This window comes from Podarcis melisellensis, assembly GCF_964234715.1.
Source record: "Podarcis melisellensis genome assembly, chromosome: 3".
NCBI lineage: Eukaryota > Metazoa > Chordata > Lepidosauria > Squamata > Lacertidae > Podarcis > Podarcis melisellensis.
Genome location: NC_138530.1, coordinates 114,830,931 through 114,974,377, shown reverse-complemented (window position 1 = coordinate 114,974,377; position 143,447 = coordinate 114,830,931). Strand labels below are relative to the sequence as shown.

General features: G+C 43.7%; 5 protein-coding genes across 9 annotated transcripts in view; 3 read left to right on the top strand and 2 right to left on the bottom strand.

Moving 5' to 3' along the window:
• SLC1A4 (solute carrier family 1 member 4) overlaps window positions 1-27,609 on the top strand; it is a 36,263-nt gene extending 8,654 nt beyond the window's left edge. The window contains exons 3-9 of the mRNA XM_081906296.1: window positions 4,287-4,349; window positions 5,026-5,094; window positions 8,967-9,133; window positions 18,784-19,017; window positions 20,321-20,515; window positions 22,247-22,381; window positions 25,597-27,609. Coding sequence (XP_081762422.1) covers window positions 4,287-4,349; window positions 5,026-5,094; window positions 8,967-9,133; window positions 18,784-19,017; window positions 20,321-20,515; window positions 22,247-22,381; window positions 25,597-25,846 — 1,113 coding nt within the window. The 3' untranslated portion in view covers window positions 25,847-27,609. The remainder of the gene's footprint in view (window positions 1-4,286; window positions 4,350-5,025; window positions 5,095-8,966; window positions 9,134-18,783; window positions 19,018-20,320; window positions 20,516-22,246; window positions 22,382-25,596) is intronic.
• Window positions 27,610-39,784: 12,175 nt separating this feature from the next.
• CEP68 (centrosomal protein 68) lies at window positions 39,785-60,060 on the top strand. 3 transcript variants are annotated; one of them, XM_081906199.1, is made up of 7 exons: window positions 39,787-39,938; window positions 50,940-51,389; window positions 53,127-54,560; window positions 55,865-55,987; window positions 57,404-57,500; window positions 58,140-58,302; window positions 59,623-60,060. In XM_081906199.1, exons 2-7 carry the CDS (start codon window positions 50,991-50,993, stop codon window positions 59,624-59,626), a joined length of 2,220 nt encoding a protein of 739 aa, XP_081762325.1. In that variant the 5' UTR covers window positions 39,787-39,938; window positions 50,940-50,990; the 3' UTR covers window positions 59,627-60,060. The 3 variants fall into 3 exon arrangements, with proteins under 3 accessions (XP_081762327.1, XP_081762325.1, XP_081762326.1); XM_081906200.1 differs by lacking the exon at window positions 39,787-39,938 and adding an exon at window positions 44,083-44,207; XM_081906201.1 differs by lacking the exons at window positions 57,404-57,500; window positions 59,623-60,060 and having other exon boundaries at window positions 39,785-39,938; window positions 58,140-58,296.
• Window positions 60,061-62,657: 2,597 nt separating this feature from the next.
• Window positions 62,658-90,697, bottom strand: RAB1A (RAB1A, member RAS oncogene family). Its single transcript, XM_081906610.1, has 6 exons — window positions 90,374-90,697; window positions 76,041-76,113; window positions 73,181-73,276; window positions 67,065-67,160; window positions 66,404-66,535; window positions 62,658-64,674 (listed from the first exon to the last, which is right to left on the bottom strand). The coding sequence occupies exons 1-6, from the start codon at window positions 90,394-90,396 to the stop codon at window positions 64,477-64,479; spliced, it is 618 nt and encodes a 205-aa protein (XP_081762736.1). The 5' UTR covers window positions 90,397-90,697; the 3' UTR covers window positions 62,658-64,476.
• A 6,480-nt stretch (window positions 90,698-97,177) lies between these two features.
• On the bottom strand, window positions 97,178-116,969 carry LOC309367180 (N(4)-(Beta-N-acetylglucosaminyl)-L-asparaginase-like). Its single transcript, XM_081906555.1, has 10 exons — window positions 116,837-116,969; window positions 113,955-114,093; window positions 113,178-113,334; window positions 112,093-112,138; window positions 109,120-109,158; window positions 108,096-108,184; window positions 103,984-103,999; window positions 100,226-100,293; window positions 98,688-98,792; window positions 97,178-98,438 (listed from the first exon to the last, which is right to left on the bottom strand). Exons 1-10 carry the CDS (start codon window positions 116,946-116,948, stop codon window positions 98,346-98,348), a joined length of 864 nt encoding a protein of 287 aa, XP_081762681.1. The 5' UTR covers window positions 116,949-116,969; the 3' UTR covers window positions 97,178-98,345.
• Window positions 116,970-117,092: 123 nt separating this feature from the next.
• ACTR2 (actin related protein 2) lies at window positions 117,093-142,792 on the top strand. Of its 3 annotated transcripts, XM_081906440.1 has the most exons (10): window positions 117,093-117,240; window positions 123,257-123,367; window positions 127,990-128,004; window positions 130,177-130,392; window positions 132,166-132,238; window positions 134,559-134,695; window positions 136,095-136,244; window positions 138,318-138,463; window positions 138,805-138,937; window positions 141,398-142,792. In XM_081906440.1, the coding sequence occupies exons 1-10, from the start codon at window positions 117,193-117,195 to the stop codon at window positions 141,566-141,568; spliced, it is 1,200 nt and encodes a 399-aa protein (XP_081762566.1). In that variant the 5' UTR covers window positions 117,093-117,192; the 3' UTR covers window positions 141,569-142,792. The 3 variants fall into 3 exon arrangements, with proteins under 3 accessions (XP_081762566.1, XP_081762567.1, XP_081762568.1); XM_081906441.1 differs by lacking the exon at window positions 127,990-128,004; XM_081906442.1 differs by lacking the exon at window positions 117,093-117,240 and having other exon boundaries at window positions 123,258-123,367; window positions 127,987-128,004.
• The last annotated feature ends 655 nt before the right edge of the window (window positions 142,793-143,447 follow it).

Genomic DNA, 143,447 nt, shown 5'->3' with positions numbered 1-143,447 from the left:
GTAATGGAAGAATTTCAGCACTGAATTCTTCCTTTTTATCTAGTGCATAACCTCTTGATGAGAAGCTACCCACTAGCATTACTACAATGGACATTCTGACATTACCATGATGTATTTCTGTGGCGCTGGCAGAATCTGGCTATTTCAGAATTATTTTTCTCCCTTTTCTTGAACTGGAATGTTATCTCACATATACCTGACAGATCTCCCTCATGCAGCAGCTGCTGTCTGAGAACATTACCTCTGATTCCACAAATAATTCAATTTCCACCACTTATCAGAAAGTCTTTCAAGTCACCAAAACTACAGTTCTTACACAGCCTCCTTAGTTCTGTAACATACTGATCAATAGTTTGCTTTTTGAATGCACATTTCTTTCAGAAACATCATTCTTTTTAGGCATACTATATTCTTCAAATTTATCAGTTATTTCTTTTAGTTTCATATTCTCACCCTGAGCAAACACAAAGTTAGCATACATGTTCAGTATCTGCTCTTCCACTAGGGTTTCCATATTTAGAAGAGCAAAAAAGAGGACACATTCTCCGACTTCTACTTTTAACTACACATCACTTTGACAACTCTAATTTTAAATACTCCTACTAAATGTAGGCTGTAGAAGCTGTGATATATATCGCTAGTAGCAATGTTCTTAACTTTTCAACAACAAAATAATAAGAATAGATATAGTCATAAGTTGAATGTGCTTCGGGTTGAGCGCGTTCGAGTTACGCTCCGCGGCAACCTGGAAGTAACGGAGCGCGTTACTTCCGGGTTTCACAGCTCGCGCATGCACAGACGCTCAAAATGACGTCACACGCATGGGCGGAAGCGGCGGAATGCGACCCACCCATTCGCAAATGTGCCGTCGCGTCTTACGTTCCATTTGGGATGCGAATGGGGCTCCGGAACGGATCCTGTTCGTATCCCAAGTTAGCACTGTATTGCTCCCTCACTTGCCACATGAAAGTATTTGGGCTCATGTTCACATCTTTGTGAACATAAGTGTGCACAGAACAATTTAATAAACTGTTTAACATGTACATATGTGCTCTCCCTAAGGGCAGGAGGAGGTTAACTCTTGCCCTCCCAGACTCCTTCCCCAAGATCTTGTAGCTGAGCCAATATCCTTTTAGTTCAGCCACAAGAGAAGGGATTTGTACAGTACGTAGTTAGTTTAACATGCTGCTCTGTTGTGAGTCTCTGCTGCAGACTAGCTTAGTTGGGTGCCTTAGATCTGAGTCTAACACACTAGAATTCTTTTCTTGGGCTACTGTAAACAAAAAAACCTGGACATTTTGCCAATTTTTAAAAATCTGCCTGGACGGAAATTTTAATTCTGAAAAAGATCACGTGCCCTGGAAAAAGAGGACATATGGCAACCTTACACAACATGTAGAAAAGTTATTTGATCTTATCAGTTTTCTCTTCTTCTCCCATTGCTGCCAGGTAGAATTCAAACCTTTGTCTAAACCTTTTCCAATCATCTGAAATATCCCCTCACGACTGCAGGCTTGGTGATAGTTGAAACATATTCATTCCTGTTTATAATAATTTCTCCAATTTAGCGGCACTTACAGATATTGTTGCTTTCACTGGGTGTGGCTCCCACAATTTCTTATCATTTGTTTCTAGCTGTACATCCAGAAAACTGCTTTCAGTTGATTTAGTTTGCTCCTCATTCTGCATTTCAGATGTCATGTAATTATTCTGGATCAACAGACAAACTAGAGGAATGAGTAACGGCTTGAAACAACTTTATTATTCAGAGACTCTAAAACAAACATGTGCAGCAACTTCTATGCTTTGGAACTGTCTGAATCATGTGACCTTAGGGCAAATCTTCACATTACCAGCTTCTTAATACTGAACACTAATTTCTCAATTATAAACACTGTCATGACAGGTATAGCAAAAGAAGGTTCTTTTCAAAACTGCCCATCTGTGTAGATTCCAGAGTGATATTCAGTGAAGAACATACCAAAAATACAATATCCTAAAAGCAATAAAACAGCACCACTCATAACATGGAAGTTGCATTTTAAAAAGCCAGTTCATAACTTTACAATGCCTAGACTAGAATTGTAAAGTGCATGTTAGTTCTCATTGCCTTGAAGCTATGGTTGAAAAAAACCCCTATTGTTGTCAGTTCATATACCAAAATATTGGGCTGACAATCTGATTGATTAGTTCATAATTCTACTGATGCAGATGCCAGCTATTTTCCTTGTGGTCCCACTGCTTCAATAGTTCAATTTCCTGGCCTCCAATTTCTACAGTACTATTCCAGCTTTAATTATGTTCTATGCATAGCCTTGTCATTCCTCGTCCTAAACTCCCAATCAATACCTTGTATTTTTATAGCTCTCCCACATTCCTTAGACATGCAAAAGGGGTTACTTGGCTGCAGTTTGAGTAACCAAGTTTTATGTAGTTTCAGAACCCTTGCTCCATTAGCAGGAAAAGGTGCTAGTTTGCATGTGGCTCGCTTTTTTTATTTTGAGCATTGCATGCTGGCAAGTACTGGGAGTTTTTTCAAACTCTTCCTGTGTAATTCATGCTTCTCTGCTTGGTTTAGCATACATGCATTTAACATTCTGCCTATCACTTTTTTGCATTTTTGTCAGCAAATACTAGCTTGATAAACTGCAGTCCTTTCTGTTAGCTAATGAAACAGGGATGCGGGTGGCGCTGTGGGTTAAACCACAGAGCCTAGGACTTGCCGATCAGAAGGTCGGCGGTTTGAATCCCTGTGACGGGGTGAGCTCCCGTTGCTCGGTCCCTGCCCCTGCCAACCTAGCAGTTCAAAAGCACGGCAAAGTGCAAGTAGATAAATAGGTACCGCTCCGGCGGGAAGGTAAACAGCGTTTCCATGCGCTGCTCTGGTTCTCCAGAAGCAGCTTAGTCATGCTGGGCACATGACCCGGAAGCTGTACGCCGGCTCCCTCGGCCAATAAAGCGAGATGAGCGCCGCAACCCCAGAGTCAGCCACAGCTGGACTTAACTGTCAGGGGTCCCTTTAGCTTTAAAATAATGTATTGGGAAACAGAAGCTTTGATTGGTTGAAGGTTGAAAGAAAGGCATAAGGGCTTTCTGTATAAGGTTGCCATGGAATGAAAGCAAAGAAGCAGAGCTGTTTTTATTTGCTTAACTATGGATATTATTTCTTTCATAACACACACATACGGCTTGAGTGTAAAAAAAGAAAGAACCTCACAGCGGTTTACAAAGAAATATCCACAACTACTTCAAAAAGCAGAAGACAGTGAGCCCAGACACAAGCTGGATGTACTGCTTCCTCAAACATTGTACATGCGCCACCAGTGTGTCTCTGTCAAAAGAGACAAATAATATCCAGGTACAGCCAAGGGACGCGGGTGGCGCTGTGGGTAAAAGCCTCAGCACCTAGGACTTGCTGATCGAAAGGTCGGCGGTTCGAATCCCCGCGGCGGGGTGCGCTCCCGTCGCTCGGTCCCAGTGCCTGCCAACCTAGCAGTTCGAAAGCACCCCCGGGTGCAAGTAGATAAATAGGGACCGCTTACCAGCGGGAAGGTAAACGGCGTTTCCGTGTGCTGCGCTGGCTCACCAGATGCAGCTTGTCACGCTGGCCACGTGACCTGGAAGTGTCTGCGGACAGCGCTGGCTCCCAGCCTATAGAGTGAAATGAGCGCACAACCCTAGAGTCTGGCAAGACTGGCCCGTACGGGCAGGGGTACCTTTACCTTTACCTTTTACAGCCAAGGGCAGGGCAGGAAAACATCCCAAGAGAAAATAGAGCACCTAATAGGGTTGCCATATTTCAAAAAATGAAAGTCCGGACACAAAAGTTGTTGAGCCCCCCCTCACTTTTTTCCAAATCTCCCCAAAAATTAATTGACGTTTTTGAGCTATTTTTAAGGAAATCCATCAAAGCCCGGAAATGTTCGGGAAATCCCGGGCATATGGCAGCCGTAACCTACCATTGAATCACAGGAAAAGCTGGATATAGGGGACTACAAATCGAAAGCAATGTTATTTATTTGTTGAATTTAAAAGATGTTTCACTTGCTCTTTAAGAAACATTTTTCACAAAGGGTCTTACAAAACACACATCAAAACACAACACAAAGATATTAAGAGAGCAAAATTGACCTCTTAATATCAGTAGAGCCTAATCAATGCGGGTAGCAGTTTCCAAAATTACATGTAAGAGATCTGAGATGTTTATAAGCTGTCTTAACAGTGAGTTGGTATACCTGTCTACCAGTGTACCAAATAGGACTCAGTTTATCCTTTTGCATTTACAGTATGCCACCGATTATAAAGCCATAGTAAGAAACGCAACTATCGGAAATGTTACCATTGAAAAGGTAAGCAATGGTTTTGTGTTAATTTCACCCTCCTCATACAATATTTAGATTAGAATTAAATCTTCCTAAAGTCTTTATAAGATACATAATAACATAAGAGTGGCTGGGGCAACCCAGCCAGATGGGTGGGGTATAAATTATTATTATTATTATTATTATTATTATTATTATTGTTATTATTATTATTATTATTATTATTATTTACTATTTATATAAATCCTAGGCATGCTTACAAAAGTAAATAACACTGAATTCAATGGGATTTGTTGCTAGGTCCAGTGTATGTAAGATTGAAGGTCAGGGAATGTTCAGAAGTACCAGTGAAGAAAAAGCTCCTAGGCTACCTCTAGGCTTGAAATGGTAAAAGAAAACTATTTTGACAAATGTGTTAATTTTATTTGTACCAATGTGTGTGATGGTTTCCCTTATTATATGTATGAAGCTCTGGATGTGAATTCGCAAGCTGTGTAGCGGTTTTCCCCAGACAGCTGCCCTCCAGATGTTTTAGAGTTTAGTTCCCACTGTCCCTGATTATTGACCATGGTAGTGGGAGTTGTAGACCAAAGCATTGGAAAGGCAGAAAAGCTGGGAAAGGCTGCTGTATAACAATGAACTTGCATACCTCTGTAATGCTACATAGAATATTTAATCTATTTTTTTTTTTTATTGTTAACAGTATATTACTGATTACAACGCAGTAGTGATAAATGGAACTTCAGTTGTTGGAAATGCTTCGATTGAAAAGGTAAGCAATCGTTTTGTTTTTCACCTCTCACGTTTTAAGGTTTCGCATAGATCTTAATATGTGGATGTAAATCCTTCCTTTAGAGTTGGACTTTTGGCTTCAAAATGTGTGTGATTTTTTTAAAAATTAAGCACTCTCAGAGAACATTGTCTTTTAATCCTTTGTCAAACACAAGGGCAATCTCTATGCAGTGACCTGAGGCCGTTCTTGCAGCCCTAGAGTTGATGTTGCTGTTTAGTCATTTAGTCATGTCCGTCTCTTCGTGACCCCATGGACCAGAGCACACCAGGCACTCCTGTTTTCCACTGCCTCCTGCACTTTGGTCAAACTCATGCTGGTAGCTTCGAGAACACTGTCCAACCATCTCATCCTCTGTCATCCCCTTCTCCTTCTGCCCTCCATCTTTCCCAACATCATGGTCTTTTCCAGGGAGTCTTCTCTTCTCATGAGGTGGCCAAAGTATTGGAGTCTCAGCTTCAGGATCTGTCCTTCCAGTGAGCACTCAGGGCTGTTTTCCTTAAGAATGGATAGGTTTGAGGGATAGGCAAATCAGCCTGTTTCTTCCTTTGTGTCACTTAAAGGGGGGAAAGGCACATTTTCGCCCATTACTAGGGTTTGCTGATTGTGGAGGAGCAACCAGCCTGCTGGAATCCCAGATCTTCCAGGAAATTGTGAAACGACATGATGCTTCATATTTAGAGTCTAAAACTATATAAAACACATTTGTTAAAAGTTCGGTTGCTAAGGTTGTGCCATATTGGCCAGTTAAACATCTGTTATCCATTATTTGTTTGCAGATGACTTGGCATGCATAACTGAAACCTGGGTGAATTGACTGGGTGGCCCCATTCTCAGGTGCTTGATGCAGCACCAGCCCAGTTTATGTCACTCATCCATAAACATTCCATATCTTTTCCCTGGAGACCTATCTGCACTGTGTCTGGGTGTGATGCCTTGTTTGTGTTGTTGGGGCAATGAGACAGAACAGGGATGTTGTTAGTGTACCATTCATCCCAATGCGCAACAAACTCCCAAACTAAGCTGCTGGTGGTAGTCTTGGATGTGGTGTTGGAGAATCCTTTCATGGTAGTTTGGGGGGACTTCAGTATCCATGCTGAGGCTGCCTCAGATGGGCCTGCTTGGGACTTGACGTGTCTTAGTATCATAGCTGTCAACTTACAGATTTGAAAATAAGGGACCAGCAGCCTCAAAAATAAGGGATCAGCAGCCAAAATAAGGGATTTTCCGGGTACAGGAATGTTCAACTTCTGAGCCCCTCCGAGCCAAAGGCAGAAAGCCCAGCCAGCAGCCAAACAAACCCCCAAGCCTCAAGAAAAACCACCGTCACCTCTCCTCTGGGAAGCGCTGAGCAAAGGCGAGCCCCCAGGCAACGTGGCCGATTTGATCAGCACAAGGCATGCAAGCTCCACTCCCCAGTCGTTCTTAGACTCCTTATTGGGTGAGCAACGCAGCCAAGCAACACAGTTGGAGCCCTCTCCTCCCTGGCCAGCAGGGAGGGAGGGAGAGGAGCTGCTTCCTTTGAAACCCAGGAAATTTAAGGGACATCATCAATAAGGGACAGCAGCAGGACATGGCGCTGGGATAAGGGAGTTTCCCGCCAAATAAGGGACGCTTGAAATCTATGCTTAGTATGATGTCCAAATACAATCAGAGTACAGTGGTACCTCGGTTTAAGAACAGCCCTGTTTACAAACTATTCCGTTTAAGAACTCTGCAAAACCAGAAGTAGTGCCCCAGTTAGCAAACTTTAACTTGGTCTATGAACGGAAGCTGAACGGTGGAAGGGCACCGGTGGCGGGAGGCCTCATTAGGGAAAGCGTGCCTTGGTTTAAGAATGGTTTCGGTTTAAGAACGGACTTCTGGAACGGATTAAGTTCGTACACCGAGGTACCACTGTAATAGGACTGTTTACATTCCAGTTCAGATGGCATGTGTGAAAACTCTTAAGCTACAAAGGGCAAGAGCCAATATGTGCTGTACTGGGTTTATATTATATTTGAAATACACACGCACACACTGAAACCATTTACCTCTTTTTGTTTTCTCTTGTAAGATTTTAATGTGGCTTTTGGACGCTTGATAATGTGGAATCCTTTTCTCATGTTTTGATCTCCTGGTGCTCTGGTATAATGGAGTCCTGTGTACACTGGAAACACAGCATGATATGCCTTAGGCTGTCCCTGAAATCTGGCTAGCTGTTTCTGACTTTGAACAGTTTTCCTTGCTAGTTCTTGAATGTTTCATTTTGTTTCTTATTTTAAATAGTTTGATTTTTTTTTTTGACAATCAGAGCATCTCTAAGATATGAACAAAATATTTCTAAATAATCTCTGATTTGGCAGGTTATTGCCCCATGGATAGTTCTGTGTGTGTGTGTGTGTGTGTGTGTGTGTGTGTGTTTCCATGGGTTCTAGCATGGTGCCACATCAGAACTTGTTATGTGAACTGAGACCTCCAGGTACAGGGTGGTATATAAATTCAGTTAATAATAATAATAATAATAATAATAATAATAATAATAATATGGTCAATGTCTATTCAAAAATAAGTTCCTGAAGAGGTACGCTTAGGATTCTGATAGGTGCAATCCAGCATTAGCCTGAAATGGATTGTAACAGGCAATATTCTATTTGATATTGAGTTACCACTTTAGCAGAGCTGGATTCTTGGGACACATGGAAAACTGGAACATCTCAATTGAATACAGTGGTGCCTCGCAAGACGAAATTAATCCATTCCGTGAGGCTCTTCGTATAGCGGTTTTTTCGTCTTGCGAAGCAAGCCCATTGACAGCTTAGCGGATTAGCGCTATTAGCGGTTTAGCGGCTTTTAGCAGCTTTTAGCGGCTTATCAGCTTAGCGGATCAGCTGATAAGCGGTTTAGCTGCTTAGAAAAGGGGGGGGGAGGGGAAAAACCCTGCAGGAACTCGTAAGACAATTTCGTCTTGCGAAGCAAGCCCATAGGGAAATTCGTTTTGCGAAGTGCCTCCAAAACGGAAAACTCTTTCGTCTAGCAGGTTTTCCGTCTTGCGAGGCGTTCGTCTTGCGGGGCACCACTGTACACACCCACACACCCTACCCTGATGTACAATGAACAGTATAACATTTCACAAGCATGCCTGTGTTTTATTCTTGCTTTTGATTATCTCTCTTGATTATGTAAGTTTTGTTCAGACAACATATGCACCAATCAAACATATGGGGGCAATTTGGGATTGTGCCTGCAGAACCCCCAATACATGCACAGTCACCTGAACATCTGCACAGAGGTTACATGTGTGCAATATGTACGCTTGCAGACTCCATTCAGACATTATGTCTAATACATGTGCAGGGCAGGGGCTCAGTGTGCCTTTAGTCAATGCACATACAACACAGTCTTTCCTTTCACAAAATTTAACCAGATATAGAAGTAATTCTTAACCTATTGGTCTGCAGGTCAGTGTATAGAGAAGAATTTCAAGATGTCAACTATATGATAGGAATGGTCACTGCTGGATGGAGTAGGCTGTGACCAGGTGGGCTGAGTGGGAAGGGGTTGATCCCGTGACAAAGCACTATCCCTTAAATTTCGAGATTGGGAACGATGGAGGCTCTACTGTCTTTATTCTGAGCTCTCCTGGAAACAATATTTTCTGTTCAAGGTTTTACATTTAATTCTAGAGACTGGCTGTTTCTAGTTGTCTCCTGGTGTTTCTACAATATTTTGCATGTATCTTCTATCCATTCTGTGACCTGCCATAGTTCATATCAAAAGAGGGGGAAAGGGAAAACTGACCTAAAGATTTAATTTCATACAATTGGAGTTTAGCACTAATATATTTAATATTACAACTATGTATTATTTCACAGTTCCCAGTTGGCACGGATATTGAAGGAATGAATATCTTGGGGTTGGTCCTGTTTTCTCTGGTTTTGGGAGTTGCCTTAAAAAAGCTTGGCACTGAAGGAGAAGAACTCATCCGTTTCTTTAATTCTTTCAACGAAGCAACCATGGTCTTAGTATCTTGGATTATGTGGTGAGTGTACTTTGGGACGATCCTCTCTGGCAATTTTGTGTGTCAGCATCAGCAAAAGTAGTACATATCGGCTAAATATAGGCACAGGCCAACTTGGAGATTGCCCCGATCCAACAGGCTCTTCTTATGTACTTATGAGATGGGTCTGGATTTATCATAACAGTATCGCATATCTTCTTTCTGTGCCCATGCAAATAAAATTTTTAGGGATTTCCTTTGGTGTTCCAGTACTGGGGAACTGGCAAAACTACATGTATACGTACCCACATAGACATTTCTAGTTTACAGGTATGAAGTCTGAACCAGCCTAAGAAGTATTAATGCAGTTCTTACAGCAGCACACCATCACTTATATGGCAGTACAGATGCCATATGAAATGCAGGATCTTTGAAATGTACGGGGGACCTGCTGCTACACATGATTCTGTTATTTAAAAACTGTTTCAGCCACTCTGGGCGGCTTCCAACAAAGATTAAGGTAAAGGTAAAGGGACCCCTGACCATTAGGTCCAGTCGTGACCGACTCTGGGATTGCAGCACTCATCTTGTTTTATTGGCCAAGGGAGCCGGCATACAGATTCTAGGTCATGTGGCCAGCATGACTAAGCCGCTTCTGGCGAACTAGAGCAGCGTACGGAAATGCCGTTTACCTTCCCGCCGGAGCGGTATCTATTTATCTACTTGCACTTTTACATGCTTTCAAACTGCTAGATTGGCAGGAGCTGGGACCAAGCAACGGGAACTCACCCCGTCGCGGGGATTTGAACCGCCGACCTTCTGATTGGCAAGTCCTAGGCTCTGTGGTTTAACCCACAGTGCCACCCATGTCCCAACTCCAACAAAGATTAAAAATACAATAAAACATCAGTCATTAAAAACTTCCCTAAACAGGGCTGCCTTCAGATGTCATCTAAACGTCTGATAGTTGTTTATCTCTTTGCCATCTGACGGAAGGGCATTCCACAGGGTGGGCGCCACTACTGAGAAGGCCCTCTGCCTGGTTCCCTGTAACGTGGCTTCTCACAGTGAGGGAACTGCCAGAAGGCTCTCGGCACCGGATCTCAGTGTCCGGGCACAGCGATGGGGGTGGAGATGCTCCTTCAGGTATACTGGGCTGAGGCCATTTAGGGCTTTAAAGGTCAGCACCACCACCAGGGGGGATTTTCTGGAGGACAGAATGTTAAAGTAAGAGGAAAGGAAGGTCTTGGGGAAGGTGGGATGTTCAGAAGGTGCAAGTTGGAGCTGGTTTGTTTAGGGAAAAAATAGGGGTTTGGAATAGGGTGGAGAAGGGATGTGGGTGATAGGGTACTCTGCCTTGAAGGTTTCTGTACAAAAAAAAGTTTCTCCACTAATTACACCACATTGGCTTACAGTCCGCTCTGAAAACTATTTGTTTCTTTCAGTGTCTTACAAATAAAATCTGTTAAGTGGTTATCCCTAGTCTCCCACATAAAACCCATGCTTTAAGGGATTGAGCATCCTCCTTGAAACAAGGTGTTCACAGTGAGACAGTAAACCTGGATGTTGTGCAGGCTCACCCCTTATCGAGCAGTCATTTTCAGACTATTTGACTGCAGGTGAAAAGGGAAAGTGGAAGCCAGACTTCACGCATAATCACTGCTTTACTTGAAATTCATCGTTTTAGAGGGTGTATGCCTGCATCTTCTTAAGAAGCTTTTTCTCAGCAGTCCAATGTTGGGCTTGGTCCGTAAGCAATGGAATGAATCTCGTAGAACATATGACCTTAGAAACCAGACCTTTATGTTAGTACTTGCCATTAGTGATTTGTATTAGAGCAGCTTAAGGTTTTTACTTCCAAGGATAATTAGGGATGGATGAGCTCATTAAAGTTTGGCCCACCCAAGTTCTCAGCGTAAACACTGGGGGCAGCCATGCTTTCTTCCCATACTGTTCCCCCTGAGAGTAACAGAACATTGTCAGAGCCCATCACTCCCAAAAGGACTTGCTGTATACAAATTCAACAACACACAGGCTAGTGATATAATAGCAAAATGCAAAGTCACACAAAAATATATCACCAAGGACAACTGCTCCACAATAAGGCAGCTTCCAACAAAATATTAAAATACAATAGTAAGTCAAACATTAAAAACTTCCCTAAACAGGGCTGCCTTCAGATGTCTTATAAAAGTCTTTCCTTGACATCTGATGGGAGGGCGTTGCACAGGGCGGGCGCCACTACCAAGAAGGCCTTGGGAGAGATGCATATAGGGACAGATTTGCCCAGTTTTCTAAACTATTGATTGTATACTGTTAAGATTTCACTCTACAGCTTGATAGTTAAGCCCATTTGTGGGAAGAAACGCTGATTATACCAGAACACCGTTGACTCACAAGTTGATGTGCACACAAGTGATTGTAAAGAAAAAGACTACTTTAAATTACAGAAATTATTTATTTGCTTCTTTACACTACTTAATGTGGAGCAGTTGCCCTTGGTGATATATTCTTGTGTGACATTGTATATGAATTCAAAGCATTCAAAGCACAAGGAGCCCTGGGTGTTAGTCAGTCCAAGTTATGGATGCCCTACTTTTGGGAGTTTAAACGCAAAACATTTTTATGGACCTTCTTGCAAAGCTGCAAAGCAATCCACTGGACTGTGGATTGATTAATGTTTTCTGGGCCATGATCTGCCCAGATCAAATCAGGTGTGTTTGCTCTGGAATCTGAGTAGGATTCCTCTCCCCCCCCCACCCCCGCAATTCCTAAATATAATGCCTTTGTAATATTAAAGCAATTGATAGGTGGCACCATCATTTTGTCATTGCTAAGCCAACACTCCAAGTTAATCAGTCATCAAATAATCCTCCACTTTGTAGATTATGGGCATACATTCTAGCTTGCGAAAAAGGAGGATCCAACATGGCGGCGAAGGTAGTCTCCGAGTAATTTCGCTTACTCTTATCAAAGTTTTAAGTGGTTTTATGCGGTTTTTATCCTCCCTTGTTTTTATCCGTGAGTTTTAATGATCTGCTGGCTGTGCTGGCTGTCTTTTAGTATCTTTTAGTATCCCGCTACTTGTTTTATCTTTGTTTTCTTTTTATCTGGGTGGCTCCGACGCCCGGACTTGCCGCCACGGCTGCCGCCGCCTCCCTAACTGGAAGAGATAAGTGAAAGGTTCTCCTGGGCATAAATCCTCTGCCCTGTCGACCAGCTCTTTCCTTTAGCTTTTAGTTTATTGCACACTACGAAGTGAATTTTGCCCGACTGCTGGAACCGAGCTGTCTCAAAAATCCTAGGAACAAGGAAAAGGGGAAGGAAGAGGCTTGAACTGACTGCCTTACTGTGAGTAATTTTATGGCACCACTCTCCTGGAAGTGGTAGTATTCTTGTGAGGAAGACTAAAGGATTTAAGGAGCTCCCCAGCTCCTGCAAAATTGATTTATGGGCCATGGAAAACGTCCAAGAGACTCTGACGAGGCATTATCCTCTCCAAGGCCTAAGCAATTAAGGAAGGGTTCACCTAAAGGAGGGAGAGGCCCCAAAGAATGTACCTACTCAATAGCAACTCAAAATCGTTTCGATCCTCTAACTGCCCTTGAAACAACATCAGAAGATGAGGCCCCTGAGACGTTACAAATTGGAAACGCTAATGGTAACACAAATGGGGATGGTCCCTATCCAAAGGAGGAATTGGTAGCCGAATCGGACTGCACAGGATGCGAGCAACTCCATCTAATAATTAGAACTCTAAACTGTATATTTAAGAAAATTGATGGCCTATCCTCTCAGCTGCATAGTCTTCAGCAAAAACTGGATCACCAGCCGGCACAGACAGCCCAAGAGGGGGCAGTAGATGTTCCATTGCGCCGGCAGAAAGCTCCACCAAACACCGATTGTATGAAGAACTGCAAATACAATCTCAACCCCGCACTGAATCGCCAATCCCTGATTCTACATCCAAGGAAGATTTCCCTAACCTTCCGGGGAAGGGACCTAAGTTGGACAACGCTACATGGGACTAAAGAGCACCTCAGATGGCTTCTAAAACTCGAGGCATCACAAATAGATCTTTGTGCTGTGCTTCCCTTAGTTAGCCAGAACAGATATCAGAGAGTGATGCTGGCTTTCCACTCTGCAAAAATCCCCTCTCTTATTATTAAGCAAAAAGTTTTTTTGAATAATCTTGGTATTTTTCCAACGAGAGTTTTCATGGATTCCAAAATTAGACCCCTCCTATCAGAGGGATTAACCAAGGAGACGGTACAACCCTCCCGCCCTGAACCACAAAAGAGGGCTGAGCTGTACACTCCATGTCTGGGCCAGTCTCATAGTAACTCCACTCCTACAACCAAACACTACGAGTGTGCCAGTAACTCTTTGACACCCCAGGAGGAAAGAGAGCTCATCGCCTCCTTTGGAGAGTTACCAGCGATGGAACAACAAGATATTATAAATAGGCTGGATTTACTTAAACTTCAGCTCCTAAGGATCGCCTGCAACGGAGTTCCTACGAACGATACCCACTCTAATTTAGCGGTGCCATGCCCCATGGAGATGGAAACAACAATTCCCCAATACCCAGCATATAAGGTGCCCTCTGCAGTAGATGGGAAGGTCCCACTGCTGGAGGCAGACTCTTCTCCTCCCCTTCACGCTGGTAACTCATCCCTGCTTTTAATAGACTTATCTGTTCCCTCTGTGATTAACCGATCCAAGAATGGAACTCAGGATAACACCCCCCTGGATAAATCGTTGTCCCTTCACCCCTCCATGCCGGACTTGGAATCAACATACATCGAAGACCATCCACGTCCTGAGACGGTAGTGGCCACCTCAAGTAAGGCTTCTCCACCAAAAATCCAACAATCATGTGAGGAAGACACCACAGTGCCGCGAGTCACCACAGAGTGGACTGAAGACCCAGCAGGACATATAAACCAAATGATCACAAGTGGATCGGTTAGATCCCCAAAGAGGACAGCTCCAGCGGACTTGGCAGGAGCCTCTTCAGGGCCTAGTTGGGCCCGACAGCTAAAAACATCAAATATTATCTATATTCACAATAGCTCAAGAGGCACACCTGCGCCAAAAGGAGAGAAGTCATCTACCATTAGTCAAAGGAAAATTACTGACTTCTTTAAATTTGACAACCCACCAAGATCAGCGTTCCCCCCTTCTCCATTGTGACTACCCAAACCTCAGCCAAACTCTCCCCCGTTCTCCCTTTTAAGCTGGAACATAGCAGGTTGGAAGGGGAAAAAATTCGACCCAGACTTTGTAAAACTAATAAACTCACACCAAGTAATTCTCCTGCAGGAAACATGGGAAGAGGGGAGAGTAAATATTAATGGGTTTGATGCTATATCATTACCAGCATGCCCGTCCACTAAAGGAGGCCGGCCTAGTGGAGGATTAGTCATAGCAATTTCCTTGAAAATACGGGCAAAACTCACGCTTGTAAATGCTTCCACCCTTGCAATTACAGCCCTGATTACGGGGAAAAACTTCGAACTTGCTATAACAAATGTTTATCTTCCTCCTGGAGGCAACATTGCTGACTTATACAATAAATGGGGAATCCTGGAGGAACATCTTATTCTTTGTCACTCCAAACACCCCAATATACCCAATGTTATAGCAGGGGATTTCAATGCTCGCATTGCAACAAACTGGGAGTCCTTAACCAAAGCCAAATGGTGGATAACCCCTGAATTCATTAATGACCTCTCCCTCCACAATCAAAGACTCTCCAAAGACGAAAGGGTAAATGAAGCAGGAACCCTTCTTTACCAATTGGTACTACGTCTAAACTTAGTGATTCTAAACGGGAACTGCCCACCTGACATACCGGGTGAGTTCACATACATAAGCCCCTCTGCAAACAGTGTCCTGGATTATATGCTGGTATCTCATGATATATTCCCCAAATTTTCCCATTTTAAAGTTGAAAATATTCAACTGAGCGACCACCTACCGTTGGTCGCCACAATGACTATAGACTGGACCCCAGATGGAGACAGACATCCAACACATTTGATTACGAACCCAGTACTGCAAGTCAAAAGTGTAAAATGGTCCGAACTTCATGCTCAAAAATTCTCAGCATATTTACAACAAGGACTAAAACAAGCATATTCAGGATTAATTGAGGATTATCATGATTACGACCAAACCCTAAGACTATTCTCGAATCTGTCGGAAGATCTAACGTCTTTTTTCTCTGTCCCGACGCATATAATAAATCGAACACAAAGGAAGACAGGTGCATTGTGGTTCAACAGTGCTTGTAAACAGGCTAGACAACTTCTTGGTAACATCTACAAAGAGTATAAAGCCTCTGGGGCAACGGTCTTGCCAAAAGAATATTTCCAAGCAAAATCGGCCTACAAGCAAATTCAAAAGGGTGCCAGACTGGAATGGCAAGCGAATCAATGGCGGGCAATTATAGAAGCCTCATCATCACGGAACACCAGACAATTTTGGCTCCTGGTAAATAAAAGAACTAAAAGATACCCTTTAACTATTATTCCCGCCCCAGTTTGGGAATCTTATTTAAAAAATTACTTTGCCACAACTGACTGTATCGTCAACACAAGAGACGAATTTCAAGATCAGCTTCCCCTCTGGTCCCCTACCGATCCGGAAGACATCCATGACCTGATCGTCAACCTTAAAACAGGGAAAGCGCCTGGGCCAGACCTGATCCCAGCAGAAGCTATAAAATACCACGCAGACTGGTGGGCCAAGGTCCTGGCGAACATCTTCGATGCAGTTAACAACTCTGGAATGATTCCGGAAGTATGGAAGGACGCTGTTATCGTTCCAATCCACAAAAAGGGCTCACCAGATGACCCGGGGAACTACAGGAACATCAGCCTGCTCTCAATAGTGGGGAAACTGTATGCCCGCTCCCTGTTGAACAGACTAATCCAATGGGCCGAAGAGAAAAAATTAATTGGGCCCGAACAAGCCGGATTTCGCCCAAAACAGTCAACAATTAATCATATTCTAATTTTACAGCATCTTGCCTGGAAATATTCCACCCCAAAAGGTGGCCAACTCTGTGTGGCATTCATTGACCTGAAGGCAGCATTCGATAGTATCCCCAGGAGCATCCTCTGGGAAAAACTCACCCGCTGGGGCATCGACAGAAGGCTTCTCTGGCTAATAATCAAACTCCATGAGAACTCAGCGGCCAGAGTGAGATTCACCCCGGAGGGTGATCTCACGAATTCAATTCCCATTAACAGAGGTGTCCGACAGGGTTGTATATTGGCTCCACTCCTGTTCAATTTGTTCATAAGTGACATGAGGACTCCCCTGATAGAGGCCCAAGAAAGGATTCATGCACCCCGCCTAGCACTTTATCGCTGCCCCTTGTTACTATATGCGGATGACGCAGTCATTCTTTCTTTTTCTAGAGTAGGTCTCAGGAGGGCCCTAAAAATTTTTGGATCATACTGTCACGCAAATTCCCTTACAATTAATTATGGAAAATCTAAGATCCTGATTTTCTCAAAGAGCCGGAAACTCCATAATTGGAGAATTGATGGGAGAGTCATCGAACAAGTCTATAGATTCCAATATTTGGGAGTCTGGTTACAACATAACCTCAGATGGAAGGCCCATGTAGCCTATGTTACAAATAGAGCCAAATCTATCTCCTTGGCGATCTTGCGATTCTTCTTCACCGATGGGGCCCTTCATATCCCATCGGCGTTGAAAGTCTTCAAGGCCAAGGTGATCCCGACGATTGCTTATGCCATCTCAATTTGGGGGACTTTTGCCAACCTATCTCACCTGGAGGTCATTCAAAATCAGTTTTTAAGAGGGATATTGAAACTGCCCAACTGTGTAAGTAATACAGCGTTACGCATGGAACTTAATATTGTATCCCTGGAAAATGCTCTGTGGAAGCACATACTTTGTCACTGGTTATCTCTATGGCACAATCTCCCAAACTTGTACTTGATACAATGTATGTGGAGAGATGATTTCCAGAGCCCATGGGTAAAAAAATTACAGCTGAAAATAATGGCAATGGGAATCTCCCCATCCAAATTACTAGAGCAGGATATAGTTCCAGCTAAAAGAACAGTAACCTGTAAGCTAGAGGAGATGGACTTGCAGCAGAAAATGATCTTGGGCAATGGTACCTGCTCACCTCTAAATCTTGGTTTATTACCCCTCTTAAGGCTCCCAAACTATTTGAATTCTTTAACTTCCTCAGCTCATAGATATGCCTTTGTAAAGGCAAGATTCAACACCTTCCCATCGAACGTGCTGAGAAATAGATTCTCCAATGGACAGATATCGCTCTTATGTGATTGTAATTGTGGGGCACCAGAATCGTTGCATCACATAATTCTTGATTGTGCTTTTCACTTATCGGCCAGGAGCAAGTTTCTTGCTCAATATCTTAAGGGAATTGCCGATGATACGACTGAAGCCAAATTGAGATATCTATTAAATGATGATGACCCCCTAAGATCACTCATGGTTGCCAGATTCTTGATCAGCGTCCTATCCCTAAAGAAGAGAAACGGACTCCTGTGTGGCTCGGATAATCCCTTTAAACCATGATCTATGCTTTAGGATGTAATTAGGTGATATCACCATTGATGTCTTCTATCAATTTATGAGCAGAGGGCGATGTTTATGCTACAAATTTGTTGTAATGTATGATGTTGGTCTTTTGTTTTTGTTTTGCTTGGTTCTTGTCTTTTTTTTTTTTTTTGTAAGTTTTGGCGGTTTTAAATTTGGAGGTTCAAGTACATTATGGTGGTATGGGAAACTGTTGTGTGACGGGCCAATGGCCGTAATAAAGATCAATTCAATTCAATTCAATTCTAGCTTGACCCTGGAATGAACAGAAATTCTCAGGGCTGCTTTTCTCCTTTTCTGGAATTTATTATCTCCCTCTTTGAAATCCTAATTAGCAAATTGAAGAAAAGCCACCCTGCTATAGATTAAAAGATCAAACACTTAAGTTTTGGTTGTTTTTTTTTTAAAGTGGGATTCAAAACATCAACTTCATTAGGTTTCATGCTCAAATCATATTTAGAAACAAATAATGTTGCTTTTAGGCTTAGTGAAACCATTGGTTTTTCTTACTCAGAATTGTCTATATGTCTGGCAACCACATCCCAGGGAATCAGACAGGAAAATTTCCTGGCCATACCAATAAATGCAAGAGAGTGAACCTGGGACCTTTTGTAAGCCTGGATCAATTTGTTCTGCTCCTATGTATTTAGGAGGCCCACACACTTATTTAAACAGCAGCATTAATATGACGTCCCTTGCACAATAGATGAGAGGAAGAGACAGTGACAGTTTTGCTGTGGGAGCACAGATATTTTACCTGTAGATCTCAGATCTTCCCCCACCCCATTTGAGCTGGGTCAGTGCTGCGGGGCTGACTTAGCATAGCATGGAAGCTGACTAATAATGAGGGTGGGCCTTAAATATAAGGGTTTGGGAAATGTAGGCAATGCAGAAAGGGTAATATTGTTTGTGGGGAGAAATATGCTCATCAAAGAACAAACCTTAGTCAAATGTTTTAATTAGAATGTTATTCCAGACTTGTTCTGTATGGCATGGCTGTTACATTCTTCATATGCTCTGGTTTACGACACTTTAAAGACCTTGTTCCTTACTAATGTTGAATGTGTACTTCCCTGCAGGTATGTACCTATTGGCATTACATTTCTTGTTGGAAGCAAGATAGTGGAAATGGACGACATCATGCTGCTGGTGACAAGCCTTGGGAAATATATATTTGCTTCGATTCTGGGCCACTTCATCCATGGACTGGTCGTTTTACCACTTATTTATTTTGCAATTACACGCAAAAACCCTTTCACTTTTCTGCTAGGACTTATAACGCCGTTTGCAACAGCTTTTGCCACTTGTTCCAGGTTGGTTGGTGTAAGCTTTTATATGTGGAATGGGAATAGCATTATTCTAATTCAGGGTAATAATTCTAGGTTAATGACCTGCTTAGTCATTTTCATAGCTTTTATTGCAACGCAAGAAACCCTCTTATGGGTGTCTAATTTCTCAAAATGTCACACAGGCTTTTAGAATGATATTTGGATGTCCCATGTCTATATACCCTAATATAGCTGTCAGAATTTGACAGAGTAATCCTGCCCTCCTGATCCACTGGCTGAAGAGATTTAAGATGGGGTGAAGTTTCTCCAGCAGAGCGGGGGTGCCCACCAAAGGGCCCCTCTCTCCTTGCACATGGAAAGTGTTAAGTTGTGGGTGAACATATGAGACGACACAGTGATTCTTCAAACAGCTCTTGTTTATTCACAGGCCAGGACAGAACTGAGCTGAAGGGTTCAGTCAGCCTGCTTATATAGAGCTCCACTACAATGTAACTGTAACAATTTTCTAAAACTATCCAATCACTGAACGTCACTTTCAATCCCTTATTTGCATAACTATCTACAGTATCCCCCTGCTGGCCCAGGGTGAGAACTTCAGTACATAACAGAAAGCTCTGCAGGGGTAGACCTGCTAATGGTAGTAGCCATTAGTTAGGCCCTGAAATAAGGCATTTCAGGATCAGGCCAGAGGCAGCCTTGGTTCCACTGGATCCAAAGTCTTCCAAGATCCTCCAAGAAGCTCCAAGATCAGGCTCATAAGCTATGCCAGTTTGAGACTGACATAGCTATTTCCTCTTATTAGTTTCAAAGCAGGTGGGCGGCATTTACAATTGGGCGAACACCCATCGTGGGCAGCTGAAGCCAGGAGTTGTAAATGATCTGTTTCTTCACTCCCTTTCCCACTTAGGAATGCTCTGACCAGTTTTAAAGGGCCAGAGAAAATAGCCGCACCTCCCTAATAGTGTGAGATAGCTGAGGTGCAAATCGTCTGCTTTTGGCCACCAAGACAAATAATGAAATCCAGTCTAATCTAAATTCTTAGTGTCTTGCTTAAACTAGTCATAACAGCTCTGAAACAGAAACAGCAATTTTAAAATGTACCCTAGACTGCCCTTTATTTTTCCTCTTATAAGACTTGGATGTATCTTTTGGAAATACGGAACGTGGAGCTCTTTTCAGTTCCCGGGTTACCCTGGAACGGCATGTACCTGGAATGCTGCGCAATATGTTTAGGCTGGCAGAGAGATCCAGCTGTTAGAATGTTTATATTAATGGTTTACATACATTGCCAGACCTGATGATGATATCCTTTCTTGGCCACATCTAGCTCTGCAACTCTTCCATCCATGATGAAATGCATCGAGGAGAATAATGGAATAGACAAAAGAATTAGCAGGTTTATTCTGCCCATTGGGGCCACGGTGAACATGGATGGAGCTGCCATTTTTCAGTGTGTCGCTGCTATCTTCATTGCCCAGCTGAACAACCATGAGCTCAATAGCGGACAGATCTTCACCATTCTGTAAGTTGCAATGCAGAGCTGCCTTTTTCTGATGGCCGAATGCAGCGATAGCTCCACTGTGGATATGCAATAAATGGAGTTATCTAGCTGTAAAGGTGCAAGAGAGAAACAGCTTGCCTTCTTGCAGCTTTCTTGGTTGCACTGCTAGTACTATTTAGAACGTGTGCCCGTCACAGAGGTGGTGGGTTAAATCCAGGCTTTCCCTTCTGTGGATGAAGGAGCTTTCGTTTGCGGAAGGGACTCAGATCCACAGGAGTAAGCATTCCACCAGTCCTGCCGGTCGTGTCCAGCGCCACTCAACATGCTGTTCTGGAGGGAGGGTCCCTCAGACCTTCTTTGGGGGTGGGAGCACAGGAGTCTGCATGTGGAGTAGGCAGAAAATAGTGTCCTCTTAAGACAGCACCCCATGGACAGTGTTCCACTTCATGGGTAGTCTGGGTTCAATGTGCTGAAAACATCAGCAACTTTCTCCTCCCAGTGAGAAAACGGTATATTTTGCAATTGTGAATAAGTGCTCAGATGGGCAGAAGGTCTGAGCATGAGACTCATGATCTCAGGGTTGTGGATTTGAGCCCCATGTTGGGCGAAAGAGGCCAAATTGGGACATCTTGCAGAGGCGATTTCAGGGTAGCGTGACCGGTTTGGCCACACTGGGCACCAGCACTGCAAGGGGACCACAACAATGATGTAGAACAGAGTGTGGCAGTTGGGTGCGCACTGAATTTTAGTGTCACACAGGGGGCCACTGAAATTTGAGAGCCCAAAGTCTGCCACTTGCTCCCTTCCAAGGCAGACCAAGCTAACCCCATTTCTGTGGCTTTCTGCATGGAGGCAAAAGCCTTTGTTCCTAAGCTGATGTATAAATACATTGCCATTGGTTTTAACTGGTTGTTTCTATTGATGCCTCCTCTTTTTTGCTTGCTTTTATTAATTTTTTGTATCGCTGTTAGCTATTTTGAGCACCGTCTGGTGAAAAGGCAGGCTACAAATTTAAGAAATAAGTTAAATAGATACATAATTAAGCCGAGTGTGCACAACAGTGATTCAGATCTGCACAATACAGCGTGGAGAAATATATCCACTTTGAATTGTGAGTGTGATGCAAATGGAGACCATGATGAACAAAATTAAACCTAGTGCTTGTAGTAAGTGTATAGTTCACAATGGTGATATGAATCATCTGTGTTGCAAAAAAGGACTTCTGTTTTTACATCTAAGTACCTGGAACATAGGGACGTGGGTGGTGTTGTGGTCTAAACCATTGCGCCTAGGGCTTGCCGATCGGAAGGTCGGCTGTTCGAATCCACGCAACAGGGTGAGCTCCTGTTGCTCGGTCCCAGCTCCTGCCAACCTAGCAGTTTGAAAGCATGCCAAAAAGTGCAAGTAGACCTTCCTCTGGCGGGAAGGTAAACAGCATTTCCGTGTGCTGCTCTGGTTTTGGTGTTCCGTTGCGCCAGAAGCGGCTTAGTCATGGTGGCCACATGACCCTGGAAAAACTCTGGGGACAAATGCTGGCTCCCTCAGCCTGTAAAGCAAGATGAGCACCGCAACCCCAGAGTCGTCTGCAACTGGACTTAACTGTCAGGGGTCCTTTACCTTTTTACCTGGACCATGTTGTGCCAACATGTGGGAAGGAAGAAATATCCCTAGACATAAAAGGAAACCTTTGGCATTTTTATGCATATGTGCCATTGCAGCACAACAGTAACCAAAATTGATTCCCGTTGACAGTGTAACGGCAACTGCATCCAGCGTGGGAGCTGCTGGAATCCCAGCGGGAGGCGTTCTCACCATAGCTATTATCTTGGAGGCAATTGGACTTCCCACCAATGACATCTCCCTCATATTGGCTGTCGACTGGATTGTGTAAGTACTTGGTGTGTGGTTAGGGCACACATTATTGTGCAGGTGGTTGGTGGCATGAATTGAATATTATATTTTGAGGGGAGCATACTGTTGCACACCACTCCAGTCTCCAAGTGGTGGGAGATTCCTGGGGTTCCAGCTTGTGTTTCCTTTGCAACAAGGTACTGTGGAGACTGTAGTGTCCTTAAGATATATGGTTTAATTACACATATATACAAGCTGAGCCTATGATGGAGGGGCTCACAGCATTAACATGCCAAGAATGTCCTGCGTCTCCCATAGCCACAGCCTTGGATCCTAGCAGAAATCAGCCATGGCGCTCTCTCTCTTTCTCTCTCTGTGTTTCCAATCTGCCACTTTTGCATCCAGCTTCTAGCTCACATCACTCACCTCTCAACTCCAGCCTCTTGTCTTTCTGACTAACAGAACGTTGAGAAACGGAGGCCCACACATTTGTCCTTTGCCACAGAGCCATTCCCATATTTAGTGGGCCGTTATCAGGCTGGCTTGCCTATTCCAGCAGTTGAATCTGTGCTGGATCTGTGCAGGAATTAGCTTGCCTGCCTCCTCCCCACAAACTCATAGCAATACATTTCAGAAGATTTTTTTTTTTTAAGCTGACAGTGTGAATGAAGTATAGAATTCCTAAAAGGCAGGAACCTAAAAAATGAAAGAGAGATGCTGTATACTGTAGGTCAGTTATCAAGGGCCAATCTTGATGATGTTATGGCACAGCTTATCCTTAGAATCTCCAGTTAAAGTGACTCAGCTACATTGGTAAAAAAAACCAACACCAATGCTTTGAATGTGTAACACCAGATGGCGCCAGAGAACAAACATATTTCCTATGTGATTTTTACATAGGGTGTTTTTTTTATAACGATTTAATTTCTGACTTATTTATAGCGTGGTCTTTTTCTCTGTGTGTAGATCCACCCTGGGTTGCAGTCTACCAGTCAGTAAACAATTTGGGTCCAGATTGACCAACAGTCTGACAAGCTATAAGACAGTTTGCTGTGTTCCTGTGAGGGGAGCTAAAGTTTCTCTCCATAGCAACTTACTTTCCTACAATCCACCCCTCCAGGCACTTTTTGTCTGGCAGCACTGGGAATGATTGACTTTTGGCTTATCCACGCTTCCCTTTCCTCCGCTCTTTCCAGGCATGGTCTGCGCTTTAAAGCTCCGTGCGAAAACCCGCTCTTTAAAGCTCAGTTGGAGCAAATAGCAATCCATGGAAAACCCAAATTGACATTTGCTCCAATTGAATGCTGAAAAGTGGGGAAAGCTCAGACCAAAAAAAGAAAATGCTTGGGACACAAGAGCTTTTAAGCGTGGACCTGCGCTTGGAAAAAGTGGGACAAAAGATAAGTGTGGACAAGCCCTAAGAGAGAAGCATTGTGGAGGGTGGAGCTGTAGGGAGCGTCAGTGTTGGAGCACCCTCTCTGCTTGCAGAAGGTCACAGGTTCAATCCTCAACATCTCCAGGTAGGACTGAAACCCTGAAGAGCAGATGCCAATTAGCCCTGACAATACTGGGCTAGATGCCCTGTTGGTTTGACTTGTTATAAAGCAGCCTTCCATTTTCCTATGAGACAAGCCACAATTCAGCAGAGAGTAGCCTCCCCTCCCCTGGAACTGCTGCTGCCCTGCCTGGTTAGAGTCAGACCCTTGGACAATATAAGTATTGATGCCTCCAGCCAGCTATAGTAACCACTGTTTCTGATTACCACTGCCCTTTAAAGCCCTAAACGGCCTCAGTCCAGTATATCTGAAGGAGCGTCTCCACCTCCATCGTTCTGCCCGGACACTGAGGTCCAGCGCCGAGGGCCTTCTGGCAGTTCCCTCGCTGCGAGAAGCCAAGTTACAGGGAACCAGGCAGAGGGCCTTCTCGGTGGTGGCACCCGCCCTGTGGAACGCCCTCCCACCAGATGTCAAAGAGATAAACAACTACCAGACTTTTAGAAGACATCTGAAGGCAGCCTTGTTTAGGGAAGCTTTTAATGTTTAATAGACTATTGTATTTTAATATTTTGTTGGAAGCCGCCCAGAGTGGCTGGGGAAGCCTAGCCAGATGGATGGGGTATAAATAATAAATAATAAATTATTATTATTATTATTATTATTATTATTATTATTATTATTATTATTATTAGCCTCTGTGGCTGGAGCACGACTCATAAGAGTCTCATGCTCTACTGACTGAGCTATCATCAAGGAGGAGAGCTGTTTCATTCCAGTCACTTGTTTATTCCTACTGGAGGGAATAAGGAGGTCATTGCTCTGGCTGTTCAGATTTGTCCTTGTTCATTCTCATGGTGGCTACATTGGCCTGCAGTTGCGACCAAGGAAAACAGAGGAAAGCAGCTCATGTGTGGATCCTTCTCATTCTGCTTCTCTCAGTATTGTCCACACTGAATAATAATAATAATAATAATAATAATAATAATAATAATAATAATTTATTATTTGTACCCCGCCCATCTGGCTGAGTTTCCCAGCCACTCTGGGCGGCTTCCACAGAGACCAAAAATACACTAAAATGTCACACATTAAAAACTTCCCTGAACAGGGCTGCCTTAAGATGTCTTCTGAATGTCAGGTAGTTGTTTATCGCTTTGACATCTGATGGGAGGGCGTTCCACAGAGTGGGTGCCACTACTGAGAAGGCCCTCTGCCTGGTTCCCTGTAGCTTTGCTTCTCGTAATGAGGGAACCGCCAGAAGGTCCTCGGCGCTGGACCTCAGCGTCCGGGCAGAACGATGGGGGTGGAGACGCTCCTTCAGGTATACTGGGCCGAGGCCGTTTAGGGCTTTAAAGGTCAGCACCAACACTTTGAATTTTGCTCAGAAGCAGCAGCTTTCTTGTGTTTCAGACCAGGTCTCTCTCAACCCTAACCTGGAGATACCAGGCATTGAATTTGGAACCTTTTTCAAGCAAAGCAGATTCTTTGCCTCTGGGCTGTGGCCCTTCTTCAAGGTTTCAAGGCTTGTTGGGCTGTGTGTAAGTAGAACTGGGGGAACAGTATCCTGCGTGAGGTGGTCTTTGCTTCCGACCCTGAGCCTGCTCACAGAAATGGAGCTCTTCTAAGTTTCTCATGACGTCTGAACTGTATACATCTGGGGGAAACATGGTACCCTGTAGGCTGACTGAGCAATCTCATCTCCTGTGATGTTTTGTTAACACCGGGTTCCCTTTGTCTTCTTTCCCAATTGACCAGGGACCGGACCACTACAGTTGTGAATGTAGAAGGGGATGCCTTTGGAGCAGGTATCCTTCATTATCTGAATCAGAAAGAAGCCAAGGAGAAAGCAGAAGAAAAACTAAATGAAGTCTGCGTAGAAGCTGTTCCAAACAGCAAGGCTGAGGGGGAAACGTCACCTCTGGTAATGCACAGAAGCCAAGACATCACATTTGCCGCTCCGCCACCTAGCACTAAAGATCTAGAGTCTAAAGAGTCAGTCCTATGAATGAGAAGAGCGGGGAGGCACTCTGAGGACATTGTATGTTGGAGACAACAGCATATTTAACTTGGAGCAGACCCTAGCGGCCGTTTGGATTGAACAGATGCGTCCCTTTTCCATTTTGGTGGTACGGAACACTGTGGTAGCCAGTCACAGACTACGTGTGCGCGCGCGCATTTCTGGCGTTTTTTCCCCTTTGAGTGCAGACACTTTTGTGATGAGGTAGTGATGTTTCATAGTTTTGCGTGTGTGCAACGCTCGTGCGCTGATACGAGTGAAAGCAAGGTGTTTGCTTTTTGCTGGAACACTAAAGGCCCACTGTGAGAGGTAGATTTTGACAGCTGGATCGTACTAGGCAAGGTCACCTTGATAGCCTAGCTTGTACGGGGAGACAAATTGAGTTCTCTCCCTTTATTACATCAAGCTTGCCCTGTTGTATTCTGAAAGACCCCCTCTCTGTGAAGGGATAAGTCTTCTTGATTCTAAGGCCAGAGATTATGGGATTATGTTTCTGCTACCAGTTACTGGATAAATCTTGATGATGCAGAGTGGACTTGAACCAATGTATGGCAGACATGCATGCCTAATGGAAACTAGTCCTAGCTATTCTAAAAAGTACATTCTCATTTACTGTATTTTTTGCTCTATGAGACTCACTTTTTCCCTCCTAAAAAGTAAGGGGAAATGTGTGTGCGTCTTATGGAGCGAATTCAGGCTGCGCAGCTATCCCAGAAGCCAGAACAGCAAGAGGGATTGCTGCTTTCACTGCGCAGTGATCCCTCTTGCTGTTCTGGCTTCTGAGATTCAGAATATTTTTTTTCTTGTTTTCCTCCTCCAAAAACTTGTGGTCTTGTGGTCTGGTGTGTCTTATAGAGTGAAAAATACGGTATATTTCTCTTATCCCCCTCCTGCTAAGCCACACTATCTGTGTATGTTAAACATTGGGATATTTGAAAAGAATCTTTAGCTGCTCCAAATAAGAAATGTCAAGAACCTGTAACTATACAGGAATGGCCACAGTGAGCTTGATGCAAGAAGTTCAAAGACCGTTTTACACAAGACACTTAATTTGCCTCTGAGCATCTCTCGGCTCCTTTATTCTAACATCTGGCTATTGTTTAGACAGATGAAAGGCATTTGTAATGTAATTGAACATTCTGGATTATTGGTAAGTGTTAGCATCCATATTACAAACCTGACTGAAGAAAGACTTATTTAAGCTTCCTGTGCAGATATTCTCATTCTGGTTTCCTTCTTATTACTGGTACCAGTGAACACGCATTATTACTTAAGGCCTTAAACCTCAAGAATGCAGACCAAAGAAAAGACTTGAAGCAGTATAGTCATTATTTTCTCTATGACTGTTAAAGTGCTTGTTCTTTGCTTTAGAAGAGCAGTTCTTGACCTCTAATGCACTACTACCAACTATTTCTGCACCATTATCATGAAATGCCCCCTAAGCCAAGAATTAGGACATAAAAGCAGGACTCCAGACAAGGCAACTTATTCTAATATATAGGCATAGAGAGCTGTTGCAAATGCATCGCTGCTCAGAATACATTTAATACATTATATAGACTGTTTTGGAGGAAGAGGGAACAGAATGAGAGCCTGACTCTTACCTTTCCTCCAAACAGGTACAGTGGTACCTCAGTTTTTGAACGTTTCTATTGATGAACGTTTCAGTTTTTGAATGCCATAAACCGGAAGTAAATGCTTCTGTTTTCAAACATGCCTCGGAAGTTGAATGGCTTCCACTGAGTGCATATGTTATTTTCCTCAATTTTCTCTATTATATTTGCAAACTGCCCTTTGCGCCTCGGTTTCTGAACTCGAACAATCTTCCGGAACGGATTACGAGATACCACTGTATTTTAACACCCAGCTGGGACTTGTGGATTGTGCTTTGAATCCAGGCACTCTCCCACAATCCCTGGCTTGTGTTTCTTTGTACAAGATGGGGAGCCTTTTAGTGTAGGATAAAATGGGATAGGCTGAGATGAACTCCTCCTTGATACAAGGATAGGAAACTCTTGATTATCTTACTATTAATAATAATGCTGATTTCTTATCTGCCTTTTAGGATGAATGATCTGGTATCTATCTGCTGAAATGACCCTTTTTCAGTCAGCACAATTTGGTTTAGTGCAGGCCCTTGAAAAAAGGTTGCACATAAATACTGGCCCCCAAAATCTCCCTTCTCTGTGGGAACACAGCAGTATTTATCATGTGTACCTTTTCAAGTGTACTTCTTCTTACAATGTGTTTTGCAAAGAATGCCGTCTTGTTTTCCTGGGTCCTATAGCTAAAGGTCTATGACACGCTGACTGACAAAGGCCCTGCTGTAGTCTTAGTAGCCCAGCCAGTTAAGCCAGTCCTATTTGCACAAATTGCCAGGTTCTCTTTTGCAAGGAAGATACAATCTGTAAATAATCCCATTGCCTTTCAGTTAGATAATCATTGTCATAAGATTGCATCTATCCCTTGCTTAATTTGTTGAGCACGCTTCAAAAAGGATGGTGGTATATTCTCACTGTCTGTGGTCTTGATTTCAGGGTTCCTGTTGAACAAATGACAGACATACAGATAAACTTAGCTCACATTGAAGAGAAAGGCAGTGTACATCTTTTCTTGTTTCTGTCACCAGGTTATAGCTTTGTTTGGGGTTCATGAGTCAAGTATTTCAGCTTACACATTCAAGGTATATAGGAGAGTTTGCAGGGAAGCAGCAATCCATTTGGAGAATAAACACCAGCAAACTGCTTTAATTGATCTAGCAAATGTTTAAGCAGGAAATAAAAGAAGTTCAAAAGTTGAAAGTAGCATCTTTCCTAATCAGTAACAACATTTAACTTCAGCTGTTCTTCAGGAAATACCCCATTTTCTCAACCTGTAATATACAGGAGCTACTTTTGCAAGAACGGCTCAAACAATTTACATTTTGCAGGTGACAAAGGCCAAACTACACAGGATATTCGTGATTGGATCTCCCAACACATTTAATTTTAACTTAACAGGAACTCTAGGGTCTCGCCTCCCTCCTCTCCCTGAATTGGATCAGGTTGAGGAAGGGGTGGCTTAATTATTTTCCTCTTTGCACTGTTTCCCCTGCTTTAACTTGCCCCTACAACTGCTAATTATGGGAAGTGTAAGTAAGGGAGGCTGTCGTGCTCACATCTGTTACCTATAAGAGAAGCTAGAGGGTGGAATAAAGGAGGGACTAAATGTAACTACTTGAGGTGTATGAAACAAAGACTTACCTAGTCCAGCATCCTGTTTCTCACAGTGGCCAAGCAGATGCCATGGGGAAGCCCACAAGCAGGGCAATAGCCCTCCCCTGATGGGGACCCCCAGCCAACTGGTATTCAAAGGAAGACCCCCTCTGGTCCTGGAGGTAGTAGACAGCAATCTTGACTAGCAGCAATTGACAGCTTTACCCTCCATATTGAAGTGGCTTATTTCAGATGGAGAGTGAGTACCACGTCCAGGGAGAACTAGGCCATAAAGGTAAAGGGACCCCTGAGCATTAGGTCCAGTCGTGACCGACTCCAGGGTTGCGGTGCACATCTCGCTTTACTGGCCAAGGGAGCCGGCATACAGCTTCCGGGTCATGTGGCCAGCATGACTAAGCCGCTTCTGGCAAACCAGAGCAGCGCACAGAAACGCTGTTTACCTTCCTTCCGGAGTGGTACCTATAATAATAATAATAATAATAATAATAATAATAATAATTTATTATTTATACCCCGCCCATCTGGCTGAGTTTCCCCAGCCACTCTGGGCGGCTCCCAATCAGTGTTAAAAACAGTACAGCATTACATATTAAAAACTTCCCTGAACAGGGCTGCCTTAAGATGTTTTCTGAATGTCAGGTAATTCTTTATCTCTTTGACATCTGATGGGAGGGCGTTCCACAGGGCGGGCGCCACTACCGAGAAGGCCCTCTGTCTGGTTCCCTGTAGCCTCACTTCTCGCAATGACGGAACCGCCAGAAGGCCCTCGGTGCTGGATCTCAGTGTCCGGGCTGAACGATGGGGGTGGAGACGCTCCTTCAGGTATACTGGACCGAGGCCGTTTAGGGCTTTAAAGGTCAGCACCAACACTTTGAATCGTGCTCGGAAACGTACTGGGAGCCAGTGCAGATCTCTCAGAACCGGTGTTATGTGGTCCCGGCGGCCACTCCCAGTCACCAGTCTAGCTGCCGCATTCTGGATTAATTGCAGTTTCCGGGTCACCTTCAAAGGTAGCCCCACGTAGAGCGCGTTGCAGTAGTCCTATTTATCTACTTGCACTTTGACGTGCTTTCAAACTGCTAGGTTGGCAGGAGCAGGGACCGAGCAACGGGAGCTCACCCCGTCACGGGGATTCGAACCGCCGACCTTCTGATCAGCAAGCCCTAGGCTCTGTGGTTTAACCCACAGCGCCACCCGCGACATACATTAATGAGCCCCAGTTCCAAGTTGAGTCTATAGCAGAGGCAGGACTGCTGGGGCACTGCCCCACGAACCTTGGCCTGCTCACCAGCAGCCCCTACTTACCTACCTTACTTGCAACCATGGCACAATATGTCAGCTTTCTTCTCCTTCTTAGCCTCAGTGCCCTTTTGGAACTCAGTGGGAAAGAGGATGGGGTCAGAGGTAGAATTAGTTGGCTCCACCTCTCATTGGCTCTGGCTGCACCCACTGTCAGGCTCTGCCTTCGGTTCCAATGGATAGCACCCAGCGCAGCTTAGCCACACAACTCCCTCTAATTCTTTATGGTGTTCACGGTAGCAAACACTGTTGTGCACACAGTAAACACACCCCTTGTCATAGGAGAAGGTGGAAGACTAGTTTTCTAACGTCACTGCAGGTATCCTCTGTAGCCCGTCATATAAGTGGGGCTACAACAGAAGAAAACCTGTCTCCCATGCCAGATAAAACCCGTCGTTAATGTCTGCAAAGTGTCATGAGATGAAGAAACATTATTGAAATGATACAGGGTATCATAGGAATGTAATCTGCTCTGCTTTTGGGCACTCAGGTTGCCTAACAAATACGGTATTAAGAGCCAGTACACTTTTGCCCCGGTGGGAGGCTTGAACAAAGAACCCTTCTGCTGAATCTCCAAAATGGTGAAAGCAGCTGAATGTGTTCCCATCATCTTTTGCTGAGAAGATAAAAGCCTTTGGGGATGTTCTTGCCCGTATTGAGGGTACCTTTTCATGCTAAGTATCTGAATTGCAGGCTGATTTGGGAAAAGCTAATTGAGAACAGAAGCTAAAGAGGAAAACACTTGTTTCTCAACATTTTCTTCAGTTCAAATATTGAGTCAGTGCCAACATCATTACCAAATTGCAGTCTTCTCTTGTTAAACAATTCTGCTTTCCCCAGTATCTCTATTTTTGAGAAAATCAAGTGGGTACGTAGCTGAAAATTGCACAGGTCATGTGTTCTTTGGCAGCTACAAACTTCTTTTCTACCAGGCAATCCCTGGACAAAATCCAAGGTGATCGTGTCCTTTCTACCCCAACACTGTGTACATTGCGTAACACATGTCCTTTTGTACCTTTCCATAAAGCAAATGCAGCTGTTTTTTTTTTAATATGGATGGTACAGCCTGTCTTCAGGCGCCCTAAGGACCTTTAAATTAGCACATGCCCATTAGGCATGGTCAGACTACCAGGTCAGACTGTGTTAACCTGCAGCACATTACTGTCTCCTTTGACTAGCAGCCGTTCTCCATCATCTCAGGCCTTTTGCATCCTTTTCAAGCTGGTTCTTTTTAATTACAGATGCCAGAGACCGCACCTAAGTCATTCTGCATGCAAAACTAGTGATAAGTTACTGCACTCTGGTCCTCACCAGTTGATTTAAATGGCACGAATGTAGTTAGAAGAAGCTTTGGGTTTTGTGAGTAGTCTTGCGTATTTGTAGCCTGAAACAGCAAACCTTCACTACTATCTGATAGTTTTAACAACATTCCAGTTTTCTACAGGCCACGAAGAAATCTTAACGTGATAATTTCTGCTCTCCTCTCCATTCTCTGAATATTTCCCATTCCTTCAAAAGAGAAGGGTTTAAACCACTTGAGATAGACATTAGTCTTGTCTCCCTCTAGAGTAATTAAGAGTGAAGAAGGGAATAGTTTTCCCCCCATGCGATAAACTGCATCAGTGTGCGATTATTAGTGCTTCTTTATGTGCAAGGAAATGCTAGCTATGTACACACTCTGCTATTAAAGCACATTTGAAGCAGTTTCTCCCCCTCAAAGAATTCTGGCCACTACAGTTTACCTCTCAGAAATACAGTTTCCAGGAACTCTAAACTTCAGTGCCCAGAATTCTTTGAGGGGGGGGGAATGTGCTTTGAATATGCTTTAGAGCAGGGTTTCCCAAACTTGGGTCTCCAGCTGTTTTTGGACTACAACTCCCATCATCCCTAGCTAGCAAGACCAGTGGTCAGGGATGATGGGAATTGTAGTCCAAAAACAGCACTTATACTACTTCAGTGTCTGAAAAAAGAAACCCTGGAACTTTTAAGATTGTTTTGCCAGACCTCCTTATGCACTTGGAAATGGCCAGTAGATTTTGTTGTTGTTCTTGTTGTAAGGATTTCTCATATTTCATGAAACAGCCATATCCTGGGCTAAACTGATTTCCAAAGCCATGGAAGGAGAGTGAAGGATCGATGTAAACACTAAAAATGAGGATTCAGGTTCATAGTTTAAACAATGAGCAAAGCAGTTGATTTTTGCAGTGCAGTTATGAGAAGTTCTACTGAAAAGGAATATAATTAGTTGGAGGGGAATTGTGGAGAGAGATCGAGACTCACATATTAAGGGATGTGGGTTTGGAGAAAACGTGAGGGGTATGTAGAGATGCTGTCCTGTTTTCATTATGGAGGAGATGTGGCCTGAAGTGCGTGTGGTCTCCTGGTGATTTCAGGTGATCCAGGCTAGCTTGCCAGGAAGGGGAAATGCAAATCTATGCATTGTGACTGGTGAGGCTTTGAAAATAACTGTGTCCAAACTGTAGCTGACTGATTTGGTGCTGCAGAACTCAACTGAATGGGAGAGGAAGGCACCTTAAGGAAAACGCATCAACAAACATAAGTGTTCCCACTATAGCCACTCTTTTAGGTGGTTGCCTCTCTGGTTCCTGCTACACTCCCATTTTCTGGTTTAGTGGGATCAGTCCAAACCCTCATGTTAGCAAGATCACTTCAAAGTGGTATGTCATTTCAGTGACTAAACCTCTCGTAAGGAAAAATACGGTTCTGCCACCTATTTCAGACTATGGAGTGCTTTCCCGTTCTGTGTGTCTGTCTGCATTTTTAAGCCGTATCTTTACATATGTGCTTTGTGACTCTTCTTAGTTAGGTTTTTAGGAGGAAATATAATGTCAGTGTAACAATGCCTTCTGTGTCTTTCTCTGCTGATGTCCACAGTAAATGGCAGGTGGAGCCAAAAGAACCTCTGTTAAACTGAAAACGAACCGCTGGATGGATATTTTGCTCAACATGGTGCCTACATAATAAGGAAGGCCCATGCTGGGAAGGCCGTGAGTCTAAAAAAGAACTGTGACACCACCTGCCTTATTATACCTCAGGTGCTTTGACCTGCTCAGCGCTCCTCTTGGCCACTGTTTAATATCTTGCTGTTTTTATAACTATGCACCGTGGGAGGCAGGGCCTCCTGTTGCTAGCAGTGAGGTGGGCCAATATCCAAGGAGAAGGAGGGCCAAATTACACGTGATGTTATTCACACAACAATGGTGTGATTGGTGTTTTTAAAGTAAATAGCAGCTGCAAGAGGGCCTAATCCAGACCATGAACAGAGTAAAGGATAGGGAGGTATTGAACCCTTTACAGCTGCTGCAGTCCCACTTGATCTCTCTCTCTCTCAACACACACAACTATTTGCAGTGGAAGGAAAATTCCCATTGGCATCAATTGAATTGTTGGATGTATTCCTTCATTAAACTCATTGGTTCACTGATATGTCTGCTTTTTTAAAACTATGAGTTTGTTTAACAGCGACACATCAGATAGGTGTTTTTTTGCATGATTAGTGCAGTATAATTCTGTACTATTCTAATGTTTCAATGAACATTGTTATGTTGCATCACACCTATCTTGTTCTAGTATATTTCATAGGAATATAAAGGCATAGCCCTAAAAGAAAGGAATTGTCAGATGCCAAAAACCTATGTTGATTGTACAGATAACCACTCCATTTTCTAAAAGTTCCTCCCCTCGCTTTGTGAAATGTTCTTAATATATATTTTGTCCATATGGCTCCATACAGTCCTGATCACTACAAAGGACCAATTACATTTGTGTACATTAAAGACATTCTATGTAGATATGTGATTGCAGAGCTGATGTTATGATACTATTTGTGTATTTTGCCTCTACACATAAGATGTTCCTCAAGCCCTCACTTGTTCTTGCCTAGAGTGTGCTGCCTAATGAATCAAGTTCCTTTCTAACTTGACAGAGAATAAACTCTCTAACTCCCAAACAATCATGTTTGTTCACTGGTTTTTTTTTCCTGAATCTGAAATAAAATTCCTTTAGTCTGAATGCACCATGATTGGTCTTTTTGGAAAAAGAATATAGATTCTATTGTACAGCGGTACAATAGAGGTATTCTTAGAACATGATACCTTTTGGTATTGTCCGTCAGGAAGTTATTATCATGGCTCTTTGCATGGCCAGTTCTGAGTTTATATGTATGACAGCAGTAAGGAGCGCGTGAATCTGCCCATTTTTGTCTCTCTCTTTCTCATTGTATTCCATTCTTCACAATTCTGCAATATATTTTCCCACTGGTATATGCATTTTTGTGCACACTTGGATTTTTCCCTGTGCGAAGGCTTACATCTTGCCCCCACCATCTTTGCTAGAGATGGATGGGTGGCAAAGTGGCAAGGTAGTATTGCGTTCTGTTCCTTTGGGTAGGGTCCAATCAAGCCACCTCTACACAGGTAAGTAGCAGAAGGGATACTTTAGTGTAGATCTTAAGACTAGAACACACAAGGAGTATCCACCGATTGTTGTCGCTTAACCAGCATTCCCTGTAATTTGCAAGTCGACCAATACTTCTTCTGGTGCCAGCAATGCAGAACATATTCTCCCATTCTGCATTTGAGCCAAATTAACCTCTGACATGCTCTGAGGCAGAGATGTCAAACTTTCAAGAGATTTTCTCCCTCTCAGCCTGTACATATGTGGGGCCACAGGTAGTCTAATTCAGAGTTGTGGGGAGCAATCTGAACAAGCACAACATTGCATAAAAATGCACCTTTAAATATATAACTGCCTACAAAATCCAGAAGTTGGCCTATTTAAGTGTGAAACGCAACTTTTCCTTACAACTTGTAGAAAACCAGGTCGCAGTGAACAATATTTTTAACACTTGCTTAATTAATAATGTTGGGTCAGGTGAGATGCATTAGTGCCAGATCTAACTTATGGGGTGCATGATGGCAATCTTTGATCTAAAGCATTATTTTATAGTGGTGGAAATGCTTGAAAGAACAGCTTTTGTCCTTCAGAATCATATGTATTTGGTGTTGTTGTGAAAGGGCCATAATAAACCTTTTAACACATATTTTACTTGTTAGTAAAAAGTAGAGGATAAAGTGGGCATGTCTTTCCACTTGACCTCCCCCAGTTTACTTTACCACTTTGCTCTTTGAGTAGCAGTTCTTGCCTTCAAGACAGAAAGATGCCCTTTAAGATTAGAACTTTGACTTTTCATTTTTTTTAAAAGAAATAGCTATGATTTATCTTAACATCGAAGAGAAAGCAGATCTGAGAGGTTGTATAAAATGAAGTAAGACTATGAATGCAACAAGATATCTTGAGAGATAACTACAGTTCACACCAAGCTAAAATATGGTCTTTTACACCAGCTATAACTAGGGATGCAATGTTTTTTTAATAATGGATTTGATATCTTGATTGAGGCTGCAGTCTTATATCCACTTACCTGGGATGGAGTAAGACTCATTGAAATGAAAACCAAGGAAAAGCATGTGAAACAAAGTGATGAGAGATGCCTGCCCTGTGCATTATAGGAATATGCAAACCTCTGTAATCTGCAACAGAATGACCCGGTGCTGAAAATTTTAAAGGCCAGGTTACTTCTCTTTACATCACCTGCCTCTTAACTGTGCACTTCTAGAGGGGGAAAGAGAAAGCATAAGACTGGATTATTTTCCTCAGGTAACTTGCTCCTCCCTTTACGTATGAAACACCAGCATAGGTCACTTCTAGGCAATCTGCTTATTCAGCATTCATTCTGATTTGCATGTCTGGAGGAGATACAACATTGCATCATGCAATTTTTATTTATTTAATTTATTTATTCTTGCATTTATATTCCACCTTTCCTTCAGGGAACTCAAGGTGGCTCACATGGTACATTATCCTCACAACAACCATGTGAGGCAGGCTAGGCTCAGAGACTAGGTGAACCAAGGTCACCCAGTGAGTTTCATGGCTTGAGTGGGGATTTGAACCCTTGTCTCCCAGGTCCTAATCCAGCACTGTAAGCATGGGGAGTATATTCCTATCTAAGGTTACCAGACGTCCCTGTTTCCCAGGAAGAGTCCCCGGATTTACAAATCAGTCCCCATACAAAATCCATTGAAGTTGAAAAATGTCCGCGGATTCATTGAAAAAAATATCTGGTAACCTTATTCCTATCATGCAAGAAGTCTGATATGTGGGGACGGGGGAGAGCAGATTTGTTGTGCAGGAGTGCCAAAGCAACTTTAATGGTGAAACCTGAATGTGCTGGAACGGGATTGTATCTCACCCAAAAACAGAGCCAGGGAACAGCCAGAATTAATGCAGCTAAATAAACTGGAGTCTATTTCCATCTTGTGGCTAGATGAAGAAAGTGCAATTTTACGCTTTCCCTAAGAACATAACCGGAGCGTGGTAAACTTGTTTTTCCCCTGTTGACAAAAGTGCAAGGGGTGGAGATATCTGAAGCTCTACATCAGTAGCTGGGATGGGGCAGCTTAAGGTTTACCCCATCCTGCACTATCAACCTCCCTGCTAAGTGTAGTGCCGAAACCTGTCCAAAAATTTATCCATTATCCTCCTTTGCAAAAGTGCCTTCTATTTTTATTGTGCCACAGAGCACAGAAAACGCTTAAGGGAAGGCCTTAAAAACATCTTTCTGCACTGTCTCTAAAAGTGTAAAAGGAACTGTGCTTACAAAGAACAACAATGAACAGCTGCCAGGTGTTCATGGGGCAAAGTCCCCATCTTCCTGCAGAGGATACCATGAGGTTTTTAGGAAACACATGCAGTTGGAAAGGCCCCAGAATGCAACTTGTGCAGAGAGATGGTTTGGAGAAAGAAAGGAAGGGCTCTCACAAACACACTTTGGCTACTTTGAAAGTAAGAGGAGCATAACAAAAACTCAACACGCCACCCATCGGAATTTCGCCAAAGTTTTCTATTTCTTTTCTCATGGATTGATGGAGAATGGTTAAGAAAAAAATGACCTTTTCACCATATTGCTACCTCAAAGCTTTTCTCATCCCCTCCACCATCTGTCCCTGGAGCTTTGATTTGGTCTTGGAGTCCTCAACATGGGAAAAAATGGCTGGACAGGAAAGATGGGTATTACAACTGGGTGATATCCACTTAGGCTTCTGCTTCTCCCTAACTTCACATTTAAAACATGTTTAAAGCATCCCTCCCCCCCCCCCAAGAATCCTCTACAACTCGGGATTGTACTGAAAAGAGAAAATAAGGAGTACCTCAACACTACAATGCTGAATGTCATACATTCCTGTTTCGTCTCAAGCATTTATTTAACAGGATGCAACTCATCTCAAATGCATTTCAAAAGATGCCTGCCAAGACGCTATTTATTCAGGGTTCATCGCCTACCTCACTCCAATGCATTTCAGTGACCATTTGAACGGACAATACATTATTGTTTGGTTCTATGTGACATTCCTTAATTATACTGCATAAGCTGCCCATCACTCAGGAATGTAATGCATTCTTTCCAAATGACTATTTGAAAATCCAGTGCATTTCTCTGGTCATTCAAAAGGAACTAATGTATATCAGTAATAATAATAATAATAATAATAATAATAATAATTTATTATTTATACCCCGCCGATCTGGCTGGGCCTCCCCAGCTACTCTGGGCGGCTTCCATAGAAACCAAAAATACAGTAAAATATCACATGTTAAAAACTTCCCTGAACAGGGCTGCCTTAAGATGTCTTCTGAATGTCAGGTAGTTGTTTATCTCTTTGACATCTGGTGCGAGGGCGTTACACAGGGCAGGTGCCACTACCGAGAAGGCCGTCTGCCTGGTTCCCTGTAGCTTTGCTTCTCGCAATGAGGGAACCGCCAGAAGGCCCTCGGCGCTGGACCTCAGCGTCCGGGCAGAATGATGGGGGTGGAGACGCTCCTTCAGGTATACTGGACCGAGGCCGTTTAGGGCTTAAAGGTCAGCACCAACACTTTGAATTGTGCTCGGAAACATACTGGGAGGCAATGTAGGTCTTTCAAGACCGGTGTTATATGGTCTCGGCGGCCGCCCCCAGTCACCAGTCTAGCTGCCGCATTCTGGATTAGTTGTAGTCTCTGAGTCACCTTTAAAGGTAGCCCCACGTAGAGTGCATTGCAGTAGTCCAAGCGGGAGATAACCAGAGCATGCACCACTCTGGCGAGACAGTCCGCAGGCAGATAGGGTCTCAGCCTACGTACCAGATGGAGCTGGTAAACAGCTGCCCTGACCACAGATTTGACCTGTGCCTCCATGGACAGCTGTGAGTCCAAAATGACTCCCAGGCTGCGCACCTGGTCCTTCAGGGGCACAGTTACCCCATTCAGGACCAGGAAATCCTCCACACCCACCCGCCCCCTGTCCCCCAGAAACAGTACTTCTGTCTTATCAGGATTCAACCTCAATCTGTTAGCCGCCATCCATCCTCCAACCGCCTCCAGACACTCACACAGGACCTTCACTGCCCTCACTGGTTCTGATTTAAAAGAGAGGTAGAGCTGGGTATCATCTGCATACTGATGAACAGCAGTAGCCATTCATTATTGTCCTAGGACATGGGTAGGCAACCTAAGGCCTGTGCACCTTCTGAATCCAGCCGGAGGATGGTCTGGGAATCAGTTTTTATAAGAGTAGAATGTGTCCTTTTATTTAAAATGCATTTCTGGGTTATTTGTGGGGTGTAAGAATTCGTTCATTTCCCCCCCTTCAAAATATAGCCCCCCCCCAGGTCTGAGGGACAGAGGACCGGCCCCCTGCTGAAAACGTTTGCAGACCCCTGTCCTAAGAGGATATATTTTGCTGTGACACCCGTGCAGTATAATGAAAAGTGAAAGCAGCTGCGTTTTTCTACTCCCCCCCTTTCTTTAGTCTGTAAAAGCTCAGAGTCTGTCAACCTTGGGTTCCTAGCTGTTGTTGGACTACAACTCCCATCATTCCTACCCGGCATGGCCAGTGGCAAGAGATGATGGGAGTTGTACTGTATCACAGAATTGTAGAGTTGGAAGGGATCCAGTCCACCCTCTGCAATGCTGGAATCTCAACTGAAAAAGGAAGGAGAGGCGCCCCCCTCTCGTGGGGGGGGGTGTCTTATTCTGGGGCCCGCCTCAGGTGCCCCAAAGTCTTGGTCCGGCCCGGGGGTGACAGCTTCTCCGCCCACTTTTGGCGCGCAATGCGCCCCTGGCCAAAGCGGGCGAGTCCCCCCCCCGTGTTTCCATTTCCAGGCCTCCCTTTGTCTCCTTCACCAAAGCGACAAGACCGCGCCCTCTCCCCCCCCCCCCGCGCGCGCCCGGCACCTCTCGTCACTTGGGCGCGCAACTCCCCCCCCCCATAGGAGGCGCGCCAGGCCTGGACGCCCGCAGGGAAGGGCGGAGAAGAAGCGCGTTCCGGGCGCGCGCAGCAGCCTCCTCGCCTCTCCAAGGCGCTGCGCTTTGCGCCCCTGCTGCTTCCAAGCGCCTCCATTTCCAGAGGCGGCCCCGGGGGTTGCGCGGGCTCCCGCGTGGTGGCCGGACGAGGGCCGGAGGGCGCGGCAGGGCGGCGCCCGGAGCTCGGCGGGGAGCCTCTTCGGGTAAGGGCGCGCCGCTCCTCCGCCTGCGCCTCGGAGGAGGAGGCTGCGCGCGGAGACGCTGCCGCTGTTTTCGGGGGAGGCCGAGGGCGGCCCCGGCGTTGCTTGGGGCCGAGGCGCTGGCGGACTGGCCTTCCCTGCTGCGGTTGTCCGGAGAGGAAGCCGGTCCGGCGCTGACCTTGTCATTTCTGTGGCGGCGCAGGGCGGTTTGCAAGAGGGAAACGCAAAAGAGGTTTTGGAGCAGAGGGCTGAGATTCTGGCATTGGAAGGCGTTGGGCTCAGTGACCCCCCCGGGGGGGTCCCTTCCAACTCTGCCCTTCTATGATCCTGTTGAGGTTCTTGCATTGCAAAGGGCTGGACTAGATTGGCCCTGGGGGGTCTCTTCCAGCTCTGCAGTTCAGTGGTTCTGATAACAAACAAGGCTGTCCCCCCCCTTTCAGAAGGCTTGCCCCTGAATAAGTTATTTTTTTAATTAATTAAGTAAAATCCTATACCGCCCTTCTCCGAAGATCCTAGGGAGGTTCACAACAGAAAAATTACAAATATATATTATAAAACAGAAACACACCAATAACCCCTCTCCCACAAAAGCATTCTTGATAACGCCTCTAACTTATTTTTTTCTTTTTTTACAAAAGCCCTCTGCGGGATTTTATTAAATGCCATGGTTCTTTTTAAACCTTTATTTTCTCCTGCTTTGCATCCTTCTAAATTTGCGATTGATAAGCCACAATAGTTGCATCTGTGTGAATGGTAGTGTACAGGGATCGGCTCTCTTGGGTGATTCTTTCATTCGTTTAGGTTTTTGTAAGAAACAAACCGAAACTGGTGTTTTCTGGTGGGTTGAAAACCACATAGTTCACCATCTGTGTAGAGGAGATTTAATTTCTTGGCCAAGGCAGGATCTTTTTAATAGCAATCAAAGCTCTCCAGAGACTTCAGAGAACATTGCAAAATACTATTATTGTCTGGGGACTTGGTTGTTAGTATTTAAAAGTCTGGCAGTCGGTGGGTATTAACAAAAGGCAGGGCTGGCATTGTGTTATGAAAACTAGCTGTCTCCATCTCTACCCACACAGAGTTATGGCAGCCATCCATGTGCTAACAATGTGCTTTCCTATTACTATTCAACACTTTTTTCCACTTAAAGTTAAGGGCAAAACTTACTGACAGCAGTGTCTGTTAGGATTGTAAAGTTTGGGTCCCGATTTTAGTGCTTGGTGGTTAAATTCTGTACTTTTGACTGCTGAAATAAGCAGCCCTTTAGAAACACAAAATAGGAGATCATTGCATCAAAGCCTCCGAAGTCCAGGAGAATTAACTAACTGGCATTTATTAAGAGTAGTCTTAAATTTCGACTAGGCAGTGTGTTAAATGCATGCCCATAAGAGCAATTGGAACCCAGCCATTGTGTGCAAAGTGTAAGGCAGGCAAGCACAAACCGTTGGCAGGGGAAACGTGATCTGTTTCCTGTCGCCTCCTTCAAGTATGTGTGCGTGTGGGTGCTTGCGGTTCTGGATACTCAGAGAGCTGTGTTGTTGACAGACTGTCCTTAATTTTCATGGGTTTGCTTCCCTGTGGCATTGGGAACCCTAAAACCCCGAATCCATGTAGTTTTTGCGTGTTCCTCTTCTGCTGTATGTCTGCCTGTTGCTGGGCTCAAAGATAGACGAGAGCGTGCCCAATTGAACTGGTCTTATAACCACAAGGAGCTAAATAATAATAAAAAATCCTAAGGAGACTCTTGAAGGACACTTGGATTTTTTTAAAAAATGTACAGTGTCAGGTGATAAAAATAGACAAAAAGTAGTACAGTGGTACCTTGGGATGCGAATGGGATCCGTTCTGGAGCCCCGTTCGCATCCCGAATGGAACGCAAGATGCGATGGCGCGTGTGCGCGGGTCACGTTTTGACCTGAGTGAAATAAAGCCTAGTTTCACCGCTGCCATAACAGACAAGTGACTAAAATTGGAACTCTGGGTCGTGCAGTGATACGATTTGCAGAAGGTTTGGGACAGTTATTTGAGGGATTTGCTGGCATAAGATGTGATCCTGGGTAGCTTTAAATGGGGATTTGAGAAATTCGCGGAGTGGAAGGCTCCATGGCTGCTACTTGTTGTGCCAATATGCAACTTCCAGTTTCAGAGGCTGCAGGGACGGGAGATGATGGTTGCTTTCACATACTGCTTAGGGGCTTTTTGGGTGCACCTGGTTGGGCTCAGTGAGCCTTTTTGTCTGATCTAGCAAGGCTGCTGTGTATAACATGAAATGCTTAACTAAAACCCAGCTCTTGTGCTCCAGTGCAGCTGTGCTGAACACAAGGGGATGAATAGAAAAGAGTAGCTTTGCTAAAATCCATGCCCCGGAGACAAGCAAAGTGCTGCTATTCTGGGTGCACCTGAATTTGAGCGGCTTGTGAGCCATCTCATGGTACCTGTAACAAGAGGCACAATGGAGGTGGGTGGCCAAAAGCCCCTCACAAACCAAAACAATGGTTTATAGTGTAAACCTGTACATGTATTATTTTGCTGTGTTATTAGAATTCCGTGGTTGAACTAACAGTTGGGATGGTGATCTCCTCCCTAACAAATTCTTGTGTTTAGTGGTGCAGTGGTATTGAACAGAACTAGTGGTTTTTGGAATGAAGGAGGAAGTGAGTTTTGTGTACATTCCTGAAGTAATTTGAGTTGTGATTGGAAAAGTAGGAAGCCTTTGCTGACAATGAAAAGGTTTGCTCTGACTGGGGTACAGTTTGGAGTAGGAGTAGCCTATTGCAGTTATCAAATAATACAAGAGAGAAATGTGCATTCCTGGAGGGAGGGGTGCGAATGCCAGAACAAAATGTTTGCTGGGTTTCATTTCTCATTTTGTTTTGCAGGGGTAAAATAAACATCCTCTGCTAGAATGGCACAGCATGGCAACCCTCACAAGTTTGAAAATAAACAAAATCTATCTATAAAAAATGTGTGCTATAAAGAAAGTAGAGAGAAAGTAGTCCATTGTTTTGTCAACAGTGCTATCTCTTGGGAACTACCTATAGTTTTTAATCTTTTTTTGGGTCATGGCATGGTCCTTTTTAAGAATCTGCTGAAAGCTATGGATCTCTTCCCCAGAAATTCAACTTCTTTAATCTCCCCCCCGCCCACAAGACACATTTCAAAGTAAAAAAGATAAAGGTATCCCTGACTATTAGGTCCAGTCGCGGATGACTCTGAGGTTGTGCGCTCATCTTGCTCTATAGGCCGAGGGAGCTGGCATTTGTCCGCAGACAGAAATAAAAGGGGAGGGGGATCAATGGGTTGGGTTGGTTCATGAATGCCCTAGGTATCTATGAACTGCAGGTTGAGTATAGTCATATCTCATGTTATGTTTGCTTCAAGTTGAGCGTTTTCAGTTTGCGTCCCGCGGCAACCTGTGAAGTACCGGAAAGGGTTACTTCCAGGTTTCGCCACTCGCGCATGCACAGATGCGCAAAATGACATCACACGCATGCGCAGAAGCGGCCAGTCGCTTTGAAGTGCTTTGAGTTGTCTAGATCTTGCATAATAATGGAATAACAGATGCTCAGTGTTTGTGTAATAAAACAAGGCTCTTGATGCGTATGGCTTGAGCTGACTCTTATGAAAGTTTTGTGATGGATCCTCTCAGTTACTTCATCTTTCTTTCGTTTGCATGTTGAGTAGACCTGCCCTTAAGCGGCAGCTTACTAGTCTCTGGTGGTTTTTTCTTTCTCTTGGGACCGAACAGTGTGCTTGTTATGCATGCCCTGTAAAATTGATGAAGCATTTAATTTGCCTCTTTCATGCTCTGCAGTGCTTTCCCATTGCTTAGTGATATCAACAAACTGCTTCATATATAGCACCCCTGGTAAAGCGCTCTCACTCTCTCTTTTCTGAAAGCTTCATTTGCTCCCATGAAGAACCTGCTACATATTGGGAACCTTGAGGGCACCTTCTCTCTTGTGGAGCAGCAGACCAGAGAGATGCAGTGCTGTGGCCAGGGCAGAATTAGGCAGTCAGTGGACAAGGCTGGAGGTGGACCTAATGGTGGCATCCCAAAAATGGCATCTGAAAGAGGCCTCGTGGAATGTAAGGCTGCCTTTCTCCTTTCTCACAATCTCTGCCATTTTTTTTGCAGTTGGAAGAATTCAAAAATCCATCATTGGTTGGATGAGGCCAAGATTTATCTGCTTCAAGTAGAGGTAACATAAAGGGTTTCCCCTCTTCTAGATGTTCAGGGATAACTCTCACGTTATTTCTTACGTGACACAGGTAACTTTTTTCTTCTTAAACAATGGCTCTTGTTAGACTGACGTCTAACATTCCCTAGTACAGGGGTCAGCAAACTTTTTTTGGTGGGGGCTGGTTCACCGTCCCCCAGACCTAGTGGCAGGCCAGACTGCACGCATGGGAGCGCACGCGGTGGAGGGCGCTTCCCTCTCTTCCTCCCCTTTTCTGGCCAACTTTCCCAGGCGCCAGGCGCGGGGCCAGCAGGTACGCCAAGCTCCAACCGACAGTGCAGCCATGGGGAGAGGCCCGTGGGCGGCGAGGCTTCCAATCAAAGCCCAGCTCCCTTCCTCCGCAGGGCCGGAGAAACCAGGAAGAAGGAGGGAGGAGCCGCTGCCGCGGTGAGGGAGGGGGAAATTGCCAAAAAATGGCGCCTGAAAAAAGATTGGAAAAAATTGGTGATCGCGCCGACCCAAGCAGCGATTGCAGAACTGTTCACGGGCCGGATCCAGAGAGCAGTTGGGCTGGATCCAGCCCGTGGGCCTTAGTTTGCCAACAAAGTAGCATGGTACTCTAATTGGGATGAACTCGGAGTAGCAGTATGGTACCAATTTTCTTCTTTAAACAGCTGCTGCCTGTTGCTGATACTCGGATCTAGCCAAATAACCATCTTGTTGATGTTAACAGGGCCATTTATAATATGTGATTAGGCATCACAGTGATAATGATACAGCATAATGCAACTCTTTACAGTTGGCTGTTTGTGATGATGTCACTAAGGGCAAATGAAGCTCTCTACCTGGCCTCACTCTTTGCTGGAAGCAGAATGGGTTCCTACGTCAAGGCAGCAAAACCAATGCTCCCAATCCTGATATGGTGCTCTGATAGTTCATTACATGCCAGCACACTGTGGCAAGGGAACATTAGCCTACCTGACCTTCACAATCTATAAATATTTATTCCCGCTCCCAGAGCATTGGGAAGAGCAAAAATTGTCTCCCCAGTCTGGACTATCTGAAGTTTTGTATAATACTGTCTGCTCCCAGTGACCTTAGTTTATTTACTGTCTAGTGTTTCTTGACATGGATTTTGATCATGCACATGCATCTGTTACAACACAAGGGTTGAGACGCTGAAGAATAAAAATAGAACAGTAGCCTGCTGCACCAGCAAACTGTATTTTGTATGTGGTTCTTGCATTCAAGACTTGGTCAGATTGCTCATGTTGCTTACATGTATTGAAAGATCCAACAGAATTTAACTCAGTAATCATACCTACATTACGTAAGGCAGCAGAAGCTTGAGTTATGGGGCAGTTGTGCCACCAGATGTTTTCTTCTTTCAGTTTATTTCTTTTTGCATCTGCAATCCAAATGACATTAACATTGCACCAGCTACATCTCAGACGCAGCAGGCATGGCGAACCTGTGGCCCAGCATATGTTGTTGGACTCCAGGTCCCATCAGCCTTGGCCAGCATAGCTGTTGGTCAGGGATGATGGGAGTTGTAGTCCAGCAGAATCTGGAGAGCCGCTCCTCTTTGGATTACAGGAAACCAATTCCTTTTGAAAGCCAAGATGAAGATAAAAAAGGCAAAGGGACCCCTGACCATTAGGTTCAGTTGTGACCAACTCTGGGTTGCGGCTCTCATCTCGCTTTGTTGGCCAAGGGAGCTGGCGTACAGCTTCTGGGTCATGTGGCCAGCAAGACTAAGCCACTTCTGGCGAACCAGAGCAGCGCACGGAAACGCCGTTTACCTTCCCGCTGGAGCAGTACCTATCTATCTACTTGCACTTCGATGTGCTTTCAAACTGCTAGGTTGGCAGGAGCAGGGACCGAGCAACGGGAGCTCACCCCGTCGCGGGGATTCAAACCGCTAACCTTCTGATCGGCAAGTCCTAGGCTCTGGTTTAACCCACAGCACCACACACAGCTTAAATATGAGGACAGTTCTAAATGAAGCATGCTGCTTGACGTATCAAGGCTTCTCCTGCCTGAGGATGCAAACTCTGCCCATGCCTTTAGCTGTTGGACCGAAGTTGAAGCAGGCCTTTTTGTTATTCATGGTGGCATGACCTGAAGCATGTAGTGAATTTCCCAGCAGGCCTTTCTTTCACCTGACTCAGTGTTCTCGCCAACAGACTTGGATGGAGAGAGCTAGGAAAAGAGGCTGGATTCACTTCTTGCAAAGCTCCTGGTCGGTTGTTAACAGAATTTTTAAAAATTTTAAATATTTTTTATTAGGAATTTCAGTTTAACAGTTTTTCAAAAAATACATCATCCTCAATTTCCCCCCTCCCCATAAGAAAAAAAAAGAACAACACAAACAGAAAACGCTCCCCCCCCCCCCGACTTCCCTCAGCTCCTCTCTCTGGTTTTTCAGCACTTGCTATTCTCTGCATGTTATAAAATTGTACAGATCCTTAATTTACCTATCTAAATGTTATCAATAAAACGTTTGTGTATGTTTATTCAAAACCTGCCAAGGAGTCCAGTTCATTTTGCTGTTTCTTTAGGTACTTTGTAAAAGGTTCCCATTCAGCTTTAAAGTCACAGTTATCCTTCTCATGTAATTTATGTGTCAGTTTTGCCAATTCTGCCTAGTCCAAGAGTTTCTCTTGCCACAGTTCTTTGGTTGGGATTTCTTCATTTTTCCATCCTTGTGCTATTAAGACTCTTGCCGCCATTGTCGCATACATAAAGATATTTTTCAGTTTCCTTAGCAGGTCTTTTCCTTCAATCCCTAAAAGAAATGTTTCAGGTTTTTTAACAAATGTCAATTGGAACATTTTCTTCAACTCATTATATATCATTTCCCAATTTTTTTAAAATTTTACTACAATCCCACCACATATGATAAAAAGTCCCTTCTTTTTCTTTACATTTCCAACACAAATTTGAATTGGTTAACAGAAGCCCTATTTAAGCAAGGTCTGAAGGGCTTGCAACGTTGGTTCTGCCCTCTGAAGTGCTGGGAAGGAGGGCTTTTTCACGCCCCTCCCACAGTGCAAAACCCAACAGAAGATTCCGCAGAGGCACCAGTTATCTGTGCAGGATTGAGCAGGAGGACAATGGGAGCATCCAGGCAGAGTGTCGGCTGTTGCTCATGTAGGGGAACGAGGGTTCAGAGGCCTTGCCTGTGTCCTCGCCTTGAGGTGTGCAACAGGGATCTTGTGTCGGGAGGTGCTTTTGTATCGGGTTGTGCTGAGGGCTAAATTTGGACCCTGGGTCTGCAGCAAGACCCACAAGAAGTGGGGCTGCCCTTGAGTGCTGCTAGATTACTGGGATTACCGAGATTGAAAATATCACGGCACCATTAAGCTAGTTGAAAAGAATATGAGAATGAGTGAATTTTAAGGGAAAGATAAATTCTGAATAAATATGCCCAAATCAGGGACTTAAGACTTAGATAAAAGTATTCAAAGTTAGGGACACAATATTGGAAATTTACAGAATAAGAATTGAAACAAGGTGATAAATTGCTGGTTAAAATTGTATAAATTTGGAACACAGGAGTGAGAGATGTGAGGAAGTCCAAAAAGCGAAGAAAATATGGTTACTAAAAGATGTTAATTCTATTTTTTCTTTTTTTGTCTTGTTTTCTGTTTTTTCTGTTATCTTTTCTACTGTATTAACAAAATCTTTAATAATTTTTTTTTTAAAAAAAATAGATTACTGGGATTACCAGGTTACTAGGATGGGGGTAAGCTTTGTTGCTTGGCACTGTAACACCCGCAGGCATGGCCCAACTTGGCCCTCCAGCTGTTTTGGGACTACAATTCCCATCATCCCTTACCCCTGGTCCTGTTAGCTAGGGATGATGGGAATTGTAGTCCTAAAACATGGAGGGCCAAGTTTGGCCATGCCTGCATTACGGTGACTAGTAGCTTTTTTTAAAAAAAAAAAGTAAATAAAAACAGTAAGCATCACTGCAGGGGATACTCAACTGTTCCATTTGAGAGGGGAAATGTCTAATGTGAATTTTATTTATTTAATGACCTTTATATACCTCTTCATTGTAAAAACAGCAACCTGTGTACAGTTTATAGCAACATAAAAAACCCTTAAAAGTGGTTAATAAAAAACAGCTAAAAACAAATTACTAAAAAGATGACTAAAATCAGCAGTATCTAAAAAGAAATAAAGCACATGCAACTTAAACATTTGTGGATAGGCTTACCTACACAACACAAGAATGTGGTTTTGGGGTGTACAGTGTTCATCTTGGCGGTGCAGGAGACGATCCACAGCCATCTGGGAACATCTCAAGATGATTGGGCTGAAACATCCTGAAGCTTTCTTCTTCATTGAAACAGAATTTGCAGTCCCAGGTTGACAGCTACGGGATAGTAGTGTGTGTGCATGTTTAAAATGAAGTAGTTGTAGTTTGAAATATAGGCTGGAAATGAAAGTTTCACTTGCATGGGGTCTGTCATATTCACAGTCCTTCTGTTAGACCTGCACAGGTGAATGAATACTTAATATGAAGTTTGAACCAGAAAGTGTGTTTGTGTGTTGGAAAATGGGGTGGGGGGAGCTGCGATTTTTGTTGTTACATTTTTTGTTTCCTCTCCCATTGCGTCTCCTGCTCCAGGTCCTTCCTTCTCCTTTGTGTTTCTGCTTTTGGAAGCTATTGCCTGGAAGAAAGTGTGTGTGTTGTGGGGTGGGGTGGGGGCTTTCCTGTCTTGGGAGAATACAATGTACGTTGGCAATGGGGAGGGAAAAGATGAGATTTTGCCAAGGATTTTCCAGATTACTGCTAGGAGGAAGTGGGAGGGAGATCTTCAGGCCAGATGACCTCATGGAAGGCTTCCTCTGTGAACATTCGGTTGGACAAGGCAGGCTCAAATTGTGTAGGCATAAGTTTTTTGAGAGATTGGTGTTGGACCCTGCCCCATGGGTTTGTCTGCAGAATGGCTATTATGCATTTTTGTGCTTTCATTTTGTATTTTTATGTTGTGAGCCACCCTGTGATCTTCGGATGAACGGTGGTGTGGCGTTTGCCCTCCTAGGTGTGTGACATCGTACTGGGTTCATAAGGAAAGGGTTAACTAATTGTAAAATGACTAACCAATGGGAACCCAAGGGGCGGAGTTAACTGTGTATAAGGTTTAAGCACAGAGGTTTTAGGGAGTAATAATAATAATAATAATAATAATAATAATAATAATAATAATAATTTATTATTTATACCCCGCTCATCTGGCTGAGTTTCCCCAGCTACTCTGGGCAGCTTCCAATCAAGTTAGAGTTTGAGGTATAGGTCAGTAAAGAAGCTAAAGTTAAGATACTGACAGGAATATTTTCTGAGAAACCATAAACTTGTTCATGTTTATAAAATAAACTTGTTTATTTGGTTCACTGTTAACAACTGTCTGGACTCCGTGTTTTACCCGAGAGTAACAGGTTGGTGGCAGTGGGGAAGTGAGCACGGTGGTGGCACAGGGATCAGTAGACCGTTAAACGTCCAGGGACCCTGTGTGATCGCCACAGGTGGTATAAAGTTTTTAGAAATAAATAAGTAATTAAGTAAAAATAAAACATAGGACCAGTTCTGGCATCACCTTTATCCATGGTCACAGCATCACCAACAAAATCCTCATGTGAGAACCCTTACCTGTTACTTTTCAGCTCTTCCCTGTTCCAGGAGGTATTGCTTCCGTTCTACCGTCAGGTGGGCCTATGTGGTGCTCCCTGGGTGTTTTGGACTTAAAAACCCTCCAGTCCTGGGCAGCAGGGATGATGGAAGTTGTAGTACCAGATTAGCTGCCCTTGTCCAAAGGCACTGGTTTTTAAAGGGGGACCAAATAAAATAACCCAATGAGCCCCCAAAGTTCTGACTTCTTCAGCTTAAGAAGGCTGAATCCCAACTGTATACAGGAGGGATGACAAATGCAACTGAAAAGAATTAATCTTGGGCCACCCAAAAGCTCAGGTAGTTGGGGGCATTAAGTGGGAAAACGATATTCTTGTAACTTGAAGCCATTGGTTTGGGTCCTAGAATCTGGAGCAAGAGAAAACAAGCTCACTCCATCTTCCTCTTGACAGCCCTTTGTTAATTTGAAGATGGCTGTCATGTTTCCTCAGTCTCCCTTTATTCTTGGGTTTGTTTTTTAAATATCATTTTTACTTGCTTCCTGGGAGTAGATCCCATTGAAAACAGTATGACCAGCTTAGAAATGAGTATGCATGGGATTGTAGATATCCAGAACAATCCTAGGGATGCTTTCTTGGACGGCTAATTGGAGCTTACTTGCAAATTAGCATTCATAGTGTCAGGGAACTGCCATTGGAGCCAGAGGCGGAGGCAAGGCTCCAGAGCGATGCTGGAGAGGGGCCCAGCAGGGAGAGAGGCAGCCCATCTGCTGGGGAAGGAAATCAGCGTAACATCAGTGGAGAAGGGGGGCAGATGGGGGAATCAGTGAGGGGGCTCCAGGACTCCTCGCCGGAGACCAGCGGGGAGAGCTCGGGTCCTCCGCTGCCCACACCCTCCCTGCGCAGAAGACTTCCACGCAGGGAGAGTAGGAGGAGACTAGGCGTCAAAGAACTTCTTTGCTGGAAGAAGTTCAATAAATGCCCACTGACGGATTCTGCCAGCGACTGAGACAGCCACGAAGTGAAGGGCTGTCCAGACAGAAAGTGTTTAACCAGGTAACCTAGCCAGGAGCGGTGGCAACTTACGCACAAGCAACCCCTATAACCATTACACATAGGCTTGCAGCCTCTGTGTTAGATGGGAGTTCTTAAATAATTCAGTTGCATCTCTTGTTTATTTCAGGTTAAAAGATTCACGTTTGAGGCACTGAAGGAAAAGAAACCTGCTTTATAGATGGCCTTGGAGGTAGAAAAATCTCCTTTTGAGGCATCGTTGAGTGCGAAGGCCAAATGCTATGGGAGGTGGAACTACCGAGAACTCGAGATGGGCCACTCTGAACTAGTTAGCAAGGTTTGCCAGCCTTCAGCTGTAGAAGAAGAAGAGCCTTTGTCCAAAGAGACAGGGGTTGGAGAGCTCAAGGCCATAGAGAAAGCTGGCCATACATTTCCTGGCATTTTCTGGAGAACTGAAAAATGTGATAAGATGTCTTCAACGGCTTCTAACAAGTTTTGCAAGATGAAAGCAAAAACAAAGTATGTGGAGAGACGGCCGCTCATCAGTAGGACCACTTTTGGTAGTGAAGTAGCTCCCAGTTTTAGCAGAGGTGGTCTGTTTCCAGAAGAACAACAACAGGTGAGCATATTTAGGGATTCATCCTTGCACAGTGCTTCCAAGAAAAATGTAAGGAGACTGGATTCTCACAGTCGAAGAGTGAATGATCACAGTTCAGAAAACATTTTTTATTTCCTTTTATACATCTCTTTCCATTGACACATGTGACATGGTGGATAAGCAGTTTGGAAGAAACTTTAGGAGTTATCTGAATTAGAAACCAGAGCAAATACCTTGCAGCCTTTGACTGCCGTTCTGATTTAGTCACGCTTCTGCCTCTTCCTTTAATTTTTTTTTTTATTGAACATTGGTCAGGCTGGGTCAGAATGCAGGTGGGGAGGGATGATCAGTGAGAAGGATAACAGATTGCTACCCAGTGTTAGGCACACTTAATTGGGAGTAAGCTTCATTGAACACAGTGGGGCTTGCTTTTGAGAAAATGCACATAGGGTTGTGCTGTGAATTCGCATATTTTAGAGTTTCATATTTATGGTATTTGCTACTATGGCAACATTGCAAGTGAGAGTGGGGAGGAAGAATGATGGACCCGCTTCCCTGAATGTATTCTTCAGGGTTGGGCAGCATTGTGGACTTTTCTGAAAACCTATCTAAATGGTGCACAAGATAGATGTAGTTTGTTGGCTTAAATACGGGTGAACACTGAGCAACAGGAGCATAAATAGTCCATGGAAGGGAGTGAATTTGCTTGAATGTAATTGGTCCAGGGACGCAGGTGGCGCTGTGGGTTAAAGCCTCAGCGCCTAGGACTTGCCAATCGAAAGGTCGGTGGTTCGAATCCCTGCGGCGGGGTGCGCTCCCGCTGCTTGGTCCCAGCGCCTGCCAACCTAGCAGTTCGAAAGCACCTCCGGGTGCAAGTAGATAAATAGGGACCGCTTACCAGTGGGAAGGTAAACGGCGTTTCCATGTGCGGCTCTGGCTCGCCAGAGCAGCGATGTCACGCTGGCCACGTGACCCGGAAGTGTCTCTGGACAGCGCTGGCCCCTGGCCTCTTGAGTGAGATGGGCGCACAACCCCAGAGTCTGGCAAGACTGGCCCGTACGGGCAGGGGTACCTTTACCTTTACCTAATTGGTCCTGGTCTTTCTATTTGGGTGTGTGTTTGGAGATTCCCAAATACATAAGTAATTAGTGTCATGCTTGTGATGACCCTTCCAAATCTGCAGTTCTATGATTCTGTGTCATGGGTAGGCGAACTAAGGCCCAGGGGCTGGATCCGGCCCAATCGCCTTCTCAATCCAGCCTGTGGACGGTATGGGAGTCAGCGTGTTTTTATACGAGTAGAATGTGTCCTTTTATTTAAAATGAATCTCTGGGTTATTTGTGGAGCCTGCCTAGTGTTTTTACATAAGTAGAATGTGTGCTTTTATTTAAAATGCATCTCTGGGTTATTTGTGGGGCATAGGAATTCATTCATTGCCCCCCTCCAAAAATAATATAGTCTGGCCCCCCCACAAGGTCTGAGGGACAGTGGACCGGCCCCCTGCTGAAAAAGTTTGCTGACTCCTGATGTCATTTGCATCAGAATTCTGGTTTTCATTCCTCCAGCCTTCAAATTAATCCAGGTTCACTTATTTCGGGGGGGGGGGGAGCCATTGAGCTTAAAAGAAAAGAAAGAAACAATTGCCAACAGCCTCCTTGCTAATTAAACCCCCACCTATATTGGAATATTCTTTCTTTGTAAATAAAAAAAAATCCTGCCTTTCTTGCCTGACCTCTTTTTTAAAAATGACTTGCGCAGGTGACTTCGGCAGAAGACTCGGATTCTGCAGAGCCGCTTCAGGGGTTGCTGGAAATCACAACCAAAGCTATGGACTCAACATTTTACAGCCCTCCCACCAAACCCCTCTACAGCCTCGATGCCGATGGGAGGAGCCAGGTGACAGTTGCGCCTTATTCATCCACTCCCAAACACCTGCCAGGTAAAAGAAACCATCGTTTTGATGCTGTAACACCTGTGTTCCCTCGGACTAGTTTCGCCTTACAGCCTTCAGAAGAATCCGGTTTTGATCAGCAGGGGATGGCGAGATCAAAGAGCTTTTGGGGAGCTGGGGCTCTTTCATTGTCCCCTGAGACATCTTCTGCTCCCTGGCAGCTGCCTAGTCTCCCTGACCCTTCAGGAAACCACATGCTGGGTGCACATGGGCACATAGCTTTGGATAGCTCCCCCACAGTGGGTCACATGAGAAAGATGTCCTCCTTCCAGGCGGACTACTGGGCGTGTGCCATACCCGATTGCCTGCCCCCATCGCCAGACCGCCAGTCGCCCCATTGGGACCCTAATAAAGAATATGAGGACTTGCTTGATTACACCTATCCTTTGAGGCCGAAACACAAGCTTGCAAAGAACCCCAGAGAGTCTTCTGTCCACGATTCTGGGGTTGACCTCAACAGCCTTTCCATTTCTCCCGAGAGTACCTTGAAGTCCATGAACCTGCAGGGCCAGGAACCCCTGGCTGCAGAGATCCCACACTCAGAGAGCTTTCCAACGCCTTTATTGGAAAAGTCAGAATGCCCCCTTCCAGTTTCTCACTACAGGCTCTCACCTGTTGGGAAAGTGTCCTTTTCTGATGGTGTTCACTCTCCTGGGAGAACTCGCATCTCTGGAGAGATGGCGCATGGCTTGTCTCCTATGTGCCCACGACCAGTTCCATTTGATTCATGCAACTTGGATGAAAGACGCTGGGACACAAGGGGATATGGCTGCCTTACAAAGAGAGATGTTGTCAGTAGCAACTTCATCCGCTCCACAAGGGTGCTCCCTTTGCAAAACGGGAGTTCCAGTGATGAAGAGTATCTCTCCTTACCACCCAGGCTCAAGGAGTTAGAGACGTTGGCTCAGCAGCTGACTGAGCTTTCACTGATCATAAGGAACCCTGAACATTTTGCATATGCCGATGTCACTGGAGAGCAGCTTCCACTGGAGGCTCAGGGAGATGGTGGAGCCAGCAAGAGTCAGTGGGAAACAGATGGTGATTCTTGTCATACGTGTAGCTTCCATGAACACATTGAAGAAGACCTTCTGAGCAACCAAAGCTGCCAGGACCAGGAGGGGTTTCCAGGAGAGGCTGCTAGTAGCATTGACTTGCTCAAAACAAGATTCCTCAAGAGCGGAGGTCATCATGTTGAGCAAGAGACAACCCGATGCAGAGACTCCCTTGCACTGCAAATGAGGGTAAATAAAATAAATCCAAACCTGAACAGCAAAATGCCAATTGTGTCATATGATACTCAGATTTGAAAGTGGCCAAAGGGAGTGTGCGACTTCTGAAGGGCTGAAAGACCTGAAGGCCTGGCTGCTTGTCCCTGTGTAGACCTGTATAATAATATATAATAATATATAATATTATATAATATTATATAATAATAACAATTATTAATTAATTAATTGATTGATTGATTGATTATTAATTAATATTATATAATAATAATTTATTATGTACCCCGCCCATCTGGCTGGGTTTCCCCAGACACTCTGTGCAGCTTCCAACAAAATACCAAAATACAATAGTAAGTCAAACATTAAAAGCTTCCCTAAACAGGGCTGCCTTCAGATGTCTTCTAAAAGTCTGGTAGTTTTTTTCCTCTTTGTCATCTGGTGGGAGGGCGTTCCACAGGGCGGGTGCCACTACCGAGAAGGCCCTCTGCCTGGTTCCCTGTGACTTGGCTTCTCGCAATGAGGGAACTGCCAGAAGGCCCTCAGCGTTGGATCTCAGTGTCCGGGCAGAATGGTGGGGGTGGAGATGCTCCTTCAGGTATACTGGACCGAGGCCGTTTAGGGCTTTAAAGGTCAGCACCAACATTTTGAATTCTGTTTGGAAACGTACTGGGAGCCAATGTAGGTCTTTCAGGACTGGTGTTATGTGGTCTTAGTGGCCACCCCTAGTCTCCAGTCTAGCTGCCACATTCCGGATTAGTTGTAGTTTCTGGGTCACCTTCAAAGGTAGCCCCACATAGAGTGCATTGCAGTTAGGTCATCTGCGGCAAGTTTATGTGTAGCACAACCTACATAATGTCATAGGGCAGGGACCCGAAAACAGGCATTTTCTGCTCCTGCACCGTGCCTGTCTCTGTACCATTTGTGAAGCAGCAGCCACCACTATTGTATTTAGTATTAATTCTGGAAGTGTCCCTTCCAACACTACAGTTGTATGGTTCTATTATATTTGAGGCGGGTGTTATACTGGTGTATATTTTGCTCTAGGAGGCTACGTTAGGTCACTATCGAGAATACACTTCCAGAATTAACACTGAATACATTACTTCTGGTAATTGAGCCACTGTAGTCACTTGAGGGTTGTGAAAATTTGTGTCCCAGGCTTTTTGGACTCGTCTAGTTTTCCGCTCTCCCAGCCCACTACTGCTTCTAACCTGGGAACTGAAAACCCCCCAAACAGTTTTACAGTTATGCCTATAAAACTGAATTTTACTATGTCTTTTGCATATAACGGGTGCCTTTGTTCTGATTCATCCAAGTAGATATTTTGCCGTCAACTAGAAGAGCTCATTTGTTGGCTGCACAAAGTAGCAGAAGTTACAGACAACTGGATTCCTCCCAAGCCAGATGTTGGAAGTGTCAAGGCAGCATTACAAAGCTACCTGGTAATTCCTTCCCCCCTTTTTCCTCCTTAACTGTGGATTTGAGTAGCTCTGAGGTCACTGGGCTTCATTATGTAGGAGCAACTGACTGCTGAAAAGAGGCCCAGTTCAAATCAAATAATCCCTTAAGCAAACCCCTGTGAGAAATAAGAAAAGGCCCCACTGTGGCCTATCAGTTTGGAAGAATGGCTTTTGTAGAAAGCTCTTAGTCCACATCATGAAACACCAGTCTCCCTTGTCCCCCCCCCCCCCAAATGTATAAATCAGTGGAAATACAGTATTGGGAAAATGTATATTCTCGCCATGTGCTCACCCTCCTAGGAGAGTTCTGCTGTTCTTGGTGTACAGTTGCTACTAACTGGAGGGCAGATAGGCTAAGAGCAGCTTTTTCCAGCCTTGGACCGGTCCACCATCCCTCAGACCTTGTGGGGGGCTGGACTATATATTTTTTTAAAAAAATATGAACGAATTCCTATGCCCCACAAATAACCCAGAGATGCATTTTAAATAAAAGTACACATTCTACTCATGTGAAAACACACTGATTCCTGGACCATTCATGGGCCGGATTGAGAAGGCGATTGGGCCGCATCTGGCCCCCGGGCCTTAGGTTGCCTACCCCTGGCTAAGAGCATTGTGATCCTTGTTCCATCAGGGCAGCTCACACAACTGATATTCCTGTGCCCTCCTTGCTGCCCACGCCTGACAGCCGTAACCCTGTCCAGAGATTCAGAGATCTCTCCTGAACACTCGAGGCTGCATTGCACAAGGCTGCAGTACAAAGGGGGAAATTGCCTAGAATCTGGCAGCGGGATCTTTCAGCAATGGGAGCTTCTGCTGGCAGACGATCCTTCCTCTCAATTTTAGCTGACTTCCCCTCCTATTTTGCACTGCAGAACTGTACACCACAGCCTCTGCTGTTTCGGGGTGCCCCATTGCCTCCATAGATAGGGGTTTTTTGTGTTTTTTTTTAAGTACAGCAGCTGCAGGCAGAGGAGGGAAAGAAAAATGGGATACACAGGCTTTTCTTCTCACACTGTTGGATCTAAGCTATAACTTTTAAATACATTTTGTGGAACCTATGTGCCCACTTGTGGATAATGAGTAATTTTTCTTTAGAAAGGTAAATTTAAAGGACCCCTGACCCTGTTTACCTTTCCGCAGGAGCGGTACCTATTTATCTACATGCACTTTGACGTTCTTTCAAACTGCTAGGTTGGCAGGAGAAGGGACCAAGCAATGGGAGCTCACCCCATTGTGGGGATTTGAACTGTCAACCTTCTGATCGGCAAGCCCAAGGCTCAGTGGTTTACACCACAGCGCCACCTGCGTCCCTAAATTTTCTTTACTCATTAATTGATTTTTAATGCTTTGGTTTTGAATATTGTTGCTCATGACATCAATCACATTTCTATGCAGGAGTTCAAAAAGGATTTAGCTGACCACCAGACACTGACTGAAAATGTCTTGCAAGATGGAGATAGGCTTCTCAAATGCATGGTCTCGGATTCACCAGGTGAGGGGAGAGACAAATATAAGGGGGAAACAGAACCAGAATACAGTGTGGGGGAGGACCTTGTAATATTTTTCTGAAACTCCTCCACTTTCTCCCACTGTGTTTTCAACTTTCTAGCTCTCATGGTTTTCAAGATACTTGGCATGAACCCTGCCAAATATAGTTTTCAAGTCTCATCTGTTTAAACAGAACAAACTTAAGCACATATTTGATGTTCTCATAGAAAGCTGTAGGATTTCAGAATGCTTTATTTTTGCTGAAATATGCCCAGTGTTACCTTGTTTTTACTATATAAAAGCTGAAAAACTAGAAAGCACTGTGGCTGAGCTGTGACCTGAGCATGTGTGTGTTTGCTAATAGAAAATGGGAGCTTTGGGGTAGTGCTTTTGGGTGAATCCTTCTTGTTAGTTTCATCCACTTGAGAAAGCTGCTATAACTTGTACAGCACCATCTCTCTATTCCTAGCATGCAACCTAATCTACTTTTCTTTCTCTTATCCTCTAGTTATTTATTGCAAGCGAAACAGAACACTTAATGCCTCTTCTTGTGGTCATTTCTAACAGTGTTAGTTACCCAAAATTGTCAAGGAGAAACATCACAGAATCCGGATCTTAAATTTGTATTAACCCTTGCTTCTAGTTTTACAGAACACTCTCGGCTTGATCGCCAAACAGTCTGACAGGCTTGAAAGCCATGCTGAACACCTGTATGAGACTCTCCTAGCAGCTATGGACACTCTTGGCGATGGCTTGATAAAGAATTGTGATGCCCAGCAAACGGCTGCCCAGGCAGAGTTGTCAAGGTGGGTAAGCGGAAGAGAAGATGTGAGGGTGGACGTTAATGAATGTTTTCTTGTGTGCTGCCAAATAAGGAAGCAGACAGAGCTTTCACCAAGTTTGCCTGGCTCCAAGGGCGTTTGAAGTTCCTTAAATAGTAAACTTGCACCCTCTCACAAATTGACGCTCATCTTGAGCTTTTCGTAGGGACGCAGGTGGTGCTGTGGGTTTAACCATAGAGCCTAGGACTTGCCGATCAGGTGGTCAGTGCAAGTAGATAAATAGATACCACTCCGGTGGGAAGGTAGAGGGCATTTCCATGCGCTGCTCTGGTTCACTAGAAGCGGCTTAGTCATGCTGGCCACATGACCCAGAAGCTGTACACCGGCTCCCTCAGCCAATAAAGTGAGATGAGTGCCGCAACCCCAGAGTCGGCCATGACGACCTAATGGTCAGGGGCACCTTTACCTTTACTTAGGCAGATGCACCCAGTTTTCCTGGGGTGGATATAAGGGTACAAACGTTTTAAGAAATGTCCTCGAGGACATTTAAGGTGGAATTAAGGTGGAATTAAGGTGGAAAGGGTGGTCTGCAGGGGCAGCCCGGAATATTTTGCTACTGTAGGCAAAAGTCCCCCCCCCCAGAACCAGGCCCCCTCCCTGCCCCCACTGTCACACCCCCTGCAGGTTGTCCTTCTGAAGTTTATCTGTACCTGTAAGGTAAAGGGACCCCTGACCATTAAGTCCAGTCGTGGACAACTCTGGGGTTGCGGCACTCATCTCGCTTTATTGGCCGAGGGAGCCGGCGTACAGCTTCCGGGTCATGTGGCCAGCATGACGAAGCCGCTTCTGGCAGAGCAGCGCACAGAAACGCCGTTTACCTTCCCGCCAGAGTGGTACCTATTTATCTACTTGCACTTTGACGTGCTTTCAAACTGCTAGGTTGGCAGGAGCAGGGACCGAGCAACGGGAGCCATGTAACTTAAGAGGGCTACTTTGCAATATAACTGAGGCATCATCATCATCATTTATTCCCCACCCATCTGCCTGAGTTTCCCAGCCGCTCTGGGTTTCTCCAGCCACTTTATGTCCTGAGGAACTTTTGGTTGCAAATAAAAGCATACTAACCTGCCCCCCCCCCCCCAATTATTTAAGGTTATTTAAATTCCATAGAGCAAATGAATGCTTGGTACCCTGGGCAATTTTCAGTGTGTAGTCTAAAGGCATTTGACGAAGCAACCTTGCTGAAGTGAAGCAGGTCTGCTCATCCTAAGTCTATTTAGTTTGAAGTCCACAATGGAAAAAAGACAGGACGCATTTGTTAACTTGCAGATTACTTTATTTCAGATAATGCCTCTGTGTGGAATTTCACAGGCCTTCTTTCCCTGAATGAAAGAGCTGCTTCAGTAAGGGGTTCGAGGAAATAGTAAAGTGCTCTCGACAGTGTGCTTGAAGCCTGGAAGCTACATGTGACCTCTTGCAGCGTCACCAAGATTTGTTTCCAAGTTCAGGTGTTACAGCAACTGGCTCCATCTCTGGCGCCCATTGGGAATATGCTGGATACAGCGCCCACAGATGTTGGTCATTGACTTAATGATGAACTGCCTCTAAAGTTGGTTGCCCTTTTTTATGTTATCGTTGTTCAAGTGAACAATTAGAAGTCTCCAGTGCCTGGTCCTTTAATGTACTTGGGTTTTCCTTCGAAATATGGTTCGTTTGTTTACATGTAATTTCTATGGAAGACTACATTTCAAATAAAAGAATTTTATCACCATATATATTAAAGCAAGCACTGGCAATGTCTGATTTCAGTACACCTGCCATCTCCCTGTCACACAGTGATCTCTAAGAAGACACGGATAACTTCACCTGATGCTTTTTAAAGGAATAGTGCCATGGCTGGTTTGTTCTTTGGTTAATCATTGGTAGAGGTTCTCTAGCAAACTGCTGTTTAAGAGCTGCTGATTTTCTTTGGAGTACAGAGAACTTATCCTTATAGCCCTTTTGAAGAATTGCTATGCGGTTTGCTAATGGCCTCATTTCATAAGAGGAATGAGACTACAGGCCTACGCTGCCTCCTTGTATTTGCTTCCATTTTCAGCTACAGTATAGTTAAGCCTAAGCAGGGAAGTGCAGTTTTGCCAAACTCTGGATTATGCTTTGAAGTTGCCTTGTTAAAACTAAACCTGGTTTGCCTCAGTCTGGAAACTAATTGCAGTTTAAAACAGCTGTGCCCGTAGACGAGTGCCCAAATCCAAGACTTGTTCCCATAGTTTAGTACTGTGTATGATCTTATTCGGTGAGGTAAACAGTTTTGCTACCGAAGTTGAGTTTAAGAATCCTTACTGCCAAACATCTAAATAAGAATTTTGAATATTTAAAATACATCCCCCAAAATTGGATAACAGGCTGCTCATGCACATTTGACTGAAGCAAGGCTGCATATTTTTTCCCCCATCGTAGCAAGACTCATTGCATAAGCTAAATTAAACGACCTGTTTTTCAGTACAGTAACTAGTTTGCGCAACACATGTGTCAAAAAAGAAGATTCCAAACCAGTTTATTTCTGGTTTGCAGGAAAACATTGGGTTGAGTAAACCAGTTTGCATAAGGCACGGTAACTGTGCCTTTCCTCGTATTTGCTTCTCTCCTCAATCATGGGGAATAAAATGAACACAAGATGAGACCAAGGCCCTAAATAGGCTGTATGAATTGCACATTTTCCTGCTGTTTTCAACTATGCCACTTCAATTACCACTACGGTGATAGCTGTTGTGAGTAGTTTAATCTTTGCTTATTTTCTAACCTAGATCCTAGCTGCATCATTGCAGCTTTAAAATAATGTGCTTTTTACAGGCTTCCCATTCAACTCCTGCTATAATGCTCTTCAGCAAGACAGGTAGTTTTAGTTGTCTGATACCACTGTTCTGTAGCTGACATGATAGAAGGCACCCACATTAGGAATTGGAACCTTTAAACTGAATGATCCCAAGTATGTTGAACTGTGGCTGTTGTGAGCTCAACTTTACTAGAGCCCAGTGTAAGAGAGATTTGCTTACAAAGAACCGAGGGTTTTTGTTATTGCTGTTCTTCAACTGGGAGACAAAACAGGAAGCAGCAGTGACGTGTGGGTATGTACACTCAAGCTAACCTGCTATTGTTGCTTTATGAACATGCTTTTAGGAATAACAAGACATCCCAGTTATAGCTCAGTTGTATGTCTTGCAACCCAAAATGTCTTGTACATTTGAACTCCCTGAAGCTATAGTCATAGCACTTTTTGAAACTTCCAAGTTCCTGCTGGGGGCAACAACTTAAAATATAAACAAGTAACGGAGATGAGAACCTATCATCTCGTTGCATTTCAGCTGCTTCTGAAAAAAATACTCATATGACTGACAAATGGGAGTGTTATAGCGTAAGTTAACTCTTGGTATTTTGTCACATGTTTGAGTGCCCAAACCACAGTGCGGTTTTGCCTTCATCCTAGTAATGCAGATAAATACTGCTTCACGGAGAGCAGTGAGGCAATGGAACGTGCATCAGAGGAAACAGTGATGGCCAACAGCTTGGATGGCTTTTGAAGATTAGATTAGCCTTTTCCTCTTCTCACAGTGACTGTTCTACCCCCCACTGTCAAAGGTGGGCATCTCAAGTGTGGCACTCACTTCCTGCTTACAGGGTTTCCACAGGCTTGGTTGGCCACTAGAACAGGAGGCTGCAGTAGATGGGCCACTGGTTTGATCCAGCAGGCTCTGCACCACTCAAATACTGAGGAGGACCTGCCCTACAACTAACAGGACGTAATTTACACAGCTCTCAGGAGAATGGTTAGAACTTGCCAAGATTAACCGGCTGCTTAACTTCAGCAAATAGGCACAGAAGGGTCCTCTGTTATACTAATAAAGTATGGTGCCTACATTAACCATGTGAAACTGGCTAGGCACCCAGTTGTCAAAATGGGTTCATCAGCAAGATCTGCTCTCCCCTTTGCCAGGATCTTAACTTCAATAGCCTGGTTCTTAGTGTTAAACCTGCTAGAACCTGAATTAACTCTGCACACGAGGAGGAATCAAGTAGGCAATCAGATTACAAGTTTGTTAACCAGAGGTTATTTGAGTACAATGGGTATATAGATTTCGTACACTTTTATTCAAGAACCTATTTGCATCCTAGGTGTTTTCTGCACTTCAGAAATGAATTTAAATGATTGTGCTCAATGAATTCACTGCATGAAAGGTTTCAGAAGTAGTTTCAGAATAACCAAAATTCCTTGAACACACAATATTCTAGCTGGATATCTTCTACGTAAGAACCATTTTGATCAAAACAGTACACTATCACCCTCAAAGCATGTTAGGAATTGATCCACTAAGCACATCTCATTATGAAGTACACTTTATTGTGAAGTTCAAGAGCATATTCAAAGTTTCAGTAATTTCAATCTTCTGACAACAGTATGAAGACTTAAGGTACTATGTATTCCAGTTGTGGATGCAAATCACGTTTATCCCAATATTGGGATGAGTAATCATTTTAGTGATTTGCTAATACACTTGCCTCTCAACATATCTAACTGGCATATTTTGCAGTCACATCTGGTTGTTTTCTTGCAAAAAAGCCTTAATGGCAGTTTTAATCTCTTTTAAAAGAGAGATTATTTAATCAAGTTGGTAACTTTAAAACCCAGATAACAGGCACTAATGGATTAGTTTCTCTGTACAAGACGTGGTCGCTGTAGCAATAAATCAAGTTTTGAGTTTTTGCTCAGACTTACATTTTAGAGTCTTCCTGCTGCACAAAGTTACATTAGTCATCTGGTTATTTCCTTGATAACCAGTTCCCACCGCTCCAGCTTCCTTGTGCATAACCAGGCCAACCAATAAATTGCACTAAGTTTTATTAAAGTCAACAGTATTTGATTGTGAGAGAATGGAAGTAACATTATTTAGAAAAGACATAACATCAGATTTTAACATCACCTTGTTAGTTTGAAGTCATTCATATATTAGGAAAATACTGCTTTCCTCTTCTATGACAGAGCAAGAGACGCAAGGTATTTCTAAATGAAATCATTTAGAAAGATCCAGACACTTAGGAGCAGGGAGGGGGAGAATATGGTACATTTAGAGTGATTATGATTCTATAAACAATGTTATAAGATTTTGTGTTCCAAGTATAGCATACACGCCAGAAACACCATGGCAACTTTTAGTCATTTAAGCCATACTTGCTAGTTATTTGTTCGGCTGGGAAGGTATGGTCCAGGAAAAGGTTCTAAAGTGCCATTACTGCACATAAAAAGGTACATTTGGGGCACAATGCAAGCCTTTCCGCTTTGCCATAAGAATTAAGACAATACTTAATCACCATACAGTTTGATATTACTTCCAATAAGTACAATATTTATTAAACATTTCTTCAGTTTGTTACATATTGTGCAACAAATTACAATGTTCTGCAGCCACAAATTATATGCAGAGTATTAAGAAAAATCAGCATCTTGGATCCAAAGAGCTACTTTAGGATTGCCCAAGGTCTAAGGCATTGCCAATGGAAATCTGCAACTTTCCTTTCAGGGGCAGCCACCCCCCACCCCCAATGAAACATGCCTCAGTTTAAAAAAAAAAAAAAGTTTGCCTGGGAGAGGTACAAGTAGAGTCCAAACCTGCCTTGGGCGCACAGAACTAATTAGTGCAGTTCTTTGGATCAAAGACAGATTGTAATCTCTCCATTTACAACTCTACAAGGAACTAGCAAATCAGATCTTACATAGAACATGTGTCTTACTGAACTTTATGCATGGAAAAGTGACAAGACACAGTTGTGCTGTTGGATACAAAAAAGGCTATACTTCATCTTCAGAAGACTAAACCTGACATCTAAACATGCCAATATGATCAGAACAAAATAATATATTCCAAGTTTAGCCAACCACAGGAAACGATCTGGTATAAGAAAAAGCAACAAAGATTACACGCATTTTATAAACCAGCACACAAAAGGTTTAACATATTTCTGAAAATGAAGTTAGCTTTATTGAATCGGGGGAATAAAAAAGTCAGTATTGACCATTTACAATCTCTGACCTTTGTGGAGACGATAAGAATCTGTTGTAGTGCAGCTACATACAGTACAATTCAGGCATTTTTTTTCAGTTGGGTTCAGGTTTCAGATTCATTGCAAATGGGGAGGAGAGTTTTAGCAGCAACCTCCACTAGACTGCTTGACGGGAGTGCTCTGAATTTTAACATTGGACTTCTCTGCACCACCTGCTGTAGCTCCAGGACCCATCCGTTTTTTGATCTCAGCAGCCATGGTCATGAAAGACTGTTCTACATTTGTTGCATTCTTTGCACTGGTTTCCAAAAAAGGAATCCCAAGGGAATCTGCAAATTCCTGTAGGTAAAGCATATCAGTGTTATTTATGCTGTCCAGAACTTGGAGAAAAATAAAGTAGCTCTGCATTTTGCCACTGTACACGAGCAAGTCAGGTGTATATTAATGCCTTACTACCGAAGTCAACACCATCCAGGTACATTTTACGTATCTTGAATCATTGGTACTAGGACTGTGTGATTTATTGATACACTGCTGAAAACCAGCTTAAAGTCCAGATCGTGATAAAGGTTTGATAATTTTTTTTGGCAATGCAATACATCCCCACTCTGCTCCCGAGGGGTGGAAGCAGTTGCTGTGCTTGCAAGGAGTGTGCTATCAGCTGGCTATGTAGTCCTTTACTGCAGAGTAAATAGGTACCACTCCGGCGTGAAGGTAAACGGCGTTTCCGTGCACTGCTCTGGTTCACCACAAGCGGCTTGGTGATGCTGGCCACATGACCCGGAAGCTGTACTCCGGCTCCCTCGGCCAATAAAGTGAGATGAGCACTGCAACCCCAGAGTCGTCCGCAACTGGACCTAATGGTCAGGGGTCCCTTTACCTTTTAAAGCATTTTACTGCCATGTAAAGGGCTGCTAGCCAGCTCTAAAGCAGCTCTGCACCCTGTTGTCCAAGGAAGAAGGAAAAAGGAGTGGAATTAAGTACAACCAATTGTAATCTGCTCTCTTTGGAGGCTGTCCTTATCATTGCTCTGTCTGGCAATGGATCTCTTGCAATGGAAATTATGACCGTGGATCTGGTTCATGAGACCTTGCAAAGGGAGGTGGGACTGCACTTGCCAAAGCCTCTATGTTGTGATTCTTCTGCAAGAAACTTCCTCCCTGTTTTTTAAAAAAGATAATTCCCTCCCCCTCTCCCCACCACTTGTTGATCTCCTATTCTTTAGCTGCAATTGCAAACCTGCTTCTAGGCAAAACTAGGTTTAGGAGGAGTCAGGCTTGGAAAAGATGTTCTCCCCCCCACCCCAATTTCCTAGCTTACAACCTATATCCTAGTAGCCCCAATGGACTTCTTTAAAACGTTTTCCACTGCTATTTCTGGTTGAAACTGGCCAACTTGGAAATAACTTGACTCCAGGCCCTTAAGTGCCTCTTAAATTTCACCCCCACCCCCCAGCCAAGAAATGGTTGAGTTTTCAGCTGGGCGGGCAATGATTGATTCCCCCCCCCCCATTCAATGAGTGACTAAACAACTGGGCATTTTTTACACACACACACACACACGGAGCAACTGCCAATCATTACACAACTGTTGCTCTAACTAAAGGGCAATATTGTCTTTTTAATTTAGTGAATAGCACTTCTAAAAAAATTAAAGTAGACACAGAACACTTTAAAAACAAGGGTATCCCTGGGGTGTGAAGTTCTCCTTTCACTTGTTCATGGTTATGTTTTTGGTACATTCCTGGGGAGTTTTTAAAAGTGCAAAAAATTCCCCCCCCCCCAAAGAAAATGCAAGGAAGTGCTGCAGGGGAACAATGTTCTTGGCTAGGGCTGGGCAATGCATTGTCCAAAACTGGTGTGAAGTTCACATCCAGGAATCAACGGCTTTCCCCTCCCCACCTTCATTCTTATTTCAGACATTGTCATATATATTGTTATATATATTGCTGGTGATATAGCACAATGTTGAAAACCAGATATTGCCCAGCCCTACACCACCTTAGCCCATATCCAAAGTCAGAACTGTTGCAATTATTTTTAAAAAATTGTAAAATCAGTTGACGTACCTTTGCTGTTGTATAGTCTACTACTTTCTTTGTGGTCAGATCACACTTGTTCCCTACCAACAACTTGTTAACATTTTCACTGGCATAACGATCTATTTCTTGAAGCCACTGTTTTACATTATTGAAAGACTCCTGGAACGTAAGGAGGTATGTGTTAAATATTGCCTTTTTCTTGTACAAGTGTACAAGAGAACTTGAAGTGTTGCTATAAGCTAGCTTAAAGCTCACCCCAGCAATTTTTTTTTTAAAAAAAACTGGACAGATTTTTGGACTAAGGTACTTAAAACACACTCTTCTTAGCTCCATCACTTCTTCCTGTGGCTGCAGCCAAGGAAAAGGACCTTGTCAAGCACAAGATCTTTCCTTCAGAGAGCCACAATAGCAATGTAAATAAGCTGCATTTAAAGCCATTTGGTGTGTGTGTAAACTCTAAAACAGACACCTTTCTGGTCACCTAGGAAGGAATAATTGAAAGACTGCCAGGAAAAGTGGAGCAGGAGGCTCAGAGGGTAGAAGTACCACTTTATATGAGCCTCCTCTCTGCACACAAGCTTTTGACACCTATGTACAAAGTTTACATTTCCCCATGGTTTGCTCAGAAACCATAATCAAGCTTTTAGACACTATTTCCTCAAAGGCAAAACAAAGGCCAAGTGCTTACCTGATCTGTAACATCATACACAACTATGATGCCATGAGCTCCTCTGTAGTAACTAGAAGTGATAGTTCGAAATCTCTCCTGGCCTGCCGTATCCCACTACAAAAAAGCAAAAGGGAACTTAGAAGATGGCATCTGTTCAGAGATGCAGCTCACTCTATTGCAATAGAGAAAAGGGGAGATGGGGAAAGTTAAAAGGAGTTCTGTAAATTCTTTCAGTGATCCTTTATGGACTGCTCTGAAGTACCTGCCACAAAAAAGACGACACCTTTACACTACTGAAGTGAAATTGAAAGATACTGCCATACATACAGTGTCAACTGTAAAACATGTGACTATTCAAGGACCCTCAGTACATTTTCCCACCCCAGCACCCCCCTCTCTAAATAGCACCTGGCTTTAAAGAGTGAAGGATCAAACCCTCAACATTGAGGGCTAGCAGCAGCCCTGCCATCATGCGTCTTCAATTAGAAGCCAAGAAGCTCAGAAATAAACAGCACAGTGATGTGGAGCAGCAACATGGTAATTTCCCTGGTCTGGCAGCTGTTGTACTGCTAACTTCAGTGGATTACAATTCAGAAGCTTTTTACATATTTAAAGCCCTCAGTTTTTGGAGAGCTGCACTGGTCCTGAAAGTGCAAAGGCTTTTAGATGGTCACTGCTGTGCCATGGAGCACAAAGGCGACTGAAATGTGAAATCTCATGGGAGCCTTTGCTTTTAAGTGTTCTATAGAACTCCGATTTCCCACATTCAATGCATCAAGCACAGATTGCAAATTTGGAGGGTCACATGCACCAGGCTTATCTTTGCAGAAGTTGCACGTTTATTATTTAAGACCTTAAAAAACAGGAGAAGTCCTGGTGCCTGCCATCTCCCCCAAAAGGATACAAGGCAAAAGTGACAGACCCCAGGAGACAGTCAGTAACATGGCCTTTGCTGCTGTCTACTTTCACAGCTTAAAAGAAAAATGCTAACACCAGAAAGGTAAGCTCTCTCCTCCTCACATCCCCAATTTATATTTCCACCCCTCAAATTACTGGAACGGCACCTGGTCAGTGCTCAAAATTAGCCAGGCGCCAGTCACATTTCACGACTGGCGGCTGGGCCTTTGCAAAGGCGTGCAGACGGCCGTGCCCCATATTTTGCACCCTAGCTGTGCTGGGAGATGCGGCAAAGACAAAAACTGCCCTGAGGTTGCTGCTGAAGAGCCGTTTGCGACTGCCACCTGGAGCCCCCCCCCCCCCCGCTGTGAATGGGGAGCTGCTGCTTGTTCTGCCCTCCATGGAGCCCCTGGCTCAACCCAACCCTGCCACCCCCTCGCCCCACAAGGCAGCAGGAGTGTTCTTGCCGCCACTGCCTTCTCCTATTTTCCATTCCTCCCTTTCCCTCCGCTCTCTTCATGGGTGGGAAGCTCTCCCTTCCGCAGTCCCAAGCTCTGCTCACCCGACTCTTAAAATTAAGAACAGTTTCCCAGATTCATTTGACTACTATGCTGAGAGGGACAGGGGAGGAAAGGTGAGCCCACTGAAGGAGAGAGTTCCCCAGGCAGCACAGAGAGGGGAAAGTGCCTTATATGTTGGTTTAGATCAGAGGTCTGCAACCCGCGGCTCCGGAGCCGCATGTGGCTCTTTTACACCTTTGCCGTGGCTCCAGGGCGGATACTAGCGAGGGGAGGAGGCGCATTGTGCGCCCAGACACTCCCCACTGTGGCGGGTGCTGTACTGGCTGTGAAGTCGCCTTCCCGCCCACCCGTTACATTGTAAGGGGCATGTACGCTGGTCACTGCATTGAAAGGGGGCATGTACGCTGGTCACTGTTTTGAAGGGGAGTGAAGAACACACACACGCAAAAAGGTAACTTGTTAATTTAACGTTTATTTCTATGAGGAGGAGTAATTCTGAGGGGTCAAACAAAGAAATATTAATAAAAAAGTGACAAAAAAAGTTATTTTTATAATGACAAGTTTTGCGGCTCACAGGTTTTTTTTTCTTCGGAATCTGGTCCAAGTGGCTCTTTTTGTCTTAAAGGTTGCAACCCCCTGGTTTAGATCATGGGTAAGCAAACTAAGGCCCGGGGGACGGATGCAGCCCAACTGCATTCTCAATCCGGCCCGCGGACAGTCCGGGAATCGGTGTGTTTTTACATGAGTAGAATGTGTCCTTTTATTTAAAATGCATCTCTGGGTTATTTGTGGGGCACAGGAATGTGTTCATTATTATTTCCCCCAAAATATAGTCCGGCCCCCCACAAGGTCTGAGGGACAGTGGATGGGCCCCCTCCTAAATAAGTCTGCATGAAGTTGCAGCTGGGGGCGGGGGCTGCTTCTGGGTTGGGGCTGCATGTGTTTCTCTACCAGACAGAGTCATTTTCTCATGATTCCAGCCCAATCCAACACATTAAACCCGAAGAGCTCAGCTTAGCAGTTGTTCACACCTCTTTTTTCTCCGTGTGTGAGAGTGTGCATGTGTGTGTATTTGCAACTCTTTTCTCTCTCTCTCCCTCTGATGTGAATTGTGTATTAGAACATGCGTTTCAAAAAAAAGGAAAAAAAAGAAAGTGCTATCACGGTTTTTTTGGAGGGGGGGGGGAATAGTGACTAGCCATTTTATTTTTGTGACTGAAACCCAGGTTCCAGGCACCGTGTGGTGAATAGCTTTTCTAACACTGCACCCGGTTCGACCCTTCCCCATTTATAGCCAAAGGTTCTCAGAATTTGAAAGTTCCATTCTCAGTGTCACCAAAAGTCATGCAGAACCTAACTTGAGAAAGTCCTTTTAAATTCTACGTCAGCTATGGACAGACCATAAATACAAAGAACAAGACAAGACTGCACCACTATCATGCATTTCAGTACATATATAAACCATGGTTTGTTGCTGCTCTGCCCAGCTGTGGAGCAATGCAGGTCTGCTTATGCTATAGCCAGTCCTATGACTAGAAGTGCCACTAAAACACTCCAGCCTGTGTCATATGTGGAATTAGTGTCCAATTTTGATCACACATTATCAAATAGGTTTCTGCTTCCCATACAAATGGATTCAAGTTACAAGAAAGGAGATTTCAATGAAACACCAGGAAGAAATTTCTGACAGTAAGAATTCAACAGTGAAATGGACTCCCTTGGAAGGTGGTGGACGTTTTTCATTGGAGATTTTAAAGCAGAAATTAGATGGCCATCTGTGAAGGGTTGGACTAGATGACCCTCAGAGTCCCTTCCAATTTTATAATTCCAAGTGTTCAGGAGATTTACAGCTTCTATAAGCAACCTAAATTTCTTCCTAAACCTGCTTGCATATACCTTTTCAGCTATTTATCCACTATCTTAAGGAAACTCAGGGTGGATAAAAATCAAAGTTTTTAAAATAAAATAAATAAATCAGTTTTTTTAATTTAAATTGGATTTATAAAAATAAAATGCTTTTGAAGGAAAAAAAATTCTAAAGATAATTTTCTATTTAAGTTACATTATAATCCAAAGGCTATTCATCAGGAAATAAAGATTTGTTTTCAATTATGTAGCATGAGGCTTTATATGCAATGTTTAATTTTTTTGGTAAATGAATTCCATTAATCCATCACAACATCATGATCTTCCAGAGGTTTCTGTAAGATTATTTGGGGCAGTTTTTCTAAGCAGAATGTATTATCACAGATGCTTGTTTTTGCAGTTTTCAAAAGTGTGAATTTGTGTCTGCAGAGATAACATGCCTTTTCTTCACAGGAAAAATGTTATGAAATAAATATACAGAGTTGAGGGGAAAACCTTAATCCCATTGTTCCTTTGCAAATTTATATACACAGAATCGACCCCTTCCCTCTTAAATGCTAAGTTCCAAAAGGTTCAATGAATAGATGGTTTGGAGTGGAATAGATCTGCACAAGTAGCTAAGTGTGAAGCAGTAAAAATAAAAGTGCAACCTTGTGAGCAGAATACTCCGCAAGTCTTGGGATCTTTGTGTAATAATTATGCAAGTCAGTTGCATGTCTGTGTGCCTCAGACTTGAGGCAAGCGCTGAAGGCACTTCAAGGCTGGCAACCTCTATCCAATCCCACTGGGTTTCAGCAACTGCACTAACACTTAACTGTACAGAATAGGCACCTGAATGTAGAAGCAAATCTAAAGGGATGGTTGGTGGTGGAAATACAGAAGTTTGAAGTTTTTCATGTATTTTTGTGACTGAAACCCAGGTTCCAGGCGCCTTGTGGTAAATAGCCTTTCTAACACTGCTCAGTCTAAGTTTTTTTTGTTTTTTTTTAATGTTTAACCACATCAGTTAACAAACATGGAAACATATGCTATAATGTTATTGTTTTAAAGAAATTATTTAAGTTGTTATTAAGGAAATGATTTTATTTTTCTCCTTCCAATAAAACACAGCAGAAAAGTTGTCCAAATATAAACAGTTAACTTATTAAACCTCACAATAATTTCATAATTATCTGTCTACGTATTTCTAATAGTATAACCAAATCAGTATTTTTTTATATAAAAACTACTCTGAAAATTTATGATTCCAAAAATGAAATCTTCATCTGGTTGTAAATATTAAGATTATACCAGCAAGAATGAGTCTTTCTATAAAAAAAGTGATTTAAATCGATTCTTACTGACTAGTGATTTAAATCGATTTGATTTAAACCAAATCCACCCTGGGGACACTACAGCCCTATTACTGTTTCTGCATAGGCCTTTCACAGCTAACCCCAGCCTTAATCCTTAACCATTTCAGATACAGAATCTTATCTCACTGTATCAAATATTTTGACAGACTTTGATTCTACGTAAGAGGATTGCAGAACCTTGAGTTTAGTCCACTGTGCACCTGAGGTGTCCAACACAAGCATTTCCCCTACCCCAATTAGAAAGCATAGCTGGAAAAAGGGGTGGCATACCTCAAGAAATACAAATTTGCAAACAATACAAACCACTGACAGATAGTTGGCTTAACATGAACAGGCTCTTAATGGGCTATAGCAGGGAAATGCATTAGATAACATATGAAAATTAGCTTTAGTAAAGAAATAGAGTAGAACCTTATGCAAATAACACAGCCATAACCACGTGCAATCTCACGACCAAATTATTCTGCCCTATTAAGTCATCTCTAATATTGCCCAAGGATATAAGCTCTCCAAGAGGAGTAAGGAACCTGTGTCCTTCCAAATTAACTCCCAACTGCCATCAGCCTTAGCCAGCTTGGCCGCAGGTCCAGGGGTCCGGCGATATCTGGAGGGTCCAGGTTCCCCACCCCTGCTCTGAATCTTACTGCGTTTTCCTTAGTCTGCTGCTCCCTAGTATATCCCAAAGTGTCATGATTGCACTTGGTTTTCACTGTGTTCAGGGTAAATGGAGCTTGTTAATTGCATCATTGCAGAAGTCTCTTTGCATTTAGCACATTAAGATACACCAGATTTCCCAGACTTGTAGTTTGCCAATTGTTTAATTTAGAAATATCGCCTTGCTTAGCAGAGAATACAAACAGCAGTCAAGTTGATTGAAATGAAAAGTTTTCCCTGGAAAAGAGCCTATAAGGGTTAATTGTTGGCTTCTGCACAAGGTTTCCTACCCCTCCCCAGCACAGACAAAAGCAGGTTATTTTGCTTCGGGGAGTCAGAACATAGCAGCAGGAACTTAAGTCAGAAACCAAACAAGTTTCCAGTTTTAAAACTGGAGCAGGAACCATATCAACGGGAACGAATTGTTAGGCCAAGCATTGCAAGAATAATAATAACAACACTTGACTTGAAATCACCAGACTGCATTTTAATTAAACATGGGTAAAAAATCACAATTCCCCAAACTATCTGATTAGCAGCAGTAAAGCACTTGGACCATTCAGCTCCTACTTCTAATATTTAACCATTTTATAGCACTACAGAAATTAACAAATGGGGCTGGATTCAACTAAACAGTTGCACAATAAATCCTAATAGTGGTACAGGGCTGACCCCTTCTCTTCACCCGCCCCCTGTCCCAAATCAGCACTGGGGGTGTGTGTCCCCCCCCCAAGAACAGCACATAGGAGAGATTGCACTGAAGGGACAATCATATTGGCACAATGTTGAATTCCTCCCATGAACTAGATTAGATTCACCAAGCAGAACAGGGGATACTTACTATCTGAAGTTTGATTGTTTTCCCATCTAACTCTATAGTTCTGATTTTAAAGTCCACGCCAATTGTGCTGATGTAGCTTTCTGTGTACGTATCATCCTAAACGGGAGAAGAGAGAAAAATATCACCATTTACAAGTCAACAGCACTGTGTCCTACAAAGGCGAAACAAGAATCAAGACAAGTCAAGGTTCTGGAAAGGGTGGAGCTGAAGCCATTATACCAGCCTGTACTCTCACCTTGCGTAAAAAGTGATGCAACTATATGCACCAGCAAAGGTAAGGTGTCATGGCTCACTGCAGACACGACTTGCAGTCAAAGTTTGGCCACAGTCACAACTATTGCAATATATATTTCAATAATGCAATGGATGAGGAAACCTTAAACCACTATCTGCCTGGTGTCACAGTAAGGGCTGATTCAAGTAATTCTGTCAGGGACAGAAAAGGAGCGAGAAAAGGCATGCTCAAACAGAAAAGCATGAATTATCAATATGGTGTGTGGTTTTCCATTGAACCATGCACTCTGCATTACCAACCCCAAAATATTGGGTGGGATTCAACTAAGTTATTGCACAAGTGGAATTGTACAAGGAAACTCCTTCCTCCCATCTGTTCTGGGGTTTTCATCATACCTCTGCAAATTAAGGGATGGCATAGGGCACATGCAGGGGGGAAAGAGGGAGAAGTCCTGTTGTGCAAGCAGAGGTTGTTCTGCTCACACAATTATTTAGTTAAATACTGTCTGCAGTTTATATTCATCAGTTTATTGTTCAATTATACCTTACTCACATGCTATATAGAGCTATTTGCTCTACAGGAGAAGTTTGGGCTCAGCCTTTGTAAGATGTTATTTTTCCTGGGGATTCTCAATTACACAAAAAAACATTATAATGCACTGCATGAGTTCGCTAGGCCCTAGGAGTGGTTTTACCCAATGAGGTTCTTTCTGACCCAGGTTGGTTTTATCTCTTATTGTGCAAATATTTACTGTACTTACTTACTATTTATTTACTTGTTCTGACATTGTTGTTTTAAGAAAAAAAACTATTAAACTGTTGGGATTATTGAGATACATTGGACACCCTTTTCATTATATTACTATGAAGGAAATATCTCCTCTAGACATTATTTGTTTCTGTTTTGTTCTTCTTCTGGGTTATAAGTCCAGTATTTTGCTCACACATATTTTCTGGTTTTGCCTCTAGGGCTTCCCAATAACTTAAATTCCTCATTGGGCTAACACTGTGGAGTCTATTGTACCCAAACAGCTTTTGTGTTCAACTATGTTTTTCGACGCAGGCGGCGCTGTGGTCTAAACCACAGAGCCTAGGACTTGCCAATCAGAAGGTTGGCGGTTCAAATCCCTGCGACGGGGTGAACTCCTGTTGCTTGGTCCCAGCTCCTGCCTACCTAGCAGTTCGAAAGCACGTCAAAGTGCAAGTAGATAAATAGGTACTGCTCCGGCAGGAAGGTAAATGGCATTTCCGTGCGCTGCTCTGGTTCACCAGAAGCTGCTTAGTCCTGCTGGCCACATGACCCAGAAGCTGTACTGGCTCACTCGGCCAGTAAAGCAAGATGAGCGCCGCAACCCGAGTCGTCCACGACTGGACTTAACGGTCAGGGGTCCCTTTACCTTTAATGTTTTTGGATTATGATGATACCAATAAAATCTTCATTAACTTGTAAATTAAGAGTTGTTGACTCTTAAGATAAGCAATAAGGGACTTTCAAAGCAGTTTGTGATGTAGCATGGAGCCTGCTTTTCAAAGTGAAAAGCATCAGGCATGCTCAAGATTCTGGCCTACCGATTCTCCCCTGCTGCCAAGTCTTAGATAAGTTATTGTATTTTAGTGGGTATAAGGGGAGAAGGTTCCTCTCCTCTCCCACTTTGCTCCTTTAAAGCAAACAGGCTCTGCTTTTCTCCCTCCTCCCCGCTCATCCCCGGTTTAGCGAGCTGAAAAACTTTGCTGCTATGTAGCGAGCTGAGTGGGGAGGAGAGAGGGACAGAGAGCCTGCTTGCTTTAAAGGAACCAACCAGACAGGAGCTGCTTACACTCGTGTAAGCGGCTCCTCTCCTCTCCCGCTTTGCTCCTTTAAAGAAGCAGGCTCTCTGTCCCTCTCTCCTCCCCACTCAGCGGCTCTTCTCCCCCTTTGCTGTTTCAAAGCGAGCCACGGAGGAGGGAAGGAAGGGGAACCATGGATCCTCTGCTCAAAATTAGACACAACTCACAGCTGCAAACCTTAGCATACTTATTCCAAGTATACTTGGAACTCCATGCAACTGTCCTATTGAACTCCACACAATTTACTTTCAATTTAATTGTGCATAAGATTAAGCTAAGAGTTCAACCTGCTTGTGTTTCGTATTCTACAAATATTACAAATCATAGGATTAGTTCTCAATATGGCCTACAGTTATCATGTAGTAATTGCAAAGATCATATAGCAGCATGTTCAAAGAGCCTATGTTTTGATAGCTCTCCATTCAAGCTACCAAAGGAAGGAAGCTTATCAAGCAGGAATTTTTTTTCACTCATCAGCTGGCATCTGAACCAATCATGCAAATGAGCTCGGCATAATTGCACAGCAAGGAGAATTCAACAATATGCGAGTTTTCAGGTGAATATGCAACTAAAAAACTAAACTTCAGTTATGCCTGCTGGAAGAACCCATTTGAATTTGAAGGTAACTGCACCCATATGAGAACTCCTTTTCATGTGACTGTAAATTGGTATTTTCTTTTGATTATGACTAGCCAGTAGGAAAGAAAAACCAGGAAACCTGGAACACATTCATTTTTGCATTGCAATCAGTTTTCAAGGTTAATCGTTAACAAAAAGTTGAAGATGCATGACAACTTACTGCAAACCTAAGCAGAAGGCAAGATTTTCCAACACCAGAGTCTCCAATCAGAAGCAGCTTGAATAAATAGTCACTGAAAAGAGAAAACCATAATTAAATCTACTATAGCATGGCACATAGCAATTGAAACTGTTGGTTCATAATACACTTTGTTCTATTTCGATCACAAACTAGGGAAATTTCACACCCGTGTGTGTGTGTATGAGAAACCTATACAGTGGTACCTCGGGTTACATACGCTTCAGGTTACACACTCCGCTAACCCAGAAATAGTGCTTCAGATTAAGAACTTTGCTTCAGGATGAGAACAGAAATCGTGCAGCGGCAGCGTGGGAGGCCCCATTAGCTAAATATTAAGAACAGTTTCAGGTTAAGAACGGACCTCTGGAATGAATTAAGTACTCAACCCGAAGTACCACTGTATAAGTAATGCTTGTACCTAAAGTACAAATTTAAAACTAAATTCCATGGTTACCTGGACCTACACTTTTGTGAAGGTACTTAAGATCCTTAAGTTTCTTCAAAAAAACTACAAGGCTGTCCAGATGGGAACTGCTAGTTGTAGAACCTGGTCAGCTGGTTCCACAAGGTGATGTTAGGTGACTATTGTTCCACACACTGGCACGAGTGTCATCGTGTTCCATAGGGCTCTATCTTGTCTTTGGACATCATCCACTGAATTGGAGTCTTATTTAACGTCTAAATGAAACTACAGGTTAGGGCACCTGGGCTAAGTGTCAACAGTGTATAGATTACAACTAGCTTCACATCTTTTCAACAATTCCAGGTGAAGCAGTGGGCATTCTGAACCAGGAACCTAGATTGCTAATGGACTGGATGAGGGTCAATAAACAGACAAGAGAGAAGCACTGTTGGGGGTGCTCCTAGCTGTTTATTGAGGCTCCGGTATCTTGGAACACTTTTCATAAGCTACAGTCATCTATACTCTGGTACCCTCCCAGGGTGACCACTGCAATGCATTATACATGGGGTCCTCCCCAGAGACGCTCACCTAGCACCTATTGTCTTTTAAATGCCAGGTGAATAATGTCCTATTCATCAAAGCCTTTTAGCTTCATTTTTGGATACTGTACTAAAGCTACCCCTCAGGCTGTGTGCTGTTGCTAATATTTTAGCTGCTTTTTCATACTACATATGTTGTTGGGGTTTTAAATTGTCTTCTTGGTAACATTCACCTTAAAAAATGGTTTACCATGTTCCAAACTGTCTAGAGCAGGCTTCCTCAACCTCTGCCCTCCAGATGTTTTGAGACTACAATTCCCATCATCCCTGACCACTGGTCCTGCTAGCTAGGGATCATGGGAGTTGTAGGCCAAAAACATCTGGAGGGCAGAGGTTGAGGAAGCCTGGTCTAGAGGACCCAGTAGGATGAACAATATTCAAGTGTGACAAATAAAGGCTTCAGAGACACTTTCTAGCCCTTAAGAAGAGGTATGCACCATTGTAGAGATGGTTCAAGCTCCTGCTGTGAACCCTATGAATAATAGGATGCTTAAGACATTTGTGATAGCATGGCTGTGGAAGCCAGAAAAGAAAACATTGCTATTCTCAGGAGACTTCTCAATACAGTTACTTAAAAAACACTAGGCTAACGACTAATCACAACGTGGAATACCGTATTTTTTGCACCATAGGGCGCACCGGACCATAGGGCGCACCCAGTTTTTTTGGGGGGAAATAAAGGGGGAAAAATTATTTTCCCCCCCAGGTGCGGGGCTGGGGCGGGGGAAGCTAGAGCTTCCCCCGACCCCAGCCCTCAAACAGGCAGCTCTCCGCAATCAGCGGGAGCGCTCCCGCTGCTTGCGGAGAGGTCCGCGAAGCCTGGACGCGCTGAGCTCAGCGCGCCCAGGCTTCGGCATGCAGGCACCTCTCCGCAAGCAGCGGGAACGCTCCCGCTGCTTGCGGAGAGGTCCGCGAAGCCTGGACGCGCTGAGCTCAGCGCGCCCAGGCTTCGGCATGCAGGCACCTCTCCGCAAGCAGCGGGAACGCTCCCGCTGCTTGCGGAGAGGTCCGCGAAGCCTGGACGCGCTGAGCTCAGCGCGCCCAGGCTTCGGCATGCAGGAACCTCTCCGCAAGCAGCGGGAGCCCAGCGCTGGGCTCCCCCTGCTTGCGGAGAGGTGTGCGAAGCCTGGAGAGCATGAGGGGTTGGTGCGCACCGACCCCTCTCACTCTCCAGGCTTCAGCGAAAGCCTGCATTCGCACCATAGGACGCACACACATTTCCCCTTCATTTTTGGAGGGGAAAAAGTGCGTCCTATGGTGCGAAAAATACGGTATGTTTTCAATAGAAGAGGGATCATGTGAAGACCACAGAGTTTGTGTAGATAGGAGCGAATTCTCACAAACCTGAAGAACAGTCCCAATGCCACATATAACTTATAACCCTCTTTAAAACATTGGAAATCCCATTTTTATTAAGATTGCTGTGAAAAGCCTTTTGAACACCTAAGCTTTACTACCTGCCATAGATTGCATTACAAAGAACCCAGTATGCACCAAGAGCAATACTAGTTTCAGGTGATCATAAATCCCCTAGAGTAGCTGAAAGTAAATAATGAACAGCAATTATAGAAAGGCTTTGTATATGCAACACCACAATCCTAAACTCATTACTTGGACAAAGTAAAACTCAAATAAGATTGACTTCCAATTAGTTTAGGATTAAAATTCAAGAGTAAGAAGAGGTAGAATAATGAAAGCTAAAGGGTTCAACTAGTATGTGTGCCCCATGTTTGTTCCATGCCACGTTTAGAAGGAATAGATAATGCACAAACCACTTAAGTCCAGTATGTCATATTTATTTAAATATATAGATTACAGTGGTGCCTCGCAAGACGAAATTAATTCGTTCCGCAAGTCTCTTCGTCTTGCGAGTTTTTCGTCTTGCGATGCACGGTTTTCCATAGGAATGCATTGAAAATCAATTAATGCGTTCCTATGGAAAAAGCCTTCCCCCGACCTCTTCTGGCGGGCGGCATTTTAAAATCGCCCGGGACAGCGGAGGACTTCTCCGCTGTCCGGGGCGATTTAAAAGCCCCTGGGAAGGCAGGCAGGGGGGACAAAGGCTTTCCCGCCCGGCCGCCCGGCTTCGGGACATCGTTCCGATGCCGGGCGGCTGGGGGAGGCTTTCCTGCCCCACCGCCCGGCATCGGGACGATGCCCCGATGCCGGGCGGCTGGGGGAGGCGTTCCTGCCCCACCGCCCGGCATCGGGACGATGCCCCGATGCCGGGCGGCTGGGGGAGGCTTTCCTGCCCCACCGCCCGGCATCGGGACGATGCCCCGAAGCCGGGCGGGGGGGGAGGCTTTCCCGCCCGGCCGCCCGGCTTCGGGACATCGTTCCGATGCCGGGCGGCTGGGGGAGGCTTTCCTGCCCCACCGCCCGGCATCGGGACGATGCCCCGAAGCCGGGCGGGGGGGGGAGGCTTTCCCGCCCGGCCGCCCGGCTTCGGGACATCGTTCCGATGCCGGGCGGCTGGGGGAGGCTTTCCTGCCCCACCGCCCGGCATCGGGACGATGCCCCGAAGCCAGGCGGGGGGGGAGGCTTTCCCGCCCGGCCGCCCGGCTTCGGGACATCGTTCCGATGCCGGGCGGCTGGGGGAGGCTTTCCTGCCCCACCGCCCGGCATCGGGACGATGCCCCGAAGCCGGGCGGCTGGGGGAGGTGTTCCTGCCCCACCGCCCGGCATCGGGATGATGCCCCGAAGCCGGGCGGGGGGGGAGGCTTTCCCGCCCGGCTGCCCGGCTTCGGGACATCGTTCCGATGCCGGGCGGCTGGGGGAGGCGTTCCTGCCCCACCGCCCGGCATCGGGACGATGCCCCGAAGCCGGGCGGCTGGGGGAGGCGTTCCTGCCCCACCGCCCGGCATCGGGATGATGCCCCGAAGCCGGGCGGGGGGGAGGCTTCAAAAGCCGTCCGGGGGCTTTTAAATCGCCCCGGACAGTCCCGGGGCGATTTAAAAGCCCCCGGTTAGGCAGGCAGGGGGGGCAAAAGTCTTTGCCCCCCCTGCCTGCCTTCAAAAGCCGTCCGGGATAGCGGGAAGCGCTTCCCTGCTATCCCGGACCGCTTTTAAAATGCTGCCGGTGGGGAGCAAAGCCTTTCGCCCCCGCCGGCCTTCCTGGACCTCTTCTGAAGTCCGGAGGGGGGGGGGAAGGCTTTGCTCCCCACCGCCAGCATTTAAAAAAAGGTCCCCGAGATTTCCCTATGGGCTTTCGTCTTGCGATGCAAGCCCATAGGGAAAATCGTCTAGCGAAGCGTCGCAAAAACCGAAAAACCCTTTCGTCTTGCGGGTTTTTCGTCTTGCGAGGCATTCGTCTAGCGGGGCACCACTGTACAAGCAATTATGAATACACTGAGTTGCCGCTGACCTATCTCAGTATTAGCAGCTGCTAACATGATACACTTTCAGGAAATGTTTGTCTTAAAACCTTGACTGTTCAGAGAATAACACTCACTACAGTGCCAAGACTTCCTTAGAACAGATTTCTTGTTTAGCACTCCATGTTGTTAGGTTTACCTAACCAAAATAATGTGACTGTCTGTACTGCATTAACTACTATGGCAGCTGTAATTAGGTCCAGTTAAGAGTATAGGAGACATAAGGGAAGCTCATCAGAAGCACCTATTCTATTTTTAAGTGCCCTAGAGTAGTTGCAAAAATTCAAATGCATTTTGCAGATTTGACATTGGAATGAGGACCTCTCACTTTAACAGTATCAAGCAAGTTAACACTGATTAACCATGACATTAAAAGCACTGTTATTGTTCAACGAAGTCTCTGTCCTGACAGTAACATTGAATCACTCGTTCAAAAGCATTTTCATCTTAAAAAGAACAATCTTATTATTACATTTATATCCCACTTTTTCTCCAATGAACGCAGGGTTTCAGTTTTCTGGTATAGTTTTCTGAATATTAAAAGTAGATTTGTGATTGCAGATAAGTTTTCGGCAGTGGGAAGGATCTCAAGTGCCATTCCACATGGTATTTGATATTAAAAACCCAGAGGTAGGCTGATGAACTTTCACACACGAGCAGCCCACATATCGGTATGCAACTGCTGGAAGAGATCTAAATAACAAGATTTAGAAACAAAGCTTAACGATGCAGTCCTATGCAAACTTTCCTGGGTGTAAGTGCCAATGAAACAGTGGCTCTTATTTCTGAGAATATCTACCTACCTACCTACCTACCTACCTACCTACCGCACCCTTCATTCAAGGTTCACAGGGCCATTTACAATATAAAAACACAGACATAATAACAAACAAAATACCCCACCAACAGTTTAAAAGGCCATAGATTGTTTAGTTAGCCAAAGGCCTGTGAGAAAAGGAATGTTTTTGTCTGGCACCTAAGATATGTAACAAAGGCGCCAGGTGAGCCTGTCTGGGGAGAGCATTCCTTAAGTGGAGAGTCACCACAGAAAAGGCCCGTTCTCATGTTACTACCCTCCACACCTCTCAGATGATGGGCCTCAGATAATGATCACAGAGTCCAGGTCAGTTCATATGGGAAAAGGTGGTCCTTGAGGTATTGGAGTTCTGAGTCCCTTAAGGCTTTATGGGTCAAAACCAGAACTTTGAATTGGGCCCGGAAACTAATTGGCAGCCCGTGCAGTCAGGCCAGGATTGGCATTATATGCCCAAACTGTTTTGCCCCAGTGAGCAACCTGGCCACTGAATTCTACACCAGCTGAAGTTTCCAAACTGTCTCCAGAGGCAGCCCCATGTTTAACACACTGCAGTAATCTGACCAAGAGATTACTAGAGCACAGACAAGTTACGCTATCCCTGTCTAGATAGGGGCACAGCTGGACCACCAGCCAAAGCTGATAGAAGTCACTTCACTGAGACCACCTGAGCCTCAAGAGACAACAATGGATCCAAGTACAGTAGTACCTCGGGTTACAGACGCTTCAGGTTACAGACTCCGCTAACCCAGAAATAGTACCTTGGGTTAAGAACTTTGCTTCAGGATGAGAACAGAAATCGTGCTCTGGCTGCGTGACGCCCCATTAACTAAAGTGGTATCTCAGGTTAAGAACAGTTTCAGGTTAAGAATGGACCTCCAGAACGAATTAAGTTCTTAACCAGAGGTACCACTGTACCCCCAATTTGCATACCCACTCCTTCAGAGGAAGTTTAACTCCATCAGGACCAGACAACCGCCCATCCATCTGGTCTAGGGAACCACCCACTAACACTGCTTCAGTCTAATATGGATGGAATTTCAGTTTATTGGTTCTCATCCAGTCCATTACTGGATGAGAAACATGGGTCCAGAACATCCACGGTCACACCTACAGATGCAAAAGAGCTGTGTGTCATCCGCATATTGAAGGCAATATACTCCAAAACTCTGGACAACCCTCCCCCACACTAAAGACTTCACAGGACCGAAGAGCACTCCCTAAGCATCATCCTCTGAAAATGGCCATCCAGAATGACCAGAATCACTGCAATGAGATGCCACCCACTCCTAACTCAGACAGCTGCTCCAGAAGTATACCATGGCCGATGGTATGGAAAGCAGCTGAGGGGTTGAGAATTAACAAGGACTCATTACCCTGTCTCTCTCCTGACAGAGGTCATCCTAGCCTGTAACCAAAACAGGAATGTATAATCAATTTATTTCCTAGGCTTCCCATGTTCATCTGCATGTTTCTCCTCTTCCTCTATTGTTTTCTTGCATCCACTTTCAGAATGAAAGGTCCCTGGGCCACTACAAATACATAAAATACAGTCCATTCTTCAGAATATCTGAACTGGGAAATCAGCAATACCAGAGAACATTTGATTTTTATGTGCTAAAACGTGCCATTATTAAAACATGCTAAGTACAGTCGTACCTTGGATCCCAAACACCTTGCAAGTTGAAGTGAGTGTTCCGGTTTGTGAACGTTCTTTAGAACCCGAATGTCTGATGCGGCTTCTGATTGGTTGCAGGAGCTTCCTGCAGCCAATTGGAAGCCACGCCTTGGTTTCCAAATGTTTTGGAAGTTGAACGGAATTCCGGAATGGATTCTGTTCGACTTTCGAGGTGCCCCTGTAGTTATTATTTTATTCATATTAAGCACTCACTTCTTACTGATTTCAAGGGCTGGGAGCAAAAGAACTGTGCAACTAGTTTTACATGTCCAATGGCATTACACGGGGTTGATTCACTTGCACATTAGCCTCTCCTACTATTGTGCAAACTAGTTCTGAAACCAAGGATACTTCCATAAGGATCTGGCACACCAGACTGCATTCTTCACAAAGGCAAAAAGAGCAACTGACCTGCACAAGTCCTTGGATGGGCCTAAAGTAGCTCACTAAATCCCTGCCATTACTATACAGACTATAGTAATGACATTCTTCATTAATCCATACACAAGATGCAGCCCTTTTTGGAAATACTGGATTAAAACAAACATTTGCAGCAGATAATTATTCACTGCTGGTCTCCTATTTTAGACACACCAGAAATTGAAATGAACTTTTGTCATCAGAATCATCCATTTTATTTCCATATTGCCCTTCCTCACATGGGAGCTTAAGGAGATGAAGATTAAAAAATCCAAAAATAATTGAAAGCACCTAAAAATCACACCTCAAAAATTAAAAAAAAAGCATTGGTAGGTATTGGGGGAGGCAGCCCTTTACATTCTTGGGCCCCACACCATTTGGGGCTTTACACCAGTATCAGCACCTTGAATTGGTCCTGGTAGCACACACAGTCTCAGCTTGCTGCCCTGCTGAGCAGGGAGTTCGGCCACCTGGGCCTCCAGGGAAAGTCTGGAATTAAGGAAGAAGCCCAAGCTAAATACCTCAAAGGGAGCACAACCCTAACCAGAACAAGTTGTCTCCCCAATTTCTGGAGATGAGATCCACCAATCTACAACACCTCCAGATCATCAGCATTCAGCCTCAGTTTATTGTCCCCCATCTAGCCCATCATTCATCCCCACACTGGTCCAGCACAGCCTCTCCGATGCAGGTGGAATGGAGAGAGAAGAGAGTATCACTCCAAATTTTAGGATGACAATTCCCAGCAGCTTCATAGAAGTATGAAACAACATGGTGGACAGAATATACCCCCACAGAGCAATACACCACAAGTGCCACGAGGTCAAGCAGCCGTTCCCCAGCACTACCCTCTGGTAACAATCCTGCAGGTAGGAGCAGGAATGCTGTTAACATGGTCAAACACTGCTAAGAGATCAAAAGCCATCCTAGTCAAAAATCTCCCTGCCCCTCTCTCCAAAGGTTATCAATAATCAAGATGACCAAGACTGTTTCAGGGTCAAATCCAGATCTGAAGATAGACTGCCTCAGCTTTGACAGAAAAGGGAGGGTGGGGGAAAGCTTTGCGGAGGGAACAGTAGCTGAGAGAGGGGAGGCTTTGCTTCCCTGCCTGGCCATGCAGAGGGGGCTGGGAGAAAGCCATCCTCTGCAGCATTGGGGAAGGGGAAGAAATTAGGAAAGCTCCACCTGACAGAGGGAGGGAGACAGTGATAGAAACTGGGATAAGAATGCTAGGAGTCATGTGGCTTCTGGGACCTAGGTTGCAGGTGCCAAAACAAAATGTCTAAGCACCATTAAAAAAAAAAGTTGCTGCCCCACTACCAAACCGGGCAGCCTCGAGGGAAAAAAAGGTGCCGGGCAAATCAGGGAAGCTGCAGGGTAGTGTGGCACCAAAAGACATGTATTTTGCTACCACTCTATCCTGTCAAACACCCGCTTCACCGTCAGCACAGAACAAAAAAAGATGTGTTTTTTGGCTGCTGTGCTACCGGGCAAATAAGGCGTGTGTCATTTGCTACCACTGTGGCTGGCAGGCCAGCTGACTGCAACCAGGCAGGTGGAGATGCTAGGTGCCAAGGGTGGCTCCTGAACATTTCCATCCTGTCGCAAAAGGCTGGCTACCCGATACAAAATGCGACTGGCACCTGGCTAATTTCAAATGCTGGAGGGAGAATAGGAGGAGGCGGCGGCAGCAGCAGCAAGAGCGCTCCTGCTGCTGTCGCCTTGTGGAGCAAGAGGGTCATGGGGTTGTTTGGAGCCATAACGCACCTGACGCCGAAGTCCGGAAGCCGTGGGAGCTGCTTAAGAAGTTGCAGCAGCAGAACAAGCAGCTCCACAACTGCAGTGCCGGTAGGGCTCCAGGCAGCCGCAAACAGCTTCTCAGCAGCATCCACAGCAGCAGGGGGTGGGTGTCTGTATGCCATTGATTGTGCCACTTGCCGTGTCGGCACCCTGCTGTTGCCTTTGCCACTGCTCCCTGCCGCCATGAGCAGCCTTTTGCTGCTTGGCCTCAAGAGTCACTGCCTCAGCTCCAACAAAACTGAGCCGAGGTGGCCTCTGCTGAGTGGGTAAAAAAGGAAGAGGAAGTGGCTTGGCACCGGTGGATGTTATGGTGGCAGGGGAAGCCGCAGAGAATGGCAGCCTTATTATTAGTGGAGCCGGTGAAGCCTGGTGAGCTAGACCTGCTGTGGGGAATCACCTGGCTCACGCAGCACCAAAAGATGTGGTTCTTTTGGTGCTGTGCAAGCCGGGAGATCTGTGGGGCACCGCGGCACAAATGGGACTAGACAATGTGTTTTGGAGCCCCACAATCCAGGTTCCAGGCGCCATGTGGCACCTAGCTTTGAACACTGCCTCAGATGTCATAGTCTAACACTCACATCATACCTTTCCTCAACCCTGCCAACCCATGCTCTGAGCTCTCCCTGTCCCCCATCTCCCAGTCACATGCTCTATTCTTACTAATTTCAGCAGAACACAAGAAGAGAAACTAAATCCAGCCAGAATCAAGTGCGGGATGCTACAACAAATTAGATTGTAGGAACCCAAGTTTAGACTGGCAGCATTTCTGTGCAGTACTTTAGCCATATAATGCTAAAAAGATGTGTATCTTAGCTTTTTCTTCACCATTCATGCAGATCAAATGGGTTTCTAAAGTTGGTAGTACTAGTACCACTCTAACATCCTATTGCAAATCAAAGTAACATGTGAAAACACAACCTGAGTCTCTTGATGGCTGGGGCACAATCTGTCCAAAATTAAGTAGTACCTACTTAACTTTCTCTCAGCTGTGGGAGGATTTTGTCTTTGGTAACTTGCTGTTTTTTAATAACCAGCTGTTTCCACATCCCCACAATGATCTGACTATATTTCCTAATCACATCCACCCTCCCGATAATTCAGCAGACTCCTAGCAAACTTCACATTGGCACTCTTTAAAATAATCACTGCTCCACAGTCAACAGATGCTCCTCCTGAAATTATTTATCAGACAAGACAGATTTATGTCAAATTATCTGGTACCTATGAGCTCACTTCAAAGACACAATAAGATATCACTCAGTATTCCAATCTGAAACATCAAGAAACTTGTTACTGCAATTTAAATATCCACTGCATATCAAAACAAGCTCTGTTGTTGTTGTCTTTTAAAAAGGGGGTGTTAGGATGAAACATTGATACGACACCTGACCATTTCTTTAATGCTTCTGTTGCAGAATACAGTATTAGAGCTGGGGCACTGCTGGGTACTAAAATGACTCACAGCACAGGCTCATGAAATAAATTTGCAGAAAATGTGCATATGCTAATTTACATGCATGGGTGCAAAGTTTGGGCTGCATTTCATAGGGGAAACTTTTTTGCCTCTTGCTATGGGTTTCCAAAAGAATTTCATTGGTATAGTGGGTTATAGCCATTGCTAACCCTGTTCAGAGTAGACCCAGTGAAGTTAATTAACATGGCTAACTTAGGTTGATTAATTTCAGTGGGTCTACTTTGAGAAGAACTTAATAAATGGATTGGGTCCTACACCTTACCTACATTCTATATGCACCTATTAAAAACTAGAAGAAATCTTGTCCAATATCTAACATAACACTCATGGTCTCTTTCACAAACACTTCTCCTTCCACATGCCATTCAGCTATTGCATATATTCACAAGTCCCCTATCACCAGTCAACACCATCGACACACGATATTCAACAACCACAATCTATACTAGAATTGGGAAGCAAATGAAAACAGAGGGTGGTGGGGTCTCAAAGCACTGTGCTTTGCAGTTCACCCAGCCATCCTATAAGCAGGTTTATTTTTTATTTTTTTGGACTGGGAAGGTGAGAACCATGGTCTAGCACAAAAGACCCAGGGTCAGTCCCCAACATCACCCCTGCCTAGTGTCCCCATACAAAGTTTTGAGAGTAATAATAAATTTAGATTTACTGCCCTACGGTGTCACTGTTGTTGCCAGAAGCAGAACATGATCTCCTGATAGCAGCCTACACAGTTCTCAAGAGAGGAGGAACTTAAAAAAGTGCAAGGGTCAAAGAAGTTCAACAGTTAAACAACCATTTTAAACAGCTAAATAACTTCTTTTCTGAGAAGCTATCACTGTGATGCAGCAACATTGCAAAATTAACGTTAAGCCCACAAAGCATTTTGTAAGCATCATGTGGTGAGCACATGACCAGCAGCTAAGTGAAGGGTAGACATCTATGTCAAGCAGTCAATAGCAATTGGTTGAAAAGTGTGTTAGATGAACTGCCAGAATGAGACAAGACTTCACTTTATTCCTTACAGCTTAAATTTAGGGAACTCAACTAAGCTTTACTACATTTTAATACAAAACAGCAGGGTTCATTAGAAAATAAGCTTGTATGGCAGCCTTAAGGGCGTAAGTAAAGTAGGCCTGCTATGTGCGCAATTGCTTCTCAGTGTAGAGGAGAAAATATCATTAACTTTTCATGACGTGTCATAAAATCTTCTCACTCCCCATCTGTGACCACTGCTGTTTGTAACCCAAACTCCCATGGGACAACATTACAGGCTTCTTTCATTCGCCTTCACGTTTGTTAAGTTTCTAATACATTTTGAAGACAGCTGAAGCCCGAAAGTGTTTCAGTAGTGTAAACAGAGTCAACTGCTAAGAGTGCAATTTTCAGCCAACAATTTCTTGCCTCAATTGTTAAATCCACTAGATGGCTACTCCCAGCTTCATTCCACTTCCTGCACTATGGAAATAATACTGACTTATCTGTTAAAGCAGGGCTGAAACCACAAGGCCTCTGGGTTGACTGTGCTCCTATATGGCCGGAGTAGAGAATCTGATCCAACCCCCCTCTATCTGACCCTTGAGATTCTCCCCAGTCACACCCTCTAGTATTTGTGCTCTGCTGGAATGTGTTCTTCTTAACTATGGAAGTGCCTCTTGCTTGTCTGGATGGGTGACAGAAGGACGTGTATGAGTACTAAAGTACTGTACAAAGGTAAAACTTACATTCATTGCTCCACCCACTTTTGCCTCTGGACCTGCTCACCACTGACAACCTCCATAAAGTTGCACAGAAAAGAATGCAGCCCTTGCGTTCCCCATCCCTGCTAAAATTTATTTATTTAAAAAAAAAATTGACCACACTTTCAAATAAAATATTGCAAGGCAGTTAACCACCTAAAAACACCAATACAGGAACCTGAGGTGCTCAGAATTTGTGGTCTATCTTCACATTTGTGTAAGAGCAATCCAAGTCCATCATAACTGAGAGTGAGGACAGGAGATAGTCTGCAGCACTACTTCTGTACTGTCCCTCCTATATTCTGAAGCACATAGTGACACTGATACCAGTTTTTCCAGTCTTTTGCAGCTGGCCAACTAAGCCGCATGTTCACCTGAATCTCAGATCCCTTCACTAAGATACTGATGCTACTAAACTAAACTAAAAAAAAAGGAGTTTGGAGAAGACAGCAGGCCTTCAGGGGGAGAGAAGCAAACAACGAAAATTGGGACAGGGGAGGCTGGGAAGAGAAAGTGGTAGGTGGAAAAGACAAATATGGGAGAGCTGGAAGATAGCAACAAATATGCAGTTGTAGAGACTTGTAAGAAAAACAGTGAAGGGTGTCGCTGAGATACCTGAGTGAAGATAGAGACTGCACCTGCAAAGAGGGAAAGTGTCCCATGGGGTATAAAGAGAACAGAAGAAATGTTGAGAGAGAAGTTCAGGGAGGCCTGTAGCCAGGGGGTGGGAGAGGAATAAATACGGGTCACAGAGAAAAAGAGGAGGCGAAGAGAGAGATTACAATTAAAAGTTACAGCTGAGGGCACAAAGCAGGGGTCAGAGCACAGGACTTAAACCTGGGAGACCATTCAGTCACAACTCATGCAAGAGATGTAGATCACTTGGTACGGCATAAGACTCTTAATCGCAGGGTTGTGGGTTCGAGTCCCATGCTGGGCAAAATTTTCCTGCATTGCAGAGGGCTGGACTAAATGATCCTCATGGTCCCTTCTAAATCTACAATTCTATGATTCTATCCTGGGTAACTTTGGGCTAGTTACCTATCCTATATCAAAGGAATGTTGTGAGGATTAAAAAGAGGCGAGCCACATATACTGCCCTGTGCTCACTGGAGAAAAAGTGGATTTTTTAAAAAACAACTCCTACTGACTTTCAGAGATTAAAATAATAACACAGCTCTAGTGTGTTAGTGAAAGCATTCTACACAGTGTGATTTGAGTTGTGCACCTCTACTATAAGATTTGCCAGCAAGTATGCATACTACTACTTAGCATCTGGGCTCCACAATTTAAAGTTTGAGTTGCATACAACGTAGGTGTGCAGAACACAAAGGCACAAGAATGGAACCGGGCAAAACCATATCTCACAAACACTTTTTAAAAGAGATTGTTTTGCCTGAATCTGTTCTTGTGCCTTTGTGTTCTGCGCACCTACTATGGTGAATGCAACTCAAACGTTAAATAGCGGAGCCCAGACGCTAAGTAGTCGTATGCATACTTGCACACTATAGTAGTAGAGGTGCACAACTCACATCACGCTATATATCTCTCCACAGCAGGAACTGTTAGCGAAAATGTCATCAAGAAGCATCCATTCCCCTAATACTGGAGTCCCTTTATAGATCCTCGCCGGCCAAATGCGCCCAAACCGTCCCCCCTCCCGGCCCCACAACCGGACTTGGAGGGGGGGGAACCCTCAGGCACATCCAATTCCACCAGTTCGTCTCCACGGGACCCCCCCCCCGCCCCAATATCCCATTAATACCACTTTTTCGCAGGCCCTTCAGCCCCCTGCTTTCTGCGGCTGGGAGGCCGGTGGGAGCAACTCACCGCCCCCCCACCCCGCGTCCAGCCCCCTTCACCCCAGGGATATTTGCCCCCCCCCGCACCTACTCCCTTCGACTTCCGCGTCGCCCCCCAACCCTGAATTAGGGTTCCCCCCTCCCCCCTCATAGCCCCCCCTTCGGCCCACACGCAGGCGCAGAGCGACCCTCCCCTGGCGCGGCGCTACTCACTATTCGGGATTCATGCTTGACATGTCAGCGGGGCCCCGCGGCCTGTGAAGAACGAGCTCGCTCCGCGGAGCAGGCGGCGGTCAGACCCACCGGTGGCGGCGGCGGCTCCTCCCGGCGGTCAGGCTCCCTTTATCCGACCGAGCAGCGGAGGGGCGAGCGGAGGGCAGCACCGGCAAACGGACGCGGCGTCTCCCTTCTTGGCCGGGCTCCACTCCTCCCCTCACAGGCGGCGGCGGCTGGCAGCGTCCGCTCCGGCACCCAGATCCCAAAATGGCTGCCGGCCCCGCGAACCAGGAAACAGAGAGGCATCCGAGAGGAGGGGCCGGGCTTACATTGCGGCGCCCGAGCGGGTGAGGCCTTCTCGGGGCACGCCGGGAAATGGAGTCTCCGAGGGAGGAGGCGGCCCTCGGCCCGCCGCGGAGGCGTCAGCGGGAAGAGAACTCAGTTTCCCGGCGGCGCCCTCGGCGCAGCTGGCGCGTGCGCGGTCCGGGACGCCTGTCTCCCCCGCGGCTTCCCGGTTGACTCAACTCCGATGTTCTGGGAGCGGATTGGCTGGCGGGCGAGGCCGGCCGGGTTAACGTCAGCAAGGAAACGTGGCAGCTCGGGCGAGCCGTTGACCTCGCCGGACGGGAGGGAGGGAGGGGGCGGGGCCTGGCAGCCTTTGTGGGCGGAGCCACGCTGGCAGGCGGAGGGCGGGATTCGAACTGAGGGGCAAAGTTACCTCTGGACCTGATCCGAGTCCCAGAACAGCAGGGCCGGCCCAGCCGTGAGGCAAGGGGAGGAGGCTGCCTCAGGAGGCAGGGTCTACAGGAGCGGCAGATCCTGATGTAGATCTTTATTCTCAAATTTTTTTTATTGGTTTTCACAACATTATAAACCAGCAAATACATAAAACAAACAAACATAAGTCATAGCCTTATTAAAAATTAGACTTATTAACATTAAGTGACTTCCTCGCTTCCCCTTGGTTGAATTTCATTGCATGTCCTTTTAACAGTTTTCCAAATCACAGTTCTTTAAAAAAATTAACTTAAACATTAATATCCTTAGATCTTCACATTATGAAATTAAACATATTAATTCATCACTTAAATATAAGCCAATTAAGTATCTGCAAGCTGTTTTCAGTTAATTTAACAACATGTTTAAGTAATCATTAAATTTGATCCAATCTTCCTGATACTCCTCCTCCTTCTGGTCGCAGACTCTTCCGGTTAGGTTGGCTAGCTCCGAAAAATCCGTCATCTTCATCTGCCATTCTTCTATCATTGGTAATTCTTGGGTTTTCCACTTTTTAGCTAACAAAATACGAGCCGCAGTTGTGGCATACAAAAATAATTTAACATCTTTCTTGGGCAATTCCAAACCTGTTATTCCAAAAAGAAAGGCCTCTGGTTTCTTTATAAATGTATATTTCAACATTTTTTTCAATTCATTATATATCTTTTCCCAGAAGTCTTTCACCTTGGGGCAGGTCCACCACATATGATAAAATGTTCCTTTTCTTTACATTTCCAACACAGATTATCACAGTTATATCTTTGCTAATTTTACAGGAGTCAAATACCATCTGTATATAATTTTCATTATAGTTTCCTGTAACGCAGTACATGCGGTGAACTTGACCCCTTTCTTCCACAATCTTTCCCAATCCTCAAACATTATATTATATCCTACATCTCTTGCCCAATCTATCATCACAGATGTAGATCTTTATTCTCTCTCCCCCCCCCATCCCTGTAGATCTTTCCTCAGCCCCTCTTCCCTGACTGGGGGAATGGGTGCAATTTTGTGGTTTGTCTGGGGCACCAAAATGTCTGCTGGAACATAGACAGGGAGGTGTCTTGTACCACCCGCTCTGTGGAATGTCCTCCCATGACTTTTAGAAGACATCTGAAGGCAGCCCTGTTTAGGGAAACTTTTAATATTAGATGAATTATTGTATTTTAATATTTTGCTGGAAGCCACCCAGAGTGGCTGGGGAAAGCCAGCCAGATGGGCGGGGTATAAATTTTTGTTGTTGTTTAGTCGTGTTCGACTCTTTGTGACGCCATGGACCAGAGCACGCCAGGCACTCCTGTCTTCCACTGCCTCCTGCAGTTTGGTCAAACTCATGCTGGTAGCTTTGAGAACACTGTCCAACCATCTCGTCCTCTGTCATCCCCTTCTCCTTGTGCCCTCCATCTTTCCCAACATCAGGGTCTTTTCCACTGAGTCTTCTCATGAGGTGGCAGCAATGGCTCTCCAAGCTTCCAGGCAAGGAGCCTCTCTGGGGATTGAACCCAAGACCTTCTGAGCTATGGCCCTCTCCTCATTTATCTACTAAACCATTGGTTTTTTAAGGGGGCGCAACATGCACATTGCTACAAAGATATCAAGTGATGCTCAGCGATTCCAGAAGCTGTAGGTGGCGAGGTTCATCTTGGACTGTGTAATGAAATATTACTATGTCAAATAAGAGCAAAATCACAATTTTCCTGTTTTTCCTGCGTAATAGCAGAGGTGGACCACATGATCCTTGGCGTGAGAATGGGGGTGTTACAAATACACAAGTGTCTCTTTTCTCATATGTGAAATATTGTTGAATACAGAAAGTTGGAAACAACCGTCTGATTGAGAGATGGGAGGCCCATTGCTATAAAACAGACATCCTGTCAGAACATGGTAATTTTATGCATGGAGGTGACATTTGTAGGAATCGGGTGCTGTTTACAATAAGAGCAGCTTTTCAGGCGGGGAACATTCCCAGTCCTCTCTGGAGGTTGTACTTGGGATCTTCTGCTTGCAAGGCAGATGCTCTACCAATGGCCCTTCCTCCTGCATTGGAGCATAAAGAGAAATAGAAATAGCAAGACTAATTTAAGGCTTTAAGCAGCCAAGGATGTACAAGGATCCAATGCGCAGATCATTGCCTTCACTAATCCAAGATTCTTGTCAATGCCCTTGATAGTGTACAGAATAAAAACCACCATCTGGTTACTTGCAACAAGTGGTTGATCTGGATACTGCCAGTTTAGACACTGCTCTCTAAAAGCCACATCAAAACCAGACTAAACATGAATAGCTTTTATCAGCAAATTAATGTAGCAAAAGCAACAAAGTGAGCAACTGTTCATTCACTTTCTGAGGAACTACTTGTATTTCAAAATATACTGATTTTTCACTACCATGCAGAACTCAACCAGACACAATTCCTGCTAGCAGCCACCAGAAGCTCTGTGCAGAAAAATAGCTCTGATGTGTGTTCGTTAATACAGTGGTACCTCGGTTTATGAACTTAATCCATTCCGGAAGTCCGTTCTTAAACCAAAACCATTCTTAAACCAAGGTACGCTTTCTCTAATGAGGCCTCCCACCACTGGTGCCCTTCCACTACTCGGATTCCGTTCTTAGACCGAGGTAAAGATATCAAAGGGACGCGGGTGGCGCAGGGACACGGGTGGCGCTGTGGGTAAAAGCCTCGGCGCCTAGGGCTTGCCGATCGAAAGGTCGGCGGTTCGAATCCCCGCGGCGGGGTGCGCTCCCGTTGCTCGGTCCCAGCGCCTGCCAACCTAGCACCCCCGGGTGCAAGTAGATAAATAGGGGCCGCTTACTGGCGGGAAGGTAAACGGCGTTTCCGTGTGCTGCGCTGGCTTGCCAGATGCAGCTTTGTCACGCTGGCCACGTGACCCAGAAGTGTCTTCGGACAGCGCTGGCCCCCGGCCTCTTAAGTGAGATGGGCGCACAACCCTAGAGTCTGTCAAGACTGGCCCGTACGGGCAGGGGTACCTTTACCTTTTTAAAGATATCAAACCAAGATATCTTTAAAAAGATTTCCGGTTTTGCAGAGTTTCTAAACCAAATTGTTCTTAAACTGGACTGTTCTTAAACTGAGGTACCACTGTATGTGTTGGGCTCAGACCAAGGTTCCTATGGAGACCACAAAGTCCCGAGTAGAACTAGAAGCACTCTTGGCATGGGCATCTCTTGAGTTTATTATTATTATCATACATTCATTTCTACCCACATTTTCCACCAATGGGACTGAAGGCAGCTTACGTATAAAAATGAGAACCACTAAAAAAAAGAGAAAAAGCCGCCATTAAAAACAATTAAACACTGATAGAAGTAAAACTATATATGTGAACAAAATCTATTAAAACCATACAAAGAATTAAAATAAAAACTGTATGGCCCCAGCCCTTTCATTTAAAAAAGTTAGTTCCTGGATGTCTATTGGAACAAAAAAGTCTTCACCTGCTGCTGGAAGCCAATTTAGCTTCTCTAGAGAGGGAGTTCCAAAGTTTGAGTTGTTGGGAGTCCCTGTTTTGTATGCTCTGTAGTGTTAAATTTTTTTTATGTAATGCCTTTTCTGTTCAAAATACAACAACATTGGTGTAGAATTGTAGTGAATGCTGCATATTGCTCAATATGTGCAGTGTGTGTCATATGGAAAACCATGGGAGGTGCTCAGCCTGATCCCACATTCATAGGACGGGATAAAAGCAAATGGACGACTGAAATGAGTTAACTACTAATTTGAGTATTGCATAATTCACTTTACAGAACATTTGTTTGCACCTGCAAAACAAGTTGAAAAGTACAATGCAGTAGATGTGGCACAATGAGAGTTGTAGTGCAACCCAGAGGGCTAGACCTGACCTAGACAAATAAGACAGATGCACAAAATAATGTCAATAGCACAAAAGCATATTAATGAGCTTGGTCTTGTTCAGAGAACCAGCATCCCTGAAAAGTTGCCTGGTTTAACACCAATATGTTTTGACGCTTCTGCAGAGACCCCAGTGCAGTAAAAATGTCAGTTATTTAACACTGATAGGAGTGTACATACAACTTGTTAGCTATCAAGAGAATGCATTTCCCTTTCTAAACTAAGCATATCAATAGTTAGCAGATTCTGGTAATAATATTGGAGAGCTCAACCAAATACCGTATTTTTCGCCCCATAGGACGCACCGCCCCATAGGACGCACCAAGTTTTTTTGGGGGGAAATAAAAGGGGGGAAATTATTCCCCCCCAGGCGCTTGTGGGGCCGGCAGCGGGGAGAAGCGCTCTTCTCCCCGCTGCCCGCCTTCAGACCAGGCCCGGGGACAACGGGAAGATGCGCTGCGCCTCCCAGCTGTCCCTGGAGCTTGCGGGGCTGGTGGCGGGGAGAAGCACGCGTCTCCCCGCCATCAGCCTCCAAACCACATCGGGAGACAGCGGGATGGCGGCGTTCTGCCTCCCAGCTGTCCCCCGACCTTATGGGGCTGGCGCTGGGGCTCTCCTGAAGCCTGGAGAGCGAGAGGGGCCGGTGCGCACCGACCCCTCTTGCTCTCCAGGCTTCATTGAAAGCCTGCATTCGCCCCATAGGACGCACACACATTTCCCCTTCATTTTTGGAGGGGGAAAAGTGTGTCCTATGAGGCGAAAAATACGGTACTTCAAACCCTGTCCATACTGACACAATGATAAGTGGTCAGAGCACCAAACAACAAGGGGCCAGAATTAGCTATTAAGAAGTAGGGGTGGGAAGAGAGATGATAAATATTTGGCTTACAGCTGTTTTCTTTCTCTTGAGTATCTGTTGCAAAACAAGGGATAATATTCTCATGTCCCTTTGAGGGACACATACATCTTTGAGCATGCACATGCATGCGCAGAGCAAAAGAACCCTCTTACACCTGGAACTTGTGTGTGGATCCAGCAAGTCTCTCTATCAGAAAACAATTGTGTAGATGTTTCCTACACAATTTTATTTCTAAATTTTGCATTGCCAGCGTGTGGGTACAATGAAAAGCTAAACTTAAAAAAGCAGTTATCTGAATTGGAAGATCACTCCTTGCTCCCTAAATAAGTCAGCAAAAGGATCCGGGTGGTTGTGAATGTAATTATAACGTTCAGACATCTCACATTAGACTAGTGCTCTCATGTTATGTCTCCAAAGATGTTTTAAAACTGGTTAAAGAAATGGTTGTGGACCAAAAGGTAACAGCAATCCTGTTTCCTTGTAAAGAACAAAAGCAGTGTCCAAATGACAAAGGCAGCCCATAATTATCAGCAGCCCATATTTCCACTGAGATGGCAAGCTGTGATTATATCCTAAAATGCCAGTGTATTCTTATCTTCACCCTTTTTTGCAGGCAGAATGTTTTTGTTTTCTGTAGATAGTCTCTCCAGGCACCTGGTCACAGATCTGGAAGGATCTGGAAGAGATTCAACTAACTCGTGGGTCGCATCCAGTTTCCATGGACTTTTTTCCAAATGCAATCATTGTCTGCATCATGTGAGAAGGGGATTTTTAGCATAATGGCAGAAGCTTCTAAGATGTCCGCTCATTTTATGCTGGAAGCAGCAACACAAATATTGCCATTGAGGACATGTCAGTGCTCTAGAGTAGTACAAGGTGTGGCACCAACATGTTCTTCCCCTGTGCTGCGTATTATGTCTAAATGACCCCTGGGGTCCAATTCTACAATTCTTTGGGTCTACGAAGAGGTGTCACAATATGTATGCTGCTTCAACAGCTATTACTTTACTTATTACTTTAATAAGGCATGGTTATTGCAAATTTGCTACAGAATGTTACAGGTTTTGCCTACCACGGCAATTGACTGCCTCCAATGTGGCAGGACTATCAGTGCTAGTACCAAAGGTCGAAAATCTGCACTGATTTGTGCAACTTCTGTGAAATCAGCAGCACACAGAACTTTGTCACTGTGATGTACAGAAGGAACAGTTATCAGTAATAAAATATTGCTGTTTCTGCTCTATGCATCCCAGAGCGACTTTTATTTTTTTAAAAAGTCTGGACAAAGCATGTATAACTTAAAGCATGTATAGTTTTATTGAAAAGGCTTTCCCTTAATAAATACAGCGCTAGCTTTCATTTACTCCCGAGAATGAACCTGTGATGTCTGTATGTAATATGGAAATATGGCATTTTTGCAGTTTTTTTGCATTTTTAATTAATATTAGACACAAGAGAGCATTATACATTTGCAAAAATACTCTCAGGGAAACACAGTATAAGCATATTATGAAAGGTTTCTTTTTTAAAAAAAGCAGAACTCCACCCCCCTTAATATATCTATGGTCTTACCATTTTCTTCCATGAGTGGAGCTATTCTGGCTAGTTTCCAAATGCCACCTCATAACTGAAGCTGCTATTTGCCTTAGGAGAGAAGCTGTCATTGGTGTTAATGGCAGTTTTCTTCCTGGAATGAACAGCAGCTGAGGGTGGGTGTGATTTCGTAATGATCACAACAGAGGGGAGAAAGAGTTAAAATCCTCCTCAGTTCAAGGTCTTTATTCTCTCTCACACACGGTGTCAATGGTGGGAGGCAGCAGCTGGGGAATCGCATGGGGAACACAGCTCAGAGCCTGGGGAAGATGGCTGAGAACCTGGAGATTGGTCGTGGAACAACAATGAGTGATCAGAGGGAGAAGAGGGGCAAACCTGGGAGGAGGTGTCAGAATCTGAAGAGGTAACAGGGTTTAGTGAGCAAGAAGAGGCTGTGGCAGAGAGCAGTCCAGAAGCAGGAGAGGCAGGGTGGGTGTGTCAAGAGGCAGAGTGGAGGGAGACTGCTGAAGAAGCCAGGGAGTCTCCCCCTCCTGCTGCGACCAGCTCCCCTCTGCCCTGGTCTCCCAGAACACCCAGAGCAGGCCTTGTTTTCTCTAATAAAGTGTTACTTCATGTACTTTGTGTGAGTTATTGCTGGCTGGCTCCCTGGCATACATGGTATAAAGATGAACAGTAACTGCACATTTTAATGTATTGTCCAGCTTGGCCATAACAAATCAGTTTCTTGATTAGGTATAGGCTGAAGTTCTCATATACCCATAGACCTTCTGATGAAAAGTCTCAATTTAGATTCCCCTCCCCAATACTTTACACAAGAAAAGGAAATGTCACAAGATAAAGGTGGATGTGACTCTGAACCTGGGCGCAAGAGGTACAGAATATTTTTTTCTTTGATCCTTTCAAAGTTGTTAGCATTGTTGCATCAATTGCTCTACAGAGTCCTTTCCCTGAGACCAGATGCAGTATGGGAATGGAATTGACGAAGCAGCTCCAACTTCTCCCTAAACATTAGAAATCCACAAGGGGAAAAAAAGATGAATAAATTAGGATCCATTAATATCCTATTTGATTTGCCTCAATTATTATTGCAGCAACTCCCATCCTACCATTTTGTCCCTGTTTAGTCATAATCTAGGCTAGCTTGCTACATTATCCCATATGTGGGATATACGATGAAAGGTAAATAGGAAATAAGTTATCATAGCCATGATCAACCAAGAAGACGTGGGGAAACACTTGTCTTTGTGTACCTTCATATTCATTGCAATTATTCCAAGTTCAAACATATTTTCCTTTCCTGTTCTCTGGAGGATATCCTGGACAACAGTCTGGCATGCATCCATGGGAGACAAGCCCTGAAAGGTAAACAAAACCTAAAACAAGTTTCTTTCGCCACTCATTTCTATTCTATGTTTCTAAGCAAGTTTTAATTCCTGCCCTCTCAATGCTGCTTACATTGACCAACAGACCGCAATGTAAAAACAGATGCACATTGCTCTTCATTTTATCTGTTTATACATTAAATCACACAGTACACTGCAAGGCATAATTTGGACTGTTCAACAGAGGGCAACGGAAGGATTACAACTCTGCAGAAAATGCCACAAGGACATTCTGTGGCAATTTCATTGATCAGGAGCATGTGCCTAGATTTATTTGTGCAAGAAGAATTCTTATATTAGAACTCACAATCCTTATCTTAGAATTGTGCTGCTGATCAATGGATTGCCACCACCTCTAACAAACTGGTGAAAAGTGTCTAGTCCCTCTGTGATTGGTTTGCACGAATGGTCTCACAAGGGTCCGTAAGAAAGTGGTCTAGTGAACAGAACTTCCTAACAGAGCCTCGCTTTCTTGTATTAAGAGGGCTGGGTAAAGGTTTTAACAGGGCTGGCAAGCTTCCATGAACAGACAAGGGGTAGAATGTTTTACATATAAAGTGCTAGAGTCTAGCCTGCACCCTCTTCAGTACTCTGTCCTCAACTTTAACTAGCTAACTTTGACTACAGTGGTACCTCAGGTTACATATGCTTCAGGTTACATATGCTTCAGGTTACAGACTCCGCTAACCCAGAAATAGTGCTTCAGGTTAAGAACTTTGCTTCAGGATGAGAACAGAAATCAAGCTCTGGCGGCACGACGGCAGCAGGAGGCCCCATTGGCTAAAGTGGTGCTTCAGGTTAAGAACAGTTTCAGGTTAAGTACGGACCTCTGGAACGAATTAAGTACTTAACCTGAGGTATCACTGTACTGATGTTTTCAGCTTCTGCCTACCATTTGGCCTATCCTTCTGCTCTTTTCAATCACCTATGTCAGAGATATGTTCCTTGAAAGGGACTGTTGCCCCAAACAATTTCTTTAGAATCTACACCGCCCTGAAGCAGGAGGCTTCAATCATTTCTAGTCAACACATTATGGTTGAAAACCACTTCCTTTGCCCTTACTAGCTAGTCCAGGGATAGGCAAACTAAGGCTCGGGGGCTGGATCTGGTCCAATCGCCTTCTAAATCCGGCCCGCGGACGGTCCGGGAATCAGCGTGTTTTTACATGAGTAGAATGTGTCCTTTTATTTTAAATGCATCTCTGGGTTATTTGTGTGGCACAGGAATTCGTTCACTCCCCCCCATATAGTCCGGCCCACCACATGGTCTGAGGGATGGTGGACTGGCCCACGGCTACAAAAGATTGCTGACCCCTGAGCTAGTCTCTCTTCCTCTCCTCTCTCCCAGTGATGCTCTTAATGATAGTGCTTCAAAGTAGGCATGCTTGAAACCCACTGATGACATACCTGTTTCATTAACAGGGCTGCATGAAAACAAGGACAGAAACACATAATCTTGTCTCCATCACCAGTAGCTGATGGGTTAAAAAAAGATTTACTTGTGAATAAGCGTTCTGTGTTAACTTCTGGAAATAAGAAAACAGAATTGCAATGCATCTATATACAAATCACTCCTCTTCTATCATACATTGTTGGAGTAGGACAATGTTGTCTGGTTTCAGTGGATAATACCAACAGAGAAACACTTCGACTAGACTGTTCCCAAAGTATATTTTCTTGTACTCTCTGTATTGTTTTGGATTTAGTAGCTTGTACAGTGGTACCTCAGGTTACATACACTTCAGGTTACATACACTTCAGGTTACCGACTCTGCTAACCCAGAAATAGTACCTTGGGTTAAGAACTTTGCTTCAGGATGAGAACAGAAATCGTGCTCAGGCGGTGCGGCAGCAGCGGGAGGCCCCATTAGCTAAAGTGGTGCTTCAGGTTAAGAACAGTTTCTGGTTAAGTACGGACCTCCGGCATGAATTAAGTACTTAACCTGAGGTACCACTGTATCACAATGGCAAAAATCGCCTCCAGTCAGATAAATTTTACAAAACCTGTGTTGTTTTCCACCCCATGCTTTTAGCAAATAGAGACTGAGGCTGCAATCCAAGGCAAAGAGGTAGAAGCAACTGTAACTATAATGAGGCCTACATCTGAGTAAACAAGAATAGGATTGCACTGTAAGGCTGCAAACCTACAAACACTATGGTAAATCCTGCTGAACGCAATGGTGCTTATACTGTAGCAGAGACATACAGGATTGCACTGTAAAAGATTTATGTGACTGTGTGGTTGATGAGTAATTTTGGCGGGTTAGCAACACTAAGCTATGAAACTCACAGGTCAATCACTCACTCTCAGCCTAACTGACCTCACAGCCTTATTGTGAGGTTAAAATGGGGAGAAGGACTCCTATGTAAATCACTTGGAAGTCCTTAGAGAAAACTGGGATATAAATATAATAAATAACAAACAGATAACATTGGCAATTATGGCTGGGATACTTTTTTAGCAATAAACATTTGTACATGATCCTTATTCATCCCTCAAAACGCTTTAGGTGAATGTGTATTTCTAAGGACTAAAAAGCCAAACAGTTCTTAGCAGTTATCCAAGCATCTTGGAAACAGGTGTGGCAGTTTTGCTAAGCCCTTGCTAGAGCAACAGAAAATACTAGCATTAGCATAACAAGGTTAGTGCATGAGATTAGGATAGGTGTTTTAAAAAAAATTAAAAGGAAAGAGGCTACAGGGTATTCCTATTTCAATTAGCCAAGGTATGAAATTGTAACAACAGGCTATGTGCAGGGGAACCAATAAACCTACATATTTCAGGTCTCTCCCTCTTTTTTTGGAGGGGAGGATTAATGTTTCCTTTGTTTATCGGCAGATATTGCTGCAATAATGATTTCTTCAACATTCCAGTTTCCCTTTGCCTGACTTCAAGGGCACGGCAAAACTATAGGAAACTGCCTTGCACAGACTACAAATGGGCAAATCTGTCCATTTTGGTTTCTCCGTTTCTTATTTTTCTAATCTGAAATTCAGTTCTAAACATTTCCAAATCAGTTTGCAATGGGTTTTTTTTCTTAAAAAAAGTCCTCATACATGCATACTTGCAAACTATTTTTCCGATATAATGCAATACATACATACATACACACATTATATGCACACTTTAGATGTATTTTAGAATAAAGGTAAAGGTACCCCTTACCGTTAGGTCCAGTCGCGGATGACTCTGGGGTTGTGGCACTCATCTCACTCTATAGGCCGAGGGAGACAGCATTTTCCGCAGACAGCTTCCGGGTCATGTGGCCAGCATGACTAAGCCGCTTACCAAACTAAGGCGAACCAGAGCAGCGCACAGAAACACAGTTTACCTTCCCGCCAGAGCGGTACCTATTTATCTACTTGCACTTTGACGTGCTTTTGAACTGCTAAGTTGGCAGGAGCAGGGACCGAGCAATGAGAGCTCACCCCTTCGCGGGGATTCGAACCGCCAACCTTCTGATCGGCAAGTCCTAGGCTCTGTGGTTTAGACCACAGTGCCACCCGCATCCCCTATTTTGTAATATATTATATGCATTTTACACACCCTTTACCCTACTATATGCATTTTTGTAAACGTTACTTGGCTAGAGAACTGCCACACAAAATTCAGAGAAGTACAAATTTTGAATAATTGATGAGTTTCAATTCACATATTGTTTCCTAAAGTGCAAATTACATAGAATAATGATGTTAATGCCCCAGCGACCCATAATGTGGTGGCAAGAAAGATTAGGAAGAAGATCAGGATAAAATTGCAGTAAACTGTGAGATTCAAAGGTCTAAATGGGAAAATACTGTATGCTATGTGGAGACCCTTAAGTTATGCATGCACCTGTGTTCTATGATTCTGATGGTTTAGGCAGAGGTTCTGTTTTTATATATAGATTTGGTGGTCTGTATGGTTTTGTCATGGCCTTTCGCTAGTCTGGTAAGCGGCTTAGTCATGCTGGCCACATGACCCGGAAGCTGTCTGTGGAAAATGCTGTCTCCCTCGGCCTATAGAGCGAGATGAGTGCCACAACCCCAGAGTCATCCGCGACTGGACCTAACGGTAAGGGGTACCTTTACCTTTATTCTAAAATACATCTAAAGTGTGCATATAATGTGTGTGTATGTATGTATGTATGTATGTATGTATTGCATTATATCGGAAAAATAGTTTGCAAGTATGCATGTATGAGGACTTTTTTTAAGAAAAAAAAACCCATTGCAAACTGATTTGGAAATGTTTAGAACTGAATTTCAGATTAGAAAAATAAAGCTACACACACACCCTACATGCTAGGAAAAAGGTTGTGTGGCCATTCCCGCCAATCATCCTTCAGAAAGTGAAAGCTTCGGAGGATGGTTGTGGTCATGTATTGTTTTGGAAAGTGTGGATTAGATAGGCTTGCCTTCAAATGCAAACTTTCTCCCCCATCCTCACCACAGATATATTCTTCCTTTTAAAACTGTGTTCATGGCCCAACTAGTCTCTGAATAGTCCTGTTGAGTAACATCATATACTCGCTCTTCCTGATCTCATATCCTAGCATTGCTTTGTTATTTCTGGCTAGTGTGCTCCTTTCAACAACTGCACCAACATGAGCTCAGCAAAACAGAATCTTGATCTGGGAAGCAGGAAGATGGCCTGAAGTGTTTAAAGGTAAAGGTAAAGGTACCCCTGCCCGTACGGGCCAGTCTTGACAGACTCTGGGGTTGTGCGCCCATCTCACTTCAGAGGCCAGGGGCCAGCGCTGTCCGGAGACACTTCCGGGTCACGTGGCCAGCGTGACATCGCTGCTCTGGCGAGCCAGAGCCGCACATGGAAACGCCGTTTACCTTCCCGCTGGTAAGCGGTCCCTATTTATCTACTTGCACCCGGAGGTGCTTTCGAACTGCTAGGTTGGCAGGCGCTGGGACCGAGTTTAGAACCCTTTAAAATAGAAAAGTGGACATTTTTCATTTCTGGCATGAGTACAAGAGGTAAATGTTTCCATAATGTGTGGATTCTTGGAAGGCCAGTTAAACTACCGGCAAGATAAACTCTAAAAGAACCTGTAGTAAAAATGAACATCAAGGACGTTAACTGGTTCATGGGAGATTTCAGCTCTAGATATGCATGAATGTATTTAAACATAAACAGGTATGCAAATCTTTTAATTATTACTACTAATACATACCTACTGCAGCTCCTACCTAGAAAGAAAGAAAGATATTACTTCGGAAGTAGGATGATCTGGATTAATTATTCTCAGAGCCATAAAGAAATTGACAGCACAATTCTAACTCCCTGATCAGCAGGGCTGGGAAAGGTAAGAATTAGGTGGAGGTGTCTCTCTGCTGGCAGGTGGGCTCCGCTGCAACAGATGCCCCTGTTGCACCCACTGAAAGTGTGGGTGGTTGAGAAGCTACTGCCAGGAGTGGCCAGTGTAAGGAACAGAAACAGGGGAGAGGGGAGAGCAGGGTAAAGCTACCTCTCTATCCTGTCCAGGCAAGGGCTCACTCTAAGCCCCTTGGTTACTCCAGTCTGGAGCTGGTATAGCAAAATAATAAGAACAAAAAAATGTCCCCCTTCCACCCTGGTTGCTGTGAGTAGCAGGGCTTTGCATGCAATGGTGGCTCCATTGCTTCCCAACCACATTTAGGGTTGCTGCTATTATTATTATTATTATTATTAATCACTCACTCATCTTGAAGACAGACCTCGACATTTCAAAAAGGACAAGAGGTTTCCCTGTTGCAAAATGTTGCCTTTTCCGCCATCTTAAAGAGAAGGAACTTTATATAAATAAGATGGGGGGAAACGCATAATAGGTTGCAATTAACCAGCATATTCCTTCTGAGCACAATCATAGAATCACAGAATTTGAAATACAGTGGTGCCTCGCAAGACGAAATTAATTCGTTCCGCAAGTCTTTTCGTCTTGCGAGTTTTTCGTCTTGCGAAGCACGGTTTCCCATAGGAATGCATTAAAAATCAATTAATGCGTTCCTATGGAAACCGAACCGCCTTCAGACCAGGTCTGGGGACAGTCTGTCCCCCGACCTCTTCTGAAGGCTGGCGGGGGCGAAAGTCTTTGCTTCCCCCCCCCGCCTGCCTTCCCGGGACAGCGGAGACTTTTCCGCTGTCCCGGGGCGATCTTAAAATGCTGGCGGGCGGCAGCGAAGGATTCGCTGCCGCCCGCCAGCATTTTAAAAGCCCCCGGGACAGCGGAGACTTTTCCGCTGTCCCGGGGCGATCTTAAAATGCTGGCGGGCGGCAGCGAAGACTTCGCTGCCGCCCGCCAGCATTTTAAGATCGCCCAGGGACAGCGGAGGACTTTTCCGTTGTCCGGGGCGATCTTAAAATGCTGGCGGGCGGCAGCGCTGCCGCCCGTCAGCATTTTAAAATCGCCCCACAACAGGGGAGGAATTCTCAGCTGTCCCGGGGCGATTTAAAAGCCCCCGGGAAGGCAGGCAGGGGGACAAAGACTTTTGCCCCCCGCCCGCCTTCGGAAGAGGTCCTGGACCTCTTCCGAAGGCGGGCGGGGGGCAAAGGTCTTTGCTCCCCCCTGCCTGCCTTTCTGGGAGAAAGGCAGAGGTCCAGGAAGGCCGGCGGGGGCGAAAGTATTTGCTCCCCCCGCCTGCCTTCAAAAGCCGTCCGGGATAGCGGGAAGCGCTTCCCTGCTATCCCGGACTGCTTTTAAAATGCTGGCGGTGGGGAGCAAAGCCTTTCGCCCCACCGGCCTTCCTGGACCTCTTCTGAAGTCCGGAGGGGGGGAAAAGGCTTTGCTCCCCACCGCCAGCATTTAAAAAAAGGTCCCTGAGATTTCCCTATGGGCTTTCGTCTTGCGATGCAAGCCCATAGGGAAAATCGTCTAGCGAAGCGTCGCAAAAACCGAAAAACCCTTTCGTCTTGCGGGTTTTTCATCTTGCGAGGCATTCGTCTTGCGGGGCACCACTGTACAGTGGTGCCTCGCAAGACGAAATTAATTCGATCCGCAAGTTTTTTCTTCTTGCAAGTTTTTCGTCTTGCGAAGCTCGGTTTCCCATAGGAAGGCATTGAAAATCAATCAATGCGTTTCTATGGAGACCCTCCGGGGACAGAGGGGAAGCGCCGCGCGCCTTCCCCTCTGTCCCCGGACCTGTTTTAAAGCAAGGGAAGGGGCAGCAGGGAGAATCGCTTCTCCCCGTTGCTGCCCCTTGGTTCAAAAGGGGTCCAGGGAGAGAGGGGAAGGCGCGCGGCACTTCCCCTCTGTCCCCGGAGATTGCGGGGCTGGCAACGGGGAGAAGCGATCTTCTACCCGCCGCCCCTTGCTTCAAAAGAGGTCCGGGGACAGCGGGGAAGATGCGCTGCGCTTCCCCGCTATCCCCGGAGCTTGCGGGGCAAGCTTTGTTTTGCGAAGCAAGCCCATAGGGAAATGCGTCTTGCAAAGCGGCTAAGAAAACGAAAAACTCCTTCGTCTAGCGAGTTTTTCGTCTTCCGAGGCGTTTGTCTTGCGGGGTACCACTGTACTTTATTGTCACTTGCACAACTTGTATACAGTGAGATTACACAAGCACCCCCCCACTCAGCTCTCTTAGTCTTAATTCCCCTCGTTTACTGACGCACACCCACCAAACCTGAAAGTCAGTTGCCCTGTTCTTATCTTTTCATTCAGCAGCCTAACAGCCCACGGATAGAAGCTGTTCTTTACCCTGTTGGTGCGACTAAGCATGCTTCTTTATCTTCTACCCGAGGGCAGGAGATCGAGAAAGTGCCGGCCAGGGTGTGAATCATCCCTGAGAATTTTCCTCACTCTCCTGAGGCGACGTTCTTCCGCTATTTCATCCAGCGGATTCATGGGACAGCCCATAATATCTTGTGCTATATTTACCACCCTCTGTAGGCACTTCCTATCAGTTGATGTCAAACCAGCATCCCACACTGTGACGCAATATGAAAGGACACTTTCTATTGTGGACCGGTAGAAGGAGATTATCAAATGTTGATTGACAACATTGTAGAGTTGGATCATTTAGTCCAATCCCTGCAGTACAGGAATCCCAACTAAAGCATCCATGCCAGGTGGTAATTCAACCTCTGCTTAAAAACCTCCAAGGAAGGAGAGTTCACAACCTCTAGAGAGAGACCAGGTGTGTGATCGGGAAAAAAAGGAATTATCACTTCGCTCACAGGGAAAATTCTTTCATCCTTTTTTGTTTGTTCAAATTACTCTATTCACATTTATGCAAATTGTGTCCATGGTCTAATGAAACAGAGCAAAAGACAACATGCAAAATGTTCAGAGTGGTTTTGAAACTAACCAGGTGTCACATATTTGTTTTGTTGTCAAGTAAATGCAACTGGCTTCAACTTCTACAAGGTCATCCTAAAAAGTGGCAATGGATGGAAACAATTTTGGTTGTTAAGGCTGCAATCCTTTGCACACCTGACCAGAAAGTAAGCCCCAGTGACCACAGTAAGACTTACGTCACAGTAAAGATGTAAAGGATTGTGTGGCAAGGCTCTTTCCTACCTTGAACTGTTTTCTATACTTGTGTGTTTTTAGTACAGTGGTACCTCGCAAGACGAATGCCTCGTAAGACCAAAAACTCGCAAGACGAAAGGGTTTTTCGTTTTTTGAGTTGCTTCGCAAGACGAATTTCCCTATGGGCTTGCTTCGCAAGACGAAAACGTCTTGCAAGTTTGTTTCCTTTTTCTTAAAACCGTTAATACCCAGGGTGCATTGCTTGAAGAGGTGCAGTTGCGACTTGACTTCGAGGAGCAACTCATAACTTCTTTTGCAGCCATTTGGTAAGTTAAACTTACCGTGCTTCGCAAGACGAAAAATTCGCAAGACGAAAAATTCGCAAGACGAAAAAACTCGCAGAACGAATTAATTTCGTCTTGCGAGGTACCACTGTAACTATATTTCTTTAATGAAATATGTATACCGCCCGTTATCCGAAGATCACAGGGCAGTTCATAACATAAAAATACAAAACACATAATAAAATAAAATCAAAAGAAGCCAGTAACCCTTTCTTCCATAGACACATTTAAATGAATAGTAATATTAATCAGCCAAATGCCTGGTTGAAGAGAAACTTCTGAATATTTGTGTTTCTATACACTTCTGAAATATAACAAAATCAATATTACTAACTGTTCCAGAGATACCTGTGTGATCACAGAACTATTGCTGACAGTGGAGTGGGAAATACTGTTACTACTCAAGTTACTTTTTAGGAATTTTATGGTTGACTACTTGTTTCTAAATGCTGTATCCTACTGCCATTCCTATGCTGCATACAATTTATCTTGGCATACCTCTTTATCAGCATACAGCCCACATCCCGGCATCGGAGAATCTCCCACTCTTCCTGGATATTTAAAAGGTGCTCCAGAAGTAGAAACCCCTAAACATTTTTTTTCAAGTCAGTAAAATATTGGTTATTGGTTATTCTGATAGCAATAGAAGAATGGTTACATGAGATAGCGGAAATGATGGGGCTAACTGAATCATTATCGTTTATTCGCCACAAAGACACACCTCACCATCTTTCATGCGTTTGGTTAATATCCTCGGTGAAAAACTGTCAAATGACACAGCTTCTCCACTAACAAATTCTGCTGTAGTCACTGACTGTGAATGTTACACAGTGCTAACAATTGTAATCAAGCTCTATTTTTTTAAGGGTTCGTAAGTCCCCTTTAAATATTAACACAGATGGATATTTCTCATGACAGATTCTGCTTCCTTCTCCCCTCCAATTAAGTACCGTATTTTTCGCCCTATAGGACGCACTTTCCCCCCTCCAAAAATGAAGGGGAAATCTGGGTGCGTCCTATGGGGCGAATGCAGACTCTCGCTGAAGCTTGGAGAGTGAGAGGGGTCGGTGCGCACCAACCCCTCTCGCTCTCCAGGCTTCAGGAAGACATCCGCAGACTAGGCAGCCCTGTGGGAGTTCCCTGCAGGGCTCCCCACACTGCGGATAGCAGCATGCCGCCCGGCACGAGGAGCACCCTGAAGCAGAGCGCCCCTCGTGCCGGGCAGACATCAGCCAGCCCCACAAGCTCGGGGGACAGCAGGGAGGCGCAGCGCCGCCATCCCGCTGTTCCTCGACGTGGTTCGGTTTCCCCGACCTGGTTTTGGGGGGGAAATAAAGGAAATTCCCCCCCTTTATTTCCCCCCCCCAAAAAACTAGGTGCGGTAAGTGTATTATTTCGGTAAGTGTATTATTTCCCTTCCTGTAAATGATGAGAAGACCCACAAAGCTAATTAGCAGCAGTTGTATAACATAAGGCAGGGATGAAACTCATTATTTATTTTGTTTATGCTGCTCCCTCTTACCAACTGTTATATTTCCAAAGGTATCCAAGGCAATCAAACCTAATGAAAAGACAAAAATAGAATAATAGAATTAACTTACCAAGCAACACTAGGAATATTGCTTCAAATAACAGTCTCTACTGAAATTTTATAATTTCCCCATTTTAAAAAATACAGGAATATTTATCTGAAATTTCCTAGACAACAGAGTGAAACCCAGATGGCATCTTCATTTCATCCCCAGTCTGCTATACTGTCACCTTGCAACTTAGAAAGGACTCTAATAATATGGGTGAGTGCACTGTAGAATTCAATACAGTGGTACCTCGGATTAAGAACTTAATTCGTTCCAGAGGTCTGTTCTTAACCTGAAACAGTTCTTAACCTGAGGCACACTTTCGCTAATGGGGCCTCCTGCTACCGCTGCACCGCTAGCACACGATTTCTGTTCTTATCCTGGGGCAAATTTCTTAACCTGGAGCAACCACTTCCTGGTTAGCGGAGTTTGTAACCTGAGGTACCACTGTATTGTTTTAAAAAAACAAGCATGCGGCTATGATATCTGGAATAAAGAGAGATCCAGATAAAAGAAGTATATATTGGATAAATTCTGCACTAGTACACTTGTTAACCAACCCTTCCACTTTGAGAGGGTAGCCGTGGGGAAAGTGGGGGCAGAGAAGTCTGCTTCTGATGCCCCTGTTACATGCATTAACCCAGAATCATGTTTAACTAGTCTCACTGTGATATGTGATCTTAAAATTATCTGAATATTTTGGATTATTTTGAGATTGTTTATATACGTGCATTCAGGCATATTGTACAGGTACTAAGTATCTGCCAGTGTAAACAATTAATTGTCATAATTTCTACTGAAACATCTTTTCAGACATCACTTTACACCTAGATGTCAAGCAACTGCATTTAGATTATCTTTCATTTTTTATATGCTGCCTAGCACACAATAACTATTTGAGAGGCTAAACTTGGTGCTGTTTTAGAACCAGCAGAAATATCAAACCCAACACCAAATTTCCATGAGTCTTTGATGATTTGGGGAACATAACAATAGTTTGTGTTATAGAGCCATTATTATCTGCAGTATACCTGCTCTTTATTGTGCACTACTGCCTCTGGCCAAACTGGCCTTGCAAGTGTTTATAAGGCTTTAAGTTGCATTCTGGAAACAGCCAAAACAAGAAATGTGGCACTGCTGAAAAAGAGAGCGCGGTAGTTTTGACGTGACTTTCACAGATGCCTATTGGACTGTCTTCATCCCAAGAAAAATGCTGCATTTCTTCCATCCTAAATATGCAGAACACTTTTGGAACAAAGTTATTGTTTTAAAATCTAAAGTATTTATCAATATACAGCTCTTGGGGTCTTTAAAAAGAAAAGTTCAACGTCTCCCTGAGAGAAACTTAATAGAATCTTCTGTTTCAATGGAAGACAGCAGCGACTAATGAATTGAGAAAGGGTTTCCTGAAAGTTCAAAGTGGCTACAATAGGAAAACACAGCCTAAGATACTTCTCTTCTCCCACCCCTCCTATTCATTAATAGTGATGACTCTTTCAATCCTAGATCAGGACTTGTGCCACGTCTTAACAAGAAAGGGGAAATGGTAGCTGTTCCATAGAAATGTTTGTGCGCTGCTAGCTTCACCACTTCTGTTGTGCGTATCTAACATGGGAATATGTATGAACACAGTGATTTTTTTTAAGAAGGTGGAAGATTTACCCTTAAATTAATTTTAAAAACCCTGTGATTGTACCTACTGTACTTGGGAGTGACACTGGACTCATTTTCAAACAAACTTGCAAAGGATTGGGAGGCAACTGCTTACAGTTGTTCTGTCAACTGGATATTTACAATGTCGCTTTGAGGCTGAAATCATTTACTCACTTACCTAGGAGTAAGACTCACTGAAATCAAAATGGCTTATTCTGAGTAGACATGTATAGGATTGCACTATAAGGCTTAGATCCTATCCTAAGCGCCCTTAGAGCCCATGTATTTATGTTGCCTCTTGTAATGGAGATGGTAGGCACAATTGCTAGAGCTGGAATAATTGCCAGGTGATTTTCAATTATTTCAAGGCAGAAATTAAATACCTTTCCTAGCCACCATTTCCTTTAAATCCAACCTTAACAATTTTCTTATAGCTTTTATTAAGCCATAGCACCCTCTTGAGGCTGAACAAAGAACAGGATGTACAAACTTTTGCAGGATACTAAATAGGGCAACATTTTCTGGAATGGAATGCACTAGGCAGAAGAATGCCTAACCTAGATTTCTGTAGGCCTTCAAGTAATAAGATCTAGCAATAAGTTCTATTTACTTCCTACTGGTCCCCTGGCCACCGAAAATGAAGTTATTAGGATGAATTAGAGAGCATGCTATATTCCATGATCTCACGGCAGCTCCCTGAATTTTCCAGGCACAGTGTCATTTATATTGAAGCTTTCTTGATATTCTATGCGTACTAAAAATGGGGCTACATTTAAACTAGAGATGTATCTGACATACATGTATTCTGTATGTCTGTATACATGTAGAGATGTATTCTGACATACAGAAAAGAAACCATGCCCATACACACTGTCATCTGAGAAAGACAACATCTATTTGCTGCAGCCTTCTGCACATGTTCACGTCTTCATTGAGATAAATGTAGACGCTGCTGTCATGCATGACACACTACATGAAGACCCGCATGCTTGGCTATAAGGAAATGGAATATGTAGGAAATTACCATGCTGGAATCAGCCCAGATTGTTTCCAAAACTTAGATTAATTCCTGTATTATTTCAGAAAGTCTGTAAAAGTTGCCAGTTAATACATAAGAATTAATTAACCACAGCATCTTATGTACTTGTAAATTCTTGGTAGCATAAACATACAACTAGAAAATGGCAAGTTAATGCCTCCACAATTACAAAAAGAAGACCCAGCACATCCCATAAAAGTGTTATTTTAATAAAAATATTACTTACCCAATGTATCATGTTTCTTCAAGCTCTTTCCCTTTTCTAAATATTCCTACAGAAAGGATAAGACTAGAATGAATTGTGCTATCAAATGCCACCCATTTGTAATTATAGTTTTCCCCCCAAGTAGAAATCTGTTAAGTAAGCAGAATGTATCTTCTTATGTATAAGTAACATCCAGAAGTTGTAAATGAAACATGGTTTCTTTCAAAGGATTAATCCTAAATTGTATGTGGGTTCAGAGGGAGAAATTGTTGGGCTCTTCTGATCATTCTGTCAGCGCAAGCATTGTTGGCTTGCTAGACAGAACAATTCTCCACTCTCCTCCTCCCATGTGCTGTTCCACAGGTTCTCCAAACACCCCAGAGCCAATTTTGGGGGTGGGGGCACACAAGGGAGAAAACACTGATGGGATTCATTAGTTGAATTCCACCCTCAATCTTGGGACTATTCTAAGGGCTGGCAACTCACAGCCCATGGCCACTGGCAGGGGTTTTCCAATGCATTAAGAAGCAGCATAACTTCCCAGCTAGTTTCATGCCAGGTGAGATGAAGAAACGTTAACTTTAGAAAGGAGAAATAAGCAGAATTTCAATCTATTTTTCTCTCCTTTCCAAGACACCCATAGCTGATCCTTCCTCAGCAGTTAGCATGAACATATGCCATTGTCCATGCACAGTGGCGTAGTGTGGGGGGTGCAGGGGGGGCCGGCCGCACCGGGCGCAGCATCTGGGGGTTAGGGTTAGGGGGCGCAAATCCACAGGTTAGGGGGCGCAAATTACTTGCCTTGCCCCGGGTGCTGACAACCCATGCTACGCCACTGTCCATGCAGTTGGGAAGCACTTTGGCCAAGAGAATATTAGTAGTCAGTTAATTTGAATTCTATTTCTGACTATCTGATGCATGACATTTTGAAAATGTCACATTAGGTGTCCCCTTTGTTGTTTGAAATGACTTCAAAGAGACTTCTTGATGATTCATGAGAGTCAGGGGTGCTCAGAACATCTGCAAGGATATTTATTCCTAATGTGAATTATTCTACTACTGCAAAAAAAAAATCACATCACTATTGCTTCAAAGTAGAGTGTTACCTGATAAGCTTCTGTACTCTGCTTACTCATCATACTTCGGTTATCTTCCACAGTGAAGCCTTGGTCTTTTGCAAAAGCCACAGCACCATCCCCAACCAAAAAACTGTGTGGAGTTTCTTCCATGACCTTTCGTGCTACAGTGAGAGGAGTTCCAATTCTTTATCAGCAGAAAGAATATAATTTGAGAAGGGGTTTGTTCCATATATACTTTTAAAGAACTGAGTTCTATGGTTAAATGCAATGATAAAAATATGAAGAGCTAAACCATTAGGCTCTAAGGAATAAAAAAATTTCTGTGACAAAGCATATAAAGGTAAAGGTAAAGGTACCCCTGCCCGTACGGGCCAGTCTTGACAGACTCTGGGGTTGTGCGCCCATCTCACTTTAAGAGGCCAGGGGCCAGCGCTGTCCGGAGACACTTCCGGGTCACATGGCCAGCGTGACATCGCTGCTCTGGCGAGCCAGAGCTGCACACGGAAACACCGTTTACCTTCCCGCCGGTAAGCGGTCCCTATTTATCTACTTGCGCCCGGAGGTGCTTTCGGACTGCTAGGTTGGCAGGCGCTGGGACCGAGCAGCGGGAGCGCACCCCGCCGCAGGGATTCGAACCGCCGACCTTTCGATCGGCAAGTCCTAGGCGCTGAGGCTTTAACCCACAGCGCCACCTGTGTCCCAATAAAAAATTTTCTGTGACAAAGCATAATTAAATAATAATAATCTCAGAGTTTTTGGTGCCGGGCTGGTGACCTCTGACGCATAGCAAGGTATAATACATACCCATGCAAGGCTGCCACAGCTCCAAAACGCCCAGGTTGTCCTTCCATTACTGCTGCATCACATTGGATTATGCCCTGTTTATTTGGGTAGCCTCCCCGTCCTACTACAAAACGTCCTGTTTTCTCATCGTTCTCAATATCTGAAAACATATTTTAAGAAAAAAAAGTGTTTTAAAACCTTTTATTTCTATAGCTATATCCTTGAGCACATTCAAAGCACATTTTCTCCCTCAAAGAATTCTGGGTACAGTCCTGTTGTTAAGGGTTGCTGGGAATTGTAACTTTGTGAGTGGAAAACGACAGCATCCAGAATTCTTTAACAGGAAAATGTGCCTAAGATTTCATATTAGCATTTGAAAATTAGCATAGAAAGGCATCCAGTGTGCGACAGTTAGCCATTAATGTATGATTAACAGCATGTGCTTTAATAAGCTAGGTGTTTGTATTATTATTTTTGACCTTGTTGGAAAAAACTATTTTCCATGCCAGGTGAGATGGACTGATATTAATGATAATACATAACTATTGGTTAAAGGGCAATTAGTCCTGAATTCATCTCAGTTACATACAGTGCTTTTTTCTGGGTGTGTACCATTCATACGAAAGGAAGCAATTGTCACAAGTACTGCATCCTTTCTATGTGGCAATCATATTTGTGGTACATAACCTTTACATATCTGCCATCTTTATTTTGATCAGCTAGGTGGACAATACTGACATCTTATGTCATTCATATGCCACTAGATATAGCAGGAAACAGTAACCTTTATAAGTAAGGTAAAGGACCCCTGGATGGTTGAGTCCTGTTGAATTCTACTATGGGGTGTGGTGCTCATCTCCACTTTCAGGTTGAGGGAGCAGGTGTTTGTCCACAGACAGCTTTCTGGGTCATGTGGCCAGCAGGACTAAACCACTTCTGGTGCAACAGAATATCATGACGAAAGCCAGAGCACATGGAAATGCTGTTTACCTTTACCTAAGTTATATGTTAGCTACAGCCACAGTACTTTCACTGTTGGTATGCTGGCATATACATTTGGCTGTTTTTTTGTTGCAGAAACTGAGGGGGAAAGGGACCATAGCCGGTGGTTTTTTTCCTAGAAAAATAGGTGGTGGTACCCATCATGAAATTGTTGCAGCAAGTGGCACACTTTTTAACAACAACAAAAGAGCTGCCGGTACTACGTATCCTAGGAAAAAAGCACTGCCCATAGCGCACCATCTCTCCTACTGCATTGTTTTTTTAAATCATGGGGGGGGGGGAGTCTTAAAACCTTACTGATTGAACCCTTGAGTCCCAAGCCTTGCGTCTCAAACCAAAGAATTGGACCCTAAATATTTTGTTGTACATATCCAAATTTCTCTCCGCCCACGCTTTACACTTAGTCTTTGACATGTGAAATATCTGTATATCTATATATCTCTATTTGGGCCTACCCTGTTATTCCGATAGTAAATGTTTAAAAGCTGGTTTTGATATTGTTGTAACCTGGAGTGCGTTGAAGGATGGTTAAGAAATCCAATAAATTATAGGACTGTAGTGTGGGAAGGGACCACAAGGGCCATCTAAGTCCAACCCCCTGGGTACCCAACCAGGGCTGGTGCAAGCAATCTTGCTGCCTGAGGCAAAGAGCAGATGGCACCCTCCCTCAAGGTGCACACACACACACACACACACACACACGAAGTCAGCTCACCAGCCTTTGAACCTTGCTTCAACACAGTGGTACCTCTGACTACAAACGGGATCCGTTCCGGAGGCCCGTTTGCAATATGAAAAGAGCGCAACCCGTAGTGGCGTGTCTGCACACACGTGGGTCGCGATTCGCCACTTCTGCGCATGACATCATTTTTGTGCTTCTGCGCATGCGCGAACTGCGAAACCCGGAAGTAACATGAAGCAGACGTGACATGTGTTATGACTGTACTACAAAGGACAGCACCTTCCACTGGACCTGAGGGCAGCAGGCTGCTGTGCAAGGTGTGCAGGCCTAGGTCCTGCAGCGTTCCCAGCTCTGGACATTCCTTGAACCCCAGCATCTACAGCCTAAGGTCTTAGAGGACAGCACTGATATATAGTGGACATAAGGGAAACGTGGTGGAACTGAGAGAACCAGGGCTTTTCCCTAGCCAAACCTCACCAGACAGAACTCAGTTATGGCACCTCTCCTGTGGGCACCATTGCCATTCTAAGAGAATGAGGGAGATGTTCACGGTGAGTTCTGGCATCACGTTTTCTAGAAAAATGGCACTGGAGAGAACCAGTGTGACACTGTTATCTCTGGATATGAACCCAATAGGAAGGGCACAGGACATACTGCAGGGGATGTTGCTTTGTATGTGAAAGAAGGCGCTGATTCAAGCAAGCTAGAAATCCCAGATAAGGGAGATTCCTGCACATAATTATTGTGGGTGCTGATACCTGACTCCAGACGTAATCTACTACTGGGGACACACAACTGACTTCCTGGAGAAAACTCTCAGGGAGATCTTTTGGTGGAGAATGGGATCCGGGAAGCATCCAAAAGATGTCACAGTAAGTAAAAAAACTATTGATGCCCCAAACAGAACAGTTGGTGAGGGAGCCCAACCAGGGTGACCCTGGACCAGCCGCACCCAGGAGGCTTCCTCAACCTCGGCCCTCCAGATGTTCTGGCCTACAACTCCCATGATCCCTAGCTAGCAGGACCAGTGGTCAGGGATGATGGGAACTGTAGTCCAAAACATCTGGAGGGCCGAATGCTGGGGAATGACTGATCTACAGCCTGAGGCAGCTGCCTCACTCTGCCTCATGGGAGGGCTGGCCCGTTGCTAGGCAACGGAAGAAGGAGTTTTTTGTCGTTGTTCTTTTTTTACTCCTTCACATTTATGGTCCGTCTCTACCTGCCATGGCCTCCTGGAGGCAGTCGGTCGCTAAGCCCCCCTCCAGCAGCAGCTGCCTCATCCTCTCCACAGCCGGGCGCGAAAAGGCCCAAGTTCCCGCAGCGGCTGCCATGGCGACGCCCGAACGCGGGGCGGGGCTTCGAGGTCTTCGGGAGGCTCTGATTGGTCGGCCGGAGGCCTGTCAGTCACGGCGGGGTCACGGCCGTCGACTTCCGCCTTCCCGCCTTCCCTTCCGGGGCTGCCTGTGAGGGAAGAGAGAGAGAGAGAGGCCTGGTTGGAGTCGCGGGGAAGAGGCGAAGCTACCCTTCACTTCAGCCGCTCGCTCTCGGGCCCCTTTCCCCGCGGAAGAAGGAGCCATGGACACGCAGGGCCGGAAAGTGGTCGTCTGCGACAACGGCACCGGGGTGAGGAGGAGCCGCCTCGCTCCCTGGAGCGGCGGCCGCGACTGAACTCCCCCCCCCCCCCCCGATACGAGGGCGGGAAGGGCAGGCGGCTCCAGCGTCAACCGCCTTTCCCCACCTCACCTCAGTAGCCTGGAGGGGAAACCCTAGTGGGTGTCTGGCCCGCCACACGGGGGAGCGGGGCCTGAGGCGGGGTGGGTGCGGGGTCTGGGAGGGAAGGCGTTAGCCGACCCTGCCAAATAATTATACACAGGTAGGTAGCCGTGTTGGTCTGCCGTAGTCCAAACAAATTAAAATAAAATAAATTAAAAATATTTCCTTCCTTCCACCTTAGAGACCAACTAAGTTAGTTATTGGTATGAGCTTCCGTGTGCATGCACACCTCTTCAGATACGTGCACACGAAAGCTCACACCAATAACTATCTTAGTTGGTCTCTTAAGGTGCAACTGGAAGGAATTTTTATTTTATTTTGTTTCAAATAACTATATACAGTGGTACCTCGGGTTACAGACGCTTCAGGTTACAGACTCCGCTAACCCAGAAATAATGCTTCAGGTTAAGAACTTTGCTTCAGGATGAGAACAGAAATCGTGCTCCGGCAGCGGGAGGCCCCATTAGCTAAAGTGGTGCTTCAGGTTAAGAACAGTTTCAGGTTAAGAACGGACCTCTGGAACGAATTAAGTTCTTAACCCGAGGTACCACTGTAGTTATATACTCTGCAGTTTTCCCCTGACAAGGACTCAAGATTTTCAAAAAAAGCATACGGCAGGGGTGGGGAGACAATGGTCGGTTGTGACCATTGAGAAACTATTAAACATCAATGAGCTGCAAGCCTTTGAGTCCTTTTGAGGTGCTGGTAGAAGAAGCTAGAATGATCTTTCCTCTTTCTCCTCCCATTTAACTTGCGGAAGGTGCGCGCGTGCCTAAGTTAAGCATTTCCTCTCATACTGCTACGCTTTCTTTAAACGAATTCTTTCACTTTTTTGCTGAATTGTTGCATCCCTATCGCACACTTCCATCCAAGGAGATAAAGGTGGCGTCGTCACATTCTCCTATCTTATCCTCACAACAACCCTGTGAGGCGGGTTAGGCTGCGAGTGTGTGAGTGATTGGCCCGAGGTGGGCTTCTTAGTGAGGTAGGGATTTCATCCTGCATCACCCAAGTCCTAGTCCAGCACTCTAAGCACTATGCTGCGCTGGCACAGAATCAGTCCCATGGTCACTTTTATTCCAGTTCTGTTGGATTACAATCCGACAGAAGTTGGATGAGTGTCTCTCAATCGCTCGCACACTCCTACCACTTTACTAACATTTTGCCATCTACTGGCACCTGAGTTACTTTCTTTGTATTTGGCTGTCCCCTCAAACAGTTTGTCACAGCTGCATGCCACTTCTCCCCTCCCTGCCTATCCACCCCATATCTGTTCTCTAGGTGTGTCACTGTTGCGACTCTTTCCCCATTTTTTAGTTTGATGTTTTACTATGCTTTTACATATGCTGTAAAAGCCCAGAGTGGCTGGGAAAACCTAGTCAGATGGGTGGGGTATACAGAATAAAATTATTATTATATTTAGGTGAGTATGTGCTCACATGGGCATAGCCGGGGGGGGTGTCGGATGCCCCCCTAGATCAAGTAAAACAATAGAAATACTGTATTGCTTGCTTCAGTATCCCGCCCCTCATGTTTCATAGTCATTCAAACAAGACACCAGAGTGCTGGTTTCAGTTCCCCCCCTTGAATGGCCTAGAAGCAGCAGTACTAATAATAGTACCTAGACTCCTCCCTCCTCTAAAAATATGTTCTCTAACGAAAGGTCTTTCAGTTTGAGAATACCAAAAGTAGAATATTGAAGTCAGAAGACTTAACCACCTTTTTTTCAGCCTGAGGCTAGAATCATTTTTTGTACTCTTCCCTAACAAGCCATTAAAACATTTCCTTCCCTGTATAGATTTATTGCTGATAGTACTGTGGCAGGGAATACAGTGGTACCTTGGTTAAGAACAGCTTAGTTTATGAACTTGGATTAAGAACGCTGCAAACCCGGAAGTAGGTGTATTGGTTTGTGAACTTTGCCTTGGAATAAGAACATGTTTCGCTTCCTGTTGAGTGTGTTCCATTTGTAAATTGAGTCCCCCGCTGCTATGGGAAAGCACGCCTTGGTTTAAGAATGCTTTGGTTTAAGAACGGACTTCTGGATCGGATTAAGTTCGTAAACCAAGGTACCACTGTTACAGCATTTCTCACTGCAGAGCGATGAGTGGCCTGAGCTTTGGGGTGGAATTATTATTTGCCTATCGTTCACCCTAAGCTCCCACGGAGTGTTGCAAGAGTTTTAAATACAACTTTAAAGATAAGGTTGAAGTGTAATGACTTTCTTTGCAAGTGAGTAATGCCCCCTTATAAAATTGATGCTTACTGTGACTATTCTTTATGTGTGTGTTTGAAATAGATTATGTGGCTTCTCTGTATCACAGAGGGCTCATTCATTTTTTGGAATGTAAGGCAAAGCTTCACTTTGGTTATTGCTTCTGCTTTTTGTTGATGAAAAATTGTATGCTTTCTATCTGCAGCCTGAGCCTGTAAGTCCTATGTACATTTATTGGCAGTAAATCTTATTGAACACATATGTAAATCCTCATTAAGAACATAAGACGAGGCCTCTGGATCAGGCCAGTGACCCTTCTAGTCCAACTTTGTGTTCTCATAGTGCCCACCCAGATGCTTGTGGGAAATCCACTAGCAGGATTTGAGCGCAAGAGCACTCTCTCCTTCTATGGTTTCTAGCAGCTGGAGTTCAGAAGGATACAGCCTTCAACTGCGGAGGCAGAGCATTTTTAACTTTGGACACATTCACAATTTATTTTTTCAAATGAACATTTTTAAAAAGCTCAAGCTTTCCTTAGGGTTAAGTTAGATGTGACGTTAAATGCATGTTTAAATTTTAACATGTATGTTTTAAAAAATTCACATAGCAAGTGGGGGGGGGGAGCTGATAATTGTCAGGATCTAAACAGGCATGGAGAAAGAAGTTAAGTCCTGCTAAAATCCCCTCTCTGAAGCTGCTGTTTGCATTTAGAGGAAACACCCTGTTGACACCAATGGGATTTCAGCCTAACTAAAATGCCAGCTTCAGAAGATGAATGTTCTTCTAAAGTAGTCATTCACCAACAATTGGAACATGTTTATATTTCCAGTTTGTGCAATGTTAGCACCATCAGCAGGGATACTTCAAAACTGAGTGTTCAGTTTAGTGTCTTTGGGTTAATGACAGAATGCTTCAGGTTTGGGTATTCTCATTAAAACCTTATTCTTCCATCAGGAGAAACAAAAATGAATGAAGTCTACCTTATCTGGAAATCATGATGGGAATAATGCCATTTAATATTAACAAGAAGACCTATTTTTCAAACATTTGTGCTTTCCATTTAAAGCATTATTTATAGACAGCAATTTATTACCACTTGATGACTTAACAGGAAGTGAGAGAGCCAGTCATAACCACATAGCGTGTAGAAGAAACTATATATGGTAAAGCATACAGTAGATAAACCCAGCAGATTTTCCTAAAAGAGTTTTTTTTTAAAAAAATGTTACGTTAATGTCTATATTTACAATTGTGAAGTTAGCTGGTTTAGTGCTGTATTTCTTTTTGAAGAGGCAAATAGTTAGCAAATGTGCTCAGCACTGCGGTAAGCTGAAATAGCCAGTTTTATTCATTTACTTAATTAAAATTTAAATTATTTATACTTAGATTTTAAACTAAAAAATCAAGGCAACTTAATATTAGAGAGACCTAAATAATAGGTTAAAAGCTTTCCCTGGTTACTTTATTTTGTTACATTTAATTTTACCCTGGTTTTCTATAGACATCAGAGCATATCACTTAAATGCTTTTTCGCAGCATACACATGTATAAAACCTAGTATCTAAAATGTTTTTACTGAAGATTGACTTATGTAGCTAGAGAGAGGGGGGAGAAAGAGCAAAGACAAATGAGGTGTATGCATTAAAAACACTTATAGGCTGCTTTTCCACAAATCCAAAGCTATTTATGGTGCAAAATAAACACTTTGCAGCACAATGAAGAGAAACAGGTTCCCAAATGATCTCCTACACTGGAAAGATCTTTCACAATCAATCCAAGAGCTATCTTTGTGTTTTTCTAAAGTCTATAGATTTTTATAACCATTTTGAAATAATCCTAAATAGACGGCTTTGGTGTGTCGATGCATTTTTGAAAATATCCTTTGACACTCTTGTGTTGAGATCATGACAACACACCCTCAGGGTTGTGCAGGATATAATAAGCCATGGCTGGAAAACATAATTCACAAGATTTGTTCAACATGCATTGAGAGAAAGTCAAGTCAAGTTGCCTTCAGCGCCACATGAACTTCCTGACCATTGATATTAATTAGGCAGGCAACTTTGCTGAACTGCTTTCAACACCTGCTAAAAACATTCTTGTTTAGGGAAGTCTCCCCAAATATGCAAACTTGACAAGTATTTTAATATGTAATTGTATTTTATTATGTGGTTTTTTTAAAAAAACTACTTTTAAATATATATTTTGATTTATTTATTTTTTGGAACATAATGCTAATAATTAGGGGGTTTATATTGGCCACCCAGACCACTGGACTTATTAAACAGTTTCAAAGATTTCATCAAGCATTGCCTACACAACTTTCAAGCATCTTTTTACATATAAAAGATTCGGAACCTTTTAAAAGAAATGATGGCTAGGATTTTCAGGAAACTGAGTTTAGTGCACCATGCTTATGTACTTCATATCAAGTAACAGGATTCCAGCAGCTCTATGTCTCATAGATACTGGCAAACCTAAGGAAAGCCCTACTGCTTAGATTGTTTTTTGTTGGTTTTTTTGAAGTGTATCCAGCCTTCAGCAAGGCAAGAATTTATTGCCCTTTTTATAATTGACATTCCATGCATTCCGAGCACGTTTCCGAGCACGATTCAAAGTGTTGGTGCTGACCTTTAAAGCCCTAAACGGCCTCGGTCCTGTATACCTGAAGGAGCGTCTCCACCCCCATCGTTCAGCCCGGACACTGAGATCCAGTGCCGAGGGCCTTCTGGCGGTTCCGTCATTGTGAGAAGTGAGGCTACAGGGAACCAGACAGAGGGCCTTCTCGGTAGTGGCGCCCGCCCTGTGGAACGCCCTCCCATCAGATGTCAAAGAGATAAAGAATTACCTGACATTCAGAAAACATCTTAAGGCAGCCCTGTTCAGGGAAGTTTTTAATATGTAATGCTGTACTGTTTTTAACACTGATTGGGAGCCGCCCAGAGTGGCTGGGGAAACTCAGCCAGATGGGCGGGGTATAAATAATAAATTATTATTATTATTATTATTATTATTATTATTATTATTATTCAGAGGTTTTCTATCAGCATAAATGCAGAATCCATGGATAAATCTAAATCTCTAAACAGACTTGAAACTGGACTACGTGTATTTTTCCTTTATGTATTGGCCTGAATATAAGCCTCAGTTTCCCCCCAAATTTGGACCATGAAAAGTTAAAGTGTGGCTTATATTTGCGACCTTACAGTATGCAAACAGCACTGGGCAAACAGCGCCAGGAGTGCGGAAAAATGGTGTCCACCCCGCGCGTAGTCCCCTGTCCTCTCCCCCAAGTTCGGGAAGGGAGAGAGCAAGGAAGGGGAAAGGCCGCCGGCAACACAGCGCGCCCCCTCCCCGCATTATGCAGCCAGGAGCAGCGAGGAATGGAGCGGCTTATATTTGGGTATTCCCCCCCCTCCCCAGTTTTAAAGGTGTGGCTTATATTCGGGCCAATACGGTAATTGTCTTTTCACGATTTCCTTCATGAGAACATTTTTAACTTAAAATGATAAGTGCTTATTTGGGAATTTGTCCAGCTATCTTTAACTTGTTGTAGTTTTATGTTAAAGTAACAGAACAGCACCAACAAGCTATTATAATGTATGTGGGCGCCAACAAATTAACTTGAAGGATTTTTATTTTATTTTTCAGTTTGTGAAATGCGGATATGCAGGATCCAATTTTCCAGAACACATCTTCCCAGCTTTGGTTGGAAGACCAATTATTCGTTCAACTACCAAAGTGGGAAACATTGAAATCAAGGTACTATTAATAAGTCCTTTGCATGGTACTTTGGGGTGCTACCTCTCCCTTCTGGATAACTTCTTCCAATGTATTATGTGATAATCTAGTTGTTAAATCAGTGCAAATGGAAATTGAGATGTGGCTTCTTTATGGACAAAAATACACTGATGGCGCTATTTAAGTACAGTCATACCTCGGGTTACAGACGCTTCAGGTTGCGTTTTTTTGGGTTACGGACCCGCCGAAACCCAGAAGTACCGGAATGGGTTACTTCCGGGTTTCGGCGATCGCACATGCGCAGAAGCACTAAATTGTTCTTTTCGCAGAAGCACCGAATTGCAACCCACACTTGCACAGACACGCTGCTGTGTGTTGCGAATGTGCACCCCGCACAGATCACGTTTGCAACCCAAGCGTCCAATGTTTTAAACTATCGTGAGTAAGTGAGTGAGCTGATAGCAATATTTTGTACAGTAGTGGTTATTGTGTCAGACTAAGATTGGGGAATCCATGCTGAAACCCATTCAGCCATGAAAGATCACCTTGGAGCAGTCATTTTCCTACAGCCTAATCTGCTCACAGGAAGGGAATTTTCAGGACATTCTTGCTTCCCATTCTCGACCCTGACAGCGCAACAGATAAGCTGGGTATAATATTTATTCTGTGACATTCCAGAAGACCTTTATTCCTATTGACTCATTCTGTTGGAGTTTAAGAATATCCTTTCCTTTGAGTCATGATTGTTTGGGGATCCTGGCATTGCCCCACTTATTATGTTGGGGTATAGCAGGGGAATCAGACTAAATCAAGTATGTGGAGGGTAGCAGGCAGAGAGCCTGCTAAAGTGAGATTTGCTTAAGATATAACATGGGTTGATATCAGTAGAAAGTTTCGTGTTGCTTTGTTCACTTAGGTTATGGCCCAAATTGCCCTCCTCAACCAACTACATAGCCACAAGGAAACATGGTGGAATTGGAGATATCAGACAAGCAGGCCTCAGAATGTTTTAAGTAAAACCAAATCATGGGGGTGGGGTAGAGCTTTCTAAAAGCAAAGGGGGTGATTACAAACAGGCAGTACCACCTTGTATCCATGTAATTCACACAGATTTCTGTCCAATCTTGTTCATGCAATATAACTGGAGCACTGTCAGTCACCTGCATTTTAGTGGAGTAGTTATAACTTGCGTTATATGACAGCAGTTCCATTTCCTTGCCTTTCACTGTCTAGGATCATGTGTAGTTTTCCCGTCTGCTACTCCATTCTGTGTCTAGGCTCATGTTCATTCTTCTTTTCTGGCCAACTTACAACATCTCAGATAGCGTAACAAACAGTTCTGCTTTCTCCTCCTCACAATGCCCAAACAGATAAACAGCTTAGAAGAATAGAACACACCAAGCATGGGCAGAGGGGGGCAAGGATGTTCAAAATCTGCACCTACTTTCAAACTATAACAGTGATTGGCTAGCACGACTTTAGAGAAACCTTGGCTTTTACTACGAGTATTAATACTATCAAGAGTTAAACATTATATTAGCACTGCCAACTTTAGAGGTCCCACAAGAATTTTCTGTAGCCAAATAGCACAAATACTTAGCAGGCATTAGGAAGAGAAGAACGATGGCCATCCTACTTGACTAGATTCTGCTTTGTTACGGCTTTGGATTAAGACCTCATTCTACTCAATAGGCAATTCAGTTATTCATGTCCAGTCTTGAAGGCAAGGGGAAGACGATTCACCTTTGGGAAAGGGTGGTAGTTGAGTGGCAGATTGTCTGGTTTGCCTGCAGAAGGACCCAGGTTCAGTCCCCAGCATCTCCAGGTAGCGCTATGACTGTCCCCTGCCTAAAGCCATGAAAAGTTTCTGCCAGTCAGTCTAGGCAATGCAGAGCTAGATGGGCCAACGTTCCATCTATAAGGCAAATTCACGTGTTCCTGTACTCTAAAAAACACATCCGTGCAAGGCTGAAGAAAACTCAAAGGATGAGATAGCGCTTCTCACCTGGTGTAACCCAGCTCTGGCCACCAAAATCCATCTTTAATAAGTTTCACAGTGCTCATAGATGCCCAGGCTTGCATGTTAATGGGAGCAGCCTCCACATTTGTGTGATTTTCACTTGGTTAATGAGTGGTATTACAAAGAAAGTGTGCTTTGGGAGAGGATTGCTCTAGGCATGCTGGGCCCAAGCCCACATTTTTAGCTGCCCTACACAAATATGAAATGCACTGGCATTACATTTTGGGCACCAGCTGAAACTTCAAAGCGGAGGTGGAGAGCCTTGGGCTTAGGGGTCAAAAGGGCCCCTCCAGACCTCTCAATCTGATCCTTGGGATTCTCCTAAGATCCTACTCTTCTCCACCTACATCCCATCTCCCTTGGCAACACCCCTTCCTAGCCGTACTTTGCATCCTCCTCTGGTGTTTTTTGCCTGATGGGAACGAGTCTGTGAACTCTAATAATGGTTCTCGCTTGTTTGGATGGAGAATACAGAGGTGTGTGAGTGTGTAGAAACTAGACTTCTGTATGAAGGCAACATTTATATTCATTGCTCTGCTCTGGCCCCTGCCCACCAGTGGCATGTTGCCCCTGAAAGATTGACCTGAACAGAATGTGAGCTTGGGGCTGAAACTTTCCCCATCTAAAGGGAGCATTGGTTATTTGCATCCTTGTGAGATCTTTATCCTTAGCAAATTGTGCTTAAGCAGGTTCTAAGAATGAGGGCTCCTGAGTCATGCAGCACTCATTTTCTTCGTCTGAAAGCAAAAGTGGGGTGTCACATAGAGACATTCCACACCATTTCAGTTTTTCCTGGCATATAAATAGGCAAAACAGTAAGGAGCATGTCTTTTCAACATACACAATGTCTTTTCAACATACACAATGATACAGAAGTTTCCAGAATATACTTATTGGAACCTAGATGCTAATTGCAACAACACAGCAAAGAAGAAATTGGGGGCCGCATAATTTGATATCTGTATTATATGCAAAATACATAATTTTCATTTAAGTGATATTCAGAAAAATGCCCACTTCACACATAATGGTAATCTACAATCAGGAATGAACTCTGGCTTGTCATGAACAATCAATCATACTGGTTTCAGCTTGTGTACCTCAGAGAGAAACAAGCCATGAGTTTTGGGCTCAGTATTAAGGGGAAACCACCACTTGTGGTTTGTTTTTTTCCAGAAAAACCATGACTTGAAGCCAAGGTTTCTTCTTGGTTTAGCCAAACTTCATAGTTTGTTTTTGCCACAGGCAGGCAAGGCACAGTTGAACAGTGCATACCGGCACACTGCGCATTCATGCTAAGCTATGGTTTTGTTTCTGACCTGGTGTTACCTTTATGGGCAAAGTAGGGCACTGAAAGAGGGGTGATTGTGAAGTGGCTACAAAAGTCAAAATTTTGCAGAAGCAGCATCAATGCATGCAAAACCACCAACTAAACTATTAGCCTCTTTAGAGCATACTGAGGGCTGCCTGGACTATATGTGCACATTGGGGTAGCCCTAAAAAAACCACAACTATGAATAATTGTAGTGTTTTGGGCAGCTTAGTGGACTTAACTTTGCTAAAGATTTGATTTTTCAAAACATGATAAAACACTTTAAAAAACACCCCAAATTTGACCCCATCTATTATTGATGAAGTTCTCACAATGCTTAGTGTTCTTACATTTCAAACACCTTTGAAAGTCTCTTTGACTCCTACTGGTTTAAAGATTTGTGTCACTGCACTGTAATAAACTATAGTTGCAGTTCCTCCTTTTCTTCCCTAACCCAAACTCCCAACCAAGAAACAAGCTTCTGAAACACTGATAGCAGGAAATTCGCTCTAAGGGGATGAAAGTAGGCTGCATGGTACAGTCTGGATTTTTTTCTGGCAGAGATGGAGGTGTATCTGCTCTCCTTGGCTCTACATTGAAATATAGTAAGTAATCTAGTATACTTGAAGCTAATGGCTTTCCTTAGTGACATGAGATATTGTGGGCTCCTTGTCTTAGATTAGTGACAAATAGCCATTGTATAGATATTATACTAGTACTTGAATTTTGCTTGTCTACAGAAATGCAGATTACTGCACTATAGAACAGTGAAAAATTCTATTCTTTGCTTTCGAATTAGCAATGTGCTTAGAGAATTAAAGCATGCAGTGTTTAACATTTATCTGGTTGTATGTATATATTTCATCCTATTTCTTCACATTTTGAGTCAAAATGAATAACACATTAATTATTCAATATATTTTTAGTGGTTAAAGGATAATAGTCATTTCTTGGGAGATGACAAATGCCGTCCTGCATAGCAAAACTGCAGGCACACCAGGATACTTGTAGTGCATTATTGATGAAAATCAGAACATCAGGCATTGCATGCATGGAAATAAGCTCTTCTTGTTTCTATTTCTGTTTCGGTTCTTGGTTTCTTTGTTCTGTTTTTAAACTTAGTAGACTTATTCTCACTTGCCCTGAAGTATGCAGAATTTGGAGCATTTCCACCTGTCCGTGCATCTGTTTTTTCTGCTTTAGTTCTGTTGTTTATACTTGAAATAATTTGAAAAAAAAAGATTTCACTTAGGCCTCTTCTGATTCTCTTGCTTCTGCCTTTTCTTCATCTTTCTTGACCTGTTGAAGTAGAATAACAAAAAGATGGTAAGTGAGGCGTCCCTGTGCTATCATCCACTCTTTTGCTTGGTGGGACCTTGTAGCCTCTTTTTTTGGGGTGCTTTATAATTTTCATGTCCTGTCCACTTATGTTCTGAATACATAACCATTTTAATCTTTCTTCATTGCTTTCATTCAGTAGCTAGTACTTCCTTAAAGCTATTGTACACATCTTGCAGATGTGACATGCCCCAATAATTGCAGCTGCCTGTAGAGGCAAGGAATCTGAAGGTCAGTATCAGTGCTAGAAACCACTTGCTGAGACATAACAAAAATGAGTCATCGAAAACTACTTGTATCTTGTCTGCTATGTAGGCAAGACATATTATATGGAGAGTATTAAAGCCAATAATGTCAGTTCACACATGCAAACTCGCCATTTCTTTTTTTCTGATGATTCCTCTTGCAACCCCCATGGGGAAATGCAGTGTGTGAAATGGTGGTGAACTGTTCGCACATAGAGCTATTTCTACAATCTCATTAATACAGCGGTTCCCAAAAGTGCAGATGCAGAAATCATGTCTATGACGCGAACCTTCCTACGATTCCCCATGCAGTCTTGCATTCTAGGGATACTCGAGGGAAAAATTAACTGGCTTGTATATGTGAATCTACCCTTAATATGTTCTGTGTCATCGTGTTGCCATATATTTAATATTTGTTCTTCTAAATTGAATACAGGATTCTCAACATGCTTCTTCAAGATCATGTCTGAAGCATGTGCTAAAAGCTGTGTGATTTGTTGCTCCTCTTCTTTGATGTAGATCAAGGGTTGTCAACCTAGTCCCTACCACCCACTAGTGGGCGCTTCAGGATTCTAGGTGGGCGGTAGGGGGTTCTACAGTACAAGCTGAATGCTGGTGGGCAGTAAGGAAATTTTACCATCAAGAAAGATGCATTAGTGGGCAGTAAGTATAAAATGGTTGACTACCCCTGATGTAGATTGAAAAAATAGTATTTTAAAAGAAGCATTAATAGGACCAAGGCAGCAGTGGGGTAAAATGATACATTGAATATACTATCTTACCTTTCAGGCAATTTTGCTTCTAAATTTGTTAAATGAATTATCTTCAGCAGACTATTTTAACCACAGCTAGTATGAAGTCAAGAGCTATAGTAGAGGTGCAGAATTACAATAAAAAAAATCCTAAAAAGCACAATGTTAAAATCCTGCTTAGAGGAGGATTTCAGTTTGGTTTTAAAGATGCCTTTTCCACTTTCATGTAAGTTCCCCATATGACAGATATATTTAGGCTCAAATATTCCATAGTTGCTGGAGATCTGTTACTTTATTTGAAAAATAAGGGACTTTACTGTTTAAATCTCCCCCTGTTTTGAAGCATGAGAACAAATTTTACTTTGTTCCTTTTTAATATCATGTTAGTTAGGATATTGATGGGATAGGACACAAACTAGATTAGAGGTAAACTTTTTCGATGCCTGTGTTCATTGCAAGAATGATGCCATATCACTGACTTGCCATCACTGACTTGCAGTACAAAGTATTTTTGGTAACTTCAAAATAGATCAGAGTTGCTTAATCATTTCAAAAATGTCTTATAAATCAAAATTAAGTTAGGCATGAAGTTCATATGTTTGTGGAGAATAGTTTACAGACTTTGAATAAGTGGTGCACATTGCAGAAATCTTCTGACTAATATAAAACTTCTATTTTTTTCTCCTCAATCAGTGTGGAATTTGCAGTCCCTTGTTTGCTTTTGCTACTTGTTCTCTATGCTTGTGCAGCACTCGTTATTCCCATTTAGTAATGTGCACAAAAACATGAAACATGCATGGAAATTTTATTCTGCTAAGCCCACCTATTTGTGCAATTCCACATCATGTGACTTGTTCATATATAAATGTATAATAAAAGTTGAATGTATTGGTCTAGAAATCTACATGTGAAGTAGGCCCTTTGTCCCAAATTCCATTTGATTTTAATATACATAGCTGTTTGTAGAGTTGTGCCGACTGTGTTTCTTTCATTTTAAATACCTTGCTATGTTTTTCATTCGAACATGTAAGTATTATCCCTCTCCATTGTATTGTAAGACTGAATAATAAAAGCAGCTTCTTTTTATAGTTTTTTTGAAGAGTTGAATTCAAAAAATGGTTTTGGAAAATGTTAATTTGCCAGTTTTCATTTGTAACTTGTAGGATCTTATGGTTGGTGATGAAGCAAGTGAGCTGAGGTCCATGTTAGAAGTTAACTACCCCATGGAGAATGGCATTGTCCGGAACTGGGATGATATGAAACACCTTTGGGACTACACCTTTGGACCAGAAAAACTTAACATTGACACAAAAAACTGTAAAATACTTCTAACAGAGCCTCCTATGAATCCAACAAAGAACAGGGAGAAGATTGTGGAGGTAGGTACCTTGAAGCAGCCCCTACTTTCTGTCTGAGAAAGCCCAGGTGGCAGTATTCTTCAGGAGGAGTTATATTCTGTTTGGGGGCAGGGAAAACAGGTTTTATCCAGGATCATGCAGTTCCGTGTGTTCAGAACCTTCTGAAATGGCAGTGGAAAGTTAGATATCCTTCAATGCTTAGGGTGTTTTTCAGTGAAGTAATATGTCCTTCGTTTCTTTACTTCTCTACGTTGGCTTATTCTTGCATGCTAAAGAGCATTTTAGGTAAAGGGACCCCTGACCATTAGGTCCAGTCGTGACCGACTCTGGGGTTGTGGCACTCATCTCGCTTTATTGGCCGAGGGAGCCGGTGTACAGCTTCCGGGTCATGTGGCCAGCATGACTAAGCCGCTTCTGGCAAACCAGAGCAGCGCACGGAAACGCCGTTTACCTTCCCACCAGAGCGGTACCTATTTATCTACTTGCACTTTGATGTGCTTTCGAACTGCTAGGTTGGCAGAAGCAGGGACCGAACAACAGGAGCTCACCCCGATGCGGGGATTCGAACCGCCGACCTTCTGATCGGCAAGTCCTAGGCTCTGTGGTTTAACCCACAGCACCACCCACATCCTAAAGAGCATTTTAGGCCTTGTTAAAACAAGCGGAGATGCATTTTAAATAAAAGCCCACATTCTATTCATGTAAAAACACCAGGCAGGCCCCACAAATCACCTAGAGATGCATTTTAAATAAAAGGACACATTCTACTCATGTAAAAACACGCTGATTCCCAGACTGTCTGCGGGCTGGATTTAGTAGGCAATTGGGCCAGATTCGGCCCCCGGCCTTAGTTTGCCTACCCATGCCCTAGATGGAGAATCTTGAACATCAGTTTATTTGTATGCCACTTTCCTAGAGCAAATCCTGGCTTGGAACATCAGTAAAGTTTGCATTTCAAGATAATTCAGTAACCATGAGAAAACAGGAAGGAAATGCACTTTAAAAAACTAAAAAAAATAAAGGTAGGAACAGCATATAATGCACCAGTAGGGATAGATATAAAGTGTTTAATAGTGTTAGATGGAAGGCCTTTCATAACCTGTGTTCTGAAAACACTTCTAATTTAACTTTTAGAAATTTAGTAGTCTGTAAAAATAGTTTTAGCAGTCTGTTAAATATTGACAATTTTTCAGCATCAAAAAGCAATTCATTTGTTCTGTGCTGCATATTAACTAAATTGAAATATGTTAAGTTTATGACAACTTCTTTTTGAACTTCCAAACAACTATGAGCCATGAGCTATATGATGGTCCGGGAATCAGCGTGTTTTTACATGAGTAGAATGTGTCCTTTTATTTCAAATGCATTTCTGGGTTATTTGTGGGGCCTGCCTGGTGTTTTTACATGAGTAGAATGTGTGCTTTTATTTCAAATACATTTCTGGGTTATTTGTGGGGCATGGGAACTTGTTCTTTCCCCCCCAAAATATAGTCTAGCCCACCACATGGTCTGAGGGACGGTGGACTGGCCAACGGCTGAGAAAGGTTGCTGACCCCTGCTCTAAATGTTCAGAAGATAAAATAATTTTTTTTCTACATTGAATTTTTAAAAGTATGGACTGCTTCTATGTTTGAGGGGTGGAGAGACTTGCAGTGATCTTTCTATGACCTGTAAACCACACTTTTTTTGCAAATACAGATAATGAAGTTGCCAAATAGTGCTTTGTCAAACACTGACTTAACCTATGAAATTTACTGTGCTTTCTTCAAATAAGAGATAACTTTCATTTTCCAGGTAATGTTTGAAACCTACCAGTTTTCTGGTGTCTACGTAGCCATTCAAGCAGTTCTCACTCTGTATGCACAAGGTAAGTGCAAATACTCAATAGCAGTCAGTTGGGTGAGGCTGCACCACTCAAACTCCAGTCATTTTCTTTTTGGTGTTTACTGGAAGGAGGGGCAAGGCATTGGTACAAATGCATACCATAATTGAGAATACTGGATTGTCCCCTCTGGTGCATTTGAACCTAACTGCTGCTTCACCTCTCTCTCTCTCTCTCTCTACCTACTAATAAGCAACAAAGATACAGGTGACATTTGGGTGAAAACTGCCACCCCACCTTGGGCGACTGCTACTGTAAATGCTACTTTGTACTTAAGATTTATTTATGTACAGTGGTGCCTCGCAAGACGAAATAAATCCGTTCCGTGAGGCTCTTCGTATAGCGGTTTTTTCGTCTTGCGAAACAAGCCCATTGACAGCTTAGCGGATTAGCGCTACAGCTGTCAAGCGGCTTCCAGCGATCAGCTGTTAAGCGGCTTATCAGCGGAACAGCTGATAAGCGGCTTAAGAAAAGGGCGGAAAAAGCGGAAAAAACCCGCGGGGGGATGCAAGATTTTTTTCGTCTTGCGAAGCAACCCCATAGGGGAATTCGTTTTGCGAAGCGCCTCCAAAACGGAAAACCCTTTCGTCTAGCGGGTTTTTCGTCTTGCGAGGCGTTCGTCTTGCGGGGCACCACTGTATTAGCAAAATTAACCATCCCAGCCCTAGCTAATAGTATCTTTCTCAAACAATGTTGTTTGGAGGCCTTGTTGAAGCTTAATTGCTGTGCAAGGAGATCTTCATGGTTTGCCACGAGTGACTATGTTACATATCCTCATGACCACTGCTCCATGTGCGTTTTTCTAATCTATGGGTTGTGCTGAAGAAGATTCCAGCAAAACAGTCAGATCATCCGGGATCACTGTCCTACGTTGTTATTCAATTACTACTTCAGCACAATTAACGCCTAAAAAAGTTTTACCGATTAGCCCACAGGATAGCATCTATTACGTTGTTTCAACTATAGACTTATTATACTTCCACGGACTTTCAAAGATTGACAGACGTGTGTTCATTTGATTTCAAATATATTAGAGAATTTACAAGTGTACACATTTTGTTTTTGTTGCACTGAATCATGTATATCATGCAATAAGAATTGCAGTGCTATCTAATATACTGGTGTTGCTTGTATTGTTTGTTGACGAGTGACTATGAGGCACCTCTGCCAACTGTGGCTTGGGTCACCCATCCCTACTTTAATTAGTAGCTAAAAGCATAGCTAGTAGTACTTCTGTTCTCTAAAGTGCCCTCTTTTCTATTGCTAATTGAGAGACTACTGCTAGCTCAGAATTAGGGCAGAGAGAACACTATGACATGTATTAGTCAGAACTACATGTTGCTTTACTCTTGGGTCAAACTAATAATTTTTTATGGAAGCAAGCTACTTCATGTATTGATTGAAAAGGCTCAAAAGCCTATTCAACTGGCCGCTTCATTTACTGAGACTAGAGGAAGACAGCTTGACTTTTGGAGCCTGAAGAAAATAAAACTTGTATCCAAATACAAATGGAACCATGATGCATGCTTGATGAAAGTTGTACAAGCCAGATGATTATTATAATGAGCTTGCATTGTAAAGAATATGAAAAAATGACTATTATCAGCAATATGCTCAGCTACTAAAATATATATTTCCATTCTCCATGTATGCAGGACCATCCTTCATACATGGAGAATGACAGTATATATTTTTCGTGGCTCAGTATGTTAGGTTACACGTTTGAAATGCTAGCTGGTATTTTCCACTATGATGCCTTTGTTTCCTTGAAGGAAATAAGCAAAAGCAATCTGCATCAGGCCTATAAAAGAAAGGAAGACTGCATAAAAAACGACACTAGGAATGTGCCCAAATGTCTTCTTTAATAGTTTGAATAATAATTATTTCTACGCTGTAGTGTGAAAGCCCTAAGATGTTATAGTAGCATGCTTTTCATCTTGAGGCAGAATGACACTAGCCATTCTTGATATCTTCATATGGTGGGGTATAAATATAATAACACAACTGAATTTAGCTTACTTTTTTGCTCAATGTGGACACTGTACCATGATGTTAGTTTCACAGGCTTCTGGAATGAGCCATTCAAGAAGTGGCAGTCCCAGTCCCTAATCTAGATAACTCTTCCAGGATTATACTTTCATTGTCTGTGTCACAAGCCACGGAGAGATTTAGGAGAATCTGTAGGGTCATGCTTTCTTCCGCCCTTCTCCCAGCATATAGACCCAGGCTAGTTTTGTTTCCTAGACTTAAAACCAGGATCCATATTGACATGTTCTCATGTGCTTTTGCCATTATTCTTGTTCAGGTTTACTAACTGGTGTTGTTGTGGATTCTGGAGATGGTGTTACTCATATTTGTCCAGTCTATGAAGGCTTCTCTCTTCCTCATCTCACCAGAAGACTAGATATTGCTGGTAGAGATATTACCAGATACCTCATCAAGGTAAGCTAGTGGTGTTGAATCTGAGCAGAATGCATTATTATTATTATTATTATTATTATTATTATTATTATTATTTATTTTATTTTATTTTTCAAGAAAAAAAGAAAACTTTCCACATATACACTCCAATACACAATATACATTTTCCATGATGATTTTGTTTTCTGCCCTTTGTTGCACCCTGTCTATCTCTTAGGTCATAACAGTATTACAGTAAGTCCTAATTCTTTGTTGCTCATACTTAAAATCCTACTTGCGAATTCATCAAACTATAATATTTATTTAAATAGTCCCAAAAAGGCTTCCATTATTCCACAAAATGGTCATCAATTAATTTTAGCTGTTAACTTTGCCATTTCTGTGTAGTCCATCACCCTACCCATCCATATTTCTTTTGTGGAAATTTCTTCTTCCTTCCATTTTTGAGCATATAAAATCCCTGCTTCTGTCGTAACGTACATAAACAATTTAATCTTCTTCTTTTTTAACTTCTGTCCCTATAATCCCGAAAAGGAAAGCTTTAGGGTGTTTTTTATTGTATAATCACTTGAAACATATTTTTTATCTCATCATATATCATCCTCTAAATCATCCTTACTTTCCTACAATTCCATCATATGGGAAAAAGGATCCTCCTGCCTGTTTACATTTCCAACAGTTCTTAGGAACTCTCTTATACATTTTAGCCAATTTACTAGGTGTTCTACACCATCTATACATCATTTTCATATCATTTTCTTTTATAACATAACAAGCAGTAAATTTCAAATTTGTTTTCCATAACTTTCCCCACACATTTATTTCTATATTACGTCCTAGATCCTTGGAACATTACTGATTTAACTATTTCATCCTTCATCTCCCATTTCAATAATAGATCATACATTTTTGACACCTGGAAATTTCAGTCTGGGTTATCCCCAACAAAAAGGACTCTGTTGTTTTTGGGAAAGTTATACTTAAACATGTTTTTCAATTCATTATAAATCATTTCCCAGTACCCTTTTACCTTTTTACATTTCCATAGCAGGCTAAATTGCTGGACTTGAAAACTAAGTTCCCTTAACCTATGTAATTTGATTATTTTCTTAAAAGTCATGCTTTTATCAGCTTGTCTTTCAGAAGCCTGCTTATTTTAAAAAAGCTATACAGTAAGCCTGCAACTTACACACATTTAACTTGTGTGCATTCAGCTTTACATGTGTGGTGGGGTGGGGTTTCAGGGAAAATGACTTTGGCAGTCCCAACCATCACTGAACCCAATGGGTTTTGATTCGATGCAATTTTGGCTTTAGGCACAATTCTCGGAACATAACCCCCACGCAGGCTGTGGCCTTACACTGTGTAGAAGGGAGAGCACTTTTCAGATTTGCCACTAATTAACTTACTTTCATGCCAGCTGCTTTTACTACGAGGATATGCCTTCAACCATTCCGCCGATTTTGAGACTGTTCGTATGATTAAAGAAAAGCTGTGCTATGTGGGCTACAACATTGAACAGGAGCAGAAACTGGCCTTGGAAACTACTGTGCTAGTTGAGTCCTACACGGTGAGTATGTCACAGGCTTAAGCTACCACACTTAGGCACTACTTCAATTGCTGATTTGAGTGAAGCCTCTTCTTCTAAAGCAGGGGTAGCCAACTCTCAAGTGACTGTGATATACTTTCAGAATTAAAAACTGGCAATGATCCATCCGGGTTTTTGAGGGGTTCAGCTCAAAGTTGTTGAGGAATAGAAAAGCGCAGTTTTTATAGTTTTTTTTTAAAAAAAGCTTTTTGAGGGGCAACTTCTGTTTTTTTTGGGGGGGGTAAAGGCAAGGGACAAAGGAGTGAAGTCACTCGCAGGCACAGGTCAAATCCGTGTCCAGGGCAGCTGTTTACCAGCTCTATCTGGTACGCAGGCTGAGACCCTATCTGCCTGTGGAATGCCTTGCCAGAGTGGTGCATGCTCTGGTTATTTCCTGCTTGGACTACTGCAATGCGCGCTATGTGGGGCTACCTTTGAAGGTGACCCGGAAACTACAACTAATCCAGAACGCGGCAGCCAGACTGGTGACTGGGAGCAGCAGCCGAGATCATATAACACCGGTCTTGAAAGACCTACATTGGCTCCCAATACGTTTCTGAGTACAATTCAAAGTCTTGGTGTTGACCTTTAAAGCCCTAAACGGCCTTGGCCCAGTATATCTGAAGGAGCTTCTCCACCCCCATCGTTCTACCCGGACACTGAGGTCCAGCACCAAGGGCCTTCTGGCGGTTCCCTCACTGCCAAGAAGAAGCCAAGTTACAGGGAACCAGGCAGAGGGCCTTCTCGGTAGTGGTGCCCTCCCTGTGGAACGCCCTCCCACCAGATGTCAAAGAGAACAACAACTACCAGACTTTTAGAAGACATCTGAAGGCAGCCCTGTTTAGGGAAGCTTTTAATGTTTGATGTATTACAGTATTTTAATATTTTTTTGGAAGCCGCGCAGAGTGGCTGGGGAAGCCCAGCCAGATGGGCTGGATATTATTATTATTATTAATAATAATAATCTATCTCTATGGATGAAAACAGCAGCACAGAGAAAGCTCCGTCTTCCCTTCCAGAGATCGTACAACGATGGAGGGCGGGGCGAGGGGGCAGGGCAGGAGTCAGTTTTAGCGACGCTAAGGAAAGGGAGCCGGAGATCGACCGTGATCTACCAAAACCTCACGGGGATCTTCCAGTAGATCGCAATTGACCTGTTGGACATCCCTGTTCTAAAGTGTTCATTGTTCAAATGGGCTGCCTTGTTCCAAATTCTATTGAAAACATGTTCCTTAAGGCTTAATAAAAGCTGATGAGTCATCTGAAGACATTACCACTTGGTGTGCCATTTGCCTATCACTGTCTGTCTAACTCATGTCTTTTATGCTCCTAACTACCTTAGACTTACTATTTAACCACTTTCTTGGAAAGAGCAGGAAGCAAATGCTTCCAGTTAATGGTCACCTGCCTCTGTTTTTGCCTCGTTTTGTCTCATCTACCTTGTTGGGGTTGTGTTTTGTTGTTTTTTAAACTGTTGTAAGACACCTTGGAGGATTTGTCGACAGGCATGATGTATATCATTTAAAATTAAGAGCTGGAAGAGGGAGAAGATTGGAGTGTTATTTTGCCAGGAGACGCAATTCCGGGTCATGATAACAGCCTGCCTTGCATCAGGTGTGCTTTCTGGTCAGAAGTCAGAGAAAAAAAAGTCAGCTGTAAGCGAGGCTTTAAAGAGCAGTCAAACTCCTTTAATAAAACCACCTTTTACATGTGTTTTTTTTGGGGGGGGGGCTAATTGTTTTGTTTTTGTTGTAACTTTATTAGTGCTTTTATATTGTCTTTTTCTCTTGTAAACCTCCCTGAGATCTTCAGAGAAGGGTGGTATATACATTTAATAATTAGAATTAGAATTCAAGTGGAGAGAGCGCCCAAACTACAAGTGCATCAAAATGAGATTTGGTGATTTTCGTCCCATCACACATCTGAACCAACTTGGTACTGCTAGAGGGGTTTCCAGTGATTTATCTGTACACTGTCAATTTTTTTTAAAAAAAACTTTTACTAGTTGTAATTTAACAGTAATTTATCAGTAACACCAGATGTTCTCTTCCATAGCTCCCAGATGGCAGAATTATTAAGGTTGGTGGCGAACGGTTTGAGGCGCCAGAAGCTCTGTTCCAGCCTCACTTGATCAATGTGGAGGGAGTTGGTGTCGCTGAACTGCTGTTCAATACCATCCAAGCTGCTGATATTGACACCAGGTAGGACCAGGAAAAACTAGCACACTCAAATCTGTGTGAAGGTAGAAAGATGGGATGGGCAATTTCCCGATGTTGCATGGATGTTGTGTTTAAAGAGATGAGTATATGAGAATACAATTAAGATTCAAAGACTAGGCAGAAATGGCTACCAATCATCTCTACAGCATTTACTACTCCTGTCTTGCTGCAGAAAGTCAATCCTGAATGGAAATGTTTAAGGGACTATTACTGCATCTTTAATGTTGGTTTCTGTTCCCCTTTTTGGAAGTGAAAACATGTCTTTCACACTGGAGTCGCTGCAGTCACGCTCATTGTTTACAGAAGTGTCTTTCATCTTTTAGGTCTGAGTTCTATAAGCACATTGTGTTATCTGGAGGTTCCACGATGTACCCAGGGCTGCCTTCACGACTGGAACGTGAACTTAAGCAGCTTTACCTGGAACGGGTCCTGAAAGGTGATGTGGAGAAACTTTCGGTAAGTAGCCTTCAAATAAATCCTAAGTTATATACAGGACCATCACTAGAGGGAGCAAGGTGGTCAAAAATAGTGTGGGACCCTCATGATTGAGTTTGTAAACTTTGAATAAACAACTTCACATTGAGATTACAGTTGTTTGTGAAATTGCTTTAAGCTGCTCAGCATCTTGGATTGTACTTAAGTACACTGTGACTAACTTTCTAGAGTTCTCTCTAGAATGGCATCTCAGTAGAGAAGTGGTATCCAAACTTTTTTTCAAAGAGGGCCAGATTTGATGAAGTGAAGGGCCTTGAGGGCCGACCCAAGTTGTTAACCTTTTTTAGGATTGAAGTTGTTGAGCTTCTTTTAGGGTTGAAGTTGTTGAGGTTTTTTTTTTTAGGATTTTACCCCAGGAAATAAACTGCCACAGGGGCCGGATTAAACCGACCAGTGGGCCGGATTAGGCCTCCGAAACAGGCTTTGGCCATGCCTGCAGTAGAGGAACTGCTAAGTTGGAACAATGAGGAGAAACTGGTTTTGCTTTGTGTTTTTGTGCATTTCATTACATACAGTAGAAGTTTGGTTTCCTGAAGCCCTTAGGTGGACTTCATCCTTCATAAAACAATTATTTAACCCAGGATGGCCAGGGTGCATGTTGTATACAGTCCCCTGAAGGAATTTCTGGCAGCTCTTGAAGCTTCCCAACAATGATCTTAAGACAAGAGAAATTTAAAAATCCCCCAGCAGGCGGCATGGACCCAGTATTGTGCTGGTCATACTGGACAGGTTTCAGCCTCTCCACTGGTCTCCTAAGCTGCCTCTTTTTACCACTGCAGAGGGGCAGCTTCTCCCTTGGGTGCAGTGTCCTTGTTAGAAGTTCTCAGAGAGGCTTAGCAAATGGGAAGAAGCACTGCTTCCTTGTTCCTCTTTAAGAACATCTGACAATGGCACCAGCTGAGAGCATGTATATGTATATGTTTATATGAGTGTGCACACATACTGGAATGTGGCCCTTGGAGGGTGGCATACCTTTAATGTGGCCCTTGAGCAAAAAAAGATTAGCCACCTATCCACATCAGTGGCATAGATTAGAAAATATTCCAGTGCTTAATCTTTCTGCAGGAAAACATCCGTTTCATGAGTTTGTTAGTACCAATGAATGGCTACTGATTGTCCAATTTATTTTGCAATCTTGGCAGTTTCAAAGTTTTTAGCTTGGTTTACTAAAAGTAAGTAAAATAAACCTGATAAATTAGATCACTCTGTGATGTGAAATCTTCGACCCTCTGGAAATTGCTGGGGTTTTGCACAGGTTTCCAGAAATACCAAACACCACTGTGTTCTCAAAATTACATGTGAGCTGACCTCACGTTTGTGGGATCAACCTTGATTTTTTTCTTACTAGCATCAGTTAATTTTCTATATGATAAAGCTACCTGCTTTATGGGATAACATTGTAACATATTAGATTTAAATGTGAATGGATTAATCACGTAAGAGTACCGGCATTGGTTAGGCAGCATATTTTTACAGCACAATTTTTAATACAAGTGTTTATTCAAAATGTAGGTGACATAGAAGGAATGCCTCCTAAATTGTGTGCATCTAAATGTATCAAAAATATTATTGCTTCACAGACATTGTGTATATGCAGGTTAATTGACTAAAACTGATTAACTGGTTTAAAATTGTGCAAACCTGGTTGCAACTCTACAGTATGTCATATATAGATCTTCCAAAATACAATGGCTTACCAATTACAGAACTTTAAAAAGCCTATATAGTAACATTTTTAATACTCTAATATTTACATAATACTTCAGTGGCATAATATATATAATTAGACATCTGCATTATACTCTGCTTGCATATTGGATAAGGTCATTGATTATAAACTATTCTCTTGGTATCTCTGTCCAACTACTTTTGTGATTGTTCTGGATCAGAACATAAGGAAAAACCTTCTGAGCAGAGAATACAAGGCATGCTATGTTTTGCTGGTGCTCTTGAGTCCAGTTCTACAGGGAGCCAAACCCAAAGCTGGGGAAATAGATTGGAGGTCTAATCTGTGCTATAACACTTCAGGGAAATAAGGCAAAATGTAGAATGCTCCCCTCTGTTGCCAAATGCATCCACATAAAGATAGTTTACAGATTTTCCTGCTATCTAAACCTGCTTTTTTGTAATTATGTATATATCAGTGTGGTTTTTTTAATGTAATAGGCTACAAGTTCAGATAAATCCATTAGAAAAAGACAAAATTGGAACTACAGTTCAGTTTCTAATTTGCAATGTTTCCCATAATCTCCCAAGCTATAGCTCTTTTATATATGGTGTCTACTAATATTCCAGTACTGTAGTCGTTGACCATCCAGAGAGAAAGAGCTGTTTGAATGCCAGTTCTGCCATTCTTAACAGATTTTACAGCTTTGCTCCATAACCTCTAGTAATGCTGCTTTATCATCTTTTCCCGTTAAGAAATTTAAGATTCGTATTGAAGATCCACCTCGTCGAAAGCACATGGTATTCCTTGGTGGTGCAGTTCTAGCAGACATCATGAAAGACAAAGATAACTTCTGGATGACCAGACAAGAATACCAGGAGAAGGGAGTACGTGTGCTTGAGAAACTCGGTGTGACGGTTAGATAAACTCTGGAGCTTGCTCCCATCGCAGCTCCAATGCTAGCATTCCTTTATTGCCAATCTTTGAACTCATTCAGCTATGTGACACGGAAACGCCTGTCTCTGCCCTTTGACCCAAGGGCTAGGTTTTGTTCTGGCTCCTTTTGTTAGATATTTTAAATGTGGCTATATTTGACTACTTAATTGGACCACTTCTCAGCAAACAAAACAAGGGCACGAATAGCCTGTCTGTCACATCGTTCCTTCCCAGTAGGCAGTTGGGTAATTCCAGTAGCTTTTTCTTGGGTTATTGCTATAATGCTGTTGGCATTTGTCTGTAGCTCATCATGGATGGAAACTTTTTTTAGCACGAGAGAACCTTTGGACAAACAGCTCTTTACTATCATGTGGTTGTAGTGATTTATCTTTGCATCCTTTTGCCTTTATCCCATGCTGTTCAGTGTCTTTATATTGTAAGAACTCTGAAATCAGTGTCTTTATATCTTGCTTATGATCTCTTAAATTGGATCAAACAGCAAACATTTTTTTAAACCTTCCCCCGGAATATTTTGGGGCCTGAAATTGTTTCACGTGAAAATTGATTATGTATCCTTAATCAGATGGCAGAGTTATGAGGAAACTAAAATAGAAATTTGCCTGTCTGTTGTTGCAAATTAGTTATCTTAACTGCCTGCACTTCTCTCTCTCAAATGTATATTTCTAGCTTAATGATTTGGCACTAGGTAGTTGTTTTCTCCTATGGAATGCATACAGAGCTTCTTGCAATTTTTTCCCCTTTCTTTTTTTTTTTGGTACTGTGATACCATCTTTCATTACCATTGGGGCTTAAAGACTTCTTTTTTTTAATGGGTAACATTAGAATGTCATCTGGGACTGGATTCCTGGATATAATCTATTGAAAGTAGTATGTTTAAAAAAACCTGAACTTTATTTACTGGTACAAAATTAGAGAAAAACAGAATTGTATTAAATTTGAACACACAGTAACACAGTGCCAAGTAATTATTGCTTTTTTTTAATAAAAAAAATTATAATTGTTAAATGTTATTTAAAATCACCGAGATATTTATATATGGAACTGTGAGGTAGGTTGTGAGGAATGACCTATATTTGTAGCGGTTAAAAAACCCCACATTGGAATATTGGCATTGTAGTAAACTGGTAAATACTCAAAATTTACCTGTCTAATCTTGACTCTGGGATAAAAGGAAATAAAATAAGTATTTGAAATACTGTTTCATTAAAGTCAAATGTACCACTGAAGAAAGGTATAGTGATTATTGACACCCTTCGAAGTAACATCCACCAGGAATGCCAGAAGACAAAAGCTGCTTTCTCACCAGAGCATTCTTGGTAATTTGTGGTGTTCCATACATGTGCATAAAAAGGAAAGCCTGTCAAAAAGATGGGTGAAGCAGCTTCAGACAGAAAGAAGTACAACACACACACAGGGCAACTGTTCCATGTGAATAAGGGTGCCCTCTAATTTCTGTTAATATTTTCTCTTTTTGTGTGTGCATTAAGCATACCTGTTGAAAGCAAGTGCCAATGTGTGCAGTTCCTCACACAAGATGGGTTCAGCTTTAGCTAGTAGTAGCATGTACATTGTGAGTGCCTTTTGCTGGTCCCAACTCTTTCTGCTTTTCATTCCTCCTTGGGTTTGTGAGCTTTTACTCTACCTTTTCCCCCTAGGTGAAAATCCCAAACAGGAACACAAACTACAGGGTTAACCTTTGTTTTCTACTATGAGAAGCACTGAAATATGGTAAAATAAACTAGATAACCTGTATCTAGGTACATAAGATCTACAAATGCCAACTTTGACAAGTGGCTGGCAACAAACACTGACTCAGAATTGTCAGCCTTTTACTGTGTGGGAGAATAT

Coding starts and splice junctions, on each gene's coding strand:
- ACTR2 (XM_081906440.1), top strand. CDS start 117,193: ATGGACACGCAGGGCCGGAAAGTGGTCGTCTGCGACAACGGCACCGGG. Junction 134,696..136,094: donor TTACCAGATACCTCATCAAG/GTAAGCTAGTGG, acceptor CTTTCATGCCAG/CTGCTTTTACTACGAGGATA. Junction 136,245..138,317: donor TGCTAGTTGAGTCCTACACG/GTGAGTATGTCA, acceptor TCTCTTCCATAG/CTCCCAGATGGCAGAATTAT.
- CEP68 (XM_081906199.1), top strand. CDS start 50,991: ATGGCCTTGGAGGTAGAAAAATCTCCTTTTGAGGCATCGTTGAGTGCG. Junction 54,561..55,864: donor CCCTTGCACTGCAAATGAGG/GTAAATAAAATA, acceptor TCATCCAAGTAG/ATATTTTGCCGTCAACTAGA. Junction 55,988..57,403: donor CAGCATTACAAAGCTACCTG/GTAATTCCTTCC, acceptor ATTTCTATGCAG/GAGTTCAAAAAGGATTTAGC.
- LOC309367180 (XM_081906555.1), bottom strand. CDS start 116,948: ATGGCAGCCGCTGCGGGAACTTGGGCCTTTTCGCGCCCGGCTGTGGAG. Junction 114,094..116,836: donor CCTCCAGGAGGCCATGGCAG/GTAGAGACGGAC, acceptor ATATGTTTTCAG/ATATTGAGAACGATGAGAAA. Junction 98,793..100,225: donor CAGCCCTGTTAATGAAACAG/GTATGTCATCAG, acceptor TTTACCTTTCAG/GGCTTGTCTCCCATGGATGC.
- RAB1A (XM_081906610.1), bottom strand. CDS start 90,396: ATGTCAAGCATGAATCCCGAATA. Junction 76,114..90,373: donor TCAAGCATGAATCCCGAATA/GTGAGTAGCGCC, acceptor TTCTCTTTTCAG/TGACTATTTATTCAAGCTGC. Junction 66,536..67,064: donor TGTATGATGTTACAGATCAG/GTAAGCACTTGG, acceptor CTTACGTTCCAG/GAGTCTTTCAATAATGTAAA.